The sequence below is a fragment of the Telmatherina bonti genome (assembly GCF_933228915.1).
Source record: "Telmatherina bonti genome assembly, chromosome: 17".
Taxonomy (NCBI): Eukaryota; Metazoa; Chordata; class Actinopteri; order Atheriniformes; family Telmatherinidae; genus Telmatherina; species Telmatherina bonti.
Window position 1 is genome coordinate 7,854,949 of NC_136615.1, and position 144,179 is coordinate 7,999,127.

The 144,179-nt window shown below is 40.8% G+C and overlaps 3 protein-coding genes across 3 annotated transcripts; 2 read left to right on the plus strand and 1 right to left on the minus strand.

Moving 5' to 3' along the window:
- Positions 1-45,682: 45,682 nt before the first annotated feature.
- On the plus strand, positions 45,683-93,021 carry LOC306768474 (metal transporter CNNM4; the record flags this gene model as incomplete). The annotated part of the gene is made up of 8 exons (XM_079256851.1): positions 45,683-47,189; positions 57,863-58,006; positions 60,560-60,694; positions 61,535-61,704; positions 69,752-69,848; positions 85,245-85,334; positions 88,442-88,617; positions 92,482-93,021. The coding sequence occupies 8 exons, from the start codon at positions 45,683-45,685 to the stop codon at positions 93,019-93,021; spliced, it is 2,859 nt and encodes a 952-aa protein (XP_079112977.1).
- A 9,078-nt stretch (positions 93,022-102,099) lies between these two features.
- Positions 102,100-103,355, minus strand: LOC306768581 (sialidase-3-like; the record flags this gene model as incomplete). The annotated part of the gene is made up of 2 exons (XM_079256989.1): positions 102,100-103,050; positions 103,125-103,355. The coding sequence occupies 2 exons, from the start codon at positions 103,353-103,355 to the stop codon at positions 102,100-102,102; spliced, it is 1,182 nt and encodes a 393-aa protein (XP_079113115.1).
- An 8,633-nt stretch (positions 103,356-111,988) lies between these two features.
- Positions 111,989-137,522, plus strand: cnnm3 (cyclin and CBS domain divalent metal cation transport mediator 3). Its single transcript, XM_079256853.1, has 11 exons — positions 111,989-112,702; positions 114,417-114,751; positions 118,877-119,053; positions 122,443-122,600; positions 125,382-125,525; positions 125,601-125,759; positions 127,394-127,563; positions 129,564-129,660; positions 130,013-130,143; positions 132,193-132,319; positions 137,334-137,522. Exons 1-11 carry the CDS (start codon positions 112,016-112,018, stop codon positions 137,381-137,383), a joined length of 2,235 nt encoding a protein of 744 aa, XP_079112979.1. The 5' UTR covers positions 111,989-112,015; the 3' UTR covers positions 137,384-137,522.
- Positions 137,523-144,179: the final 6,657 nt, after the last annotated feature.

Genomic DNA, 144,179 nt, shown 5'->3' on the forward strand with positions numbered 1-144,179 from the left:
CGTGTTGTATTAACATGTTAGGTATGTGTGTTGTTTCAACGTGTTGGGTACACGTGTTGTATTAACGTGTTGGGTACACGTGTTGTATTCATTTGTTGGGTACACGTGTTGTATTAACGTGTTGGGTACACGTGTTGTATTAATGTGTTGGGTACACGTGTTGTATTAATGTGTTGGGTACACGTGTTGTATTAACGTGTTGGGTACACGTGTTGTATTAATGTGTTGGGTACACGTGTTGTATTAATTTGTTGGGTACACGTGTTGTATTAACGTGTTGGGTACACGTGTTGAATTAACATGTTAGGTATGTGTGTTGTTTCAACGTGTTGGGTACACGTGTTGTATTCATTTGTTGGGTACACGTGTTGTATTAACGTGTTGGGTACATGTGTTGTATTAATTTGTTGGGTACACGTGTTGTATTAATGTGTTGGGTACACGTGTTGTATTAACGTGTTGGGTACACGTGTTGTATTAATGTGTTGGGTACACGTGTTGTATTAATTTGTTGGGTACACGTGTTGTATTAACGTGTTGGGTACATGTGTTGAATTAACGTGTTGGGTACACATGTTGTATTAACGTGTTGGGTGCACGTGTTGTATTAATTTGTTGGGTATACGTGTTGTATTAATGTGTTGGGTACACGTGTTGTATTAACGTGTTGGGTACACGTGTTGTATTAATGTGTTGGGTACACGTGTTGTATTAATTTGTTGGGTACACGTGTTGTATTAACGTGTTGGGTACACGTGTTGAATTAACGTGTTGGGTACACATGTTGTATTAACATGTTAGGTATGTGTGTTGTTTCAACGTGTTGGGTACACGTGTTGTATTAACGTGTTGGGTACACGTGTTGTATTCATTTGTTGGGTACACGTGTTGTATTAACATGTTAGGTATGTGTGTTGTTTCAACGTGTTGGATACACGTGTTGTATTAACGTGCTGGGTACACGTGTTGTATTAACATGTTAGGTATGTGTGTTGTTTCAACGTGTTGGGTACACGTGTTGTATTAACGTGTTGGATACACGTGTTGTATTCATTTGTTGGGTACACGTGCTGTATTAACATGTTAGGTATGTGTGTTGTTTCAACGTGTTGGGTACACGTGTTGTATTAACGTGTTGGGTACACGTGTTGTATTAATGTGTTGGGTACACGTGTTGTATTAATTTGTTGGGTACACGTGTTGTATTAATTTGTTGGGTACACGTGTTGTATTAACGTGTTGGGTACACGTGTTGTATTAACGTGTTGGGTACACGTGTTGTATTAATGTGTTGGGTACACGTGTTGTATTAATGTGTTGGGTACACGTGTTGTATTAATTTGTTGGGTACACGTGTTGTATTAACGTGTTGGGTACACGTGTTGTATTAATTTGTTGGGTACACGTGTTGTATTAATTTGTTGGGTACACGTGTTGTATTAATTTGTTGGGTACACGTGTTGTATTAACGTGTTGGGTACACGTGTTGTATTAACATGTTAGGTACGTGTGTTGTATTAATTTGTTGGGTACGCGTGTTGTATTAACGTGTTGGGTACACATGTTGGGTACACGTGTTGTATTAACATGTTAGGTACGTGTGTTGTATTAACGTGTTGGGTACACGTGTTGTATTAATTTGTTGGGTACACGTGTTGTATTAACGTGTTGGGTACACGTGTTGACGTGTTGAGTACACGTGTTGCAATAACGTGTTGGGTACACATGTTGTATTAATGTGTTGGGTACACGTGTTATATTAATTTGTTGGGTACACGTGTTGTATTCATTTGTTGGGTACACGTGTTGTATTAACGTGTTGGGTACACGTGTTGTATTAATGTGTTGGGTACACGTGTTGTATTAATGTGTTGGGTACACGTGTTGTATTAACGTGTTGGGTACACGTGTTGTATTAATGTTTTGGGTACACGTGTTGTATTAATTTGTTGGGTACACGTGTTGTATTAACGTGTTGGGTACACGTGTTGAATTAACATGTTAGGTATGTGTGTTGTTTCAACGTGTTGGGTACACGTGTTGTATTCATTTGTTGGGTACACGTGTTGTATTAACGTGTTGGGTACATGTGTTGTATTAATTTGTTGGGTACACGTGTTGTATTAATGTGTTGGGTACACGTGTTGTATTAACGTGTTGGGTACACGTGTTGTATTAATGTGTTGGGTACACGTGTTGTATTAATTTGTTGGGTACACGTGTTGTATTAACGTGTTGGGTACATGTGTTGAATTAACGTGTTGGGTACACATGTTGTATTAACGTGTTGGGTGCACGTGTTGTATTAATTTGTTGGGTATACGTGTTGTATTAATGTGTTGGGTACACGTGTTGTATTAACGTGTTGGGTACACGTGTTGTATTAATGTGTTGGGTACACGTGTTGTATTAATTTGTTGGGTACACGTGTTGTATTAACGTGTTGGGTACACGTGTTGAATTAACGTGTTGGGTACACATGTTGTATTAACATGTTAGGTATGTGTGTTGTTTCAACGTGTTGGGTACACGTGTTGTATTAACGTGTTGGGTACACGTGTTGTATTCATTTGTTGGGTACACGTGTTGTATTAACATGTTAGGTATGTGTGTTGTTTCAACGTGTTGGATACACGTGTTGTATTAACGTGCTGGGTACACGTGTTGTATTAACATGTTAGGTATGTGTGTTGTTTCAACGTGTTGGGTACACGTGTTGTATTAACGTGTTGGGTACACGTGTTGTATTCATTTGTTGGGTACACGTGCTGTATTAACATGTTAGGTATGTGTGTTGTTTCAACGTGTTGGGTACACGTGTTGTATTAACGTGTTGGGTACACGTGTTGTATTAATGTGTTGGGTACACGTGTTGTATTAATTTGTTGGGTACACGTGTTGTATTAATTTGTTGGGTACACGTGTTGTATTAACGTGTTGGGTACACGTGTTGTATTAACGTGTTGGGTACACGTGTTGTATTAATGTGTTGGGTACACGTGTTGTATTAATGTGTTGGGTACACGTGTTGTATTAATTTGTTGGGTACACGTGTTGTATTAACGTGTTGGGTACACGTGTTGTATTAATTTGTTGGGTACACGTGTTGTATTAATTTGTTGGGTACACGTGTTGTATTAATTTGTTGGGTACACGTGTTGTATTAACGTGTTGGGTACACGTGTTGTATTAACGTGTTGGGTACACGTGTTGTATTAATGTGTTGGGTACACGTGTTGTATTAACGTGTTGGGTACACGTGTTGTATTAACGTGTTGGGTACACGTGTTGAATTAACGTGTTGGGTACACGTGTTGAATTAACGTGTTGGGTATACGTGTTGTATTAATTTGTTGGGTACACGTGTTGTATTAACATGTTAGGTACATGTGTTGTATTAATTTGTTGGGTACGCGTGTTGTATTAACGTGTTGGGTACACATGTTGGGTACACGTGTTGTATTAACATGTTAGGTACGTGTGTTGTATTAACGTGTTGGGTACACGTGTTGTATTAATTTGTTGGGTACACGTGTTGTATTAACGTGTTGGGTACACGTGTTGACGTGTTGAGTACACGTGTTGCAATAACGTGTTGGGTACACATGTATTAATGTGTTGGGTACACGTGTTATATTAATTTGTTGGGTACACGTGTTGTATTAACGTGTTGGGTACACGTGTTGACGTGTTGAGTACACGTGTTGCAATAACGTGTTGGGTACACATGTTGTATTAATGTGTTGGGTACACATGTTGTATTAATTTGTTGGGTACACGTGTTGTATTAACGTGTTGGGTACACGTGTTGACGTGTTGAGTACACGTGTTGCAATAACGTGTTGGGTACACGCGTTGTATTAATTTGTTGGGTACACGTGTTGGGTACACGTGTTGAATTAACGTGTTGGGTACACATGTATTAATTTGTTGGGTACACGTGTTGTATTAATGTGTTGGGTACACATGTTGGGTACACGTGTTGTATTAACATGTTAGGTACGTGTGTTGTATTAACGTGTTAGGTACGTGTGTTGTATTAACGTGTTGGGTACACGTGTTGTATTAATTTGTTGGGTACACGTGTTGTATTAACGTGTTGGGTACACGTGTTGTATTAATGTGTTGGGTACACGTGTTGTATTAACGTGTTGGGTACACGTGTTGTATTAATGTGTTGGGTACACGTGTTGTATTAATTTGTTGGGTACACGTGTTGTATTAACGTGTTGGGTACATGTGTTGAATTAACGTGTTGGGTACACATGTTGTATTAACGTGTTGGGTGCACGTGTTGTATTAATTTGTTGGGTATACGTGTTGTATTAATGTGTTGGGTACACGTGTTGTATTAACGTGTTGGGTACACGTGTTGTATTAATGTGTTGGGTACACGTGTTGTATTAATTTGTTGGGTACACGTGTTGTATTAACGTGTTGGGTACACGTGTTGAATTAACGTGTTGGGTACACATGTTGTATTAACATGTTAGGTATGTGTGTTGTTTCAACGTGTTGGGTACACGTGTTGTATTAACGTGTTGGGTACACGTGTTGTATTCATTTGTTGGGTACACGTGTTGTATTAACATGTTAGGTATGTGTGTTGTTTCAACGTGTTGGATACACGTGTTGTATTAACGTGCTGGGTACACGTGTTGTATTAACATGTTAGGTATGTGTGTTGTTTCAACGTGTTGGGTACACGTGTTGTATTAACGTGTTGGGTACACGTGTTGTATTCATTTGTTGGGTACACGTGCTGTATTAACATGTTAGGTATGTGTGTTGTTTCAACGTGTTGGGTACCCCGTGTTGTATTAACGTGTTGGGTACACGTGTTGTATTAATGTGTTGGGTACACGTGTTGTATTAATTTGTTGGGTACACGTGTTGTATTAATTTGTTGGGTACACGTGTTGTATTAACGTGTTGGGTACACGTGTTGTATTAACGTGTTGGGTACACGTGTTGTATTAATGTGTTGGGTACACGTGTTGTATTAATGTGTTGGGTACACGTGTTGTATTAATTTGTTGGGTACACGTGTTGTATTAACGTGTTGGGTACACGTGTTGTATTAATTTGTTGGGTACACGTGTTGTATTAATTTGTTGGGTACACGTGTTGTATTAATTTGTTGGGTACACGTGTTGTATTAACGTGTTGGGTACACGTGTTGTATTAACGTGTTGGGTACACGTGTTGTATTAATGTGTTGGGTACACGTGTTGTATTAACGTGTTGGGTACACGTGTTGTATTAACGTGTTGGGTACACGTGTTGAATTAACGTGTTGGGTACACGTGTTGAATTAACGTGTTGGGTATACGTGTTGTATTAATTTGTTGGGTACACGTGTTGTATTAACATGTTAGGTACATGTGTTGTATTAATTTGTTGGGTACGCGTGTTGTATTAACGTGTTGGGTACACATGTTGGGTACACGTGTTGTATTAACATGTTAGGTACGTGTGTTGTATTAACGTGTTGGGTACACGTGTTGTATTAATTTGTTGGGTACACGTGTTGTATTAACGTGTTGGGTACACGTGTTGACATGTTGAGTACACGTGTTGCAATAACGTGTTGGGTACACATGTATTAATGTGTTGGGTACACGTGTTATATTAATTTGTTGGGTACACGTGTTGTATTAACGTGTTGGGTACACGTGTTGACGTGTTGAGTACACGTGTTGCAATAACGTGTTGGGTACACATGTTGTATTAATGTGTTGGGTACACGTGTTGTATTAACGTGTTGGGTACACGTGTTGACGTGTTGAGTACACGTGTTGCAATAACGTGTTGGGTACACGCGTTGTATTAATTTGTTGGGTACACGTGTTGGGTACACGTGTTGAATTAACGTGTTGGGTACACATGTATTAATTTGTTGGGTACACGTGTTGTATTAATGTGTTGGGTACACATGTTGGGTACACGTGTTGTATTAACATGTTAGGTACGTGTGTTGTATTAACGTGTTAGGTACGTGTGTTGTATTAACGTGTTGGGTACACGTGTTGTATTAATTTGTTGGGTACACGTGTTGTATTAACGTGTTGGGTACACGTGTTGTATTAACGTGTTGGATACACGTGTTGCAATAACGTGTTGGGTACACATGTTGTATTAATGTGTTGGGTACACGTGTTATATTAATTTGTTGGGTACACGTGTTGTATTAACGTGTTGGGTACACGTGTTGACGTGTTGAGTACACGTGTTGCAATAACGTGTTGGGTACACATGTTGTATTAATGTGTTGGGTACACGTGTTGTATTAATTTGTTGGGTACACGTGTTGTATTAACGTGTTGGGTACACGTGTTGACGTGTTGAGTACACGTGTTGCAATAACGTGTTGGGTACACGCGTTGTATTAATTTGTTGGGTACACGTGTTGGGTACACGTGTTGAATTAACGTGTTGGGTACACATGTATTAATTTGTTGGGTACACGTGTTGTATTAATGTGTTGGGTACACATGTTGGGTACACGTGTTGTATTAACATGTTAGGTACGTGTGTTGTATTAACGTGTTGGGTACACGTGTTGTATTAATTTGTTGGGTACACATGTTGTAATAACGTGTTGGGTACACGTGTTGTATTAATGTGTTGGGTACACGTGTTGTATTAATTTGTTGGGTACACGTGTTGTATTCATTTGTTGGGTACACGTGTTGTATTAACGTGTTGGGTACATGTGTTGTATTAATTTGTTGGGTACACGTGTTGTATTAATGTGTTGGGTACACATGTTGGGTACACGTGTTGTATTAACGTGTTGGGTACACGTGTTGTATTAATGTGTTGGGTACACGTGTTGTATTAATTTGTTGGGTACACGTGTTGTATTAACGTGTTGGGTACACGTGTTGAATTATCATGTTAGGTATGTGTGTTGTTTCAACGTGTTGGGTACACGTGTTGTATTAACGTGTTGGGTACACGTGTTGTATTCATTTGTTGGGTACACGTGTTGTATTAATGTGTTGGGTACATGTGTTGTATTCATTTGTTGGGTACACGTGTTGTATTAATGTGTTGGGTACACATGTTGGGTACACGTGTTGTATTAACGTGTTGGGTACACGTGTTGTATTAATGTGTTGGGTACACGTGTTGTATTAATTTGTTGGGTACACGTGTTGTATTAACGTGTTGGGTACATGTGTTGAATTAACGTGTTGGGTACACATGTTGTATTAACGTGTTGGGTACACGTGTTGGGTACACGTGTTGTATTAACATGTTAGGTACGTGTGTTGTATTAACGTGTTGGGTACACATGTTGTATTAATGTTTTGGGTACATGTGTTGTATTAATTTGTTGGGTACACGTGTTGTATTAACGTGTTGGGTACACGTGTTGACGTGTTGAGTACACGTGTTGCAATAACGTGTTGGGTACACGCGTTGTATTAATTTGTTGGGTACACGTGTTGGGTACACGTGTTGAATTAACGTGTTGGGTACACATGTATTAATTTGTTGGGTACACGTGTTGTATTAATGTGTTGGGTACACATGTTGGGTACACGTGTTGTATTAACATATTAGGTACGTGTGTTGTATTAACGTGTTGGGTACACGTGTTGTATTAATTTGTTGGGTACACATGTTTTAATAACGTGTTGGGTACACGTGTTGTATTAATGTGTTGGGTACACGTGTTGTATTCATTTGTTGGGTACACGTGCTGTATTAACATGTTAGGTATGTGTGTTGTTTCAACGTGTTGGGTACACGTGTTGTATTAACGTGTTGGGTACACGTGTTGTATTAATGTGTTGGGTACACGTGTTGTATTAATTTGTTGGGTACACGTGTTGTATTAATTTGTTGGGTACACGTGTTGTATTAACGTGTTGGGTACACGTGTTGTATTAACGTGTTGGGTACACGTGTTGTATTAATGTGTTGGGTACACGTGTTGTATTAATGTGTTGGGTACACGTGTTGTATTAATTTGTTGGGTACACGTGTTGTATTAACGTGTTGGGTACACGTGTTGTATTAATTTGTTGGGTACACGTGTTGTATTAATTTGTTGGGTACACGTGTTGTATTAATTTGTTGGGTACACGTGTTGTATTAACGTGTTGGGTACACGTGTTGTATTAACGTGTTGGGTACACGTGTTGTATTAATGTGTTGGGTACACGTGTTGTATTAACGTGTTGGGTACACGTGTTGTATTAACGTGTTGGGTACACGTGTTGAATTAACGTGTTGGGTACACGTGTTGAATTAACGTGTTGGGTATACGTGTTGTATTAATTTGTTGGGTACACGTGTTGTATTAACATGTTAGGTACATGTGTTGTATTAATTTGTTGGGTACGCGTGTTGTATTAACGTGTTGGGTACACATGTTGGGTACACGTGTTGTATTAACATGTTAGGTACGTGTGTTGTATTAACGTGTTGGGTACACGTGTTGTATTAATTTGTTGGGTACACGTGTTGTATTAACGTGTTGGGTACACGTGTTGACGTGTTGAGTACACGTGTTGCAATAACGTGTTGGGTACACATGTATTAATGTGTTGGGTACACGTGTTATATTAATTTGTTGGGTACACGTGTTGTATTAACGTGTTGGGTACACGTGTTGACGTGTTGAGTACACGTGTTGCAATAACGTGTTGGGTACACATGTTGTATTAATGTGTTGGGTACACGTGTTGTATTAATTTGTTGGGTACACGTGTTGTATTAACGTGCTGGGTACACGTGTTGACGTGTTGAGTACACGTGTTGCAATAACGTGTTGGGTACACGCGTTGTATTAATTTGTTGGGTACACGTGTTGGGTACACGTGTTGAATTAACGTGTTGGGTACACATGTATTAATTTGTTGGGTACACGTGTTGTATTAATGTGTTGGGTACACATGTTGGGTACACGTGTTGTATTAACATGTTAGGTACGTGTGTTGTATTAACGTGTTAGGTACGTGTGTTGTATTAACGTGTTGGGTACACGTGTTGTATTAATTTGTTGGGTACACGTGTTGTATTAACGTGTTGGGTACACGTGTTGACGTGTTGAGTACACGTGTTGCAATAACGTGTTGGGTACACATGTTGTATTAATGTGTTGGGTACACGTGTTATATTAATTTGTTGGGTACACGTGTTGTATTAACGTGTTGGGTACACGTGTTGACGTGTTGAGTACACGTGTTGCAATAACGTGTTGGGTACACATGTTGTATTAATGTGTTGGGTACACGTGTTGTATTAATTTGTTGGGTACACGTGTTGTATTAACGTGTTGGGTACACGTGTTGACGTGTTGAGTACACGTGTTGCAATAACGTGTTGGGTACACGCGTTGTATTAATTTGTTGGGTACACGTGTTGGGTACACGTGTTGAATTAACGTGTTGGGTACACATGTATTAATTTGTTGGGTACACGTGTTGTATTAATGTGTTGGGTACACATGTTGGGTACACGTGTTGTATTAACATGTTAGGTACGTGTGTTGTATTAACGTGTTGGGTACACGTGTTGTATTAATTTGTTGGGTACACATGTTGTAATAACGTGTTGGGTACACGTGTTGTATTAATGTGTTGGGTACACGTGTTGTATTAATTTGTTGGGTACACGTGTTGTATTCATTTGTTGGGTACACGTGTTGTATTAACGTGTTGGGTACATGTGTTGTATTAATTTGTTGGGTACACGTGTTGTATTAATGTGTTGGGTACACATGTTGGGTACACGTGTTGTATTAACGTGTTGGGTACACGTGTTGTATTAATGTGTTGGGTACACGTGTTGTATTAATTTGTTGGGTACACGTGTTGTATTAACGTGTTGGGTACACGTGTTGAATTATCATGTTAGGTATGTGTGTTGTTTCAACGTGTTGGGTACACGTGTTGTATTAACGTGTTGGGTACACGTGTTGTATTCATTTGTTGGGTACACGTGTTGTATTAATGTGTTGGGTACATGTGTTGTATTCATTTGTTGGGTACACGTGTTGTATTAATGTGTTGGGTACACATGTTGGGTACACGTGTTGTATTAACGTGTTGGGTACACGTGTTGTATTAATGTGTTGGGTACACGTGTTGTATTAATTTGTTGGGTACACGTGTTGTATTAACGTGTTGGGTACATGTGTTGAATTAACGTGTTGGGTACACATGTTGTATTAACGTGTTGGGTACACGTGTTGGGTACACGTGTTGTATTAACATGTTAGGTACGTGTGTTGAATTAACGTGTTGGGTACACATGTTGTATTAATGTGTTGGGTACATGTGTTGTATTAATTTGTTGGGTACACGTGTTGTATTAACGTGTTGGGTACACGTGTTGACGTGTTGAGTACACGTGTTGCAATAACGTGTTGGGTACACGCGTTGTATTAATTTGTTGGGTACACGTGTTGGGTACACGTGTTGAATTAACGTGTTGGGTACACATGTATTAATTTGTTGGGTACACGTGTTGTATTAATGTGTTGGGTACACATGTTGGGTACACGTGTTGTATTAACATGTTAGGTACGTGTGTTGTATTAACGTGTTGGGTACACGTGTTGTATTAATTTGTTGGGTACACATGTTTTAATAACGTGTTGGGTACACGTGTTGTATTAATGTGTTGGGTACACGTGTTGTATTAATTTGTTGGGTACACGTGTTGTATTAACGTGTTGGGTACACGTGTTGTATTAACATGTTAGGTATGTGTGTTGTTTCAACGTGTTGGTTACACGTGTTGTATTCATTTGTTGGGTACACGTGTTGTATTAACATGTTAGGTATGTGTGTTGTTTCAACGTGTTGGATACACGTGTTGTATTAACGTGTTGGGTACACATGTTGGGTACACGTGTTGTATTAACATGTTAGGTATGTGTGTTGTTTCAATGTGTTGGGTACACGTGTTGTATTAACGTGTTGGGTACACGTGTTGTATTCATTTGTTGGGTACACGTGTTGTATTAACGTGTTGGGTACATGTGTTGTATTAATTTGTTGGGTACACGTGTTGTATTAATGTGTTGGGTACACATGTTGGGTACACGTGTTGTATTAACGTGTTGGGTACACGTGTTGTATTAATGTGTTGGGTACACGTGTTGTATTAATTTGTTGGGTACACGTGTTGTATTAACGTGTTGGGTACACGTGTTGAATCATCATGTTAGGTATGTGTGTTGTTTCAACGTGTTGGGTACACGTGTTGTATTAACGTGTTGGGTACACGTGTTGTATTCATTTGTTGGGTACACGTGTTGTATTAACGTGTTGGGTACATGTGTTGTATTAATTTGTTGGGTACACGTGTTGTATTAATGTGTTGGGTACACATGTTGGGTACACGTGTTGTATTAACATGTTAGGTATGTGTGTTGTTTCAACGTGTTGGGTACACGTGTTGTATTAACGTGTTGGGTACACGTGTTGTATTAATTTGTTGGGTACACGTGTTGTATTAACGTGTTGGGTACATGTGTTGAATTAACGTGTTGGGTACACATGTTGTATTAACGTGTTGGGTACACGTGTTGTATTAATGTCTTGGGTACACGTGTTGTATTAACGTGTTGGGTACACGTGTTGTATTAATGTGTTGGGTACACGTGTTGTATTAATTTGTTGGGTACACGTGTTGTATTAATGTGTTGGGTACACGTGTTGTATTAACGTGTTGGGTACACATGTTGGGTACACGTGTTGTATTAACATGTTAGGTACGTGTGTTGTATTAACGTGTTGGGTACACATGTTGTATTAATGTGTTGGGTACACGTGTTGTATTAATTTGTTGGGTACACGTGTTGTATTAACGTGTTGGGTACACGTGTTGACGTGTTGAGTACACGTGTTGCAATAACGTGTTGGGTACACGCGTTGTATTAATTTGTTGGGTACACGTGTTGGGTACACGTGTTGAATTAACGTGTTGGGTACACATGTATTAATTTGTTGGGTACACGTGTTGTATTAATGTGTTGGGTACACATGTTGGGTACACGTGTTGTATTAACATGTTAGGTACGTGTGTTGTATTAACGTGTTGGGTACACGTGTTGTATTAACATGTTAGGTATGTGTGTTGTTTCAACGTGTTGGGTACACGTGTTGTATTAACGTGTTGGGTACACGTGTTGTATTAATTTGTTGGGTACACGTGTTGTATTAATTTGTTGGGTACACGTGTTGTATTAACGTGTTGGGTACACGTGTTGTATTAACGTGTTGGGTACACGTGTTGTATTAATGTGCTGGGTACACGTGTTGTATTAATGTGTTGGGTACACGTGTTGTATTAATTTGTTGGGTACACGTGTTGTATTAACGTGTTGGGTACACGTGTTGTATTAATTTGTTGGGTACACGTGTTGTATTAATTTGTTGGGTACACGTGTTGTATTAATTTGTTGGGTACACGTGTTGTATTAATGTGTTGGGTACACGTGTTGTATTAACGTGTTGGTTACACGTGTTGTATTAATGTGTTGGGTACACGTGTTGTATTAATGTGTTGGGTACACGTGTTGTATTAACGTGTTGGGTACACGTGTTGAATTAACGTGTTGGGTACACATGTTGTATTAATTTGTTGGGTACACGTGTTGTATTAACATGTTAGGTACGTGTGTTGTATTAATTTGTTGTGTACGCGTGTTGTATTAACGTGTTGGGTACACATGTTGGGTACACGTGTTGTATTAACATGTTAGGTACGTGTGTTGTATTAACGTGTTGGGTACACGTGTTGTATTAATTTGTTGGGTACACGTGTTGTATTTACGTGTTGGGTACACGTGTTGACGTGTTGAGTACACGTGTTGCAATAACGTGTTGGGTACACATGTTGTATTAATGTGTTGGGTACACGTGTTATATTAATTTGTTGGGTACACGTGTTGTATTAACGTGTTGGGTACACGTGTTGACGTGTTGAGTACACGTGTTGCAATAACGTGTTGGGTACACATGTTGTATTAATGTGTTGGGTACACGTGTTGTATTAATTTGTTGGGTACACGTGTTGTATTAACGTGTTGGGTACACGTGTTGACGTGTTGAGTACACGTGTTGCAATAACGTGTTGGGTACACGCGTTGTATTAATTTGTTGGGTACACGTGTTGGGTACACATGTTGAATTAACGTGTTGGGTACACATGTATTAATTTGTTGGGTACACGTGTTGTATTAATGTGTTGGGTACACATGTTGGGTACACGTGTTGTATTAACATGTTAGGTACGTGTGTTGTATTAACGTGTTGGGTACACGTGTTGTATTAATTTGTTGGGTACACATGTTGTAATAACGTGTTGGGTACACGTGTTGTATTAATGTGTTGGGTACACGTGTTGTATTCATTTGTTGGGTACACGTGTTGTATTAACATGTTAGGTATGTGTGTTGTTTCAACGTGTTGGATACACGTGTTGTATTAACGTGTTGGGTACACGTGTTGTATTAACGTGTTGGGTACACATGTTGGGTACACGTGTTGTATTAACATGTTAGGTATGTGTGTTGTTTCAACGTGTTGGGTACACGTGTTGTATTAACGTGTTGGGTACACGTGTTGTATTCATTTGTTGGGTACACGTGTTGTATTAACGTGTTGGGTACACGTGTTGTATTAATGTGTTGGGTACACGTGTTATATTAATGTGTTGGGTACACGTGTTGTATTAACGTGTTGGGTACACGTGTTGTATTAATGTGTTGGGTACACGTGTTGTATTAATTTGTTGGGTACACGTGTTGTATTAACGTGTTGGGTACACGTGTTGAATTAACATGTTAGGTATGTGTGTTGTTTCAACGTGTTGGGTACACGTGTTGTATTCATTTGTTGGGTACACGTGTTGTGTTAACGTGTTTGGTACATGTGTTGTATTAATTTGTTGGGTACACGTGTTGTATTAATGTGTTGGGTACACGTGTTGTATTAACGTGTTGGGTACACGTGTTGTATTAATGTGTTGGGTACACGTGTTATATTAATGTGTTGGGTACACGTGTTGTATTAACGTGTTGGGTACACGTGTTGTATTAATGTGTTGGGTACACGTGTTGTATTAACGTGTTGGGTACACGTGTTGACGTGTTGGGTACACGTGTTGTATTAATGTGTTGGGTACACGTGTTGTATTAATTTGTTGGGTACACGTGTTGTATTAATTTGTTGGGTACACGTGTTGTATTAACGTGTTGGGTACACGTGTTGTATTAACGTGTTGGGTACACGTGTTGTATTAATGTGTTGGGTACACGTGTTGTATTAATGTGTTGGGTACACGTGTTGTATTAACGTGTTGGGTACACGTGTTGTATTAATGTGTTGGGTACACGTGTTGTATTAATGTGTTGGGTACGCGTGTTGTATTAACGTGTTGGGTACACGTGTTGAATTAACGTGTTGGGTACACATGTTGGGTACACGTGTTGTATTAACATGTTAGGTACGTGTGTTGTATTAACGTGTTGGGTACACGTGTTGTATTAATTTGTTGGGTACACGTGTTGTATTAACGTGTTGGGTACACGTGTTGACGTGTTGAGTACACGTGTTGCAATAACGTGTTGGGTACACATGTTGTATTAATGTGTTGGGTACACGTGTTATATTAATTTGTTGGGTACACGTGTTGTATTAACGTGTTGGGTACACGTGTTGACGTGTTGAGTACACGTGTTGCAATAACGTGTTGGGTACACGTTGTATTAATGTGTTGGGTACACGTGTTGTATTAATTTGTTGGGTACACGTGTTGTATTAACGTGTTGGGTACACGTGTTGACGTGTTGAGTACACGTGTTGCAATAACGTGTTGGGTACACGCGTTGTATTAATTTGTTAGGTACACGTGTTGGGTACACGTGTTGAATTAACGTGTTGGGTACACATGTATTAATTTGTTGGGTACACGTGTTGTATTAATGTGTTGGGTACACATGTTGGGTACACGTGTTGTATTAACATGTTAGGTACGTGTGTTGTATTAACGTGTTGGGTACACGTGTTGTATTAATTTGTTGGGTACACATGTTGTAATAACGTGTTGGGTACACGTGTTGTATTAATGTGTTGGGTACACGTGTTGTATTAATTTGTTGGGTACACGTGTTGTATTCATTTGTTGGGTACACGTGTTGTATTAACGTGTTGGGTACATGTGTTGTATTAATTTGTTGGGTACACGTGTTGTATTAATGTGTTGGGTACACATGTTGGGTACACGTGTTGTATTAACGTGTTGGGTACACGTGTTGTATTAATGTGTCAGGTACACGTGTTGTATTAATGTGTTGGGTACACATGTTGGGTACACGTGTTGTATTAACATGTTAGGTACGTGTGTTGTATTAACGTGTTGGGTACACGTGTTGTATTAATTTGTTGGGTACACATGTTGTAATAACGTGTTGGGTACACGTGTTGTATTAATGTGTTGGGTACACGTGTTGTATTAATTTGTTGGGTACACGTGTTGTATTCATTTGTTGGGTACACGTGTTGTATTAACGTGTTGGGTACATGTGTTGTATTAATTTGTTGGGTACACGTGTTGTATTAATGTGTTGGGTACACATGTTGGGTACACGTGTTGTATTAACGTGTTGGGTACACGTGTTGTATTAATGTGTTGGGTACACGTGTTGTATTAATTTGTTGGGTACACGTGTTGTATTAACGTGTTGGGTACACGTGTTGAATTATCATGTTAGGTATGTGTGTTGTTTAAGCGTGTTGGGTACACGTGTTGTATTAACGTGTTGGTTACACGTGTTGTATTCATTTTTTGGGTACACGTGTTGTATTAACGTGTTGGGTACATGTGTTGTATTCATTTGTTGGGTACACGTGTTGTATTAATGTGTTGGGTACACATGTTGGGTACACGTGTTGTATTAACGTGTTGGGTACACGTGTTGTATTAATGTGTTGGGTACACGTGTTGTATTAATTTGTTGGGTACACGTGTTGTATTAACGTGTTGGGTACACGTGTTGACGTGTTGAGTACACGTGTTGCAATAACGTGTTGGGTACACGCGTTGTATTAATTTGTTGAGTACACGTGTTGGGTACACGTGTTGAATTAACGTGTTGGGTACACATGTATTAATTTGTTGGGTACACGTGTTGTATTAATGTGTTGGGTACACATGTTGGGTACACGTGTTGTATTAACATGTTAGGTACGTGTGTTGTATTAACGTGTTGGGTACACGTGTTGTATTAATTTGTTGGGTACACATGTTGTAATAACGTGTTGGGTACACGTGTTGTATTAATGTGTTGGGTACACGTGTTGTATTAATTTGTTGGGTACAGGTGTTGTATTAACGTGTTGGGTACACGTGTTGTATTAACATGTTAGGTATGTGTGTTGTTTCAACGTGTTGGTTATACGTGTTGTATTCATTTGTTGGGTACACGTGTTGTATTAACATGTCAGGTATGTGTGTTGTTTCAACGTGTTGGATACACGTGTTGTATTAACGTGTTGGGTACACATGTTGGGTACACGTGTTGTATTAACATGTTAGGTATGTGTGTTGTTTCAACGTGTTGGGTACACGTGTTGTATTAACGTGTTGGGTACACGTGTTGTATTCATTTGTTGGGTACACGTGTTGTATTAACGTGTTGGGTACATGTGTTGTATTAATTTGTTGGGTACACGTGTTGTATTAATGTGTTGGGTACACATGTTGGGTACACGTGTTGTATTAACGTGTTGGGTACACGTGTTGAATTATCATGTTAGGTATGTGTGTTGTTTCAACGTGTTGGGTACACGTGTTGTATTAACGTGTTGGGTACACGTGTTGTATTCATTTGTTGGGTACACGTGTTGTATTAACGTGTTTGGTACATGTGTTGTATTAATTTGTTGGGTACACGTGTTGTATTAATGTGTTGGGTACACATGTTGGGTACACGTGTTGTATTAACATGTTAGGTATGTGTGTTGTTTCAACGTGTTGGGTACACGTGTTGTATTAACGTGTTGGGTACACGTGTTGTATTCATTTGTTGGGTACACGTGTTGTATTAACGTGTTGGGTACATGTGTTGTATTAATTTGTTGGGTACACGTGTTGTATTAATGTGTTGGGTACACATGTTGGGTACACGTGTTGTATTAACGTGTTGGGTACACGTGTTGAATTATCATGTTAGGTATGTGTGTTGTTTCAACGTGTTGGGTACACGTGTTGTATTAACGTGTTGGGTACACGTGTTGTATTCATTTGTTGGGTACACGTGTTGTATTAACGTGTTTGGTACATGTGTTGTATTAATTTGTTGGGTACACGTGTTGTATTAATGTGTTGGGTACACGTGTTGTATTAATTTGTTGGGTACACGTGTTGTATTCATTTGTTGGGTACACGTGTTGTATTAACGTGTTGGGTACATGTGTTGTATTAATTTGTTGGGTACACGTGTTGTATTAATGTGTTGGGTACACATGTTGGGTACACGTGTTGTATTAACGTGTTGGGTACACGTGTTGTATTAATGTGTTGGGTACACGTGTTGTATTAATGTGTTGGGTACACATGTTGGGTACACGTGTTGTATTAACATGTTAGGTACGTGTGTTGTATTAACGTGTTGGGTACACGTGTTGTATTAATTTGTTGGGTACACATGTTGTAATAACGTGTTGGGTACACGTGTTGTATTAATGTGTTGGGTACACGTGTTGTATTAATTTGTTGGGTACACGTGTTGTATTCATTTGTTGGGTACACGTGTTGTATTAACGTGTTGGGTACATGTGTTGTATTAATTTGTTGGGTACACGTGTTGTATTAATGTGTTGGGTACACATGTTGGGTACACGTGTTGTATTAACGTGTTGGGTACACGTGTTGTATTAATGTGTTGGGTACACGTGTTGTATTAATTTGTTGGGTACACGTGTTGTATTAACGTGTTGGGTACACGTGTTGAATTATCATGTTAGGTATGTGTGTTGTTTAAGCGTGTTGGGTACACGTGTTGTATTAACGTGTTGGTTACACGTGTTGTATTCATTTTTTGGGTACACGTGTTGTATTAACGTGTTGGGTACATGTGTTGTATTCATTTGTTGGGTACACGTGTTGTATTAATGTGTTGGGTACACATGTTGGGTACACGTGTTGTATTAACGTGTTGGGTACACGTGTTGTATTAATGTGTTGGGTACACGTGTTGTATTAATTTGTTGGGTACACGTGTTGTATTAACGTGTTGGGTACACGTGTTGACGTGTTGAGTACACGTGTTGCAATAACGTGTTGGGTACACGCGTTGTATTAATTTGTTGAGTACACGTGTTGGGTACACGTGTTGAATTAACGTGTTGGGTACACATGTATTAATTTGTTGGGTACACGTGTTGTATTAATGTGTTGGGTACACATGTTGGGTACACGTGTTGTATTAACATGTTAGGTACGTGTGTTGTATTAACGTGTTGGGTACACGTGTTGTATTAATTTGTTGGGTACACATGTTGTAATAACGTGTTGGGTACACGTGTTGTATTAATGTGTTGGGTACACGTGTTGTATTAATTTGTTGGGTACAGGTGTTGTATTAACGTGTTGGGTACACGTGTTGTATTAACATGTTAGGTATGTGTGTTGTTTCAACGTGTTGGTTATACGTGTTGTATTCATTTGTTGGGTACACGTGTTGTATTAACATGTCAGGTATGTGTGTTGTTTCAACGTGTTGGATACACGTGTTGTATTAACGTGTTGGGTACACATGTTGGGTACACGTGTTGTATTAACATGTTAGGTATGTGTGTTGTTTCAACGTGTTGGGTACACGTGTTGTATTAACGTGTTGGGTACACGTGTTGTATTCATTTGTTGGGTACACGTGTTGTATTAACGTGTTGGGTACATGTGTTGTATTAATTTGTTGGGTACACGTGTTGTATTAATGTGTTGGGTACACATGTTGGGTACACGTGTTGTATTAACGTGTTGGGTACACGTGTTGAATTATCATGTTAGGTATGTGTGTTGTTTCAACGTGTTGGGTACACGTGTTGTATTAACGTGTTGGGTACACGTGTTGTATTCATTTGTTGGGTACACGTGTTGTATTAACGTGTTTGGTACATGTGTTGTATTAATTTGTTGGGTACACGTGTTGTATTAATGTGTTGGGTACACATGTTGGGTACACGTGTTGTATTAACATGTTAGGTATGTGTGTTGTTTCAACGTGTTGGGTACACGTGTTGTATTAACGTGTTGGGTACACGTGTTGTATTAATTTGTTGGGTACACGTGTTGTATTAACGTGTTGGGTACATGTGTTGAATTAACGTGTTGGGTACACATGTTGTATTAACGTGTTGGGTACACGTGTTGTATTAATGTGTTGGGTACACGTGTTGTATTAACGTGTTGGGTACACGTGTTGTATTAATGTGTTGGGTACACGTGTTGTATTAATTTGTTGGGTACACGTGTTGTATTAATGTGTTGGGTACACGTGTTGTATTAACGTGTTGGGTACACATGTTGGGTACACGTGTTGTATTAACATGTTAGGTACGTGTGTTGTATTAACGTGTTGGGTACACATGTTGTATTAATGTGTTGGGTACACGTGTTGTATTAATTTGTTGGGTACACGTGTTGTATTAACGTGTTGGGTACACGTGTTGACGTGTTGAGTACACGTGTTGCAATAACGTGTTGGGTACACGCGTTGCATTAATTTGTTGGGTACACGTGTTGGGTACACGTGTTGAATTAACGTGTTGGGTACACATGTATTAATTTGTTGGGTACACGTGTTGTATTAATGTGTTGGGTACACATGTTGGGTACACGTGTTGTATTAACATGTTAGGTACGTGTGTTGTATTAACGTGTTGGGTACACGTGTTGTATTAACATGTTAGGTATGTGTGTTGTTTCAACGTGTTGGTTACACGTGTTGTATTCATTTGTTGGGTACACGTGTTGTATTAACATGTTAGGTATGTGTGTTGTTTCAACGTGTTGGATACACGTGTTGTATTAACGTGTTGGGTACACATGTTGGGTACACGTGTTGTATTAACATGTTAGGTATGTGTGTTGTTTCAACGTGTTGGATACACGTGTTGTATTAACGTGCTGGGTACACGTGTTGTATTAACATGTTAGGTATGTGTGTTGTTTCAACGTGTTGGGTACACGTGTTGTATTAACGTGTTGGGTACACGTGTTGTATTCATTTGTTGGGTACACGTGTTGTATTAACATGTTAGGTATGTGTGTTGTTTCAACGTGTTGGATACACGTGTTGTATTAACGTGCTGGGTACACGTGTTGTATTAACATGTTAGGTATGTGTGTTGTTTCAACGTGTTGGGTACACGTGTTGTATTAACGTGTTGGGTACACGTGTTGTATTCATTTGTTGGGTACACGTGTTGTATTAACGTGTTTGGTACATGTGTTGTATTAATTTGTTGGGTACACGTGTTGTATTAATGTGTTGGGTACACATGTTGGGTACACGTGTTGTATTAACATGTTAGGTATGTGTGTTGTTTCAACGTGTTGGGTACACGTGTTGTATTAACGTGTTGGGTACATGTGTTGTATTAATTTGTTGGGTACACGTGTTGTATTAACGTGTTGGGTACATGTGTTGAATTAACGTGTTGGGTACACATGTTGTATTAACGTGTTGGGTACACGTGTTGTATTAATGTGTTGGGTACACGTGTTGTATTAACGTGTTGGGTACACGTGTTGTATTAATGTGTTGGGTACACGTGTTGTATTAATTTGTTGGGTACACGTGTTGTATTAATGTGTTGGGTACACGTGTTGTATTAACGTGTTGGGTACACATGTTGGGTACACGTGTTGTATTAACATGTTAGGTACGTGTGTTGTATTAACGTGTTGGGTACACATGTTGTATTAATGTGTTGGGTACACGTGTTGTATTAATTTGTTGGGTACACGTGTTGTATTAACGTGTTGGGTACACGTGTTGACGTGTTGAGTACACGTGTTGCAATAACGTGTTGGGTACACGCGTTGCATTAATTTGTTGGGTACACGTGTTGGGTACACGTGTTGAATTAACGTGTTGGGTACACATGTATTAATTTGTTGGGTACACGTGTTGTATTAATGTGTTGGGTACACATGTTGGGTACACGTGTTGTATTAACATGTTAGGTACGTGTGTTGTATTAACGTGTTGGGTACACGTGTTGTATTAACATGTTAGGTATGTGTGTTGTTTCAACGTGTTGGTTACACGTGTTGTATTCATTTGTTGGGTACACGTGTTGTATTAACATGTTAGGTATGTGTGTTGTTTCAACGTGTTGGATACACGTGTTGTATTAACGTGTTGGGTACACATGTTGGGTACACGTGTTGTATTAACATGTTAGGTATGTGTGTTGTTTCAACGTGTTGGATACACGTGTTGTATTAACGTGCTGGGTACACGTGTTGTATTAACATGTTAGGTATGTGTGTTGTTTCAACGTGTTGGGTACACGTGTTGTATTAACGTGTTGGGTACACGTGTTGTATTCATTTGTTGGGTACACGTGTTGTATTAACATGTTAGGTATGTGTGTTGTTTCAACGTGTTGGATACACGTGTTGTATTAACGTGCTGGGTACACGTGTTGTATTAACATGTTAGGTATGTGTGTTGTTTCAACGTGTTGGGTACACGTGTTGTATTAACGTGTTGGGTACACGTGTTGTATTCATTTGTTGGGTACACGTGTTGTATTAACATGTTAGGTATGTGTGTTGTTTCAACGTGTTGGGTACACGTGTTGTATTAACGTGTTGGGTACACGTGTTGTATTAATGTGTTGGGTACACGTGTTGTATTAATTTGTTGGGTACACGTGTTGTATTAATTTGTTGGGTACACGTGTTGTATTAACGTGTTGGGTACACGTGTTGTATTAACGTGTTGGGTACACGTGTTGTATTAATGTGTTGGGTACACGTGTTGTATTAATGTGTTGGGTACACGTGTTGTATTAACGTGTTGGGTACACGTGTTGTATTAATGTGTTGGGTACACGTGTTGTATTAATGTGTTGGGTACGCGTGTTGTATTAACGTGTTGGGTACACGTGTTGAATTAACGTGTTGGGTACACGTGTTGAATTAACGTGTTGGGTACACATGTTGTATTAATTTGTTGGGTACACGTGTTGTATTAACGTGTTGGGTACACATGTTGGGTACACGTGTTGTATTAACATGTTAGGTACGTGTGTTGTATTAACGTGTTGGGTACACATGTTGTATTAATGTGTTGGGTACACGTGTTGTATTAATTTGTTGGGTACACGTGTTGTATTAACGTGTTGGGTACACGTGTTGACGTGTTGAGTACACGTGTTGCAATAACGTGTTGGGTACACGCGTTGCATTAATTTGTTGGGTACACGTGTTGGGTACACGTGTTGAATTAACGTGTTGGGTACACATGTATTAATTTGTTGGGTACACGTGTTGTATTAATGTGTTGGGTACACATGTTGGGTACACGTGTTGTATTAACATGTTAGGTACGTGTGTTGTATTAACGTGTTGGGTACACGTGTTGTATTAACATGTTAGGTATGTGTGTTGTTTCAACGTGTTGGTTACACGTGTTGTATTCATTTGTTGGGTACACGTGTTGTATTAACATGTTAGGTATGTGTGTTGTTTCAACGTGTTGGATACACGTGTTGTATTAACGTGTTGGGTACACATGTTGGGTACACGTGTTGTATTAACATGTTAGGTATGTGTGTTGTTTCAACGTGTTGGATACACGTGTTGTATTAACGTGCTGGGTACACGTGTTGTATTAACATGTTAGGTATGTGTGTTGTTTCAACGTGTTGGGTACACGTGTTGTATTAACGTGTTGGGTACACGTGTTGTATTCATTTGTTGGGTACACGTGTTGTATTAACATGTTAGGTATGTGTGTTGTTTCAACGTGTTGGATACACGTGTTGTATTAACGTGCTGGGTACACGTGTTGTATTAACATGTTAGGTATGTGTGTTGTTTCAACGTGTTGGGTACACGTGTTGTATTAACGTGTTGGGTACACGTGTTGTATTCATTTGTTGGGTACACGTGTTGTATTAACATGTTAGGTATGTGTGTTGTTTCAACGTGTTGGGTACACGTGTTGTATTAACGTGTTGGGTACACGTGTTGTATTAATGTGTTGGGTACACGTGTTGTATTAATTTGTTGGGTACACGTGTTGTATTAATTTGTTGGGTACACGTGTTGTATTAACGTGTTGGGTACACGTGTTGTATTAACGCGTTGGGTACACGTGTTGTATTAATGTGTTGGGTACACGTGTTGTATTAATGTGTTGGGTACACGTGTTGTATTAACGTGTTGGGTACACGTGTTGTATTAATGTGTTGGGTACACGTGTTGTATTAATGTGTTGGGTACGCGTGTTGTATTAACGTGTTGGGTACACGTGTTGAATTAACGTGTTGGGTACACGTGTTGAATTAACGTGTTGGGTACACATGTTGTATTAATTTGTTGGGTACACGTGTTGTATTAACATGTTAGGTACGTGTGTTGTATTAATTTGTTGGGTACGCGTGTTGTATTAACGTGTTGGGTACACATGTTGGGTACACGTGTTGTATTAACATGTTAGGTACGTGTGTTGTATTAACGTGTTGGGTACACGTGTTGTATTAATTTGTTGGGTACACGTGTTGTATTAACGTGTTGGGTACACGTGTTGACGTGTTGAGTACACGTGTTGCAATAACGTGTTGGGTACACATGTTGTATTAATGTGTTGGGTACACGTGTTATATTAATTTGTTGGGTACACGTGTTGTATTAACGTGTTGGGTACACGTGTTGACGTGTTGAGTACACGTGTTGCAATAACGTGTTGGGTACACGTTGTATTAATGTGTTGGGTACACGTGTTGTATTAATTTGTTGGGTACACGTGTTGTATTAACGTGTTGGGTACACGTGTTGACGTGTTGAGTACACGTGTTGCAATAACGTGTTGGGTACACGCGTTGTATTAAATTGTTGGGTACACGTGTTGGGTACACGTGTTGAATTAACGTGTTGGGTACACATGTATTAATTTGTTGGGTACACGTGTTGTATTAATGTGTTGGGTACACATGTTGGGTACACGTGTTGTATTAACATGTTAGGTACGTGTGTTGTATTAACGTGTTGGGTACACGTGTTGTATTAATTTGTTGGGTACACATGTTGTAATAACGTGTTGGGTACACGTGTTGTATTAATGTGTTGGGTACACGTGTTGTATTAATTTGTTGGGTACACGTGTTGTATTCATTTGTTGGGTACACGTGTTGTATTAACGTGTTGGGTACATGTGTTGTATTAATTTGTTGGGTACACGTGTTGTATTAATGTGTTGGGTACACATGTTGGGTACACGTGTTGTATTAACGTGTTGGGTACACGTGTTGTATTAATGTGTTGGGTACACGTGTTGTATTAATTTGTTGGGTACACGTGTTGTATTAACGTGTTGGGTACACGTGTTGAATTATCATGTTAGGTATGTGTGTTGTTTAAGCGTGTTGGGTACACGTGTTGTATTAACGTGTTGGTTACACGTGTTGTATTCATTTTTTGGGTACACGTGTTGTATTAACGTGTTGGGTACATGTGTTGTATTCATTTGTTGGGTACACGTGTTGTATTAATGTGTTGGGTACACATGTTGGGTACACGTGTTGTATTAACGTGTTGGGTACACGTGTTGTATTAATGTGTTGGGTACATGTGTTGTATTAATTTGTTGGGTACACGTGTTGTATTAACGTGTTGGGTACACGTGTTGACGTGTTTAGTACACGTGTTGCAATAACGTGTTGGGTACACGCGTTGTATTAATTTGTTGAGTACACGTGTTGGGTACACGTGTTGAATTAACGTGTTGGGTACACATGTATTAATTTGTTGGGTACACGTGTTGTATTAATGTGTTGGGTACACATGTTGGGTACACGTGTTGTATTAACATGTTAGGTACGTGTGTTGTATTAACGTGTTGGGTACACGTGTTGTATTAATTTGTTGGGTACACATGTTGTAATAACGTGTTGGGTACACGTGTTGTATTAATGTGTTGGGTACACGTGTTGTATTAATTTGTTGGGTACAGGTGTTGTATTAACGTGTTGGGTACACGTGTTGTATTAACATGTTAGGTATGTGTGTTGTTTCAACGTGTTGGTTACACGTGTTGTATTCATTTGTTGGGTACACGTGTTGTATTAACATGTCAGGTATGTGTGTTGTTTCAACGTGTTGGATACACGTGTTGTATTAACGTGTTGGGTACACATGTTGGGTACACGTGTTGTATTAACATGTTAGGTATGTGTGTTGTTTCAACGTGTTGGGTACACGTGTTGTATTAACGTGTTGGGTACACGTGTTGTATTCATTTGTTGGGTACACGTGTTGTATTAACGTGTTGGGTACATGTGTTGTATTAATTTGTTGGGTACACGTGTTGTATTAATGTGTTGGGTACACATGTTGGGTACACGTGTTGTATTAACGTGTTGGGTACACGTGTTGAATTATCATGTTAGGTATGTGTGTTGTTTCAACGTGTTGGGTACACGTGTTGTATTAACGTGTTGGGTACACGTGTTGTATTCATTTGTTGGGTACACGTGTTGTATTAACGTGTTTGGTACATGTGTTGTATTAATTTGTTGGGTACACGTGTTGTATTAATGTGTTGGGTACACATGTTGGGTACACGTGTTGTATTAACATGTTAGGTATGTGTGTTGTTTCAACGTGTTGGGTACACGTGTTGTATTAACGTGTTGGGTACACGTGTTGTATTAATTTGTTGGGTACACGTGTTGTATTAACGTGTTGGGTACATGTGTTGAATTAACGTGTTGGGTACACATGTTGTATTAACGTGTTGGGTACACGTGTTGTATTAATGTGTTGGGTACACGTGTTGTATTAACGTGTTGGGTACACGTGTTGTATTAATGTGTTGGGTACACGTGTTGTATTAATTTGTTGGGTACACGTGTTGTATTAATGTGTTGGGTACACGTGTTGTATTAACGTGTTGGGTACACATGTTGGGTACACGTGTTGTATTAACATGTTAGGTACGTGTGTTGTATTAACGTGTTGGGTACACATGTTGTATTAATGTGTTGGGTACACGTGTTGTATTAATTTGTTGGGTACACGTGTTGTATTAACGTGTTGGGTACACGTGTTGACGTGTTGAGTACACGTGTTGCAATAACGTGTTGGGTACACGCGTTGCATTAATTTGTTGGGTACACGTGTTGGGTACACGTGTTGAATTAACGTGTTGGGTACACATGTATTAATTTGTTGGGTACACGTGTTGTATTAATGTGTTGGGTACACATGTTGGGTACACGTGTTGTATTAACATGTTAGGTACGTGTGTTGTATTAACGTGTTGGGTACACGTGTTGTATTAACATGTTAGGTATGTGTGTTGTTTCAACGTGTTGGTTACACGTGTTGTATTCATTTGTTGGGTACACGTGTTGTATTAACATGTTAGGTATGTGTGTTGTTTCAACGTGTTGGATACACGTGTTGTATTAACGTGTTGGGTACACATGTTGGGTACACGTGTTGTATTAACATGTTAGGTATGTGTGTTGTTTCAACGTGTTGGGTACACGTGTTGTATTAACGTGTTGGGTACACGTGTTGTATTCATTTGTTGGGTACACGTGTTGTATTAACGTGTTGGGTACATGTGTTGTATTAATTTGTTGGGTACACGTGTTGTATTAATGTGTTGGGTACACATGTTGGGTACACGTGTTGTATTAACGTGTATGGTACACGTGTTGTATTAATGTGTTGGGTACACGTGTTGTATTAATTTGTTGGGTACACGTGTTGTATTAACCTGTTGGGTACACCTCTTGAATTAACATGTTAGGTATGTGTGTTGTTTCAACGTGTTGGGTACACGTGTTGTATTAACGTGTTGGGTACACGTGTTGTATTCATTTGTTGGGTACACGTGTTGTATTAACGTGTTGGGTACATGTGTTGTATTAATTTGTTGGGTACACGTGTTGTATTAATGTGTTGGGTACACATGTTGGGTACACGTGTTGTATTAACGTGTTGGGTACACGTGTTGTATTAATGTGTTGGGTACACGTGTTGTATTAATTTGTTGGGTACACGTGTTGTATTAACGTGTTGGGTACATGTGTTCAATTAACGTGTTGGGTACACATGTATTAACGTGTTGGGTACACGTGTTGTATTAATTTGTTGGGTACACGTGTTGTATTAATGTGTTGGGTACACGTGTTGTATTAATGTGTTGGGTACACATGTTGGGTACACGTGTTGTATTAACGTGTTGGGTACACGTGTTGTATTAATGTGTTGGGTACACGTGTTGTATTAATTTGTTGGGTACACGTGTTGTATTAACCTGTTGGGTACACGTGTTGAATTAACATGTTAGGTATGTGTGTTGTTTCAACGTGTTGGGTACACGTGTTGTATTAACGTGTTGGGTACACGTGTTGTATTCATTTGTTGGGTACACGTGTTGTATTAACGTGTTGGGTACATGTGTTGTATTAATTTGTTGGGTACACGTGTTGTATTAATGTGTTGGGTACACATGTTGGGTACACGTGTTGTATTAACGTGTTGGGTACACGTGTTGTATTAATGTGTTGGGTACACGTGTTGTATTAATTTGTTGGGTACACGTGTTGTATTAACGTGTTGGGTACATGTGTTGAATTAACGTGTTGGGTACACATGTTGTATTAATTTGTTGGGTACACGTGTTGTTTTAATGTGTTGGGTACACGTGTTGTATTAACGTGTTGGGTACACGTGTTGTATTAATGTGTTGGGTACACGTGTTGTATTAATTTGTTGGGTACACGTGTTGTATTAACGTGTTGGGTACACGTGTTGAATTAACGTGTTGGGTACACATGTATTAATTTGTTGGGTACACGTGTTGTATTAATGTGTTGGGTACACGTGTTGTATTAACGTGTTGTATTAACGTGTTGGGTACACGTGTTGTATTAATGTGTTGGGCACACGTGTTGTATTAATTTGTTGGGTACACGTGTTGTATTAACGTGTTGGGTACACATGTTGTATTAATGTGTTGGGTACACGTGTTGTATTAACGTGTTGGGTACACGTGTTGAATTAACGTGTTGGGTACACGTGTTGAATTAACGTGTTGGGTACACATGTTGTATTAATTTGTTGGGTACACGTGTTGTATTAACATGTTTGGTACGTGTGTTGTATTAACGTGTTGGGTACACGTGTTGTATTAACGTGTTGGGTACAAGTGTTGTATTAATTTGTTGCGTACACGTGTTGTATTAACGTGTTGGGTACACATGTTGTATTAATTTGTTGGGTACACGTGTTGTATTAATGTGTTGGGTACACGTGTTGAATTAACGTGTTGGGTACACATGTATTAATTTGTTGGGTACACGTGTTGTATTAATGTGTTGGGTACACGTGTTGTATTAACGTGTTGGGTACACGTGTTGTATTAACGTGTTGGGTACACGTGTTGTATTAATGTGTCTGGTACACGTGTTGTATTAATTTGTTGGGTACACGTGTTGTATTAACGTGTTGGGTACACATGTTGTATTAATGTGTTGGGTACACGTGTTGTATTAACGTGTTGGGTACACGTGTTGAATTAACGTGTTGGGTACACGTGTTGAATTAACGTGTTGGGTACACATGTTGTATTAATTTGTTGGGTACACGTGTTGTATTAACATGTTTGGTACGTGTGTTGTATTAACGTGTTGGGTACACGTGTTGTATTAACGTGTTGGGTACACGTGTTGTATTAATTTGTTGCGTACACGTGTTGTATTAACGTGTTGGGTACACATGTTGGGTACACGTGTTGTATTAATGTGTTGGGTACACGTGTTGTATTAACGTGTTGGGTACACGTGTTGAATTAACGTGTTGGGTATACATGTTGTATTAATTTGTTGGGTACACGTGTTGTATTAATGTGTTGGGTACACGTGTTGTATTAACATGTTAGGTACGTGTGTTGTATTAACGTGTTGGGTACACGTGTTGTATTAACGTGTTGGGTACACGTGTTGTATTAATGTGTTGGGTACACGTGTTGTATTAATTTGTTGGGTACACGTGCTGTATTAACGTGTTGGGTACACGTGTTGAATTAACGTGTTGGGTACACATGTTGTATTAATTTGTTGGGTACACGTGTTGTATTAATGTGTTGGGTACACATGTTGGGCACACGTGTTGTATTAACATGTTAGGTACGTGTGTTGTATTAACGTGTTGGGTACACGTGTTGTATTAATTTGTTGGGTACACGTGTTGTATTAACGTGTTGGGTACACGTGTTGACGTGTTGAGTACACGTGTTGCAATAACGTGTTGGGTACACATGTTGTATTAATGTGTTGGGTACACGTGTTATATTAATTTGTTTGGTACACGTGTTGTATTAACGTGTTGGGTACACGTGTTGACGTGTTGAGTACACGTGTTGCAATAACGTGTTGGGTACACATGTTGTATTAATGTGTTGGGTACACGTGTTGTATTAATGTGTTGGGTACACATGTTGGGTACACGTGTTGTATTAACATGTTAGGTACGTGTGTTGTATTAACGTGTTGGGTACACGTGTTGTATTAATTTGTTGGGTACACATGTTGTAATAACGTGTTGGGTACACGTATTGTATTAATGTGTTGGGTACACGTGTTGTATTAATTTGTTGGGTACACGTGTTGTATTAACGTGTTGGGTACACGTGTTGTATTAACATGTTAGGTATGTGTGTTGTTTCAACGTGTTGGGTACACGTGTTGTATTAATTTGTTGGGTACACGTGTTGCATTAACGTGTTAAGTACACATGTTGGGTACACGTGTTGTATTAACATGTTAGGTACGTGTGTTGTATTAACGTGTTGGGTACACGTGTTGTATTAACGTGTTGGGTACACGTGTTGTATTAACGTGTTGGGTACACGTGTTGTATTAATTTGTTGGGTACACGTGTTGTATTAACATGTTGGGTACACGTGTTGTATTAATGTGTTGGGTACACGTGTTGTATTAATGTGTTGGGTACACGTGTTGTATTAATGTGTTGGGTACACGTGTTGTATTAACGTGTTGGGTACACGTGTTGAATTAACGTGTTGGGTACACGTGTTGAATTAACGTGTTGGGTACACATGTTGTATTAATTTGTTGGGTACACGTGTTGTATTAACATGTTTGGTACGTGTGTTGTATTAACGTGTTGAGTACACGTGTTGCAATAACGTGTTGGGTACACATGTTGTATTAATGTGTTGGGTACACGTGTTATATTAATTTGTTTGGTACACGTGTTGTATTAACGTGTTGGGTACACGTGTTGACGTGTTGAGTACACGTGTTGCAATAACGTGTTGGGTACACATGTTGTATTAATGTGTTGGGTACACGTGTTGTATTAATGTGTTGGGTACACATGTTGGGTACACGTGTTGTATTAACATGTTAGGTACGTGTGTTGTATTAACGTGTTGGGTACACGTGTTGTATTAATTTGTTGGGTACACATGTTGTAATAACGTGTTGGGTACACGTATTGTATTAATGTGTTGGGTACACGTGTTGTATTAATTTGTTGGGTACACGTGTTGTATTAACGTGTTGGGTACACGTGTTGTATTAACATGTTAGGTATGTGTGTTGTTTCAACGTGTGGGGTACACGTGTTGTATTAATTTGTTGGGTACACGTGTTGCATTAACGTGTTAAGTACACATGTTGGGTACACGTGTTGTATTAACATGTTAGGTACGTGTGTTGTATTAACGTGTTGGGTACACGTGTTGTATTAACGTGTTGGGTACACGTGTTGTATTAACGTGTTGGGTACACGTGTTGTATTAATTTGTTGGGTACACGTGTTGTATTAACATGTTGGGTACACGTGTTGTATTAACGTGTTGGGTACACGTGTTGTATTAATGTGTTGGGTACACGTGTTGTATTAATGTGTTGGGTACACGTGTTGTATTAACGTGTTGGGTACACGTGTTGAATTAACGTGTTGGGTACACGTGTTGAATTAACGTGTTGGGTACACATGTTGTATTAATTTGTTGGGTACACGTGTTGTATTAACATGTTTGGTACGTGTGTTGTATTAACGTGTTGGGTACACGTGTTGTATTAACGTGTTGGGTACACGTGTTGTATTAATTTGTTGGGTACACGTGTTGTATTAACGTGTTGGGTACACATGTTGGGTACACGTGTTGTATTAATGTGTTGGGTACACGTGTTGTATTAACGTGTTGGGTACACGTGTTGTATTAACGTGTTGGGTACACGTGTTGTATTAACGTGTTGGGTACACGTGTTGTATTAATTTGTTGGGTACACGTGTTGTATTAATGTGTTGGGTACACGTGTTGTATTAACGTGTTGGGTACACGTGTTGTATTAATGTGTTGGGTACACGTGTTGTATTAACGTGTTGGGTACACGTGTTGAATTAACGTGTTGGGTACACGTGTTGAATTAACGTGTTGGGTACACATGTTGTATTAATTTGTTGGGTACACGTGTTGTATTAACATGTTTGGTACGTGTGTTGTATTAACGTGTTGGGTACACGTGTTGTATTAACGTGTTGGGTACACGTGTTGTATTAATTTGTTGGGTACACGTGTTGTATTAACGTGTTGGGTACACATGTTGGGTACACGTGTTGTATTAATGTGTTGGGTACACGTGTTGTATTAACGTGTTGGGTACACGTGTTGAATTAACGTGTTGGGTACACATGTTGTATTAATTTGTTGGGTACACGTGTTGTATTAATGTGTTGGGTACACGTGTTGTATTAACATGTTAGGTACGTGTGTTGTATTAACGTGTTGGGTACACGTGTTGTATTAACGTGTTGGGTACACGTGTTGTATTAATGTGTTGGATACACGTGTTGTATTAATTTGTTGGGTACACGTGTTGTATTAACATGTTTGGTACGTGTGTTGTATTAACGTGTTGGGTACACGTGTTGTATTAATTTGTTGGGTACACGTGTTGTATTAACGTGTTGGGTACACATGTTGGGTACACGTGTTGTATTAACGTGTTGGGTACACGTGTTGAATTAACGTGTTGGGTACACATGTTGTATTAATTTGTTGGGTACACGTGTTGTATTAATGTGTTGGGTACACATGTTGGGCACACGTGTTGTATTAACATGTTAGGTACGTGTGTTGTATTAACGTGTTGGGTACACGTGTTGTATTAATTTGTTGGGTACACGTGTTGTATTAACGTGTTGGGTACACGTGTTGAGTACACGTGTTGCAATAACGTGTTGGGTACACATGTTGTATTAATGTGTTGGGTACACGTGTTGTATTAATTTGTTGGGTACACGTGTTGTATTAACGTGTTGGGTACACGTGTTGACGTGTTGAGTACACGTGTTGCAATAACGTGTTGGGTACACATGTTGTATTAATGTGTTGGGTACACGTGTTGTATTAATTTGTTGGGTACACGTGTTGTATTAACGTGTTGGGTACACGTGTTGACGTGTTGAGTACACGTGTTGCAATAACGTGTTGGGTACACGCGTTGTATTAATTTGTTGGGTACACGTGTTGTATTAACATGTTTGGTACGTGTGTTGTATTAACGTGTTGGGTACACGTGTTGTATTAACGTGTTGGGTACACGTGTTGTATTAATTTGTTGCGTACACGTGTTGTATTAACGTGTTGGGTACACATGTTGTATTAATTTGATGGGTACACGTGTTGTATTAATGTGTTGGGTACACGTGTTGTATTAACGTGTTGGGTACACGTGTTGTATTAATGTGTTGGGTACACGTGTTGTATTAATTTGTTGGGTACACGTGTTGTATTAACGTGTTGGGTACACGTGTTGAATTAACGTGTTGGGTACACATGTATTAATTTGTTGGGTACACGTGTTGTATTAATGTGTTGGGTACACGTGTTGTATTAACGTGTTGGGTACACGTGTTGTATTAATGTGTTGGGTACACGTGTTGTATTAATTTGTTGGGTACACGTGTTGTATTAACGTGTTGGGTACACGTGTTGACGTGTTGAGTACACGTGTTGCAATAACGTGTTGGGTACACGCGTTGTATTAATTTGTTGGGTACACGTGTTGTATTAACATGTTTGGTACGTGTGTTGTATTAACGTGTTGGGTACACGTGTTGTATTAACGTGTTGGGTACACGTGTTGTATTAATTTGTTGCGTACACGTGTTGTATTAACGTGTTGGGTACACATGTTGTATTAATTTGTTGGGTACACGTGTTGTATTAATGTGTTGGGTACACGTGTTGTATTAACGTGTTGGGTACACGTGTTGTATTAATGTGTTGGGTACACGTGTTGTATTAATTTGTTGGGTACACGTGTTGTATTAACGTGTTGGGTACACGTGTTGAATTAACGTGTTGGGTACACATGTATTAATTTGTTGGGTACACGTGTTGTATTAATGTGTTGGGTACACGTGTTGTATTAACGTGTTGGGTACACGTGTTGTATTAACGTGTTGGGTACACGTGTTGTATTAATGTGTTGGGTACACGTGTTGTATTAATTTGTTGGGTACACGTGTTGTATTAACGTGTTGGGTACACATGTTGTATTAATGTGTTGGGTACACGTGTTGTATTAACGTGTTGGGTACACGTGTTGAATTAACGTGTTGGGTACACGTGTTGAATTAACGTGTTGGGTACACATGTTGTATTAATTTGTTGGGTACACGTGTTGTATTAACATGTTTGGTACGTGTGTTGTATTAACGTGTTGGGTACACGTGTTGTATTAACGTGTTGGGTACACGTGTTGTATTAATTTGTTGCGTACACGTGTTGTATTAACGTGTTGGGTACACATGTTGGGTACACGTGTTGTATTAATGTGTTGGGTACACGTGTTGTATTAACGTGTTGGGTACACGTGTTGAATTAACGTGTTGGGTATACATGTTGTATTAATTTGTTGGGTACACGTGTTGTATTAATGTGTTGGGTACACGTGTTGTATTAACATGTTAGGTACGTGTGTTGTATTAACGTGTTGGGTACACGTGTTGTATTAACGTGTTGGGTACACGTGTTGTATTAATGTGTTGGGTACACGTGTTGTATTAATTTGTTGGGTACACGTGTTGTATTAACGTGTTGGGTACACGTGTTGAATTAACGTGTTGGGTACACATGTTGTATTAATTTGTTGGGTACACGTGTTGTATTAATGTGTTGGGTACACATGTTGGGCACACGTGTTGTATTAACATGTTAGGTACGTGTGTTGTATTAACGTGTTGGGTACACGTGTTGTATTAATTTGTTGGGTACACGTGTTGTATTAACGTGTTGGGTACACGTGTTGACGTGTTGAGTACACGTGTTGCAATAACGTGTTGGGTACACATGTTGTATTAATGTGTTGGGTACACGTGTTATATTAATTTGTTGGGTACACGTGTTGTATTAACGTGTTGGGTACACGTGTTGACGTGTTGAGTACACGTGTTGCAATAACGTGTTGGGTACACATGTTGTATTAATGTGTTGGGTACACGTGTTGTATTAATTTGTTGGGTACACGTGTTGTATTAACGTGTTGGGTACACGTGTTGACGTGTTGAGTACACGTGTTGCAATAACGTGTTGGGTACACGCGTTGTATTAATTTGTTGGGTACACGTGTTGGGTACACGTGTTGAATTAACGTACTGGGTACACATGTATTAATTTGTTGGGTACACGTGTTGTATTAATGTGTTGGGTACACATGATGGGTACACGTGTTGTATTAACATGTTAGGTACGTGTGTTGTATTAACGTTTTGGGTTCACGTGTTGTATTAATTTGTTGGGTACACATGTTGTATTAACGTGTTGGGTACACGTGTTGTATTAACATGTTAGGTATGTGTGTTGTTTCAACGTGTTGGGTACACGTGTTGTATTAATTTGTTGGGTACACGTGTTGTATTAACGTGTTGGGTACACGTGTTGACGTGTTGAGTACACGTGTTGCAATAACGTGTTGGGTACACATGTTGTATTAATGTGTTGGGTACACGTGTTGTATTAATTTGTTGGGTACACGTGTTGTATTAACGTGTTGGGTACACGTGTTGACGTGTTGAGTACACGTGTTGCAATAACGTGTTGGGTACACATGTTGTATTAATGTGTTGGGTACACGTGTTGTATTAATTTGTTGGGTACACGTGTTGTATTAACGTGTTGGGTACACGTGTTGACGTGTTGGGTACACGTGTTGCAATAACGTGTTGGGTACACGCGTTGTATTAATTTGTTGGGTACACGTGTTGTATTAACATGTTTGGTACGTGTGTTGTATTAACGTGTTGGGTACACGTGTTGTATTAACGTGTTGGGTACACGTGTTGTATTAATTTGTTGCGTACACGTGTTGTATTAACGTGTTGGGTACACATGTTGTATTAATTTGTTGGGTACATGTGTTGTATTAATGTGTTGGGTACACGTGTTGTATTAACGTGTTGGGTACACGTGTTGTATTAATGTGTTGGGTACACGTGTTGTATTAATTTGTTGGGTACACGTGTTGTATTAACGTGTTGGGTACACGTGTTGAATTAACGTGTTGGGTACACATGTATTAATTTGTTGGGTACACGTGTTGTATTAATGTGTTGGGTACACGTGTTGTATTAACGTGTTGGGTACACGTGTTGTATTAACGTGTTGGGTACACGTGTTGTATTAATGTGTTGGGTACACGTGTTGTATTAATTTGTTGGGTACACGTGTTGTATTAACGTGTTGGGTACACATGTTGTATTAATGTGTTGGGTACACGTGTTGTATTAACGTGTTGGGTACACGTGTTGAATTAACGTGTTGGGTACACGTGTTGAATTAACGTGTTGGGTACACATGTTGTATTAATTTGTTGGGTACACGTGTTGTATTAACATGTTTGGTACGTGTGTTGTATTAACGTGTTGGGTACACGTGTTGTATTAACGTGTTGGGTACACGTGTTGTATTAATTTGTTGCGTACACGTGTTGTATTAACGTGTTGGGTACACATGTTGGGTACACGTGTTGTATTAATGTGTTGGGTACACGTGTTGTATTAACGTGTTGGGTACACGTGTTGAATTAACGTGTTGGGTATACATGTTGTATTAATTTGTTGGGTACACGTGTTGTATTAATGTGTTGGGTACACGTGTTGTATTAACATGTTAGGTACGTGTGTTGTATTAACGTGTTGGGTACACGTGTTGTATTAACGTGTTGGGTACACGTGTTGTATTAATGTGTTGGGTACACGTGTTGTATTAATTTGTTGGGTACACGTGTTGTATTAACGTGTTGGGTACACGTGTTGAATTAACGTGTTGGGTACACATGTTGTATTAATTTGTTGGGTACACGTGTTGTATTAATGTGTTGGGTACACATGTTGGGCACACGTGTTGTATTAACATGTTAGGTACGTGTGTTGTATTAACGTGTTGGGTACACGTGTTGTATTAATTTGTTGGGTACACGTGTTGTATTAACGTGTTGGGTACACGTGTTGACGTGTTGAGTACACGTGTTGTATTAATGTGTTGGGTACACGTGTTATATTAATTTGTTGGGTACACGTGTTGTATTAACGTGTTGGGTACACGTGTTGACGTGTTGAGTACACGTGTTGCAATAACGTGTTGGGTACACATGTTGTATTAATGTGTTGGGTACACGTGTTGTATTAATTTGTTGGGTACACGTGTTGTATTAACGTGTTGGGTACACGTGTTGACGTGTTGAGTACACGTGTTGCAATAACGTGTTGGGTACACGCGTTGTATTAATTTGTTGGGTACACGTGTTGGGTACACGTGTTGAATTAACGTACTGGGTACACATGTATTAATTTGTTGGGTACACGTGTTGTATTAATGTGTTGGGTACACATGTTGGGTACACGTGTTGTATTAACATGTTAGGTACGTGTGTTGTATTAACGTGTTGGGTACACGTGTTGTATTAATTTGTTGGGTACACATGTTGTAATAACGTGTTGGGTACACGTATTGTATTAATGTGTTGGGTACACGTGTTGTATTAATTTGTTGGGTACACGTGTTGTATTAACGTGTTGGGTACACGTGTTGTATTAACATGTTAGGTATGTGTGTTGTTTCAACGTGTTGGGTACACGTGTTGTATTAATTTGTTGGGTACACGTGTTGCATTAACGTGTTAAGTACACATGTTGGGTACACGTGTTGTATTAACATGTTAGGTACGTGTGTTGTATTAACGTGTTGGGTACACGTGTTGTATTAACGTGTTGGGTACACGTGTTGTATTAACGTGTTGGGTACACGTGTTGTATTAATTTGTTGGGTACACGTGTTGTATTAACATGTTGGGTACACGTGTTGTATTAACGTGTTGGGTACACGTGTTGTATTAATGTGTTGGGTACACGTGTTGTATTAATGTGTTGGGTACACGTGTTGTATTAACGTGTTGGGTACACGTATTGAATTAACGTGTTGGGTACACGTGTTGAATTAACGTGTTGGGTACACATGTTGTATTAATTTGTTGGGTACACGTGTTGTATTAACATGTTTGGTACGTGTGTTGTATTAACGTGTTGGGTACACGTGTTGTATTAACGTGTTGGGTACACGTGTTGTATTAATTTGTTGGGTACACGTGTTGTATTAACGTGTTGGGTACACGTGTTGAATTAACGTGTTGGGTACACATGTATTAATTTGTTGGGTACACGTGTTGTATTAATGTGTTGGGTACACGTGTTGTATTAACGTGTTGGGTACACGTGTTGTATTAACGTGTTGGGTACACGTGTTGTATTAATGTGTTGGGTACACGTGTTGTATTAATTTGTTGGGTACACGTGTTGTATTAACGTGTTGGGTACACATGTTGTATTAATGTGTTGGGTACACGTGTTGTATTAACGTGTTGGGTACACGTGTTGGATTAACGTCTTGGGTACACGTGTTGAATTAACGTGTTGGGTACACATGTTGTATTAATGTGTTGGGTACACGTGTTGTATTAACGTGTTGGGTACACGTGTTGAATTAACGTGTTGGGTACACGTGTTGAATTAACGTGTTGGGTACACATGTTGTATTAATTTGTTGGGTACACGTGTTGTATTAACATGTTTGGTACGTGTGTTGTATTAACGTGTTGGGTACACGTGTTGTATTAACGTGTTGGGTACACGTGTTGTATTAATTTGTTGCGTACACGTGTTGTATTAACGTGTTGGGTACACATGTTGGGTACACGTGTTGTATTAATGTGTTGGGTACACGTGTTGTATTAACGTGTTGGGTACACGTGTTGAATTAACGTGTTGGGTATACATGTTGTATTAATTTGTTGGGTACACGTGTTGTATTAATGTGTTGGGTACACGTGTTGTATTAACATGTTAGGTACGTGTGTTGTATTAACGTGTTGGGTACACGTGTTGTATTAACGTGTTGGGTACACGTGTTGTATTAATGTGTTGGGTACACGTGTTGTATTAATTTGTTGGGTACACGTGTTGTATTAACGTGTTGGGTACACGTGTTGAATTAACGTGTTGGGTACACATGTTGTATTAATTTGTTGGGTACACGTGTTGTATTAATGTGTTGGGTACACATGTTGGGCACACGTGTTGTATTAACATGTTAGGTACGTGTGTTGTATTAACGTGTTGGGTACACGTGTTGTATTAATTTGTTGGGTACACGTGTTGTATTTACGTGTTGGGTACACGTGTTGACGTGTTGAGTACACGTGTTGTATTAATGTGTTGGGTACACGTGTTATATTAATTTGTTGGGTACACGTGTTGTATTAACGTGTTGGGTACACGTGTTGACGTGTTGAGTACACGTGTTGCAATAACGTGTTGGGTACACATGTTGTATTAATGTGTTGGGTACACGTGTTGTATTAATTTGTTGGGTACACGTGTTGTATTAACGTGTTGGGTACACGTGTTGACGTGTTGAGTACACGTGTTGCAATAACGTGTTGGGTACACGCGTTGTATTAATTTGTTGGGTACACGTGTTGGGTACACGTGTTGAATTAACGTACTGGGTACACATGTATTAATTTGTTGGGTACACGTGTTGTATTAATGTGTTGGGTACACATGTTGGGTACACGTGTTGTATTAACATGTTAGGTACGTGTGTTGTATTAACGTGTTGGGTACACGTGTTGTATTAATTTGTTGGGTACACATGTTGTAATAACGTGTTGGGTACACGTATTGTATTAATGTGTTGGGTACACGTGTTGTATTAATTTGTTGGGTACACGTGTTGTATTAACGTGTTGGGTACACGTGTTGTATTAACATGTTAGGTATGTGTGTTGTTTCAACGTGTTGGGTACACGTGTTGTATTAATTTGTTGGGTACACGTGTTGCATTAACGTGTTAAGTACACATGTTGGGTACACGTGTTGTATTAACATGTTAGGTACGTGTGTTGTATTAACGTGTTGGGTACACGTGTTGTATTAACGTGTTGGGTACACGTGTTGTATTAACGTGTTGGGTACACGTGTTGTATTAATTTGTTGGGTACACGTGTTGTATTAACATGTTGGGTACACGTGTTGTATTAACGTGTTGGGTACACGTGTTGTATTAATGTGTTGGGTACACGTGTTGTATTAATGTGTTGGGTACACGTGTTGTATTAACGTGTTGGGTACACGTATTGAATTAACGTGTTGGGTACACGTGTTGAATTAACGTGTTGGGTACACATGTTGTATTAATTTGTTGGGTACACGTGTTGTATTAACATGTTTGGTACGTGTGTTGTATTAACGTGTTGGGTACACGTGTTGTATTAACGTGTTGGGTACACGTGTTGTATTAATTTGTTGGGTACACGTGTTGTATTAACGTGTTGGGTACACATGTTGGGTACACGTGTTGTATTAATGTGTTGGGTACACGTGTTGTATTAACGTGTTGGGTACACGTGTTGTATTAACGTTTTGGGTACACGTGTTGTATTAACGTGTTGGGTACACGTGTTGTATTAATTTGTTGGGTACACGTGTTGTATTAATGTGTTGGGTACACGTGTTGTATTAACGTGTTGGGTACACGTGTTGTATTAATGTGTTGGGTACACGTGTTGTATTAACGTGTTGGGTACACGTGTTGAATTAACGTGTTGGGTACACGTGTTGAATTAACGTGTTGGGTACACATGTTGTATTAATTTGTTGGGTACACGTGTTGTATTAACATGTTTGGTACGTGTGTTGTATTAACGTGTTGGGTACACGTGTTGTATTAACGTGTTGGGTACACGTGTTGTATTAATTAGTTGGGTACACGTGTTGTATTAACGTGTTGGGTACACATGTTGGGTACACGTGTTGTATTAATGTGTTGGGTACACGTGTTGTATTAACGTGTTGGGTACACGTGTTGAATTAACGTGTTGGGTACACATGTTGTATTAATTTGTTGGGTACACGTGTTGTATTAATGTGTTGGGTACACGTGTTGTATTAACATGTTAGGTACGTGTGTTGTATTAACGTGTTGGGTACACGTGTTGTATTAACGTGTTGGGTACACGTGTTGTATTAATGTGTTGGATACACGTGTTGTATTAATTTGTTGGGTACACGTGTTGTATTAACATGTTTGGTACGTGTGTTGTATTAACGTGTTGGGTACACGTGTTGTATTAACGTGTTGGGTACACGTGTTGTATTAATTTGTTGGGTACACGTGTTGTATTAACGTGTTGGGTACACATGTTGGGTACACGTGTTGTATTAACGTGTTGGGTACACGTGTTGAATTAACGTGTTGGGTACACATGTTGTATTAATTTGTTGGGTACACGTGTTGTATTAATGTGTTGGGTACACATGTTGGGCACACGTGTTGTATTAATTTGTTGGGTACACGTGTTGTATTAACATGTAGGGTACACGTGTTGTATTAACGTGTTGGGTACACGTGTTGTATTAATGTGTTGGGTACACGTGTTGTATTAATGTGTTGGGTACACGTGTTGTATTAACGTGTTGGGTACACGTATTGAATTAACGTGTTGGGTACACGTGTTGAATTAACGTGTTGGGTACACATGTTGTATTAATTTGTTGGGTACACGTGTTGTATTAACATGTTTGGTACGTGTGTTGTATTAACGTGTTGGGTACACGTGTTGTATTAACGTGTTGGGTACACGTGTTGTATTAATTTGTTGGGTACACGTGTTGTATTAACGTGTTGGGTACACATGTTGGGTACATGTGTTGTATTAATGTGTTGGGTACACGTGTTGTATTAACGTGTTGGGTACACGTGTTGTATTAACGTGTTGGGTACACGTGTTGTATTAACGTGTTGGGTACACGTGTTGTATTAATTTGTTGGGTACACGTGTTGTATTAATGTGTTGGGTACACGTGTTGTATTAACGTGTTGGGTACACGTGTTGTATTAATGTGTTGGGTACACGTGTTGTATTAACGTGTTGGGTACACGTGTTGAATTAACGTGTTGGGTACACGTGTTGAATTAACGTGTTGGGTACACATGTTGTATTAATTTGTTGGGTACACGTGTTGTATTAACATGTTTGGTACGTGTGTTGTATTAACGTGTTGGGTACACGTGTTGTATTAACGTGTTGGGTACACGTGTTGTATTAATTTGTTGGGTACACGTGTTGTATTAACGTGTTGGGTACACATGTTGGGTACACGTGTTGTATTAATGTGTTGGGTACACGTGTTGTATTAACGTGTTGGGTACACGTGTTGAATTAACGTGTTGGGTACACATGTTGTATTAATTTGTTGGGTACACGTGTTGTATTAATGTGTTGGGTACACGTGTTGTATTAACATGTTAGGTACGTGTGTTGTATTAACGTGTTGGGTACACGTGTTGTATTAACGTGTTGGGTACACGTGTTGTATTAATGTGTTGGATACACGTGTTGTATTAATTTGTTGGGTACACGTGTTGTATTAACATGTTTGGTACGTGTGTTGTATTAACGTGTTGGGTACACGTGTTGTATTAACGTGTTGGGTACACGTGTTGTATTAATTTGTTGGGTACACGTGTTGTATTAACGTGTTGGGTACACATGTTGGGTACACGTGTTGTATTAACGTGTTGGGTACACGTGTTGAATTAACGTGTTGGGTACACATGTTGTATTAATTTGTTGGGTACACGTGTTGTATTAATGTGTTGGGTACACATGTTGGGCACACGTGTTGTATTAACATGTTAGGTACGTGTGTTGTATTAACGTGTTGGGTACACGTGTTGTATTAATTTGTTGGGTACACGTGTTGTATTAACGTGTTGGGTACACGTGTTGACGTGTTGAGTACACGTGTTGCAATAACGTGTTGGGTACACATGTTGTATTAATGTGTTGGGTACACGTGTTGTATTAATTTGTTGGGTACACGTGTTGTATTAACGTGTTGGGTACACGTGTTGATGTGTTGAGTACACGTGTTGCAATAACGTGTTGGGTACACATGTTGTATTAATGTGTTGGGTACACGTGTTGTATTAATTTGTTGGGTACACGTGTTTTATTAACGTGTTGGGTACACGTGTTGACGTGTTGCAATAACGTGTTGGGTACACGCGTTGTATTAATTTGTTGGGTACACGTGTTGAATTAACGTGTTGGGTACACGTGTATTAATTTGTTGGGTACACGTGTTGTATTAATGTGTTGGGTACACATGTTGGGTACACGTGTTGTATTAACATGTTAGGTACGTGTGTTGTATTAACGTGTTGGGTACACGTGTTGTATTAATTTGTTGGGTACACATGTTGTAATAACGTGTTGGGTACACGTGTTGTATTAACATGTTAGGTATGTGTGTTGTTTCAACGTGTTGGGTACACATGTTGAATTAACGTGTTGGGTACATGTGGGGCGGGGTTTAGGATTTCTGTGTAATAAATCTTATAGTTGGGGGGTCTAACCATTTGTTAGTGATGCTGCCAGGCTAAGAATGCTGACAGACGTCCCATGATGCTCTGAGCTCTTCATCTCCCTGCTGCTCATCTTCCATGTAGATACATATGACCATTAACTTATTTCTCCTCTTTCTGCAGGTCTTCCTGGATAAAAGTTGCAGTTGTCGGCATGTTGGTCTCTTTCCTGTCCTCTCCATCCCATCCGGTCTAGGCAGGCCGTCCTTCCAGAGCCCGGTTCTGCCCCTTGTGGCTCAGTAGCAGGCTTGGAAAGAATCAGATGAGCAGATCAGTCAGGCGAGCTGGAAACAACTAAAACATGCAGGGCAGGAGAAACACTCTGTTACTCCTGTCGGTTCTGATCTCTGTTTGTACTCTTTAGCTTTTATAACTGGTCTTTCCTCGTGGAGGCTAGCAGCCCTATATGGACCCTAGCCTGCCTGATCTAGATGTTGCCTATGGGTATGGCCTCTGTGATCGTGGTGGGGTTGCTTCCAGTGTGGAACGATCCCCAAGATTTTATTTTCTCTCCTCAGCATCATGTCAGATGTTTGTTTATTCCATCCATTTTCTTAAGCGCTTGTTCCAGTTAACAGCCGCTGGGAATCTGGAGCCCAACTCGGCAATCACTGGGCGAGAGGCAGGTACACCTGGACAGGTCCCCAACTAGATGTGTTATAATTCTACATTTCAATTCAATTCAATTCTATTTTATTTATATAGCATCAAATCATGGCAACGCCATCTCAAGACGCTTTACAGACAGAAAAAAAAAAACATAACGAAAGCCAATTCATGATAGCCTATATAAGGAAACCAACAGATTGAGTTGGATTGAGTCGGCGGGTCCAACTCAATCTCCCATCCTGAGCAAGCACACTGGGAACAGTGGGAAGGAAAAAACTTCCTTTTAATTCAGGTGTGTGAAGGTTTTTGTTCTAAAACCTGCAGGACCAGAGTTTCAGAGTTCATGTTTGTTTTTTAAATGAGTCGATTATGAAGCATCTGTTGGAAATCAGTTTATTCAGTTAAATTTGATCATGTTTGGTTTAATAAATTAATCACGTGAGAGGGACAGATTGTGTTTTTCATTCCAGATGTACTTTTGTGTTAATTGATTGTGAAGTTTGAGTGCTTGTTTGAACTCAACCACTTTTACTTTTCAGTACACAGTAGTTGAAACACTTCCCAACGAATGTATATTCAAGACTTGTATCTAGAAACTGATGCAAACTGCACACTTAGTGATAAAACAGACATGGGTGTAAACATAAGCTGAATTTGGCATACATAGGCTATACAAGGGTTTAAACATCTGGGCTACAGCTGTGTCACTCAAAAACTCACCAGCCAATCGGAATGAGCCCCTGAAAAGAGCCCGCCCATGAAAGTTTTGCTTTAGAAATGAAACCAAACAATCGTGAATCAAAACCAAAGACTGTGAAGGGCAACCAAAAATTTAGAAGAGAGAATGATGAAGAGGAAACTGCTAACAAAACTACTCAATTTATCTAAATAAAAACCTAATAGTTTTCATTATGATTGATAATTTTTTCATTTTGAGATAATTTGTTTTACTTAAATTTTAGAAAGTTTTGGTTTTAATTGTTTTTTGCATGAGATTTAAAAAGTTTTGCTTGGAGATTTTGAAACAAAACTGATTTCACCCAAAGACTGCTGGGATAGGCTCCAGCTTCCCCGCGTCCCCAAATTGGACTAAGCGGTTCGGATAATGAATGAACGAATGAATGAATGAATGTGAAGTTTGGTGGTAAACAAAAGAAAAAAAAGAAAATCCTCTCAGTTTATGAGTAATAACAGTGTCGTCCACCAGGCGGTGCTGTAACATTGGGCCATGATTTATTGGCAGCATTACATAACAGCTTATGAGTGAATATTAGGACCTAATAAAAACACAAAGCGGCTGAAAAACAGTCCGGAAAGTGACACAAACGTTTCCATTGTCTGTGGAGCCTCCGCAGAAGCATCTAGTTTATGGAATATTAATATTCCTGTCAGCTTGCAGACAGACCGGGTCTCTGGTGAGGACCAGCATCCCGGACCGGGCTCGGTGCCAGCGGGATGCAGGCTGATGCAGGATGAGGGAGGATGGAGGGGGGAGAAGGGGGAGAAAAAGATGCCATGTGCCTTTACATAAGAGCAGCTGGCTCCGGGTGAAAACCGCTGGACGCAGCGGCGGAGTCCGTCCAGCTGTGTGCCGCAGTGCCGCGAGCCCAGCGGGGGGTAAGGGGGGACAGTCGTGTTGGGGGGTGTTTATATGCAGAAATGCTGCTTCAACGTGCAGCAATGCGCTGTGTGTGACCCGCAGGGCGGGGAGTGTGTGTGTGTTTATTAGCTCTACCTGTCGCTGTCCGGTAGGCGGTGTTAACGAGGGGGGTGTGTGTGTATGTGATGGAGGGCGGGGGGGCGGAGCCGCTCGGACATGAGTAAATGACGTCAGCTCCCAGGTCGCCGAGCAGAGAAACAAACATGGCGACAGAATGGAGCGGGCAGCAGGGTTACGTTCTCACCGTCATTATCTGCCTGTGGAGCGCCGTGGGCGGCCGGACAGAGACGGTGGCCGCCGCCGCCGCGGCGCGTGCGGGCGGCCGCGGCCAGGTGCTCGGCATGCGGCTGGAGAGGAGCGACAAGCCGGCCAGCACCAATGACGACGGTGTCATCCAGGTGACTGAGGAGAGCACCGTGCAGCTCCGGTTTTACGGGGTGCAGCTCCACTCGGGCGCCTGGACGCAGATCCGCTTCACCGAGCTGGCGGACGGCGGCGGCGGGGAGGAGGAGGAGGAGGAGGAGGGCGAGGAGGAGGCGGTGGCGGCGGCCAGAGGAGGCAGCGGCACGATAGACACGCCGGACAGGACTTGTGTTGACTTCACCAAGGACATCATCGTCGGGAGCTTCATGAACGTGAGCAGCAGGGCCACGTCGGGGGTGCTCAGCGTGCACGTGAAGCCGCTGCGCAAGAGCGAGCTGCAGAAGGAGTACGCGCTGTGCACGCTGAGCCAGGACGGCGTGAGATGGGTGCTGCTGGGGGACAGCGACGGCAGGGTGCTGGTGGTGGAGGAGAAGAAGTCCCTGCTGCCCATGTGGCTGCAGGCCATCCTCATCTCCTGCCTGCTCTTGCTGTCCGGCATGTTCAGCGGCCTGAACCTGGGGCTGATGGCGCTGGACCCCATGGAGCTGCGCATCGTGCAGAGCTGCGGCACCGACAAGGAGAAGAAGTACGCCCGGAAGATCGAGCCCATCCGCAGCAAAGGGAACTACCTGCTGTGCTCTCTGCTGTTGGGGAACGTGCTGGTGAACACCACCCTCACCATCCTGCTGGATGACCTGATCGGCTCCGGACTGGGAGCAGTGGTCGCCTCCACCATCGGCATCGTCATCTTTGGCGAGATCGTCCCGCAGGCGCTGTGCTCCCGCCACGGGCTGGCCGTGGGGGCCAACACCATCCTGCTCACCAAGTTCTTCATGCTGCTGACCTTCCCGCTGTCCTTCCCGGTCAGCAAACTGCTGGACTTCCTGCTGGGCCAGGAGATCGGCACCGTGTACAACCGGGAGAAGCTGGTGGAGATGCTGAAGGTCACGGAGCCCTACAACGACCTGGACAAGGAGGAGCTGAACATGATCCAGGGCGCGCTGGAGCTCAGGACCAAGACCGTGGAGGACGTGATGACCCCCTTGGCGAACTGCTTCATGATCCAGGCGGACGCCGTGCTGGACTTCAACACCATGTCGGAGATCATGGAGAGCGGGTACACGCGCATCCCCGTGTACGACGACGAGAGGTCCAACATCGTGGACATCCTGTACGTGAAGGACCTGGCGTTCGTGGACCCGGACGACTGCACCACCCTGAAGACCATCACCAAGTTCTACAACCACCCGGTGCACTTCGTGTTTCACGACACCAAGCTGGACGCCATGCTGGAGGAGTTCAAAAAAGGTGTGTGTGTCACAGACATCTGTGTGTATTGATCAGAGGAATTGATCAGAGTGTATTGATCAGACGAATATTGATGAATGGAACATGCCATGCTGCATTTAGAAACACATTTTACCAGGACACACACTTCACTGCACTAACACACACACACACGCCTGGTCTGAAAACACCTGTCTGTGCACAGCTTTGTGTTTCTTTCAGTCGATCATAATTCTATCAGATCTTCTAGTTTTTTACAGTATTTGCTCAAAAACGACTTGAATCCTGATAGTTTTCTGTCATTTAACTCATAATTTCTACATTAAATCCAGAAAAAAAACATAACTAAATCAGATGCAGTTAGATAAATGATTAACCAATCAGCTCAACACATTTCTTTTAAAATCAATACAATTAAAATATGACAAATATTTGCAGATTGAAGTATTTTTATTTTCTATCTGCTCCTAAAATCATTTATTTAAATGGCTGTTGATGTTTTTTAATGATCAATTGTTTCCCACTAATAAATAAAAGTTGGACATAAAGTTTTCTTGTATAAATGTAGAAAAAAATCTTTTTTAACTGTTAAATATTACAAAAACCAGGAAATGATCCACTTTATTTAGTTAGACCTGCAGCATCTTCAGCATTTTCTGAAAATAATTTGATAATTCAGATAAAATTCAGATTTCTGTCTGATCAAGTATTTTGTAGACTATTTTTGTAATCAACTAATGTGCAGAATATTTATTTGTTGTGTTGAAGGAGACTGAAGCTTCCGTAAGCGTGACTATGATGTGTTTTAAACAAGAGGTTGGAGGAGGTGATCGATCCATACAGATTGATGCCAGACGGCTTTTATCCGTGTCGTGTTTCTGGGATCAGAATTCAGACTGCAGGCGAGGCTTCGTGTTGCAGTTTTCCACTGCTGGATCGGTAAAAACAGATGATCAAAGTTGGATAAACGATTTATCGTCTCTGCTTTACAAGTAAAAGATGTTACGCCTTTTCATGAAGAGATTATTTTATCCATACGTCTGTCCATCCGTCCGTCTATCTGTCCGTCCATCTATTTGTCCACCCATCCATCTGTCCGTCCATCCATCCTTCCATCCATCCATTTGTCCGTCTGTCCATCCATCCATCTGTTCCCCATCCATCCATCTATCGGTCCATCCATCAATCTATCTGTCCATCCATCCATCCATCTATTTGTCCACCCATCCATCTGTCCGTCCATCCATCTGTCCATCAATCCATTCGTCCATCTATTTGTCCATATGTTCCTCCATCTATCCGTCTGTCGATCTATCTGTCTGTCCATCCATCCATCCATCCATCCATCCATCCATCAGTCCTTCTGTCCATCCATCCATCAGTCCTTCTGTCCATCCATCCAGCCATCCATCCATCCATCTATCCGTCTGTCCATCCATCTGTGTCCATCCATCCATCCATCCATCCATCCATCCATCCATCCATCAGTCCTTCTGTCCATCCATCCATCAGTCCTTCTGTCCATCCATCCATCCATCCATCCATCTATCTGTCCTTCTGTCCATCCATCCAACCGTCCGTCTGTCCATCCATCTGTCCATCCATCCAGCCAACAGATGATCAGAACTAGGCCTGTCACAGTAACATATTTCACCATGCGATTTAATCGTCTAAAAATTATTGCTATCGACGATATTATTGCGCTGATTGTTATTTTGAGACTATTTTCACCTAAAATAAAAAATACCATAGTAATGCAAGTACACCCTTTCAGAGATCAACATACTCTAATTTCTAAAGAACATCTAGTGCGATGTGCAGACTAGACTCATGTAATCCCCAGTCTGGTAAAACTTTTTTTTAAAGTTTATTTTATTTTATTTTTTTTTAAGACTGAATCTAAACGTGACTATGATGTGTTTTAAACGCGAGGTTGGAGGAGGTGATCGATCCATACAGATTGATGCCAGACGGCTTTTATCCGTGTCGTGTTTCTGGGATCAGAATTCAGACTGCAGGCGAGGCTTCGTGTTGCAGTTTTCCACTGCTGGATCGGTAAAAACAGATGATGAAAGTTGGAGAAATGTGGGAATGAAGCTGCAGACGTCGGCATTCTGCATCTTTCTCAGTGGAAACCAGAATTCTGCCTCAAACTTCTTCATATTGGAACAAGATTCATCTGCAGATTCGGAAATCTGCAAACGTTTTATCGTTCCGCCTTTTCATGAAAAGATTATTTTATCCATCCATCAATCAATCAGTCCTTCTGTCTGTCCATCCATCCATCCATCCATCTATCCATCCATCCATCCACCTGTCCTTCCATTCGTCCATTCAGCAGATGATCAGAACTTATCTATTCATCCTCTTACTGATTAATTAACACTTAATGCTGAATATAATCAGTTTACAATGAATCAGACTGAAACGCATCAAACTGTGACTGATTCTTTGTGGTGGAATAATGACTCACTCCAACGTTGTTTTCTGAAAGTTGACATTTACAAGCTGCAGATGAATAAATGTTTTGAAGCGCAGCAGTAAAACAGGAACTTCTGCTTCTGTATCGTTTTCTAGGTTAGCTTGTCAGGCTAGTTGCTGTAACAGTAGCTGCAAGGCTAGCAGCTAGCTTCCTGCTAGCTCTGTTGTTTACTGTTTGCCACTTTGACTACTGACTTCTGGTCAAGATGCATCGATTAAATATTAATCCCCCGTTCCCCAACATCTCCTACCATCTGCAGGACTGGAGTTGCTAACCGCTGCTACAGGTGTAACTGGTGGAGAAGAAATGAAGGTGGCACATTGCACATGTAAAAAGGTTTCAGGCTTTTAGAAAGTAGAAACACCACTGTCAGGATGAATCTCTTTGGCTCGATGCAGACTCTGCAACGGATGACGTCTCCAAAATGCCCGTTTTGGCCCAGTTCAGTGCCATCTAATCACATCGTCCCAGTTAGGGAACCTCTGGTTTTAAAGGGTTGATAGATAATCTGGTCCTTTGTTTCCTGTTGAGCAGAAACTTCATCTGTTAAATCACTTTGCTTCATTTGGACTGATTCTGACTTCACTTCAAATTTATTGCGTGAAAACTTTTATTTCTGTGGACTCTGTTTAGGAACAATTTAATATCCTTTATGCAAAGATTAAAACAGCGTTAAATATCAGAACTCTCTCTATCTCTACGGGGTGTGTTCTATGTTTTCTCTTCTTTTTGGTTCACTTTCTGTCCTACTATCCTCTCCAGTCCGATCCAGCAGTAATTTTGCAAACTCTGTAATTCAAACAATTACACAAAATAAATAGAAAAATAAAATAAGAATCCAGAATATCAAGGGGATCCTTATATCCATGAAGCTCCCCTTGGTAATGTAAATTTGCTCTGTATCCAGACCATCATTTTGCTTGAAAAATAAATACATATATATATATATATATATATATATATATATATATATATATATATATATATATATATATATATATATATATATATATATATATATATATATATATATATATATATATATATGAGCACTGCAGGAGCTGGAAGTGCAGAGAGGCTTGCTTTAGCTGCTAACTGATGGAAACCTGGAGGATTTGCTCTCAGCGTTGTTTCCTCGTTGGCCTCCTCCATGTTGGAGATAATCTGGCAGTTTGATCACCTTCAGTTGGAACTAATCACTGAAATCAGCTGCTGTGATGTTTGATGGGATGAAATAATTCTGCACATTCAGGCGCTCAGGATTAGTGCAGGAAATCTGCGCTGATATCCACATATTTGCTAATATGATTAGGCTGTCGTAGCGGGAGCTTACGGGGCTGGGAGGTACTGCTTCTTCACCATCAGGCTGCAGGAGCTCTGAAGTTGTCCGAATGCTGCAGTTGGTGTGTTTTCAGCTGTCAGTGTAGACGAGCATCACCCAGAGCTCTGCCTTTTTATAGCATCAAAGCCTCAGCACTGCTCACATGCTGCATAATCCGGAGGAAAGTGGCATCCGGAGTGAAACCTGTACTCACCTCTCAGGTTTCATCCTGAAAATGCATCAGATTTCTCTTTTCCACACAGTTTTTATTTAGAGTTGAACCATCTCTGGTGGAACTTGCTGAATGTTTTGCTGACCGTTCACCTCCTGTCCAGAGGAACACGAGGTGATGGAGATGGCGATGACGTCTGAGTCATCATAGCTGTCGGCTGATTGGTTGTGACAGGCTGACATTAGCCTTCAGAACGACTTGTACTGTCAGGCTGATTTTTGCAGCTGTGTCCAAACTCCTGGATGGACTTAGTACCGGAGTGGCTCTCAGTCCCTCAATATAAACATCCTAAATCACTTTGCAGACCTCCTCAGAGCCGCTGGGGGGGGGGCAGAACAACCTCGCAGAACTACAGACGTTTTGACAGAAAACAAGTCTTGCTGCCTGAAATGGACACATGGTTTCTCTGTAAATGCATCAGATCTGATTATAAAAATGATCTCTGTGCTCACAACAGTCATCAGATCTTTTTATGGTTATGTCAACAAGCCGGACCATGATAAGTCCACCACCGTGCTTTGCCGTCACAGAGTTGTTTGCTTTCCAGCATCAATGCAGCTTTTTTCATTTTTCATTTGGAAACTTTGGCTGCATTTAGAATCAAAGGTCCGCTAGACTCGGTCCGATTGGGGATTCAGCTCAGCTGTAGGGGGGTGTATCCGTGCGGACCGAGGTCGTATTCACGTTGCACTTTGGTCAAACCAGTCAAACCATTAGAATAATATATCCCCATTCCCACCAGAGGTGGCGCTGCACTGGTATTTAGCAGAAGAGAGGACCAGACCGGCGTGAAGAAGAAAACTGTTTCCTCCACCTGCCAGTTAAACATGGAGACGAAACTATGGCTGTTTTGGGTTTTTATTGTGTCTTATGCAAGTATACTGCAGAAATCCACTGCAACAATGGACGCAGTATGAACACCAGACGAGGCAGAGGACCCTTAACGCCATCGCTATGGATTTACCCACAATGCAACGCTACGCCACATGCAGGAGGTGGCTTTTTTTGTAGTCTGCTTCCTGTATTTGGTTCTTTTGAAATAAATAGAGACCTGCGTTTGTAAGCAGACCGAGTCCACTTCTTTGGTCCGAATCAGAATTTGTTGGGAGCGTTCACATTTCCCCAAACAAAGCGAGTTTCTGAGCAAATGGATTCAGATTCGGATCAAAAAAGCTGATGTAAATGTGTCCTTAAAACTGCATTTTGAGTTTTCCTTTGAAACTTCTTCGCTGCAGGGTGAGATGTGTGAGCATCCAGCCACAGGATTATAATATTCCTTTCTAGTTAACAAACTCCAGCATTATTTCTAATTTTCTGTTGACTCAGCAAATAATCAAACAATCAAACTTTATTTATGAAGCGCTTTTCGAACGTAAAATATAACTCAAAGCGCTTTACAGTTTAAAATCAGACATAAAGGAAACACAGACAGACACATATAAACAGATACCTACAACCCCCCTTTTTAGATACATCTACATGAGAGAGGTAAGTGCAGACGAACCAAATAAAACGTTTATTTTACAGATCTGTGGACGATGTAAACTGATTATTAATATGAATATTGTTTTGTATTTGGTAGTTTAGCGTTTACAGCCTCGTCTGGTTGCTTTTCCACTGAACTGGATCCTCACTCGTCTTTTTGACCTTTTTGACCTTGTCCACGTTGTTTCAGGGAATGGATAAAAGTCGTCATGTCATCTCAGCCAAACGGCGTTGAGAGCCACTTTCTGCCTCCTGGTTTGTGATGAAGTCACACAGAAACCCTGCAGAGCAGAAGACCACTTCAGCAAAGCTCCTCTGCAGTTAGACCGGCAGTTCAAGCTCACCTCTCGCTGTCTTAGACGTGAACTTTCTGGTTGACCACCGTTTCTTCATTTCACTGCATGCTTGGAAAGCAGCAATTTAGAAACGCTTTACCGCCACCTCCTCGTCTGGGAGCATCAATTATTCATTTCCAGAGTGCTGGGAAGATGTTTAATAGCTTCAGATGTAAAGTTCAGCTGCTGATGCCATAACGCTGACGAACTAATTAAGGTCTAATACCACGCTTAAAGTTAGAACACAGATCTGCTGAGGTGTCAAACTTTTACAAAAAGAAACTTCACACTTTTTTTTTTCTGGTATCTTTTTGTTTTTCTGTGTAAAATGTTCCAAATGACAGAAACAACCAGGTCGAACGTATGAAAACCCAGTCATCTTAAAGGTCCCATATTACACGTTTTCAACTGGTTCATCTGGGCGTCTGACGTCCAACAACACTGTTTTCAATGTTTTATTTAACCCAAATTCAGCCAATCAAATCTCACTTATGCGTCTGTACCATAGACTGTATATAAGATGATGGGCGGAGCCTCCGTGACATCATCCGCAGGTTTCTGAGGAGCTGAATTGAAGCTCGGTGGGCGGTTCCTACCATCACCATCTTGGCAGCGTCATGCGCGTCGTCTCGCCTGGTAAATACAAAAATGGGCAAAGAGGTGGAGCTGAGAGGGGGGCTGTGAGCGTCATGGTGGATGATTGACATCAAGCGAACTCCGAGCTTTCTGTAGCTAAGAGCTAACCGAGCTAACCCGGAGATAACAGGAGATAACCAGCTAACGGAGGTAAGCAGGCCAAAGCTAAGTCACGTTGTTAACCGGCTAAAAACCGCGGTTGTTCTACGTTGTTCTTACTTGAAGTGGGAGATTGGTACCTGTCAATCAAAAGGACACGCCCCTAAATATGCCAAATTTTCAGATGAAATTACTTCTGATCGGAGAAGTTGGGAAAAAATTCCCCCGCCCCCCGAAATTACTTACATTATTACCTTCATACTAACAGGAAAGTAGAGAGTAAAAACATCTGTATTTGGATTATATAGATCAGATATTTTCATGTATTATAATACATACAGATGATGAGTATTTTAAAACATATATAAATGCATTCATACACGTATTTTACATTTCTTATATAAGTAAAGTGAGAATAAAGTAACAATAAGTAAAGGTAAAATAGTTTATTTTAAGCTGGTTTCACTGGAAGACGAGCAAAATTCAGATGAAGGGCAGGAAGTGTTTTGCTCTGTTTCAGAATGCGTTACAATGGACGACGGCGAGTGTCGTCCAGTGTCCGCCGGTGTGAGGCGGGATTTAATGAGCTAGCATAAATCCAATATGACTAAAAACTACATGTAAATTTAGGATGTAAATAAAGCTGACTTTTCTGGAAGATTTTCCCGCTTTGATGTGACTGCCATCAGAAATGTCTTCAACATGCAGCCAACAGGAAAACTATTTTAAATGTGCTTCGCCTTGTTTCTAATTAATACTGATTTGGATTAATTAGCTTATATTAATAATGCTAAGTTAACAGTAACAGCGAGTGACACGGTTATTTTTCTGTCTGGAATAATTTATTTTTCCTCCATATATTCCTGGTAGATTTGTACGTATACGTTAAGTTTTACGTTGGGAAGCGATGGCTCTAAACTCAGACATTGTCTGTTTTTAGCCTGTTACCCTGTTAGACTGTTCATCCACTTCTCTATTTTTTTTCCTCCAAGTTTTTTTTTTCTTTAACAAACTTTATAGTCACAGACATTTATCTTTCCCCCAATTAGAGCTTTTTTAGTAAACATTTGCAGAACAGAAACACAACTATCCTTGTGTTTATGTCTATAATCATAGTTTATGTGCTTTATTCAATCTATATTAAATGTAAGTGAATTTTAGAAAAGGGGTTTAAAATAAGTTTTATATGTTTTCACTTTTTAAAACAGATTTTTTTTAATTCCGTTTGCTTTTGTTTTGTCCTGATATTTGATTTCCCATTTAAACTGATTGAATATCTTTAAAAAAACAAAGCTATCATAATCATTAGCATCGTATGTGGGCGTGATCTGGGATGATGAAGAAGAGCAGGGATCGGTGGCAGTTGGAACTGGGAAGCGGTGATAGCAGTAAAAGTTGTGAGTGTTCGCTGCTGCAAAACAAAACGCCTTTGAGGCTAAAAGCTGTCGAGCTTTTTGGGAATTAATGCTTTTTGGGTGTTGGTGCAGGAAGTACCCGTGGGCCAGGTGAACGGATGGAGTCGGGTCTGGTTTTACAGATGGACTTGGCCTGAATTGGAAGTTCGGGGGCGTTTGTCTGGACGTATTTATACCAAGACCTTCCTGTAGGCTGTAGACCATGGAGAAACAAAGGTCAGGTCAACCAGGAGGCCGGCAGGTCCAAAAACAACCCTCCGGTCGGGGAAATTAGCGCATGATGATTGGTTACACAGCCTCACAGCTGAGGGTCTTCAGTGTGGAAAACAGGAAACCCTCCCCCACCTGAGGGTCTGAGTCCTGCCGCAGGTTTAAAAGCCCACCATTCACACCCCTCACCCACTTCGACTGAGAGTTCAAAGATCAGCAACCTTCTCCTCAACCCTCCCCCAGTAGCACAGGATCTGAGAGGAGGATGTCAGCCCCCCTCCAGCATTGTGTGTTTTCTCATGTTTGGGAGTTTTGAAGTTTCATGTTGAAGCTGCAAAGCTGCCAACTGGAACCAGCTTCTCTCTGCTCATGCCGACCGGAAACACTGGTGTTTTGCCAATGTTTAACCAGGTTCTGGTCAGTTTTCTACAGAAGCGTAGAGCTGTCATCCTCATTAAAAAAAAAGTTTGGGCCTTGTCACTTTATAATGTGAAGTTTTATTGTAAAAACGTACAACCACTTGAACGCTGGAGGGATTATTTCTCTCGGCTGGCCTGGGAACATCTTGGGACTCATTCTTCATTCTGTACAGATCCATACGTTTTAAAACTGTCTTTACAGTACGCATACATATTACAAAAAAAAAAGTGAAGCCTATGCAGAAGTGCATAAAACTGCAGTTCCCCCTTCTTCCACTAGGGGCTGCAAAACAGAGCAAATCCCCATAGACTCCCATGTTAAAAAGACCAACTTCACAGCAGAAATAAACATGTTTACAGCAGGAATAAACATGTTTACAGCAGAAATAAACATGTTTACAGCCTGGTACAAAAATCCATTTTTGGTTTAATAGATCAGGTTTACCTTCATGACAACTGTGGGGGGAGTGAATTTTTTTCTAACTCGCCCGTTTAGAAGTAATTTCATCTCGAAATTTGGCATATTTAGGGGTGTGTCCTTTTGATTGACAGGTACCCGATCTCCTGCTTCAAGAAGGAGAAACGTAGAACTACCGCGTTTTTTAGCCGGTTAACAACATGACTTAGCTTTAGCCCGCTTACCTCCGTTAGCTGGTTATCTCCTGTTATCTCCGGGTTAGCTCGGTTAGCTCTTAGCTACAGAAAGCTCGGAGTTCGCTTGATGTCAATCATCCACCATGACACTCACAGCCCCCCTCTCAGCTCCACCTCTTTTCCCATACTTGTATTTTCCGGGCGAGACGACGCGCATAAGGCTGGCATGATGGTGATGGTAGGAACTGCCCACCGAGCTTCAAGTCAGCTCTTCAGAAACCTATGGGTGACGTCACAGAGGCTCCGCCCATCTTTTTATATACAATCTATGGTCAAAATGTGGAAATGAACTCTGAGCTCAGCACTGCCCACTAGTGGATAAACTCACTTAACAACTGTGACAACGAAGAAAGACGCGTGGAGGTATCAGCTTGGTGACTCATGACGTTTAAAGCAGAGATCCACATTAATGTAACGGAGCAGAAATGGATGTTTAGGGTATAAAACCAGAGCTAAAGGGACACCAGTACGATGTTGGCCGAGTTTAATTACAGCATCATGATCATTTAACACATTGAGCTGCTTTTATTTATGACGTGTTAAAAATACCGTTAGTTACAATTAGTTCTGAGGGACTCTGCCTCCCTAAGGTCTTCTTTATACCTCATCCTGTTATTGATCATATCAGCTGCATCATGTCCCTCCTGCTGTTTTGTTGCAGTTTCCAGCCTTCTGTTGCCTCTTCTCACTGTTTCCTGTTTTACGTCGTTTTTGCCATTTGCACATCATTACATTCTGTTTTGTTTACGTGTTAAACAGCGACCCGCTGTTTTAAAAACAGATTAGCAGGAAAGAGGCATTAAGGAAGAGGTTCCTGAAGCGATGACTCAGCTTTTGGGAATGGAAACATCTCCGCATCGCTGAGGAGGCCGAGCCAAACGACGCTGCCGGTGTTTGATGTCCATGAAGTCTGACAGGTTTCCATCCTGGTGACCTGATTAGTCTCCGTCACTCACCTCGCTGGGAACGTCTCTACTCTGAACATGTCTAGTTTTACAAGCACAAAGTTTGGAGAGCAGAGCCAGGAGTGGATTTATGTTTTCAGCTCCCTCGGTTTCTCTGCTCTTTATCTCACTCTGGCAGCTCTTCCAGCTCTTTTCTCTCCAAAGCGCTAAGTCTCATCTGGGCTATATTAAGGTATGAGCCTGTACTCCCAGGATAAATCCGTTGACAGATCGGACCGCAACGTGGCTGTTTGAAAATAGAAAAGTGAGAAATTATGTTTAATCTTTCAGTATTGGAATCTGTTTGAAGGCCAAACTCACAAACTTCTTCCCCTCCCTGGCGTCGGATGCTGCCCTACTTTCCTGGCAGCTGATATCTGGAAACCGGAGCGCTTAAATCCTAAAAGTTTCATCACCAGCATGGGCTTGTGGTAACGTTCAGGTGATCTCTGTTCTCTCCAGGTAAATCCCACCTGGCCATCGTTCAGAAGGTGAACAACGAGGGAGAGGGAGACCCCTTCTACGAGGTCCTGGGGCTGGTCACCTTGGAGGATGTCATCGAGGAGATCATCAAGTCGGAGATCCTGGATGAGTCCGACCTCTACAGTGAGTTGCCGCCTTCCAGCAGATAGAAATGTCCTGTCATGTTCGAGTCACTGGTAAACTCACTGATGTCCTGGTAGAATAAATCAGGGTGTCAAACAAGGTAAGAACAACTCGTAACATTTCATGTATTGAATAAAAACCGAACCAAAGCTCAGGAGCAGCTTGCAGAAGCTTCTGCAGCCATTTCTGGATGATGTGATGTTTCTCATCACTGTGGAGGAGCTTTGCTCCACTCTTCTTCCCATCGTTGCTCCAGCAGCTCTCTGGAGGTCCCACCACAGCATCTCAAGCAGCAGTTTGAAGAGTTGAATGGTGTTGATGAGCTGTAATTCTCAGAAAATCTCATTTTGAGAGATGCAACTTTGCCATTGTGTGTTTCTGAGCAGCTTTTTTGGTAGCTGCTTTTCTCATCAGATGATGAGAGAAGGCATCCAGAAGCCATCTTTATGAAATGAACTGGTCACGTGACCCTCTCTGTCACATCCAGTGACGTGTAAGGACTGGGATATACAGTTGTGCTCATATGTATTCATCCCCTTTCATTAAAGAAAAGCTGAATTTACAACAGTCACTCAAATAACTGGAGACTTAAAAAAGGAAAAAGAACTGGAAAGTAGAAAAGATGGAAATGGCTGAGACTGAATGCTGGAAATGTAGATATTAATGAACAGCGGGAGAGTTTTGCAGATTTTCTGTATGCAAGAAATTGAAAAGTATGTGTCAATGTAAACACATAAAGACTATGTCACATTTGCTGAACACCCATCATCCAAACCAGACCGTTGGACCCTCTCAATTTTGTTTTAGATAATTTATGGTAGACTCTGCCTGCTGAAAGACCTGCCTTTTTCCTTTTTTTTCTTTTTCTTATTAATATTTTTAATTATTATTATTGTTTGTTTAAAATATGAAAATTCAATAAAATGTGAATTGCAAAAAAAAAAAAAGAACAATAATGAAAGATTTGCAAAAATATAATTTAGTAAAACAAGACACTGTTTTTTCATTTAATTGAGTTGAAGAAAGAAAAAAACAAACAAATGTGTCCTGGACAAATGAGAGACTTTTCTGTTGAACAGTGGGACAAAATACCTGTCAACAGGTGCAGAAGTCTGACTGAGACGAACAGAAAACACCTGATTGGAGCGGAAACAAAAAAGGATTGTTCAACTAAATATTAGTTTATGACTGATGGAATATTTAATAAATTATTTTATTTGTTTTCTTTTTAAAGAAAAATATTTCTATTGAACCAGAATTAGAAAATAATGTAATGATTTTCATAAATTTTTTATTTATTATTACTTTAATCAATTTTAGGTTATTTTACAGGCAGCTGTTTTTTTCCTTCTTTAATAAATAAATATGAGCAGAACTGTACTTGCTGTTAGGAACATGTGCATGTACGCATGCATGAGTTCCTGGCATTCATTTGGCTCGCAGGCTGCTCGCGTTGACGCGAGGTAACGAGTCGCGTGTCCAAGTTGCGATACTTGCTGGCAAACGAGAGCATGAACGGATCAGAGGTGAACACCATGGCGCGCCTCTCGGACCTTGTTATATTCCCGCCTTACCAGCTAGCAACAGACTGGTTGTTTATGGAAATACCATGTGACTGGTAGATTGGCCAGTGTTGTGTACTGCCCCCTAGTGGTGACTCCAGGATGGAACATTTTGTTGCATCATGCTTCCGCTGTTTGCAGCAAGTCAAACAGGCGTAGTAAAACATCGCTGTGTGGTACACTGCAGGTACATCCCAGCCCTGGATCTGGAAAAAGTGTTTCCATCGTTCTTTAGGGAGAAACTTCTAGTCTGAAAAACCTGAAAATGAGAGCAAAATAACATTTCAGAGGTATTTAGGAAGTTTTTTTTAGTTAAGTTACCAGTTTGTCATTGTGATATTTTAGTTGCGCGGCGTTCTAAGAGTGATGAAAGTGTCAGGTTGAGGTCTGGACTTTGACTGGATCGGGTCAACGGTTTGATTCTCTTCTGGATCAGTGCATCAGACAGCTTAGCCTACAGACAGATGGACTTGCGATACTTTGGTTATCATGAGTTCATGGTTGCCCCAGAACAAGCCCAGATCATCATCCCTCCACCGCCGTGCTTGACAGTTGGCGTGAGACTCTGCTGATGTGCTGCTGTGCACTCTGACCAGACATCCTTACTTTGCTCTGGTCTGTGTTGTTCCAGAAGTCTTGTGCTTCGTTCAGATGCATCTTTACCGGCGTAAGCCGTTGTTTTCTCCTGCAACCCCTCCATCGCCTCTGGTCTCAGGCTAAACTTGCTGGGATGTCCGGTTCTGGGAATGTTTTCCTTTTTCCTGCAGAGCGATGGACTCCAGATAGTTTACCCTTCAACAGCTGCTTCTCTGAGATCACTGCAGATCTTTCCTCCGTGGCATTGTGTTAACGTTCATCTTATAGATGGTGTTTTGCAGTCGCCGGCTTTTCCGCAGGCTGAAGCTGTTGTCATGGCAACCAGTTAAGCATCTCTGTGGTAAATGTTTTTTTCTGTGCTCTTCACCTCCTCCTCCTCATCCTCTGTCTGCAGCCGACAACAGGAACAAGAAGAAGGTGGATCCCAACAAAAACAAGCGAGACTTCTCGGCCTTCAAGCACGACAGCGACAGTAAAGTGAAGATCTCTCCGCAGCTGATGCTGGCGGCTCATCGCTTCCTGGCCACAGGTGAGCCGTGCGGGGGCGGAGCTTCGTGCCACACCTGCACAGGAAGCTTCACGTCTGCTTTAATCAGCCGGTCAGGAAAAAACCCGAAGCACGAAAACAAGAACGTTTGTTTCAGTTCATCATAAAAAGGAAAAATAAACAGATTATTTTTCTGTTTTTCAGCAAATCAGTGAATCATTTTAACTTTGCCAGTAAATCCTCCGATAAGCCAAATAAAACCTGAACAGATGCTGAAAAGTCTTTTCCAACAGAACAGAAGGAATCAATGAAACAGAAAAATAATCATAACAGAAAAATTAATTCAATAATTCAATAAAAAAAATGTTGGTGGAAGTTTAAAGTCTAAAACTAGAAATTTAATTTGAGGAATAAATGAATGAAAATGCTTAGTTTATCCCAGAAGGAAAACTCAATAATACCATCATAAATACACTCAGTTTTATTCTTTCTTCCTGAACGCCTCATCTGGACTTTATTTTATTTCTTTTTATTTTAATCCGTTTATTTTTGTATTTATTTCTATTTTATTTAAATATTATTTATTAAAAATTTAATTTAATTTTTTAATTTAATTTATTTTTACTTTATTTTTCTCGTCTGTTTTTTTCCATACTTTTTTTTTTTTTTACATTTATTTATTTTATTTTTCATTTATTTAATTATAAATAAATTCAAGCTTTTGATGTTAAAACTGAAAACTAAGACCACTGTTTTTACTGATTAAATTGTGTTAATGAATTAGATCCAGATTTTATCCTGATGTCTTTAGAAACATGTTCATAAAATTGATTTTTTTATTGTCTGGCTGCTTTAATCTGAATCCTTGTTTCCCTCCGGCAGAGGTGAACCTGTTCAGCCCGTTCCAGATCACAGAGAAAGTCCTGCTGAGGATCCTCAGACACCCGGACGTCATCCACGAGCTCAAGTTCAACGAAAACGACAAGCGATCGCCGCAGCACTTCCTCTACCAGAGAGGCAAACCCGTCGACTACTTCATCCTCATTCTGCAGGTGAACACGTCCGCATGCTGTAAACGCCGTGACGACCGCGGTCCGGTTCTCTGAGAGACAGTGATGTGTTAGGAAGTAAAACTGGGATGGACTGGTTTGGATCAAATGGTTTAAATGGGATCAGAGGTGAGAAAAAACAAATCATCAAATAAAAAACGGGACGAATCGAGTAAAAACATGCAGGAAGAGGTGGTTTGACACGCCCTGACTTTCCCTGAGTGTGCAGATCTGTGTGTGTGTGAAACGTTTGACTCCTCCAGCGATGCAGCACACCTCTGCTGGTGTCCAGCTGCTGCTGCTGCACCGTCACGATCAGCTGATGACGTGGGAAAGTCACACGTCGGCGATGACGCCCCCATCATCTCTTCTCTGGTTGTTGTTTTGACCCCCGTCGTCTCTTATTACCTGCTACCTCTGTTGTGATAAACAGCTGATCGAGGTGGTGAGAAAGCAGGAAATAAATGTGGCGTTGAAAGGCGCAGCGCCACAGACGAAGCTCATCATGGAGGATGAACTGACCGGATCCTGCTTCTAACTGAGCAACTCGGAGGTTTTAAATCCTAAACTTGGTTCGATCAAGTCTCAGAGTTAGAAACCAGTAAAAATCCATCAGTAGAGCTGCGATACCTGGATTCACCATGGCAACCGCTGATAAAACCAATTGCTTCACCTCGTTGCAGCGAGAAGTTCCAATGCAAAAATCAACATAAAAGGTCGTCTAAGAGACGCCGGGATGTTGAGTCACTCCCTGAAACGTGCTGGCATCCAGAGCGGCCGGACCTCCAACCGTTCACACCGGATTGTTTTATGGCTTCTTCATTTCTCACTTTCCCCTCAACACGTCACACCGGTTCCTTTCCGAAATGTTCTGCACGTCACTTTCAGAAGGAAAGTTTCCATTTACAAAAAAAGGGGAAAAAAAACGTATTGTGTAGAAAGAGGCTGATACTGACAGCCATGTTCTGCAGCTTCAGGTGGGAGAGGACGGGTAGAAGCTCAGGCTTTCTTTACCTGGCAACAAGTTTGCTTGATGGAGTCAGTTACCATGGTAACAGATTCTTTGTGGAACAGAAAGCCCAGGTTTCCTTCATCTCAGGGTTAACATCCTCAGTTTCTACGTGACCCTCTTTGTGGAGCGGCTACAGCAGCGCCGGCTCGTTCAGAAAGCGGTGCGTTCAGGGCCTCGGAGTTTACAGCGTGAGACTGAGCGCTCTGTCTGCAGAGACAAGCTCCATCGCTGCTCGTGACGGTCACATGATTCATAGTGGCAACAAACCAAACCAGAAATGATTTCAGATTGAGCTTCGTGTTTGGCTGAAAACAGTAAAACCACATGACATAAAAGGCGTCACGTTGCATCGGCTCTTCCGGGAGGAAACAGAAAGTGATGAGCGGTGCAGGTAGCAGAAGGCTGAGATGAAGCCAGATTAGGTTCCGCAGGATAAAACGGGTCACAAACAGGTTTATCTAAGGTCTCTGAGGAGGAATTAGCACCTGTGCAGACAGACAAACCTTCATATGGGGGAAAAAACTTCCTCAGAACTTTTATTTCAGCGTTACAAGTCACTCTGAAACCGTTCAGATAGGTTTTATATTTATTTATCGCTAGAATAAAAAGAGCTTTTTTCTTTTTTCTGAGCTTCCTTTTTAAAATAAACAGATTAGTTTGTGCTGTTTGAGCATCAGAGAGGTCTAAAACACCAATCATCTCCTTCCAGGAGTGTGAAGCAGATTTTTTCAGGTTTAGTCTCTTTGCTAAACATTTGAGCCGTTTTCATCTTAAGATGAACTTTAAAGGGACGTTTTGCAGTTTGGCTGGAAGTTCATCCAGTTACTAACGTAGAAATGGCATTTAAACAGATTGTAGCGCAGCAACGGTAGCCAGCGTGGATCAAAAAGCCCAGGCGTGTGTGTGTGTGTGTGTGTGTGTGTGTGTGTGTGTGTGTGTGTGTGTGTGTGTGTGTGTGTGTGTGTGTGTGTGTGTGTGTGTGTGTGTGTGTGTGTGTGTTCGTTCTACTCAGCCTCGGATGCAGGTCCGTTCACTGCTGACTGGAATCATCTGCTTTAGTGCACCAGCAGAACACATTCATGGCATGAAGACATAATTCCAGCCTCACACACAGCAGCACATAGAAGGAAATCCTGTTACACCCCGATGGAACTGTGTGTTTACGAGGTTTCTTGAGCTTTCAGAGCCGCGGTAAAGTCTGACTAAAAGCTGGTGGGAATAAACTAAACTTACTGTGAAAAACTTGGTTTTCTGAGACTTTGAAAGCTGCAGAAAGCACATAAACATTCACTTCTGGGATTTAGCTGGATCTGCTGTTGTGCTAACTACGCTAATGAGTAACACTGTCTAATAAAACCCAACGAAAGCAGTTAGCATGAGGCTAGTTTACACAACACATGACACAAGCCTGCAACTTCAGCGTCTCTTATAATCTTCCTCCGTCTTGAGCTGCTTCCAGCTGGGGGAGGCGAGCTCCATGCTGGCGCTCTGGTTCCTTTTTCTCTTTCTTGATGGAAACGAATCCTGCGTTTTTGTAAATGACAGCAGAACAGATCTTCTAACTTACCAACTCTCTGGTCTCCGCTGGCGTCCCATCACCGTCCACTAGGGCTGCTCGATTATGATGAAAATTATAATCACAATTATTTTGACTGAAACTGAGATCTCAATTATTTAACACAATTATCCAGTATTTATAAACAACGCTGCGCGTCGTGGTGTTCTAGACTGCGTGTCGTACATTATAACCGTCTAATGGACGGTTCCGAGTTGTTTAATCTGCTTTTACCGCTTATATAGGAACTATTTTACGTTGGTCTGGATGTACGTTTTATACCAAACAACCGCTGTCAGGCTGCAGCGCGTTTCTCTCATTCACCTGTTAAATGACGGCTGATCTGAACCAGCTGGTTAACGCGTTGCTATGGTAACGCCCCATAACAGAGGGATATTACAGTGTTTGACTCGCCGAACTATGTATAGGAAAATAATGCAGCCAGTTGTCACTGACAATGGTATAAACTATGTTTAGGTGAACTTCCACAACCTACTGCAGTTATTCTACATGGACCTGCAGCCGGAGCCGACTGAGACTGGCCGCCTGGGAGTGCTTTAGGACGGGAGAGGCTCCCGCTGCTCCTTCCTTACAGTAACTGCAGAACAATATGTGCCTTCAAGTCAGTCGCCAAAACACCAGAAAAGTCTCCAATAACTCCAGTAAAAGTTGCTAGATTTGTCGCTTTTAACAAAAAAAGTCTCCAGATTTAGCGAGAAAGTCTCCAAGTTGGCAACAGTGTCTGAATGAAAGCAAAGCGGCTGTGGGAGGAGTTTACAGTACAGCGCTGCAACGCCAGAGACGCTCGATTAGCAGCTGAAGACAGCAGGAGAGGAAACTGCAGAGAGAAAAATAATCACACCCTTTTATTTTTATCATCGTTGAAAACCCAGATCGTAGTTGAGATTAAAATCCGATTAATCGTCCAGTCCAAACGTCTACTGGCTTTCAGTGAAAACGCTTCTTATTCCGGGTTGGTGCGGTTTGTCCTTTACCGGTGCCTGGATGTAGAAACCGATATAAAATTCTTTGCTTACCACAATGTGTCGTATTTTAGTGCTTTTTTATTTATTTATTTATTTATATTTTTATTTCTCACATGGTCATACAAAAGGTAAAACAAGACTTTACAGTACAAAAACAAAACAAAACAGAGCACCATGCTGGAAAAGGAGCAGGAAAAAGAAAATTTCTTGTAATATCTGCCCCTTATTTAAAAGGAAACATAACACACCAATAAACGGTTATTTGATTTTCTTAACTATACTCAATAAAAAGAAAAAGAGAGCATAACACAGCATGCCATATGTCTTAAATTGTTCACGTTTATCAATGCAGACATTGATTTCAGCCAGTAAGCAACAGAAAAAGTTGCTAAATGTCCCTTTAAAATTCTGCAGTTATTGGCTTAGTGGGTAAATTAGCTGTAAATAAAGGTTAGTTAATGTTTAAAAGGCTTAAATGCCAGTTTAGTCTGTTTTATTGCTTTGCTTCATGAATCTCGAACAGTCACATTCAGATTGCTTTCTCTGATCACCTCATCAGTCACAGATACTCTGTTTTTTATTAAATATGAATAATTCTGCTGTGATGCTCTGATGTTCTTACAGAACATCTGGAAGATGAAATGAACCTAAAAGAAAGTTGAATCCACAGTAGGATGGTTATTAATAAAAGCCAGTTGCCATGCAGACGCGTTGCAAATGTCATGGAGGGGGTCGGCTGCTCCTTTTTCTGCATGACCTTCAGCCAAACAGCCTCTTACATAAAAGATGGAGACAAATGGAGGGGAGACAGGGGATTAAAGGGTTAAGGAGGATGGAAAATAATAATAATAGATTTGATTTCTGGATCCCTTTCATGAGATTCAAGGTCAGTTTCCAGGAGCAGATTAAAACACAAAACGGGACATTTAAGTCACTTTACCAGAACGCTAGACGCAACAAAGTGCTGAAAAAAGTAAAAGTTTTAAAAAGTAAAAGTTTAAGACTAACGGCTTGCAGAGCGACTGATCACAGGAGGAGACAGTTTAAAGTAGGGGTGGGAAAATCTAATCAAAAAATTGAAAATCGGGATTTTTTTGTTTCACAATTTTAGAATCGATTTTTTAAAAGTTCTTTTTTTTTTTTTTTTTTTGAATGAAATGAAATTAATCTACAACAAAATTTTTGTCATTTTTATTGGTTTAATTGATCATTTTACTTGTCTTCTTGAGCATTATTGCAGCAGAATAAGGGTCTAGATACTGTGTTGTTTTTTTCCAAACTGAAATCATGAAAAATTACTACTAATAAAAAGTTTTTTAAAAATTCTTTTTGTTTTTTAATCTACGAAAATCAGCAATATCGAAGAATTTTGAGAACTGCAATTTAAATGGAATCGGCACCCAGAAAATCGTCACAGCCCTCGTTTAAACAGATGAGCTTTAGGTTTCGTATAAAGAGGAATTAGTCTGGAAAGAGTGGTGGTATCCTGACAGGACGTGATGGGTAGACTCAAGGCCGGACTATCCAGTGGGCATTATGGGCACAGCCCCAGGGGCCTATGGCCATTTGGGGCCCATGTGGTTCAAACACCAGCAGTTTGGACATGAAACAAATGCACATAAAAGCCAGGTAGTTGTACAACAGTGTCTAGTGTGTTGTGATTGGTACCATTGGCTGAGAGATGTTAGAAATGTCGTTTCACAGTGTATCATTCATAGTTTTCATCATGCTGCGGTGGGGAAGGGGGCCCATGGCACAGTCTGGGCCCAGGGGCCTGTGCACTTTTAATCCGGCCCTGGGTAGACGGGGTCCTGGTGACGAGGCCAGATGATCATTTCTGCACCAGTTCAAGCTGGTGTGGAAAAACAAAGGAGAAGAGAATCATCAGAGAACTGCAGGAAGGTCCTTCTCTGCACCAGGAGAGAAACCGGGATGGACGATGAAGACAAGTCGGCTCACAGTAACTAGAAGATTAAAGTGGAGATCTTATGGCGTTAAACTGGAAATAATGGACTAAGTTTATAAACAAATGGCTAAAGTGATGGGTGAGGTTATAAAATACAACATAAAATGGTTCTGTAAATGAAGCCTTTCATTCGAGACGACGGCTGATTTCCAGTAAAACTGCGCCCAACGTTCCTCTTCAGAAGGACTTTGTGTAAAATCAAGTCCAGTTTGCAGAGTCGCAGGTCAGAGGGTTAGGGGTTAGTAGCAGCTGTCGTGTTGCGTTGGCTCACAACTCTGGCTTAGCAACACCAAACAGGAAATATCTGTTGTGTAAACTGGAAATATGTAGATAAATCAGCTGTTTTAGAGGTTAGATGGAGGTAAAAAGTGTCATGTGTAACATTCAGCTCCAACTTCCTGTTTTCAGGTTTAAGATCAGGTGTGAGGTAGAACACACACGCAGAGGCTTGTTTGAAAGTGTGTGTTTGTGCTTGACGCAGCGTTGGAAGGCAGTGTTGACACCTGAGGTGTGGATAAAGTGACAGCAGACACTGACGGTGCAACTTGAGCACACCGGCTCCCGTTCCACCACCCAGCCACATATAGATGTGTGTTATGTTCCTCTGTCTTTGTGAGGTCCAGTTGGAGCTTTAGATCTTTGTGAAGGTGGTCATGCGGGCCGACCTTTATGTCTGAGGTTAATGTTTGGTTTTAGGGCTTAGGTTTAAAAGCCTTGTTAGGGGTCAAAAAAGCAGTTTTTATGTTTAAGGTCAGAGTTAATGAGAGTCCGTGCATGGATGGCAGCGCACACATGTAAGTGCTGGGGGTAAAGAGACACTGAGCCCTACACCGGAGCACCTGTGCCAGGATGTAATATTTATAGCATGTCAAAGTGTTTGTTACCGGCCACAGGACACGACTCTGGGATTTTGCATGGCAGGCTTTCAAATTATCTGACACACGGGGGAGGGTAACGGTCACAGGGTCCCCAGGTGTCCTGGAAAGCCTGGATTTGTGTAGACGTCTAGGATTGCAGTCGCTGCGTCCTTCGTGCAGCAGCCCTCTCTGCTGTGCTTCAGCTCTGCGTCTGAAGCCCCTCCTTACAGAGAAGCCCGACATGAACACGCGTATACATGAAATTCCAAACAATACAACCTTTTTGTGTTGATGCTTTTTTATATTCCACATCCTGAGTGGAGATTCGTTTAGATCTGAAATGGATGAAAAGAAAACGCTGAAACTGTACCTGAAAAACGCAACAAAGTTTCACTTCCTGGCTTATGATTTTCATCAAGCAGTTTACAGATTTCACTAGAGACCCCTGTACAGGAGGCAGCACGAGACGTGAGTTCAGAAGGTCTTAGCAGCACTGCTAACTTGTAGCATAGCAACATGACGCGGAGAAACTTGGCTAGGGATGCTACTGAGCATCAGCAGCTAAATCAAACTGTTCTAAGTCCAAGTGGAAAACATGAGAACGTCCCTGTCTGATAATTTCGCCACACAAACAAGGTGTCACATGAGCGCTGAGACTGCTGGACGCTAGCAGGTCGCTAGCAGGACGCTAGCAGGAAGCTAGTAGCCACAATCACACTGTCTTTGTTTGAAATGAACATGAAGGTCCTGCTGGTTTCCATGATGATGAAGGGTTTTATAATCATAAACTATCTTGGTTTTCACATCTTTCTGGACCCTCATGGTGTTTCTGAGGTGAATGTAGGGTCCAACCCTGGATTCTCCTGACTGACCACTGATAGAGGTGTCCATCATCATCAGCTGAAGGTTTCCTGAGATTATCTACCTGGTAAAACCTCGATTAAACACCTGGAAAACTGCTCAGATTCACTTTTTAACTTCTGCTGTAAAATATCATCATCCTCATCACATATTACTTTACTCGTTCCTAGGATTACTTTACTAATTTTTAGGATTACTTTACTCATCCCCAGGATTACTATACTCATCATGAGATTACACATTTTTAGGATTACTTTACTCACCCCCAGGATTACTATACTCATCCTTAATATTACTTCACACATTCCAAGGATTACTTTACCCGTTCCTAGATGAACTGAGCTGTTGTCTTCTGGTTTCTACTGAAAGTACTGTGGTTTTCTTCATTACATACATTTTCTACTGTGTTTCAGGTGAATTTACTCTGAAACGGAAACGCATACCTTTTATTCTGTAACTTCTGTAGTAATCTCACATGTTTCAGCTTTATTTTAAAACCACGATCATACATGCAGCGTTTGTAGTTGTGAAGATTCATTTCACTTCATTTTGGGGGTGTTATTTCAGACCAGTCGCGATGACGAAGAGTGAAGTCAAACTGTAAAAAATAGAATGAATTAATCAGTAAATAACAGTAAGTAATGAAGTACATCTTGGAGGCATTTCCATCCTACAGTCCTGCAAGACTTTCCCCTGAAGACCCCAATTGAAGAAGCTTTCTGTGTGTGTGTGTGTGTGTGTGTGTGTGTGTGTGTGTGTGTGTGTGTGTGTGTGTGTGTGTGTGTGTGTGTGTGTGTGTGTGTGTTTTTCCAGGGACGGGTGGAGGTGGAAGCAGGTACTGAGAACATGAAATTCGAAACTGGCCCGTTCTCCTACTACGGCGTCATGGCTCTTAGCTCTCCATCACTGGGTGAGATGACACACACACACCTCGCTTGCATGTAAAGGCACACGTGTGTGTGTCCTGCTATCTCTGTGAGGACCTTGACAGACAGGCTTCTTCGCCCTCTTTCTGAGCCGTCGTAGAGGCTCGTTCCTCTCTGGCATGCGTCCCTCGCGGCTACAGACTGAGCGGGGGAGAAGACGTGGCAGACGCCGGGATGCTGCCAGGTGAACGGTGGCGTCCGACCCGTTTGCGTGTTGACAAACTGCTGTGTCAGTGAGCTGATAGCGAAGGAGGAGAGGAGCAGAAAAGCCAATTGGCTTAGTCCGAATAGGGAAACACTTAGTTGGTGACCTTGTTGGGATCAGCGTCAGAAATCGAGCTGACACCCAGCAGATATTGACCCATTTTTGTTGCTGGTGGTGATAATGGAGGTTTTTATGGACTGCAGTTCTGCTGCTGTGTGTGTGGCGGCATGGAACGATCAGGGACGTCGATGGGTCAGCGTTTAGATGTGGTGGTTTGTGTGAGGTTTGTTCAGAGGTGCGTTCTGACACACAGCCGTTTGGTTTCTCCTCCGGCTGAATAAAAGCCTGAAGCGAAGATCCCGTCGGACGTCTGCTGCAGGTTTATAGATCAGCTGACTGTTACACCTGTGATGACCTCTCAGGCTGCTGAGAGGATTTGTGTTAGCGGTGGTTAAAGGGCTAATCCAACCATTTCATGCTGCAGCAGAAGCAACAGGGTGGGAAATGTAGCTGCTGGCTGATTATTTCTGCTTGATCAGCTTGATTTTAGTGGTAAAATCCAGTAAATAAACACGGTTTCCAAGCTTTTTGAAATATTTTATTTTCATTTTCAAATTTTAATTTTACAAATGAAGAAATAGCCCAATGGGTCAAAACAATTGCAACAAAAAATATTGCCCCCCTCCCTCCCTCCCTCCCATGCTCACTCAAAAAAAAAAAAAAAAAAATTGCTCCTGTTATAATTGCATATTGTTCAAAGGTACAAAATATATATGTATATATATACCACGATAAAGCCGATTAAAGTGCGATTGCACCTACATAGTCTAAGTAAGCTTGCCAGATTTTAACAAAAGTTTTATATGATTGTCTTAGGCTGTATGTAATCTTTTCTGAAGGAACACAACTGTTCATTTCTGCGTACCATTTGGTAAGAAGAAGGGGGGAATCAGACTTCCATGTAACAGCAATAATCTTTCTAGCCACTGCCAGGGCAATTTCTAGGAATTTTGTTTGGTATTTGTTTAATGGTTCATTAATTTTTATAAAATTTCCGATTAGAAGAATTTCAGGATCCAAGGGTATAGAGATCTTTATAATTTTGGATAAAGTGTCACACAAGTCCAGCCAAAAATCTCTGAGTTTTACACATGACCAAGTACAATGTACAAATGAGCCAACTTCTATTGAACATCGAAAACATACATTGAGAGTTCTGGCTTAGATCTATGGATTTTTTCTGGAGTCAGATACAACTGATGTAGAAAATTATAATGGATAAGTCTGTATCGTGAGTTTATAGTGGCAGATATGCTGTCCTTACACAAATCAGACCAAAGGGTGTCGTCAATTGTGATATTTAAGTCTGATTCCCACCTCTATTTGGATTTATACATTTTTGGTTTAGGACATTCTTTTATCAAAACAGAGTACACTTTGGAAACAAATTTACATGGGTCACCATTATGCAATAATTTTTCAAGATCCGTTAGAATAGGTAAAACAAAGTTCTTGCCCAGTTTGCTACTTAAAAATGATCGTAATTGAAGGTAACAAAAAAAGGTTTTGTTTGGCAAACTGAATTTTCCTTTCAGTTGTTCAAAAGTCATCAAAGATCCTTTCTCAAAGCAGTCCTCCAGTTTATGAATTCCATGTTGATTCCAAGTTTCCAGAGTCTTATTGTTTAGAGTCAATGGGATGAGATGGTTTTGCTTTAAAGGAGACTTCGATGACAGTTCGATTTTTTGTCCAATGCTTTTATGTATTTCATACCATAACTTACTGAGGTGAAATAGAATTGGATTACCTGTTAGTTTAGACAATATTTTTGAGTTGTACTTGTATATATAATCTTTATAACCATTATCTCTCAAGGAATGAAAAGCGATGCATATCCAGGATGGAACTGTGTCACCCTCAAACATGGAAAAAATAAATCGCATTTGAGCTGCAAAATAATATTTTTTGAAATGAGGCAGCTGGAGCCCTCCTGACTTATAATCCCATGATAACATTTCTAAAGACCTCCTGGCCACTTTACCATTCCAAATGAATTTCCTTACAGTTTTATTTAGAGATTTAAAAAAATCTTGAGGAAGAGGTATAGGAAGTGATTGAAAGAGATATTGCAACCTTGGCAGAATGTTCATTTTGATGCAGTTGATTCTTCCAATCAAAGTAATGGGTAGACTAGACCACTTGTGCAAGTCTTCCTCAATATTTTTAATTAGTGGGCTGTAATTCAATTTATAAAGATTTTTAAGATTATTATCCACAGTTATGCCAAGATATTTTACACCTGTTGTAGTCCATTTAAATGCAAAAGTGTTTTGATATCCAGAGTGATTAAATGTTGTAAGTGGAATTATTTCACTTTTATCATAATTTACTTTATAGCCAGAGACAGTACCATATAAATCAAGCAGATGTTGTAGTCGAGTAAGGGATTTTGAAGGATCTTTTATATATAACATAACATCGTCGGCAAATAAATTAATTTTATGAGCTGTCTGACCAACCACAAAGCCCTTGATGTCAGAATCTCGTCGAATCGCCTCCGCCAGAGGCTCAATAGCCAGTACAAATAGACTTGGCGAGAGTGGACAACCTTGGCGGGACGATCTACTCAGAGGGAATGTGGAGGACATCTGCCCATTAGTAGTGATCCTTGCTTTAGGCTTGTAGTACAGAGTTCTTACCCAATCAATGAAATTTTGACCAAAACCAAATTTTGTCAAGACCTTAAATAAATAGAGCCATTCCAGCCTATCAAAAGCTTTCTCAGCGTCTAACGCCACTGCTATGGATGGGTCAGACCTTGACTTAGCCAAGGGGATTACATTAAATAGTCTACACAAGTTATTGGCAGATACACGTTTTTGAATAAATCCACTTTGGTCGGGATTTATTATTTTTGGAAGTACAGCACTAAGTCTATTTGCTAGTAATTTAGAAATCAATTTATAATCCGTGTTCAGTAATGAAATTGGCCGGTATGAGGCACATTTCAGTGGGTCTTTATTCTTCTTATGTATAACTGTAATTATGGCAGTTGTAAAGGATTCCGGTAATGTATGTGTTTTAGCAGATAAATTTATTACATCAGTGATTAGAGGGATGAGAAGATCTTTGAATTCTTTATAAAAATTCAGGAGGGAAACCATCCTCTCCTGGTGCTTTGTTCGATTGAAGTGAATATAATGCTTTAATAATTTCTACTTGACTAAAGGGGAGATCAAGGTTCTTTCTGTCTTCATTAATTGTTAATAATTCGATTGTAGATAAAAAATTGTCAATGTGGGTAGAATCATCTGGAAGTTCTGATTTATATAACTTGGTATAAAAGTTTTTAAAAGTGTCATTTATCTCTGTTGGGTTATATGAAACTGTACCTTTTTCGGTGTGGATAGCATTAATCGTCCTATTACTTTCCTCAGTCTTCAGTTGCCATGACAAAATTTTGTGTGCTTTCTCTCCCAACTCGTAGTACCTCTGTTTAGTTTTCAAAATGTCTCTTTCAGTTTTATAAGTATTTAGTGTATTGTATTGAAGTTTTTTCTTAACTAAAGATTGATAAGTGTCATTAGAACCATTTCTTTGAAAATCCTTTTCTAATTGTAGAATTTCTTTTTCTAGTTTTTCAATATCCTCTGAGTATTTCTTTTTAAGACCCTTTGTATAGGAAATAATTTGCCCTCTTAAATAAGCTTTTAGGGTGTCCCATAAGATAAAACAATTGGGAGAGGAAGCACTGTTTGTTTCACAGAAAAACCTAATTTGGTCTCTTATAAATATACAAAAATCAGCTCTGTGAAGCAAAGTAGGGTTCAGGCGCCATCTGTAGGGCCCTCTGGGTACATTAGGGAAAGAAATAGATAAGGTTAATGGTGAGTAGTCAGACAAAATTCTAGATAAATACTCAGATTCCAGCACTCTATGAAATAACTGTCTGGATAATAAAAATAAATCAATTCTAGTGTGGGAGTTATGGGGGCACGAATAAAAGGAATAGTCTCGAGTTTGTGGGTGTATCTGTCTCCAAATGTCCATTAGGTTTAAATCTTTCATATAAGACTGGGTTGTCAAAGCCGCTTTTGATCTTGTAATGGTCTTGGATGATTTGTCCAAAGCAGGATCTAAACAGAAGTTGAAGTCCCCCCCTATAAGTACATGTTTTGTCCACTTGAAATTTTAAGAAAAAGATCCTGCATGAACATCTCATCATCGTAGTTGGGTGCATATAGATTAAGAAGGGACCATTTTTCTGAAAATATTCTACAATTAACAAAGACATAGCGTCCTGATGGATCAGCAAAGGTATCAATAATTTCCAAAGGTGTGTTTTTATTCACCAAAATGGCCACTCCTCTGGCTTTTGAATTGAAAGAGGAGGATATCACCTGTCCGATCCAATCCCTCTTTAGTTTTTTATGTTCCTGCGGGGTAAGGTGAGTTTCTTGGATGAAAGCTATGTCTACTTTCAACTTTTTTAGATACACCAGGACCCTTTTCCTCTTTACTGGCCCATTCAGGCCATTAACATTAAAACTAACAAACTTCAGAATCCTATCCATTTCGTTATGCCTATATAATAACTTGACAAAAGGCGTGGCATGACATGTATGTGGAGCAGAGAAAATAAAATAAATCCCCAAAACAAAAATTGAGTGAGCACAAAACCCTGTAGTACCAAACCCGAACACATGGCACACCTCCCATACTCTGTAACGGTCTCGTATACGTGAACAACCTCAAGTGTGATTAACAAGAATCTTGCCTCGCGGAGGCGCTCCAAAAAAATTACAACATAACATATTTTGAAGCACTCTTATCTTGTTGATAAATTATGTGAAAATCACCTTAATGCCCTAATGAATGAAAAATATCAATAGAAACATTAAACATATGAAAAGCAGGGCTTAGAACAATAATAACTCACTGCGCTGATTAAGTGCAAACTCGAGCCACAGTTTTTTTTTTTCATTTTCCAAGTGCGTTGTCCACAAACACTTCGGCGTCCTTCGGTGTTTTGAAGAACTTGCCTTTTCCATCCGGGAGCATTATTCTCAAAGTAGCAGGGTGCAGTAGTGAGTATTCGATGCCCATGGAGCATAGTTTCTTTTTCACCTGGTCGTATTCTTTGCGTCTTTTTACCAGAGTGGCGCTGAGGTCAGGGAAAAACATCACTGGCTTATTCTGAAACATGATTGAACCTTTGTTTGCCCTGGACAGCTTGGCGGCGATCCGCAGAATCTTCTCCCGGTCCTGGTATTTCAGCAGGCGTATCAAGACGGCTCTCGGCCTCTCCTGAGCGGATGGTCTCGCGGCAAGTGCCCTATGAGCTCGTTCTATCACCAAAAGCTCGGCGAAGTGCTCACGCCCCAGCATATTTGGCAGCCACTCAGCAAAAAATGTTACTGGATCATTTCCTTCACAGCCTTCACGTAGATTCACAATACGAATGTTGTTACGCCTGCTGTAATTCTCTAGTGACTCAACTTTGTCCAGTAAAAACTTATCTTTCGTTAGCTGGGCTAGCTGAGTGCTAATAGTAGCAAGGTGGTCCTCCGCTAACCCGATGCGCTCCTCCGTTTCCATGACACGGGATGTCAGACCATCAAGCAAGCCCCTCAGTCCAGAAATTGACTCGTGAATCTCTGCTGTTCGTGTGTCCATCTTATTGGAGAGGGCTTGGTTTCCAGCTCGTATCTCTCGAAGTACAAGGGCCATGTCCACATCTAAATGTTCGAGCGCCATCTTGCTAGCTTCTTCCTGTGAGCTCTCTTCTTGACACGACAAAACATGCTCATTTGTCGAGTTGCCTTGCTTATTTTTAGATCGTAAGTCCATGGTGCAGGTTATTAATCAGAATATCTGCAGATTTTGTTGCTTCAGCGAGTTTAAGAGTGATTCCAAGGATAAATTACAGGAGAGCGCTCCAAACCAGCGTCCACCTAGCTCCGCTGCATCACGTGACCTCCAACATGGTTTCCAAGCTTTTTGAGTCGCCAGAAACAGGCTGAAATAAACTGTAAGGATTGCATGGATATTTTTAAATCAAATCAAACTTTATTTCTGGAGCACTTTTCATGCCTCAGGCAACACAAAGTGCTTTACAGGATAAAATCAAGTCATAAGGATTAAAACAAACAGTGGATAAAAAGGCATTTAAAAATAATAGACACAAGCTCTTTCCACACACTCACACACACACACACATGGACATAGAGCAAAGAACCCCCCCCACACCCACACACACACACCCACCCACATTCCGCGAAAAACATCATTCCCTGAATACTGTCTCTTTAACTGAATTCTGGTTAATAAAACAACTAAAAACATTCAGTAAGTGATAAAAATTCTGACTTGGTGCTGATTTGAGGAGACAATACCTCGGGATCCATCCACACCAGGAGCCAGTCCCCCGCATGCTCATAGGGGCCGCTGCCACAGCAACCGCACAACTCCCAGGCAGGAACGGGGCCACCCCGCAGCCGTGAAGCTGCAGTGGTGGACCCGGCGCCACCCAAACAGCAGCGGTCGTCATGACAACAGCCCCCAGACCAAACAGGCAGGGCCCCCAGCGTGCTGGATCCCCATAAGGAAAACACTGGAGTTAAAACCAGAAGATGAATAACCTTAAGAAGCAGTAAGAAATAAGAGCAACAATAAAAGAAAATATACATATATACAGAGAAGGACTTCACAATAATGTATTAAAAATAAGAAATCTAATAAAACAATTTAAAAATAAATAATAAATCAAGTGAATTAAGATAAGTAAATAAAATAAAATAAAATTCAGTTAAATGCTAAGCTAAAAAGGTGTGTCTTGAGCCTCTTCTTAAAAACATCAACAGTCTCCGCGGCCCTGAGGCTCTCTGGCAGGCTGTTCCACAGTCCAGGACCATAACAGTGGAAAGAGGTCTCACCGTATGTCTTAGTTCTGACTTTAGGAACCACTAAAAGGCCGGTACCAGAGGACCTCAGGGTCCGCGAAGGCTCATAATTAAAAAGAAGGTCGGATAAATAAGAAGGCCCAAGACCATTAAGGCATTTATAAACAAATAAAAGAATCTTAAAATCAATCCTGAAGCGCACAGGACCATTTTAGGACCATTTGAAGTCAGGATGTGTTTTGAGGACTTCTGATGTTGTTGGTTTGTTCTGTTACAAGCCAGACATTTACACGAGGAGCTGAAGGAAGAATGGCATCACGTTGAGCTTTGGATCTACGCTGTTTAGTCCAAAGATGCAGAAACATGAGTAGATGTGTCTCATCAGGACCCGTAATCCAGACGTTTGTTCTTCCCATGTCTGATGCTGCATCTGAGGCGTCTTTTCTCTCTTTTCACATCAGATTTAAACTTTTTGAAGAAACTTTTAGCCAAACCAACGTCCCAGGAGGTAATGGAGGTTTACCCCACAAGGTGGCGCCGCCACCCAACACACAGCTCTGCTCGACGTCCCTTCACGCCTTCTGATCTGTCTGCAGCAGAAACCTTTAGACACACTCTGACACAGACAGAAGATTCCTACACACACTCTGACACAGACAGAAGATTCCTACACACACTCTGACACAGACAGAAGATTCCTACACACACTCTGACACAGACAGAAGATTCATACACACACTCCGACACAGACAGAAGATTCCTACACACACTCTGACACAGACAGAAGATTCCTACACACACTCTGACACAGACAGAAGATTCCTACACACACTCCGACACAGACAGAAGATTCCTACACACACTCCGACACAGACAGAAGATTCCTACACACACTCTGACACAGACAGAAGATTCCTACACACACTCTGACACAGACAGAAGATTCATACACACACTCTGACACAGACAGAAGATTCCTACACACACTCTGACACAGACAGAAGATTCCTACACACACTCTGACACAGACAGAAGATTCCTACACACACTCTGACACAGACAGAAGATTCCTACACACACTCCGACACAGACAGAAGATTCCTACACACACTCCGACACAGACAGAAGATTCCTACACACACTCCGACACAGACAGAAGATTCCTACACACACTCCGACACAGACAGAAGATTCATACACACACTCTGACACAGACAGAAGATTCCTACACACACTCTGACACAGACAGAAGATTCCTACACACACTCTGACACAGACAGAAGATTCCTACACACACTCTGACACAGACAGAAGATTCCTACACACACTCTGACACAGACAGAAGATTCATACACACACTCTGACACAGACAGAAGATTCCTACACACACTCTGACACAGACAGAAGATTCATACACACACTCTGACACAGACAGAAGATTCCTACACACACTCTGACACAGACAGAAGATTCATACACACACTCTGACACAGACAGAAGATTCATACACACACTCTGACACAGACAGAAGATTCATACACACACTCTGACACAGACAGAAGATTCCTACACACACTCTGACACAGACAGAAGATTCATACACACACTCTGACACAGACAGAAGATTCATACACACACTCTGACACAGACAGAAGATTCCTACACACACTCTGACACAGACAGAAGATTCCTACACACACTCTGACACAGACAGAAGATTCCTACACACACTCTGACACAGACAGAAGATTCCTACACACACTCCGACACAGACAGAAGATTCCTACACACACTCCGACACAGACAGAAGATTCCTACACACACTCCGACACAGACAGAAGATTCCTACACACACTCCGACACAGACAGAAGATTCCTACACACACTCTGACACAGACAGAAGATTCCTACACACACTCTGACACAGACAGAAGCCTGAATCAGTCTGAACACAGAGAAAAGGTGCGTTGGATGCTCTGCGTGCGCTTCAGACCGTTTATTTAGTGAAAAACCAGGAATTTCTCATTATTTGCAGTGAGAAATGACTGGTTTTGCCTCTGAAATGCCGAGCAGACAATCAGGTGATGTTTTATCATCTACAAGAACTGCTGACTGAAGCTGCAACGCTGAGACTGACGTCCAGGCGTGTCCGGTGGAGTGAAGAGGACGGATGCTGAGACACATGGACACACTTCCACAGCGGTGCAGGAGAGACGTGTGGCGTGTGCGTCAGCTGCACAGCTCGGCTTTTGTGTGGAGGGTGGGAAAAGCCTCCAGGAGGAGGTGCTGCTGGTGTGGTTAGCTGGACTCCCTGCAGCAGTGGAGCGCCCCCTGCTGGTGTCTGCCTTCCTAATCTGAGCGATTCTCACTGCAGGACGTCTTCATCAATCTGATTTATTTATTTCATATTTAAAATATTAGCTTCGTTCTTTACAAAAATCAGTACAAGCATAAATTTTAAACATTTGAATGACAAAGAGCAGAAATGTGTCTTGGATATGTCGGATCTTCTGGGTCTTCAGTGCAGCCGATTCGCTGATTTTCAGCCCAATCTGCTGTTTTTGCTCTGAACGTGATTATAAGGAGCTACGGTTCAGTTTTAAGTTATTTCATGAATCTTTTTTCATTAAAATGCATAAAAATTAAACTGAAAAATATTTATAAAATATTTTTATGATTTATCAATAAACGTTATATAGATTTATTTATTTCACTTTAGTATTGAAGTCTAATTTTTCAGATTTATGCATCAAAACTGCAAACTCCGACCAGGAGGGGGGGGCTCTATATGAGACCCTCTTTTCCAGGAAACCTCCTGACAAAGAAACGTTGCTAAAATGTGTATTTTTGTGGATGGTTTTCAGGCGGTGAAGCTGGACGCAGACTGCGATGCGTTTCCAGAAGGTTCCTGCGGTTCCGTTTGGGCGTCTCTGGCTTTAGTTTCAGTTTCAGTAAATAAAACACAACCTGGAATTTGCTGCAGGATGTTTTACCTCCGTGTTGCTTCAGTTCCTTTTATTTGACTGAATTTCTGAGCAGTGTGTGTCTCGTGTCGGTCGGCAGTAAATCATCTCGTCATGTTTTTAATCAGGATTTTAGATCAGGCTGATGATGGAGTAATATCTTTTTTTTTAATAAGAATAAAGTAGTTTTCTGCCTGATCTGTGTTTTCCTCTGAGCTGGATGTGTTTCTTCATCACTCCTGCTGTCCAGCCGCCAACACAGCAGATCTCATGTATCAAGCTGTTTAAGTCTCTGACTCTTCTGGATGTTTCTTTCATGGATTAGTTTATTTTATTTTTATTTGACAGGGACAAGTACGCTCCATGAATGATGGCACATTCTACAGCATTTTAGCCAAGGCTAATTTTCAATACCTGTCCCTAGTTGGGCTTTTACACAGTAAGAAAGTATACACAGATTACATTGCATTGGGAAAATTAAAAGTTACACATATGTGGCTTTTATATATACATACAAAATACAAATACTTATACAGTGGGGCTCCAAAGTTTGGGCACCCCTGGTAAAAATATATTTTAATGTGCAAATAAGGAGCTTTAAAAAGATGGAAAATCTCGAAAAGGCATCAAAGTACAGTTTAGACAATCATATAACATGTCAAAAAAAAAGTTACATCTTATTTCCATCATTTAAACCTTCAAAATAACAGAAAACAAAATATGGCGTCTGTAAAAGTTTGGGCACCCTGCAGAGTTAGTACCTTTTACTCCCACATTTGGACAGCTGAGCACCTGACAGTGTCCTGGATTGTTTACATTTAGTGTCTAGAAAGACCAGGTGATGTCAGTCTCAAAGGTTTTAAATGCCCAGCCTTATCTGACCTCGCCTCAACAATCGGCACCATGGGTTCCTCTAAGCAGCTGTCAAGAACACTGAAACTGAAAATAGTTGATGCTTGCAAAGCAGGAGAAGGGTGTAAGAAAATAGCAAAGTGTTTTCAGATGCTAATATCCTCTGTTCCAAATGTTTCATGAAATGGCAGTCATTGGGAACAGTGCAAGTTAAAGCAAGATCTGGAAGACCAAAGAAAATATCAGACAGAACAGCTCGCAAGATTGTAAGAAAAGCAAGTCAAAACCCAAGTTTGACTGCATGATGCCTCCAGGAAGATCTGGCTAATACTGGAGTCATGGTACACCATTTCACTATAAAGAGGTACTTGTACAAATATGGCCTCCATGGAAGAGTCATTAGAAGGAAACCCTTTTTTATGTCCTTACCACAAAAATCTGCATTTGAAGTTTGCAAAGGAACATATAGACAAGCCTGATGCATTTTGGAAACAAGTTCTGTGGATTGATGAGGTTAAAATTTAACTTTTTGGCCGACTTTTGAACGACGGTTCCTTGCAGCTAATTTTTTGTTAAAACATGTTAAGGTTTCCGAGCTAAAAGCAAGCCGCTGACGTTGACATGCAGTAGCAGAGAACGTGTGTGATGTGTCATGTTTCATCCTGCTGCTTCCTCTAGCTGCAAAACTCTTCAGAAATGAGGAGGATGAAGTGGCTTTTGGTGGAGTGCCGTGACGAGACATCTACATGCCTGAAACGTTTAATAACTGTGTTGTTTATGTGTTAATATGATAAGTTAAGGTTCTGATTTAATGAATATATCTCTCCATTCATGGTTTAACCCTGGTGAAATCCCAGATTTATTTGATAAATGTGGATTATACATAGTTTTTACAGCCATATGGTGACCCCCAGAGTGAGAGGCACCGAGTTCCAGGATGTATGGTGAGTTGTATGATGTCAGAAAGTCAGCAGAACACAGGTCATCATAAATATTTCATTATTAAATCCATTGATCTGTTGAGAGATTGCCAGACAGACAGACAGATGGAGCTTTATTCATCCCTCACTGAGGACATGTGGTGTTGCAGACATGGTCTAAGTAGGACCAAACTAAGAAAAGACAGACTCAGATGTATTTACATTGTGGATAATGGAGCAGAAGAGCAGTTACTGACATATAGGAACATATAGACAAGCCTGATGCTTTTTGGAAACAAGTTCTGTGGACTGATGGGGTTAAAATTGAACTTTTTGGCTAGAATGAGCACAGGTACATTTGGAGAAGAAAGGGCACAGAATTTAATCAAGAAATTAAATTGCATGTGTGAAGGCAAAGTGACACTTTAGACCAGTAAGTATCAATCTGTGCAGTTATGATGCCTGGATGCAGCAGGAGGATGAGCTCTGCTGCAGGTGGTGTGTGATCAGCTGTCCTCTCCGTCATGCATCTGGCCTGGAGAACATGTGTTACGTGTTGATGGATCGCTGTAACCATGAAGTTGTGATGCTGTGATGTCTCTTCTTCTGCTTTTTGTTGTGGAGCTTCATGTGTTTAATTGTTGTCAACAAACAGCAAACACTCGACCTTTTCTCATCCGGAACCAGCTGGATTTACCAGTAAGATCTGGGGTTGCTCCAGTTGGTCTGAACCCGGTTCCACCACTTCATGAGTCAACTAGTTTCTTTTTCTCCTTTTCTCTGTTGGTACGAACATATTCCACCATGACAAAGTCCAGATTCACCAGTATCAAACTGAAACAGTGGTTCAGGAAGCAGAAGCATCATTTTCAGTTTGTGCGCCACGGGGCAACTATCCGTGCAGTCGCATCAGCAAAGATGCAGGAAAGACAACTTTCACTTTCATTTTTTTCTTATTAACCACGCCCTCCCACATTTTTCAACCAAACACACAATTCTGCTCAGAGTCCCACAGGAAGTACATAAAACTGCAGTTCCCCCTTCATCCACTAGGGGCTCTAAAACAGAGCAAATCCCCATAGACTCCCATGTTAAAAAGACCGACTTCACAGCAGAAATAAACATGTTTACAGCAGGAATAAACATGTTTACAGCCTGGTTCAAAAATCATTTTAGGTTTAATGGGTCAGGTTTACCTTCATGACAACTGTGGGGGGAGTGAATTTTTTTCTCACTCGCCAATTTAAAAGTAATTTAATCTAGAAATTCGGCATAATTAGGGGCGTGTCCTTTTGATTGACAGGTACCTGATATCCAGTAGCAATAAGTCAAAGTGTAGCAGAACTCCAGATTTTAGCTATTTTATCAGCGTGATTTAGCTTAAACCGCCTTTAGCTGGTTAGCTCCTATTAGCTCGGTTAGCGCAGAGCTACAGGCAGTTTGGAGATTGATAGATGTCAATCACCCCACCCCCCCTCGCTCACAACCACCCTCTCAGCTGCACATCTTTGTCCATTTTTGCATTGTACACATGTGACGTTGCTAAAATGGTGACATTAGGAAGTCGGGAACCATCCAATGAGCTTCAGTTCAGCTCTTCAGAAACCTTTGCGTGACGCCACAGAGGCCCTGCCCATCTTTTTACACTCCGTCTCTGGTTTGTTCCCTGATCTGACGCCGTGTCGGCACAGGTTCTGCCTCAGTAGAAACAACTGATAGTTTTTTTTGACTTGAAAAGTGAAGTGTGCGTTTTTGCTTCCTACCTGATCTCTCAGCACCACAGAGACGCCAGACAGCTTCCAGACGCATCGCCAACATCGTCAGCATGTTCGTATCACAGCAAAGTTTTAAAACAGAAACTAAGCAATAATAAATAACCGCTTCCTAAACCCTGAAGCTGGTTTTCAGCCTTCATATAAACTGTATTCCATCAGAAATCAAATATAGAAACCATTTGACAGCTTAGAGCTTTTAGTTTTATTCTGATTCTGAATGATTGTTTTCCTGCAAACATTCATCAATATGAAGATTTTCCTTCACGCTGAAGTCGTACCAGGCTTTCCCTTTGAGCCTCGTGTCCACTTAAAGCCTCGGCAGTGAAATCACAGTGACTGGGAGACTAAAAGCAACACTTAGGGATGCACCCATCCACTTTTTGGAATTTACGATCCAACACCGATGTCTGAAACTTGAATATCTGCCGATACCAGATGTGTTTATGTGAACATTATTGTGATGGTTATTATTGGTTATTACTCCTGTTATAACTGTGTAAGATTTCATCAGGTTGTAAAAAATGACCCATCCTTTCTGAAGTTTCCTCACCAATATAAATATAATAACATTACAGATCTAACAATTTCAACACGTTTTATTCTGATTTGGCACATTTTACCTAAATACAACTATAAATGTGTGGTTTTGGAACAAAGATCTGGCTTTTAGTGGAACAGAAAATGTCACATTTTAACATTTTAGGCATTTATTTCTTTTAAAACACATTCGAAGTATAAAAACTAAACAAGGCTTTAGGTTTGCCTAAAACAGGATAAATATGAATATTCCTCTGGACTAAAGCAGCTGTAGTTCTAAACGTCTCTCATCTCCCTGTACGATACATGGAAGTGATCTCTGCAGAGGCTCAGGAAGGTTTCCATGCCAACAGGTCAGGTAGGGTGGCCAGATGTCGCACTTTGTGCGGGATCGTCCCGCATTTCTATAACTTTTCACGCGTCCCACAAAACGCGGCGCTGTCCTGCATCGTTACGACACGTCTTCACTTTTGTGAAGGAAAAGCAAACAAAACAAAACTGGCTTTTACTGATTGTGTGTGGCAAAATATTTGACGGCTGCTGATTGGAGTTACACTCATGTCAATCAAACTAGGAGGCGGGACTTAATGCACATCTAGGATGCACCGGTTGTTGCAACAAAGATGGGAAAGCAGATATTCCTGGTTAAACCTGTTCCAGGAGACTAAGAGAGGGTTTATCAAAGTAATTATCCCGTGTCACACGGCGGGGAATACGACGTGAAACGGCACAAAAATCCGAGCCACAAAACGCGCTACTCAGAGGGAGGCTTTATAATCACAGATTCGTTATGTTTGGTTAGTAATTTTATTACCAGAGAGCAGCATAGAAAGTTGTTTTTTTTTTTTTTAAAGCTTTGTCATGGCAGAGTGGAATCTCACATTGTCCCACATTTGGTGTGAGAAGATCTGGTCACCCAAAGGTCCGGTGAGGTCTCCAGAAGGTTTAAAAGGTTAAAGGTGAAGCACGCAGACGCAGCCAGAACTGGTTGAAGAGTTTTTTTAATGGCTGTTGTTTGATTTGTTTGTTTGTTTTACGGTTTGCTAAGACGGTTTTCTGGTTCAGATGCTGCTTGTTGCTCCGACCAATCAGCTTCTTCTTCTGATGAAGACCAGGTTTTGTGTGTAAAGAGTAAAAAGAGGAAATGACGTGACTGATGCTTTTTAAACGAGAAGTAAACCAGCTGTCCTCTCTCTCTGCACCTCTTCCTCCCCCTCCTCTCTCAGCTGTCACCCCTCCTCTCTCCCCATCAGTGGCGTCCCCCCCTCCACGACGCCTCTCTCTTAAGAGATTTTCTCTGTTCTCTCGTTTCCCAGGTAAACACTCGCATGGGTCAGCGAGGGGGGAGGGGGGTCCCTATAACGACAACTTTCACCATTTTCTCTCTTTCCTTTTGATCATCGTCAGACTCCTGATCCAGCAAGAACTTTTACACAATCCTCTTTCTCTTGACTTCATTAGAAATGGCACTAAAGGCATTTATCACATTTATAATCATTTATTACAGTTTTAATTTCCTATAAATAATAAACTTCTGTTTGAAATCTGAATCTTTAAAAAGAAATCACTAAACACAACGAAATGTGAGTCTTGGTTAAATTCTAAACAAAGAAAAAAAAGCCTTTCAACGAGGAAAATGAGCCAATTTTTTTCCCTGTTTTATCATTTTTAAATGATTTTATTAAACTTGAATAAAAAAAATGTCCTGTTTTATCACATCACAACATTTTATTACATAAGGAGGTGATAAATGTCTTCCAACCACGGAAAGAGATGCACCGTCAGCTGCAGATGAAAACATTTACCGTTATTTATGATACAAAGCAAACCTAAACCCCCCAAAGGAAACAAAAAGCAACTTTTTCATCAAAAATTAAAATAAGCCGAACACTTATTTTGGATATTTGTTTTCAGTCTGATGAAAGTCGCCTCATTCAGCTCATTAACATATTTATTACTGAGTTTTATCATATAAATAAGTCATATATGCAACAAATTTGACATTTTAGGAGGCTAAAGTTTAAATTATTTTAAACTTTTCCTTTGTTTCCTTCAGGAATGAATGAATAAATATTTTTCTATATTCACATTTTCTGTGTTAATTATTCATCCAGTTTACAGAGGAAGTCAAAACGCTCCAACAGCTTGTTTTGTCTATCAGACTCTGTAAACATGTTTTGTTTTTTTAAAGTCAAATGATCTAAATCCATTTACGATTTTTGCTTTATGATATTTCTGAAACACAGAAACTGAAACATTTTTCTCAGCAGAAGAGAAGTGGTCTTCCTCAGCACGACGGCGCTCAGCACACCGACTCGTACGACCTCAACCGAGTCTTGTTTGTTTGTTTGTCCAGAACTGCTCTGGGATTGATTGGTGACGAATAAAAACGTGCAGCTGCTGCCTTGCTGTCTCTACAGCCGCCTCAGCACACACAGTGTAACAGACTACTTGCTGGATGGGAATCTGGACGTTGCACCCTCAACTTTCTAATCCTGATTGAACTAATTCCACCACTGATCTCCGGTCAGGTGTTTTCCATCGCTCCTTACCAGCAGCAGCAGCAGCAGGAGGAGGAGGAGGAGGAGGAGGAGGAGGAGGACCTGACCGCAGACCTCTGGTTACCTGAATAGTTCCACACTTTAACAAATATGCTCATTCGCTTTCTGTTTCCATGCGACTTGAACGCGACAAACCATCCCACCTTTTAGCTTAGCATCCAGCCTGAGCTCCACTTTGACTCCACGACGACCTGCTCGGAGCTTTTCCAGGATATCCTGATGTCCTCATCAGACAGCCCCCCCCCCCCCCTTTCTGTTGTAATCTGAGCTGCTGTTGCACGTGCATGTTCGTGCATGTGCTGTGCAGTTTAGAGACGTCTGACTTCCAGATGATTCTTTTGGCTAAAAAAAAAAAACAAAAACAAAACATCTCCCATAAAGAGCGGGTTGAGCTCGTCTCCCAACAGCTTGGTTTCCATGGAGACCGGCGTTTCACTTTCAGTTTTGGCTTCATTTCGGTTTGAGATTTTGCAGCTTTGTTTACATCTTACATCCCAGCTTTAAGTCAGATGTTTGGCTTTGTTTTTTACCTGGAAGACTCCGTGTACACTGCCTGTCCAAAAAACCTCCCCAGTCGCCATGGAGACGGTCAGATCAGAGACGTCAAGCAGAGAGAGAGAGAGGAAGATTTCCACATGAACGATGTAAAGAGCACAAAGGACTGAACAGCTGTGGAGCCGGAAGAAACCACCACTGATCAGTGAGGAGAACCAGCAGGAAGACCGGACTCTGGAGCTGGAAGACGGGGCGGTCTATGATCTGGGGCTCTGCAGTTGGGCGTGTCTGGGTTCAGGTCCAGGTTCAGCAGCGTGAGGAGTCCAGAAAGGGAGGTCAGCAGGATTCATGGGGCTCAGATTGTGAAAGAGGGGTTCAGGGAACAGGAAACATCATTTTGGCCTCCTCAGAGTCCAGACCTGAACCCCATGGAGAGTGTTTGGGGCGTGCTGGAGATGTTGTCCCATTGCATAGCGGATCCCAGCGAGTGCTGCTGGAGTCCAGGCTAAAAAAGCTCCAGCAGTTTGACGCTTTCTTTGGGCGGGCAGTGTATGAAGAAGGTCGTGTTCGTCGTTTGGATTCTTTTAACCTGAAATCGAAGCTTTCTCGTGTTGCTTCACGCGGCAGCTCCACGTAGGGCCTGACTCGGGAATTTGGCGCCAGTTTCTGTCCTCCATGTTTCTGTGTACTGTTGAAGTACATGATGGTACCTGAGCCTCTTTAGAACGTCTGTATGAGGAGAGGCGGTACAGATTCATCTCTGCAGCTCCTGTCAGAACGACTCTTTAGGTCTTAGTGTGAACTGAACTTTGCACGCAGAGTCGTGAGCAGGTTTGCTACCTTCATGCAGAGCTAAACTAACTCATTGTGCAACTCTTGGCAGGAAAGCACGTCGGCATATTTCCTTAAAATGGTGAACTATTCCTTCCTTTACACCCCTGAACCTCCTCACTGACTAAACTCAACCCTCTGATCATCACAGATGCTCTCTCTGCCCTTCCAGACACTTTCTATGACATCACTTAAAGAAAAGGCCAGTGAGAAAGGTCTGTCCTCTGATGTCAGACTGTCCTGTTGAAGCCATGAGATGCTCAAACGATGCACTCTGCCTCATCACATGGCATGTTTGTTGCATTCTTTCCGTAACAAACCCAGCCTCATCTCCACACCTTCAGTCGCTCGTATGACGTTGAAGCTTTGTGTGTCAGTGTGACGTGTTGCGGTGTGATCATCACTCACTATGCTGCACTTTTCCCTGTTTCACATCGTTTTCCTGCTTTGGTTCATGGTTCATAGTGTGAGTTTCATGCATTGCTTGTGTTGTTTGTGCCATATTCCTGCTAAGTCTTCTCTCTGTCAATCCCCAGAGTTTCGCTCTCCATCACATGGTGGCAACCTCAACCGCTCGGCATCTCTGAGCTGCACTGAGCGCGCTCAAGAGAGCGGCTCCGTCAGCGGGAGCAACACTCAGATCCCGGGAACCCCGTTCCAGTACACACCGGACTTCAGCGTTCGAGCGCTCACAGACCTGCAGTTTGTCAAGGTAACGCCACTTTATGGCTGTTCTGCACCGACGTGCACAGAACACGAGGAAAGCTTGGAGATAAAGTGTATAAAATCAGCTGTTTACATAAAGAAAACATCAAACCCACAGAAGAGTGGATGAACATGCAGGTGGGAGAGTTAATGCAGTTTTGGTCCATCTGTCCTTGGTAGTAAGACTAAAACCAGATCTCTAATCCATTTCCGGGAAAAACTCCTGAGTTATTAACGTTTATTACAAATCTGTCAAGCAGTAAACAGTTTATTAATGTGGCTCCAGAGTTACGCATCAGACTGTAGTTTGTCGTGATGAAGTTCCACACGGTGTCGTTCAGACCCAGTACAGATTCAGCTTCCTTTGTGTCTCCTGGTCACTTTGAACCTGAAGTATCTGCATTCTTACAAACATGCCAACTGCAGAAATACGCTGCTCTTTAACCCGGAAGCCCCAGAAGACAAAAAGGAAAGAAAACAAAACATTAGACTAAATATAAAAAGGAAAGAAGAAAACCACCGAAGCTTTATACCAGGTGTAGAAGTTATGCTTACATGACTTTCCATGACTCAGCACTTCTAAGCTACACGCGAAGCCACTTTCATTAACTTGTTGATTGTTTAGAAAACTATAAAATTTCTCCATTTTCTGGTAAACAAAGTCTGAGACTGACTTTATGTTGGTCTCAGCCAGTTGTTAGGGACTCGCCTTGGTTCAAAATGCTCGACTCTTAACTGGTACTAAAAGAGAGCACATCAGTCCATTTTATCTTCACTTCACTGGTTCCCAGTTTGTTTCAGAATTGATTTAAAATCTTTATGTTTTTAAATGTCTTTGTGGCCTTGCTCCCCCCGATCTGTCCGACCTGCTTCGTTAAAACGTTCCTTCCGGTTCTCTTCGGCCAGCAGATCACCTGTTGGTAATTGTCTCGAAGACAAAGAAGAAGCCGAGAGGTGAACGATATTTTTCAGTTGTTGCTCCTGAGCTGTGGAACGAGCTGCCGAAGAACATCAGACAGACCGCCTCATCACCAGCTTTTAAATCTCAAAACATCTTTTCTCGTTGGCTTTTAAATCAGTTTGACAGGCTGCTTATTTTATTTTATTTTATTTTACTTCATCTTTTATTTGATTTTTTTTTTTTTTAAATTTTATTTCTATCTTTTATTTGATCTTTTATTTTCTCTTTTATTTTATTTTGTCATATTTTATTTTTATTGTTTGCAGCTCTTACTGTTTTATATTTTGTTTTTAATTTACTGATTCCACGTATTTTAAATTGTCGGGTTTTAACTATTTTATGTGGCTGTGTTTGTGTGTGTGTGCGCGCGCGCAGCACTTTGTCCAGTCTTGATTGCTTTCAAAGTGCTCTAGAAATAAAGATGAGTTGAGACTGAAGTAAACATCAAGTCTGAAAGCAGATAATATGAAATAGTTTTGTTTTAATGTGCTTTTTCTGTGGTGGCGTATAATGGTTAAGTTGTTGACCAGATAGTTTTATATCGGTCCAGTTACAAGAACAGCTCCGATCTCATTGTCCCATGTCGATATGAATTCATGCAGACAATTTAAACCCTCATACAACAATAAGCTATACATCTTAGATTTCTATGCATTCCCCTCGCCGAGCAGTTTTTCAGGATCACATCAAAGTCGTCGTTTGAACAGGATCTTAGCTGCAGATGAGAACAAAAGGTTTGATTGGAAAAACTCTTATTTCCTCCAAGATCCAAGAAAATGACAAATATGGATGTTAATATGAGTGGTTAAAGCTGAGGAAGGTAATGTTGGGGAGCTAGTGAGATGTGAAAGTTGCGCCCTGTCTTAGCTCCTTCCCCTCTATTGGCCCCTCCCCTTGCATTGGCTCCTCCCCCTCTGGTTCTGCTCCTTGCGTGATCCGAGGCTTTTTTATTCGCAGCTTTTTCCACCAACGATTTTCTCTTTCTTGGCTGTTTAGCAGGAGGAGACAAATAAACCAAGCCGGGTCGGGAAATCCTTCCTGCATTTTTTCAGCCATGTTTGCCTTCCGAGTTTCTTCTTCACTACTTTGTATTTTCATCCTAACACGCTGTTTATATGCAGGGTGTGGCTATCAGGTATGCACTGCTGGAGGGGGAGGAGGGGAGCCGGGAGAAGAAGCTACAAAATATAAGAAATGAACAACTCCATTTGGGTCAGAACGTTTGGATTGGTCAGAGTTTTTACAGATTTACAGTAAACTGAGGGGTCTAACTATATTTATTGATCATAATTACAGAATGTATAGACTACTATCAGGACGAGAACCCACTTCACCCAGAGGAACATGTCTCTGAGCAACGTTACCTGCCCCAGCTTTTGTAAATATAGTAACGTATAAAAATTGTGATATTTGTAATTGATTCTTTCATAATATTTGTAGCAATTTTGGCATCTTTAATAAAGACAAGTTACAAAGTCTCTCGGCGATTTCTTGATAACTCAGAGAACCTGCAGAGTTTCCCGTCATATAATGGCAGAACATTTCATACTTACTTCATACAAAAATGGTTTGGAATATAATTAGTAAAAAAACAATAAACTAAAGACTACTTCGTTTCTGCGTTTCCTTTAGTTTTCGTAAAATAAAAGCAATATTTAAAAAAAACTTCAGCATGTTTTCCATTAAATGTTGTTTTACGCTGAAGCAGCAATTCTAGAAAAAACTCGTCCTGCAAGACTCGATGTTGAGGAGGACGGAGACACGAAACATTTAGCATTTTGGAGCAAATATTCCAGTTGCCACTTCTGCTGTTTCCGTCGTCCTCTTCAGAAGATGAAACCAGTCACCCTGAAGCCATCTTCTCCAGAAATAAACTGGTCCCATGACCTCATACGACGCGTCAGGTGATGTGCAAATGCAAAGCAGTGTTTTCCTTAAAGTTTTGCTTTTTTATGGGCACATCTGGAAAACTTGTGGTGACTGAGAGGTTTGGATAATGTGTGAATCTCGGGGTGTTTATGGAACGGGGGTGGCTTGGCATCATTATTATTGATAGAGAAGAATCCTACAGACTAGGGCTGCTCTACTATGACAAAAATTATATCATGGTTATTTTGACTGAAATTGAGATCTCGATTATTTAACACAATTATCCAGTATTTATAAACAACGCTGCGTGGTGTTCTCGACTCGCATTTTAATCGTCTAAAGCACGGTTTTGAGTTGTTTAATCCGCTTTTACTACTTATATAGAAAATATTTTTCAGTTGGTCTCGATGTATGTTTCATGCCAAACAACCGCTGTCAGGCTGCAGCGCGTTTCTCTCATTCACCTGTTAAAAGACGGCTGATCTGAACCACCTGGTTAACGCGTTGCTATGGTAACACCCCGTAACGGAGGGATATTACAGTGTTTAACTCACTGAACTATGTGTAAGAAAATAATGCAGCCAGTTCTCCCTGACAATGGTATAAACTATGTTTAGGTGAACTTCCACAACCTACTGCAGTTATTCTACATTGACCTGCAGCCGGAGCCGACTGAGACTGGCCGCCTGGGAGTGCTTTAGGACGGGAGAGGCTCCCGCTGATCGTAGTTGAGATTAAAATCCGATTAATTGTCCAGACCTACTGCAGACAGTTTGGGAGCCGCTTGGTCAAACTGCAACCTGAACTGGGTGATCTCACCGTTCCTGAACTCACATCTCTATAACGGCTTTTCATCACCGTAGAAACATCCAAGATAAGATCTTTGATCATGTAATCGGTTTCTGAAAAGTGGGTCTAGGTCTTTGTTTCTGGTTCTGGCCGTCGTGGCCTCTGCTGGACAAACAAACAACGCGTGAACTGTTCGGCTCCTCTGTGAAAGCTGTTTACAGCAACTGTTTATGTTTCTTTGGTCTTCCTCAGATCACTCGCGCTCACTACCAGAACGGTCTGCTGGCGTCCAGGCTGGACAGCTCGCCTCAGTCTCCAGAGGGCAGCCACACTCGTCTGGACATATCCGTGTCACTGCCTCCTGTGACGCCGCTGGGGATGCGCAACCCGCTGCCACTGGCCACGCCTCCTACCAAGTACCCATCAACCAACACTCAGCCAACGCCACCGAGCAGCCGCCCTGCCATTTCCCAAAGCACGCCTGCCTCCGGCCGGAGGCCGAGCCAGTCTTTGCCCCAACCCACCCCTCCAAGCAACCACACCTCCATCTCCCAGACCCCTCCCTCCACCAAAAGCACGGCGTTGTGCGCCGTGAACCCAATCCACACGTCCTCCCTTTCCTCCAAGTCCCAGAAGTCCTCGCCCTCTGACGGCCCGGAGAACGGGCCCGGAGAGACCACCACTCTGCTCAGTGAGCAGCAGAACTGTGTGGGCCCCCGTCGGCCCAGCCACACTCAGCCACTCCCACACGTTCACACCATCAGTCACGCACACACTGAAAGCACCATATAACCCAACCGCCCCCCGAGGAAAACTACCAGTTCACTCACTTCCTGTTCCTGTTTGCTTGTTATGTCCTGAACTCTTCTGTCTGAGGGAACCTGAGGATCAGCACAACATGGATCCTCCTACACCCCCCCTGCATGACCCCCACTACACTGACACACCAAAAAAACCGTTAGAGAGATCAGGGAGCTCTAGTGAGTCCGTGGATGGTTGGTGGATGTTTCATTTAGTTGTGTCTGCCGGGGCCGTGGCATTTCTGTCTCCTTGGTACAGTGGAGGTGCACGCTTTCGTGCACCTTTTTGCACATTTGGCGCTTAAAGTGTTGGAAAAAGACATTTCATTAAAGAAATGAAAAGCTTTTGCAACAAGATCATCTACTCAAAAGCTTTTAGAATATTGTTGTTTCTGGAAAAACCATTTAGATTAAAAAACTTACAGGAAATTACTTTTACTTGTTTTAAATAGGAAATATGTTTACAAATATTAGTGTTTGTTTGGTCCAAACTGACATTAACATGGACAGAAACCATGGCAACGCTAGTCGCCACTGAGGTGAGCTACACTGCCCCCTCTGGTCAGCAGTCACATTGCACCTTGGAAACATAAATTAACCATTTCCATGATGCAAGTTTGCAAATTTAAACGTTCCCATCAGATTCCAAATGTAGTTGTAATTAATGCTGCAAAAATTAGATTTTATTAAATAAAATTACATGTGACTCAGCTTTGAGGTCAAACGTAAACCTAACAGCAGCACATTGAAATGTTTTTACGTGTACTTTTTTTTACAGATACTACCGACAGCATCGTCCACTAGATTCCACATGCATTCAGTGTATAAAAAATCATTTCCAGTAGAAGCAGGTTGTAGCTTCATGTTACCTTCTCTTCTACTTCGCTGTTTTTATCAAATGAATTTACATTGACAGATAAAAGCAGACACTTACTTCTTCTTTTCTGCTTTTTCAGCAACAAAAAGATCCGTTTACCTCCACTTTATCTTGGATGTGCATGAGTGAGACCCCTGCAGATAAAAACTAAAGTTTAAGCTTTTTTTTCTTGTTTTCTGAAACTTCTGTGAAGGGAAAACATCGCAGCTGCGGCGGTGTTGCACAGTTTACTGTTGGGAGACGTTTGTTCTTCTTTTGCCTCAATGTTTTGTTTCTTGTTTTCCAAAGAGTGAAACTTCCAAAGGTATAAAGTCAACCGAGGCGGGTTTTCTTTTTTTAACAATAAGCATGGTTGCGTGTTTGTCTTGTCAGGGGTTTTGTGTTTTGCTTGAGTTTTTTCTTTGCAGACTTAACGTCAGAATTGTGAATGAATTTGTGTGACAGTTTAACTACCAGCAAAGTGACCAGATCCACTGTCTGCAACGGCTTCTGCAGCTGGAGGTGACGTGGAAACAACCCACCGCTGATCCTTCATGTTTCTGCTCATTTAAGTCAAAGTCCTGATGTGAAAACTGTGCTGAATGCATGTTTCCAGGGAGCCGTTGGCTTTTATTTGTCTCTGCAGAGACATTATGATAGAAACGGTAATCCCTGCTGGAGATGATGGTGAAATGGGATGTGTTACAGTACTGTTACACAGGAATGGTGCAAATTATTCACCTTTTGTTTTACACTCCTTTAAACTTCACGTTAAAAACGAAATGACCCGTTTAGGGTGGAGAAACTGAAGCAGCAACATCTGGCTCAGTGGGCTGGAGTTGGGTAATCTTCAGACAAAAACTAAATAATACATTTTTATAAACATATTTTTAATTAAAGAATTTAAACATTGCATTCTGATTATAGTGCAATGTCTGCACATGATTTATCTTTTACATTTTTTAAAAGTTCATTAACAAAAAAACACTAAAACTAATATTATTCACCATAAAAATATTCTTTCTGCAATCAGGTCTTTAGTGTAAAAGTAAAATTAAAATATTTGAAAGAAAATGCAATGAAATAATTATTAAAGAAAAAGATTTATTTTCTGAAAATTGCTAATAAAATGTGAAAATATAAATAATCATAAATAAGGGTAAAAGCAAATAGATATCAAATAAATCAGTTTAATAGAAAGAAATAAAATAAGCAAATCCATCTTTTAAAGTAAAACTAATTTACATTTAGTATTTAGGGAGTGTACATCTACACAAAATCCTTCATGAGAATATTTGCATCATGCAGGAACTTGTGTTCACCGGTGGCTTCCTGGAATCTGCAGCGCCTGGTGGAAAAAATCACGTCGTTTATTAAAGAGGCTAAAACGTGTAAAAGCTGCCGGGAGACGTTGTCATCCTGGTCAGCCTCCTCTAGGCTCCATTTTCAAGATATGCAAATATCTGTTTTGTTTAATGTTCCTTTCTATGCATTTGACATTAAGTGTGTGTGTTATTTTTATATATGAGGTATTTTATGGTTTGCTTTCATAGAGTCCTTAAAGCACAGCAGCTGAAGCTGTACAGATGCAGTTTTCCTGACCGTCTCCTGCGCAGCGTTTCACCTCACTGTGAATAGTTTGGTGCAGCTTTAGTTCTATTTTCCAGACTGGATCCCAGCTTATTGCAACATTCTGTGTTAACAGACATGGTTATAAATTACACCTGGCTTTTTATTTATTTCCACAGAGTTTGTTTGGGTTGATTATTAAGCGAGCGGCTTGAAGAACAAGTAAGGTAAAACTGAAGGTTTCAGTGGAAAGCTTGTCAGCAGCACAGTTGGATGATTTTTACTTTAAAACTGTCGGCTGCGTGAGTTGAGCAGTTGTGTTTATTCTACACTGATCTATTCCAGTATCTAATTAATGTAAATCCAACCACATTGTGAGATAGTTACTGTGGTGTAACTATCTGGCTTTTATTTACATTTCCTTTCATGTCCAAACTGCTGGTGTTTGCCCTACGTGGGCCCCACATGGACCCCAGGTGGGCATGGGCCCCTGGGCATCCCATCCAGGACAGCCTCTCAGAAAGTGGCTTCCAGTAGCAGAATCCGTATCTACAACAGAAAGTTTCTGCTGTCTGGAGATCACAGGGGGCATCGCAGCAGGTTTGGTTTGTTTGGGGAGCAGCAAATGAAGTGGAACATGTTCAAAGCGATGCTGAATGAGCTTTTTAAAACAAATTTAATGCTTACCAGATATTTCAGACTGCGCCATCGTACCCAGGATTTCTGTGTCCAGGTGGTGGCCAGTTTGAAAAGTGCAACTGGAAGTTGTGTCCATGTCTGTGGAAGGGATTGGGATGAATAGCTCGCCTGATGACCTGCAACACGAAGCTGCCGTAATTCTGCATCTTTGATGTTAGCTGCAGGAATCGCTGTAATATGAGTGAAGAACACATATTTCTGTTTTCTCTGGTCTCAGATTTATCTTGAACACATTAATTTTCTTTTTTTAAGGATTCGTAAGGGACCGCAGTGTACCAAGAAGTTGGAAAAGTGAATAAGCTAACAGGCTAACCACTAGCTTCGTAATGTTGAACTAACTCATTCCACACATGAATGTGCAAAGCAAGTGTTTATTGGATAAAAGATTGATATTTACAGGGTAAAAGATCCTTAACAGATGAAAATCAGGACTCAGCGTAACTGGTTTGGATTTAACGGACTACCATCATTTCTCTGCATGTCTTCACTCCGTGATGGTAACCTTTCCTTGCTCTCATACAACATTCCTGAACAGGGTTCAATTCACACTCTTGACACAATGTGAAGGACATTGTAACATGTAAATGTAAATGATATTGTACCTGTTCAACCTTTGCTTGGAGGAGCAGCATGTGGACAACATTGGTTGCATTTCAGTGGACTGGAGGTTACGACAAAGACGAGTGAAACGAGTCGCTCCTTGCCCTCTGAGTGACACTGAACTTGTAAAGCTGCTGGCATGTGATCTACCTATTTTATTTTTATTTTTTCTTACATATGGAGAAATTTAACTGAATATAGAAATAGATTATTTTGTTGACGATAGTGAGAGATATTTATTTGAAAGCATACAGCTGTATAAGCTACAACCTGTTGGAAACTATTTAAGCCTGAAGAGTTTTGTAGCATAAATCTGAAAAAGTGAATTTTCCAAAGCATTTCTATGTGTGGGCGGATTTCCAAACTGCTGGACGACCAAGCTGGAGTCTCTGTAGTGATTAGTGACTAAACTGTAATGAGTTAAAGTTCCCATAAAATCAAAATGCAGATTTTCCTTCTGAAAAGTTGCTGTGATTGCTGAAGTTTAAATATTGAAAAGCATTTTTTTAATTGGATGTTACTTGTGTACATGCATCTAAATGCAGCTTGAGGACACGCCCCCAAATACAGCTTGAATACACGCCCCCTAAATGAAGGATGAATCATCAAAAATTTCAAGTTTTCCAATAAATTAAAAGTGATGTTTGTGTTTGGTCAGATGATCAGATGTTCTTGGATTGGTAACGTAGTGACTAATAAATGTCAGATGGTATCACTTAAACATGATTTTATGGGAACTTTAAACCATGTTTAGGAGTGTAACGGTACACAAGCTTCATGAGTCTGTGGTCCAGTTTGCTATGAAAGGAGCTCAGGTACTGCTAACAGACTGGAGAGATGCTAAGATGTTTATTTTGAACTAAGAAGTGGATAAATGAAATAGTGTCCACTTGGGCAACGGCAAAATGTTCATAATGAACTGTTAATGCCAGTCAGGCAGATGTAGCAGTTGAGTTGCAAGTAAAAACAAGATGTTAGCCGAGCACTTAGCTGGAACGTGAGACTAAAGCCGTTTTCATGTTTTGCCTTTTTGTGGCAGAAAGGCTTTTTACTGCATTTGCTTCCCTTTGTTTGTGACGGAGAGAAGCAGATGCTTATTCTAAGATTTTCCTTTCATTACACTGCAGATCATTCATAAAGTTAGCTATTTACACGCTGAAAACCAAGCAAGTTTCTAAGATAAAAGATTTAGGTTTTCTATTAAAGCAAGACTGCCAGGTTTAACAAGGGATCACTGTAAATATTTAGACTATGTTTACAACATTTGCAGGGTTTTTACATGTCATCAGGTTACAACATCCAGGATATTGCATTGCCCAAGATTATTTTAATCAAAGTTTTTTTTTTTGTCTCGTTTTTTTTTTTTTTTGTTTGTTTTTTAACAAATGTTTATTTAAAACTTTAGATATTTTTTTTTTATTTCATTATGCTAACATGCCACAAGAGGCCACTGGGACAACTTGCTGTAAACAGATTTGTGATGGTGGTGATGATTGTTTGGGTCATAGTTTGAACTGAATGTTGTGTACTGTTACACCCCTTTATTATCTCTATTTTTTTTAGCTCACATGGGGAAATATTGTTACTACAGAGCAAACTCAGTATTCCATGGTAAGAATACTAGACATGAAAGAAGGGGGGGCCAGCAACTGATTTCTGCCCGTGAGCCTCCTAAATGGTGAATCCGGCCATGGAGAAGATCTGCACTGTGTGGGAAACCATAGATTTGTATTCTGTGGGAACCTTTGGACCTGAGAGTGGAAGTCTGCAGGCTAAATGCAGATATAGCAGCCTTACTCTCCTTTTCAAGAAAATTTAGACCTGCCTGCTGGTTCATAGGTCACATATTGCAATGGGTCATGTTGGTTTCTTGCGAAGCCACTGGTTGGCTGTGTGATTACCAGTTTGTGTACTGGGAAATGTGAAAACCTACTTAGTAAAGCTGTATTTATTGTAAACATTGTATTTATTTTTGTGAAACGGGCTTCCAGCTGTAACTCGCAGCTTTGATTGGGTTGTTTAGCCCAGAAACACTGTGTTTAGTTCCCTGACTGCGGTTTGTGTTATATTCATGTAAATATGATATGTAAGGAGATGCTGAGAGACGTAGGAGATATAGATCTATTTATACTGAGATGAAGTGATATGTTTTTCTTTGCATTGCATAGCAATAAACATTGCACAGTGTTGACCTCATCCTCCTGTCTTCCGCACCTCTCCCTCCTCTTTATTTCATTCTGATTAATAAATGACCAAAGCTTTTTTTCTTTCAGATCTTTACTTTTTTCTCCCGTTTCCTCCCACCCTTCGTCTTCTTTCCACCCTCCCTTCATCTGGACTCCTCTCCTGCCGTGTAGAAGTATTGAAATTCCTCCTCCGCTCCGATCTGCTGAGGCCTCTCATTGTTCAGACCCGAGCTTATCAGTAACTCCTGCGGTGTTGTTTTTAAGCCCTGACCTGTACGAAGGTTAACTATTTTCTGGTGCAGACTGAGTTTTCAACACTGTATCATTCACAGATGGGTCGTTTGAACTGTTGGGAGTTTCATGCATGAAGAGCGGTGCAGGAGCGAGCTGACGGGGTCTCTAGATAAGCTGTGTGTGTTCGGGGTGGAGGGGGGATCAGGTGGTATGTCCTTTTCAGTGACGTCGCTGAGGAACCTGAAACCGAAATAAACTGAAGTGAATCTTTAGGCTTTTCTCTCTTTTTATTTCTCCAGGTTGTTGATGCAGGAGACATGTTTGTCTGGTTTTAGCGTTCAGGTTTCAGCATGTTTTTATTTTCCTGGTATTGTAGCAGTAAAGCAGAGATGAAGAAGAAATTCCTGACAGGAGTTATGTCTCGTCATGAAATCTGTATATGTTTTATAACTACTGTAAGGCATTCGAAGAACTCTATGAGGTTAATAAACCTGAGATATATTTCTCTACAGAAACTCTGTCTGGTTGATTCTGTGCCTTGTCTTTGCAGGGAAAGAAGCTGATCAACATACAGGAAAGCAACATGTATGGCTTTATGTTTGAGCTTATCTGATACATATCTGCTGCCAGGAAGCAGAATACTACTTTTTTTTTTTTTTAACCAATTACACTGTAATAAATGATAAAAAATATTTTTAAAAAATTAATTAAAAAAAAAAAAAAATCTAAATTTGGTAAAAGGCCAAATAAAGACTTTACTAAATTGTTTAAGAAAACTGATTATTTTTTCTATTTTTTCTTAGGTTTGGGTTAATTAAATGGGAAATTAAGTTAGGCTGTAATCATTAACCCAAAACTGCAGCCAAAGAAGGAAACTGAATACAAAATGGAATTCTTCAATGACAAGAATGAGTTTTACAAAACATTTGTGAAAGAAAAGCTGCCAGTCACCTTGCCCACTCGGTTTGAGTCAGTCACATCTGAAGTACATCTTATGCTATTAACTTTAACTATTGTCATTATTATTACTTTTTGTTGGAACATTACAGGTATGATATGGAAGATCAGTGATGGAAAACTATTTTTGTTGTTTTCTAAACACTTCATAGTTAAAAGAGCTTTTTAAAATTCTATTAAAATGAGCCGTTTATTTCTCCCTGCCATGTTTGTGTTGGTGGTCTAACATCCCATCATACCCACTGGTACGTCCTACCGATGCTTTCTGCACATGTGCACAACACAAATATGTCATTTTCAATGCTACCCCCCACTCTGTTTAAGAACATTTCATCTTAATTCCATGTTGTGAAATAAATTAAAACATTTAATATATTTTCTATGTATTCTTAAAGGTTATTTTTTAGTCTGTGCTTTATATGGAATACTGATCTTTAAAATAAATATTTTTTATGGCACAAAACTGAACTTTCTGTAAAATACATGCGTGGTGACCCAGATGGACGGATATACATATGAATTTTGTGGGATTTTTCAGCAGAGGTGCAACAAAACCTTTGCTTTAACCATTATTTAACAGACACAAGAACAAAAGAAATAATTTCCAGTCTGACCACTGACCACTTCTCTGGCTTCAGAAACTAGAAGCTGAAGTTTGTGCAAGACGGGTGGGGTTGTGTACGTGTGTTATTCAGGTGTGTCTTCTTGAACTTTGATGCTTTATAATTTGGTGTGAAGGTTTTATATACGTTTAAAACTTTTTATTATGCAGTTTGTGCTGCTTTTATTTGTAAAGTTTTAGCCTCTCTACACTGGTTCCCTGTTAAATCCAGGATAAAGTTGAAAATTCTTCTCCTCACATATAAAGCTCTCCATGACCAAGCTCCATTGTACATAAAAGATCTTATAGTTCCATATATTCCAAATAGAGCATTTCGCTCTCAGACTGTAGGTTTACTGGTGGTTCCCAGAGTCTCAAAGAGTACTATGGGAGGAAGGGCCTTTAGCTATCAGGCTCCTCTCTTATGAAACCAGCTCCCACCGTGGGTTTGGGAGGCAGACTCCCTCCACACCTTTAAGATGGAGCTGAAAACCTTCCTTTTCCATGATTCTTATAGTTAGGATATGAGCATCTCCTGAGTTGGAGTCTGCATGTACGGGACCCAACTGTCCAGGTTCTGCTCTTTGCTCTTATAGTTATGGGTAGTCTAGCCATCCATTACTTATGTAGCAATGGGGATGTTACCTGATGCACTGAGAAGTACCTCGCTCTATTTCTCTAATATATTAATGTATAAATATATGCCAATATTGCCGTCTTTAACTTATTTTTTCCTTTTTTCCGCAGGTCTTCCTGAATAAGTGCAGTTGTACATGTTGATCTGTCTTTCCTGTCCTCTCCACCCCAACCAGTCGAGGCAGATGGCTGCCCTCCCTGAGCCGGGTTCTGCCGGAGGTTTTCTTCCTGTTAAAGGGGAGTTTTTTCCTCCCCGCTGTCGCCGCGTGCAGCTCAGGATGGAGGATTGGATCCAAGTCATGACTCGATGCAATCAATTGGTTTCTATTATAGGATATGTATGAATTGGCTCAAAATGATGTGTATGTAAAGTGTCCTGTGACAACATTGTTGTGAAGTGGCGCTATACAAATAAAGCTGAATTATGAATTGTTAATGCAACAATAACTTGACTGCCATTTTTAATAAGTTTGGTCTTTATTTAACAGACACAAGAACAAAAGGAACATTATCAGTCTCATCACTGACCAACTTCTCGATGTTTACAAATTATAAACAAGCCCCGGATTTAATGCAGCAACACAACAAACAAAAGGTCAGAATGGAAGCTAAGAATGAATGATACTCAGGTGTGTTTTCCCACAAGGATGATCATTTCAGAACAACAGTGTGATGCTGATACAACCAAACAGATAAGTTTACATTTCTTTTTCCAGGAAGTCTAAATCCAGATCAGGACACATTCTCAACATTTTGAATGACCTGATCGTAGCTAAAGACGTTGTACGCTATCTGTTCGATTTCAGACTTCTCTCCACGCTCCATCAGGCACGCAAACCAGCCCTCGTCAATGTACGCCAGGTCTGAGTAAGCACTGGGCCCGTTGTTAATGATCCAGGGCTTGCTCCAAGCATGTGGATCCTGCGGCGACCTGTTCAGGTACACTCCTAGATCAGTCCGTTTGGACTGGCTGGTTGGGTGGGTGTAAAGCAGCCACTGTGGCTCCTGACCTGAGTCGGCCCTTCCAGGCTGAGCTGGAAAGGAAACTACACTACCCTGACAGCCTCTACCTGTTTCCACCAGCTTCTCAGCAGCAGGGAGGGTTAAAAACTCCTTTCCACTGCTGTCACTGATGGCTTCCACTCGATAACCTCCCTCGTTACGAGCATTGCAGTAGACGAGCCGGTTTCCTCTGTCATCAGAAACTTCTGCCATCTGACATTCAACGGATTTCTCTTCCAACGTATTACCAAATTGCCATGTAACGCCATTATCATCGCTGTACAGACACAGTGCACGTGGAATAGCACAGAAACAGCCTATACAGAAACATGAGTGGGAACAAGAGCCGTAAGCGTAAGCTGGAACGATCATTCTGCCGGTCTGGGTTTGAAGGCCGTGACCCGGCCCAACAGCAAATGTGGCCCATGTCTTCATTTCCGGCTGTTTGTCAGTGAGATCGGTGACTTCGCTCCAGGTCTGACCAGCATCTGCGGTTGTGATGTAGCAGAGCCGGGCCTTGTTGTATCCGAAGAACCTCTGGCAGGATTCTGAAACGGTCCCTTCAATACAGATGAAGAACAGGAAGAGTGTTCTGCTGCTCGTTTCGTAGACTGGGCAGGGGTTCATCGGACGATATCCACCAAGATGCTTCTTCTCCACCACGTTAGTGGACTCTGACCACTGAAAAATGGGTCATTCAGAATGATCTTTAACATGCTAATTTACAAACAACTCTTATTAGTGTTGATAATTACCTGAATTATTGGCTGCTGAGTGGTCCCATCTTTGATAAACTTCCCTGTTTTCAGGACCAGCGCCTCTGTGCTGGCATCATTTGAAGTCCTGCGCTTCTCAGCAAAGGCCATGAGGACTTTTCTGTCTCTGTCGTAGAACAGGGCAGGGATCCTGTAAACCTCATTCCTGTCCTCGTTGCTAAGAAAGACGGTTCCCTGGTCTTCATAATGACTTGAGACATTGTTGCCCATGATCCACACTAGATAGTTTTATCAGGCAGGGTGCTGCAGGTTGTGATGGAGGAAACTTTAATACAAGTGAAGCTTTTTTTTAGCCCAACATCCTGCATGACTTTCAGTGAAGTCTTCAGCTTTTGCACCGTTTATCGGTTGGGAATGATAATGCAGATTTTGTTCTTTAATAAATGCAAACTTTGATGTTTTACACACAAACTGACCTTTGCAACATGATTAGCCTTCAAGTGTCATTTATTGGGGATATGGGCTCAATAATCCAGTTTAATTATGAAATTTGCTACTCAACAAATTATTAAATTAAATGTTGAACGTTTCTATCAGGCAGCCTCATTTTAATCAAAAAACAAAGAGAAAAAATCCTGTTGCACTGCACGGCAGGACCTGTGTCCAACCGGACTCCCAGCAGTCTGACCAGCTATTCTATTCTATTCTATTCTATTCTATTCTATTCTATTCTATTCTATTCTATTCTATTCTATCTATTACCTGCTGGTAAACAAGTGATTAAATATTATAATAAAGCTGTTAGTTTTCTCTCTACATTTGAACTGAAGTTGTATCCTAAAAACAAAACTTCAAACTCTGATGTTAAAGCTGTTGTCATCTACTATAACACAACACAACGCACGCACGTGCACACACGCACATGCACACTCACAGCAGCACCTCCTCCATGGTGGTTTTGGGAAATTCGGGATATATTCCTGTCTCACACACATTTCCCCACTGGATTTAACGCAAATGTGTGTAACAGAAAGAGAAGAGGCTAACAATCATAGACTGTACATAGGAAGATGGGCTGACCCTCCGTGACGTCACACGTAGATTTCTGAAGAGCTGAACTGAAGCTCGGTGGGCGTCTCGCCCGGAAAATACAAATATGGGCAAAGAGATGGAGCTGAGAGGGGGGCTGTGAGCGCCATGGTGGATGATTGACATCTAGCGAACTCCGAGCTTTTTTTAGCTAAGAGCAAAACGAACTAACCCGGAGGTAACAGGAGCTAACCAGCTAATGGAGGTAAGCGGGCTAAAGCTAAGTCATGTTGTTAACAAGCTAAAAACCGCGGTTGTTCTACGTTGTTCTGACTTGACGAGGGAGATTGTGTACCGGTCAATCAAAAGTACACGCCCCTAAATATGCAAAACTTTGAAATTAAATTACTTTTAAATGGGCGAGTTAGAAAAAAATTCACTCCCCCCCCACAGTTGTCATGAAGGTTAACCTAACCTATTAAACCAAAAATGGATTTTTGTACCAGGCTGTAAACATGTTTATTTCTGCTGCAAACGTGTTTATTTCTGCTGTAAACATGTTTATTTCTGCTGTAAACATGTTTATTTCTGCTGTAAACATGTTTATTTCTGCTGTGAAGTTGGTCTTTTTAACATGGGAGTCTATGGGGATTCGCTCTGTTTTGCAGCCCCTGGTGGATGAAGGGAGAACTGCAGTTTTATGCACTTCGCAGAGGTTTCACTTTTTACCGCTGGAGGCTCCGTCCATCTTTCATATACAGTCTATGCTAACGATTTAGCATAACTAGCTTAACTTTGGAACTATCAATATGGTCACGAATAATCTGCTTCATGTTCATATTATTTTGAAGACATACAGGGTTTAAATGACTTGTTTGTCTACCTGTTTCGTGTATTTCCCAGAGACTGGCTGTCCACTGGTAGCCAAAAAGTTGATTCTCCTCTTTAAAATAATAAAAAAAACGTCTGATATGTATTTTAACCGCTGAAAATTTCCGCTCGAATTCGAAATAATGGTGGCCTTGGCAACGGACGTGATGACGTAATGCAGTCTGGGACGTAAATAATAGACTGGCGTCATTTTCAGAAGCCATTCCTGAAGAATTACATGATTATTGATGCAGGTTATTAGACCAGTGATTTTTATGCTGAGCAACTGCTGTCAACCAAAAGCTAAAGCGCGTTTCTTTTATTCCCCTATCGAAAGCCAGCTGGTCTGAACCAGCCAATTAACGTGTTGCTATGGTGACGCCCGCAACCGAGTGATCATATAATATTGTTAGAATTAGGCGAACTACGTGCGCCGGTCCTCACAGGTTATGCATTCTCAGCGGTTGAACGAGCCTCCTCTCAAGCCCTGCAGTGCTGGCAAAGTGGAATGTGGCCACCATGGACATTAATAAAGCATTTATTCTTTATTTATTTCTCTTTATTTATTTATTAATTTCTTTAGAATTTACTCTTGATTAATGTCTATGGTGACAACCGCACCTGCATGGCAGGAGTAGCAGAGACCTGTACGCACGTCCGCATCCGTGGAACGAAGACTGTGACAGATGTGCCAGCTGGGTTTTGCCCAGCAACTTAACAAAGATTCAACCAGAAGTGGAATATAAGATTTTTGTTAGTCAGATTACTGTGACCTGGCTGTTTGGACAGAAAAGGACTTTGTAGCGGTGTGCATCTTCCCAGACAGGGAGTTCTGGAAAACTATCTTACAGAAGCCTTCTTCAGGGGGGAGTGCTTGCCAGAGCTATTGCTAAATATTACACTAAGGCTGTGGAGCCCAGCAAGTACAATGAACTTGAATGCAAGCTTTTAACTTTGTTTTGCAACTATTACATTTTTGTACATTATACTTTTTATTAATAAAGTAAATACTTCTACTGTCACTAAGTGTACGTTATTTGTCATTTCCAGGCAGTGTACAGACTGTGACTTTTAGTTTTAACACACACACACACACACACACACACACACACACACACACACACACATATATATATATATATATATATATATATATATATATATATACATACATATATACATCAGTATTACGGTACTTATGTCAGGCCAGAATCTGTATCATTTGATACCAGTGTGATGAAATTGATATTTATCTTGCAATGGACTTCAGTTGTAAAAAGTCAGAAAAAGTAAATGAGAAGCAACAAATATCAGGTTTTTGTTCCGTTTAATTTGTTTATGTGATAAAAAAAGGAATAAGTGAGTTATTTTACTATTTTCTTACGTTGTTGATGTTTAATTTTTACAAAATAAAAGTTGAATTCCCAGTTCTGCAACTCACCAGTTGTTGATAAAAAATGCTATTTGCCAAAAATCTTTGTTATTGTTTTTCATGATCATAATCATGATCAATTATTAAAGAAAACATCATTAAATGTATGTAAAATTGTAAGCAGAAAGTATTTGTATTGACATTTGACTCTCTTTTAAAAATCTTCTAAATACTTAAAATGAACTTTTTCAGGTTTTAAAACTGAAAATTAATTTTGTTGTGTGATGTGGATCAGGAACTACATTTTGTTCCCTGTTGTCTGTGAGTCTGTAGTGAATCTGTAATAAAGCATTTAAAAATGATAAACATTTAAGTCAATGATGAAATTTAACTTTGATTTCCTATCAGAATCGCTCTGTTTCACCAGTCTCGCTTGTGAGAACGCAGGATTCTCTAAAAACAAATCCACCTTTTATGTGATAAAATAAAATAAAATTGATTTATAGCGGTTAGATCATGTTTATTCTAAAATTTATGGAAGCAGAATCCACTTTGCACCACAAGCATAACGCAGAGACAACATGCATGTAAACAGAAATAAAACTCACCAGCACCTCACCGAATGGACGCCTCCCTGGTGAGGTGTTCCAGGCACGTCCCTCGGGGAGGAGACCCCGGGGAAGACCCAGGACACGCTGGAGGGATTACATCTCTCGGCTGGCCTGGGAACGCCTCGGGATCCCCCCCGCAGAGTTGGCAAATGTGGCTGGGGAGAGGGAAGTCTGGGCTTCCCTGCTTAGGCTGCTGCCCCCGCGACCCGACCCCGGATAAGCGGCAGAAGATGGATGGATGGATGGATGGACAGCAGCGAATCATTCCACCATCGAAGTCGATATGAGCAGTCAGGATGGCTGCCTCTTATATTTAGGCTTTATTGCTCTAAATTGTTATACAACCTTGTCTTATCTTATTTTCATGTCTTGCCTTTTCTAATTAAGATAAAGGTAATGATTTATGGGCCCAAATACAATACCTTGTTGACGTTGCGTCTTGTTCAGCACTCAGAGGTTTAACTCGGAGCCTGAAAACTTTAAGTAGCAGACACTCAGAAACAACTAGCCTCCTTCTGTCGTTGGGTTTTCTCTCGTTTCTGAAAGTCTGCTTGCAAAGCATGTTGTGTTTGATTATAGGTCCTATTTTATCTCAGTATCGTCATAGATCACATTAACATGACCTCTGCTTCTGCGTTGGCCTGCGTTGGTGGAGCTGCAGCATCACTGTATTAATACCAACGCCCAAGATAAGGAAACTTCCTTCCCACTCTTTAACCCCATTTGTTAATAAACAAAATAATAATGAAAAAAAACAGAAAAGCAGTGGCCAGAGAGAGAAACCATAGAAAACAAATGGGGGGGGAAAAAAAAAAAAAAGCAGATTTTTACAAGATGATAAAGGGAAAATAGTATTTTATTCTGGTAAATTTCTTAACATAGCAATAACTGAGCGTATTAAAGAGTGAGTAAAACAACTTAGATCACAGGAGCTGCCAGGTCCCTGATGTAAACCTGTGCTTGATCATGTACATATGTTAAAACCAGAAGTTTAAAATGCACTCAGGTGTAAACAAGCAGCTGCAGAGGTGACTTGTGAATACTTGGACAATTTGCAGCAATGTTCTTCACAACCTGAAGACAGAGATTTTTTTACTAAAACACGTGAAAACAGAATTACAGTCATCGAGATGCAACGACATGAAGGCATGAATGATCATCGCTGTCTCAAATGGGGACATAAGTGGACTCCGCTTGGTGATGTTTTTTAAATGATCAGAACACGAAGCCAGTGATTTAAGATGAGCATCTACAGATGGCGCAGGTCAAGAGTTACTCTAAGCGAGGACTTAATGAACGAAGTAAGTGGGCTAGAATACTGGAGAGAATCTGTCATGGAAGGACTTCAGTTTTTGCATCGTTCAGCCCATCGTTCAGCTCAAATATATTCATCCATCTATCTTCTGCTGCTTTTCCGGGGTCGGGTCGTGGGGGCAGCACTCTAAGCAGGGAAGCCCAGACTTCCCTCTCCCCAGCCACATTTGCCAACTCTGCGGGGGGGATCCCGAGGCGTTCCCAGGCCAGCCGAGAGATATAATCCCTCCAGCGTGTCCTGGGTCTTCCCCGGGGTCTCCTCCCAGAGGGACGTGCCTGGAACACCTCACCAGGGAGGTCCAGGAGGCATCCTGACCAGATGCCCGAGCCACCTCAACTGGTTCCTCTCGATGCGGAGGAGCAGCGGCTCTACTCTGATCTCCTCCCGGATGACCGAGCTCCTCACCCTATCTCTAAGGGAGAGCCCGGCCACCCTGCGGAGGAAACCCATTTCAGCCGCCTGTATACGAGATCTCGTTCTTTCGGTTACGACCCACAGCTCATGACCATAGGTGAGGGTAGGAACGTAGATCGACTGGTAAATCGAGAGCTTTGCCTTCTGGCTCAGCTCCTTCTTCACCACGACAGACCGGCGCAGAGTCCGCATTACTGCAGACGCCGCACCGATCCGTCTGTCGATCTCACGCTCCATCCTTCCCTCACTCATGAACAAGACCCCGAGATATTTAAACTCCTCCACTTGAGGCAGGACCTGACTCCCGACCCGGAGAGGGCAATCCACCCTATTCCGGCTGAGGACCATGGTCTCAGATTTGGAGGTGCTGATTCCCATCCCGGCCGCTTCACACTTGGCCGCGAATCGCTCAAGCGAGAGCTGGAGATCACGACCAGATGAAGCCAACAGGACCACGTCATCCGCAAAAAGCAGAGACCCAATCCTGAGGCCACCAAGCCGGATCCCCTCAACACCTCGGCTCTGCCTAGAAATTCTGTCCATATAAGTTATGAACAGAATCGGTGATAAAGGGCAGCCTTGGCGGAGTCCAACCCTCACCGGAAATGACTCTGACTTACTGCCGGCAATGTGGACCAAGCGCTGACACCTGTCGTACAGGGACCGGACAGCTTGTACAAGGGGGTCCGGTACCCCATACTCCTGGAGTACCCCCCACAGGGCCGCCTTAAGGGGCGCTTTCATTGTGATCAAAGTTTGAGCATTGCAAAATTAAGTCCTATATTGATTTCTTTTACATTTTTACACAGTGGATTATTACAGTTTACTATTTATTAGGATTTTTTACAGTGTATTTCATTAAAAAAAAATCAACTGTTGAAAAAGTATGTCTGACGCCATCTTTGAAGGTTGTATCAGAGGCTGCAACTTGACAAACATCTCTCCCATGTCAGTCATATTGTTTTCCATCCGGAACATAGGGATGGGTGATGTCACGGAGGCCCTGTCCATCTTTTATATACAGTCTATTTGCTAAATTCCATATTTATTAAGCTCAATTCTCCAAATCACTTCCTTACTTTGTTAAATGTCATGTTTTCTTCAAGAAATTCTACCAGTCTTTAGAATTAACAGAAGATAAATACCTTAGATGCATGAATTAAAACTTTTCTTAAAGAATTGTAGTCATTCAGCCAACATATATACATATATATATATATATATATATATATATATATATATATATATATATATATATATATATATATATATATATATATGTATATGTGTATGTATATATATGTATATGTGTATGTATATATATATATATGTGTATGTATATATATATATATGTGTATGTATATATATGTATATATGTATATATATATATATATATATATATGTATATGTGTATGTATATATATATATATATGTGTATGTATATATATATATATGTGTATGTATATATATGTATATGTGTATGTATATATATATATATGTATATATATATATGTGTATGTATATATATGTATATATATATATATATATATATATATATATATATATATATATATATACATATATATATATATATACATATATATATATATATACATATATATATATATATATACATATATATATATATATATGTATATGTGTGTGTGTGTGTGTATATATATTCATGCTATGGTCTGCACATGTAAAACGTCCTCATACCATGTTGATATGGAGGTGTTGAAGAGAGCTGGATGGGATGATGTTACTAAGCAAGAATTGTCATGGTCTGATGATAGGTTCTGTTAAATGTCAGATAATTTGTGAGTGTTTCACCACCTCTGCTGTTTCTGGTGGCCTGAAGAAATAAATATCATGCATACTGGGAGGCAAAAATGTTTGTCCTAAGGCCTGTAGACAGGTTAATCAGGTCACATCTGGTAAAAAGGGGCCACAAACAAACAATTTCTCTAATAAAAAACAAACAAAAAAATCCAAAGATATTCCATTTATTGACCACATTTAAGGCAGTCTGGTTAACATTAAGATCAGATAAAAGAACATGACGTGACTAGCAGTAGTCCAGAGACATGAATGACTTGTTTTTATGAAATCTAACAAAGATGGGCGTGAGCTCTTGCTCCTATCTCGAGGCTGTGAACTGACACTGCAAGAGGGCGGTGCAGTGAAAAGAAAAACAACTTAGAAAGAAGCTCCAAAATGAACGTTGTCATCATAATTCAACGTTCAAGTCTGCATAGGCAGAGCCAAGATGGCGGCCACGCTGCCCAGTTGCAGAGTTTATCCCCAACCCCATAGACATCATATACATAGACATCATATACATCGATATCATATATACATAGAGCTGACGTCTCATCGCACCGCCATCTTCGATGGGTGTTCATGCGCCTCCAATGCATTTATTTGCAAGGTGTAGGTCCAACCCCACAAATAACTTCACGGATTTTTACCTAATTTTCTCACAGTTTGGTTTGTTACAAAGGACAGAGATATTGTTATGATACAGGTCACTGTAAAACATTAAAAACAACGTGTTTTTATGCTAAAATATTTTTTATATGCTATTTAACCAAGACATAAGGTGGCTACAATATAAATAAATGTATAAATGATTTTGATACTATCATATTTCATTGTTTATTGATGCATTTGGATTTATCTATCTATTTTTATTTGGTTAAATAAATTATTATTCAACCTTATGGAATGTAATTCCACACAATCTGCTTTCGTTATTTAGCCGGTTATTGCAACAGTATGCTGAACAAAATATGGGAACGGTTGCTGGTTTTCTATTGACTATGGTTAACTCTTTCTTTTAGTTACATTGATTAATTTATCAATATAGAGATACAGTTGTACAAAGTCTGAAAATAAAGTATTTTGTCAAAACTGTGCAATTCAAAAGTTACCCAGAAAAACAGTCAGAGAGCGCAAACCTCCGCCAAACTCTCTTTGTGAATCATTAATATAATATTTTTCCATAAACGCCTCATGGGAGTAAAATGTATCATTTGTGTTTTGTAGATTATTCACTGTGTTAACATTATTTATAAACCAGTTTTGTAGATAAGTGTTCAGTTTGTGTGTGATATATTCGCGTTGTTCCACAAAAAAGAGTTTTGTGGGGAAACTACGTTGATTCTGCAGCAAGACTCAAAAGCAGAGACCCATCCAATATGGCGCTCAATGAGGCGTCTATGTAAATATTACGTATATGCCCCACCCCCTGGTGGGCGGGGCCAGCGCGTGCTTTCAGTAACGTGATCCGCGTAGAGCCAAGCTGACCAAATCCAATATGGTGGCCAGCTTGGCAGGTCAATGGTTCCTGTTGATGATATTGTTATTCTGCGGGATCAGAAACGGCACCTGCAGCCAAGAAGCTCCGCGCGTTCTGGGGCTGAGACTGGAGGACCCGTCGGGTCTGGTGTGCATGAAAAATCGGATCATCACGGCCCCAGAAGGAGCCACGTTCACACTCCGTCTATTCGGGACCAATCTGACTGGAAATGGAAGCTGGCCGTGGGCGGCGTTCGCTGCAGGGACGGCTGGTGATGCATCCGACCCCTGCAAAGAGGAGTCCAACCGGGAGGAGTCCGCCTTCCAGGTGACCAAGGAGTTAATCCCGGATGAGGAGACCAGCGGGCTGCTGACGGTGGAGGTGAAACGGAGGAGCATCCCTGCAGGCGGCGTGCAGAGCTTCCACCAGCTGTGCGTGTGGACCGGAGAGAGCTGGACGTCCGTGGGCCCCGACAGACTGCGGGTAAACACGGACAGCAGTCTGGGTGCTGACTACATCCCGCCGTGGGGTCTGGCCGTCCTCATCGTGGTTCTGCTGCTGGTCTGCGGGCTGCTGAGGACCATAAACCTGAGCCTGCTGTGGCTGGACCCCGTGGAGCTTTACGTTCTCCACAGCTGTGGATCTGAGGAGGAGAAACGGGCTGCAAAGCGCCTGGAGCCAATCAGGAGGAGAGGGAACTTCCTGGTGAGTTGTAGGTGGGAGGTGAGGGGATGCAAAGCCGGGTTTTCCAATGGGCAGTATGGGCACGGGCTTGTGTAGGCGACAGTGGCGGATTTAAGATATTTGGGGCCCCAGGCAAAGGCAGGCATGGGGTCCTATGGTAAATATTGCACTTTCTGCCTCACTACTGTATATTATTTGTGTTGCTAACAAACAGTGTAAAAGACTCTTTTGACAGAGGTTTGCTTCACTCGATTGTATGAACTGATCATTTATTATGACAAATCATTCTTTAAGTTACAGATCAACTTACTGACCGCACCACACACACACACACACACACACACACACACACAGATCACATTAGGTTTTAGTGCGCGGCCCTACATACCAGAAGGGGGTAGAGACTGAAGGGGGGCCCTGAGACACACATAATATAATAAGCATTCTGCTGGCAGTTTAACGAATGCATTTTAATCAAAAACCATTTTTGTTGGTTATAAGTAACTAAGTAATAAATAACCATAAGTGTATGACAAGTTTTATGGGGCCCTAAAGAACTGGGGGCCCTAGGCAACCGCCTAGTTTTGCCTAATGGTAAGTCCGTCCCTGGTAGGCGAAATCACCAGCAGTTTGGACATGAAACAAAATGTATATAAAAGCCAGATGGATACACCACAGTGTCAAGTAGGGCTGTAATGATATGCTTTTGTCACGATTTGATTCAGATTTTTTTTGGGTGCCGATTTGATTTAAATTGTGATTCTCACAATTCTTCGATATTGCTGATTTTTGTAGATTAAAAACAAAATACATGTATGTACAAAACTCTTTTTTTTTTTACTCGTCATTTTTCTTGTTTTCAATTAGGAAAAAACAACACAGTAGCCAGATCATCATTCTGCTGCTATAATGCCCAGAACGACTAGTTAAAGGATCAATAAAAACAATAAAAATGACAAAAAATGTATTATGGATTATTTTTATTTGTTTGGAAAAAAAAACCTTTTTTGAACAAAAAAAAAAAAAAAAATCCCAATTTCCGATTTTTCGATTCGATTTTCCCACCCCTAGTGTCTAGTGTATTTCTACTGGTACCACTGGTGGAGAGATGTTAGAAATGTTGTTTCACAGTGTAAAACAGGTGTGAAACAGGGCCCCTGTAACCGCCGGGGCGCCGCCAGGAATTTTGGGCCCTATGAAAGTCAATGGCATAGACCCCATCGCAAATTTTTGATTTTTGTTTTCAATTCAATTCAACTTTATTTATACAGCGTCAAATCATTGCAATACCATTTCAAGACGCTTAACAGACAGGAAAAAAAAAAACTTAATGAAAGCCAATTCACAATAGCTTATAAAAATGAAACCAGCAGATTGAGTTGGAAGCTCCAACTCAATCTCCCATCCTGAGCAAGCACACTGGAGACAGTGGGAAGGAAAAAACTCCCTTTTAACAGGAGGAAACCTCCAGCAGAACCCGGCTCAAGGACAGGCACCCATCTGCCTCTGCTGTGTGTTATTATTTTTAATGAAGGTTTAATGATTTTCTTACATAGTTTTTACATCTTTTTGGGCCCCTATTAAGTCATGGGGCCCTTAGAATCTTCCTAATCCCCCCCCCATATGGCCCCTGTGCCTGTAACACTCTTGGCCCAGGGGCCTGTGCACTTTTAATCTGGCCCTGAGGGGATGTTGTTATGTTTTCTTCTTGCCAACATGTCTCTCCTCCGTCCAGACATGTTCGCTGCTGTTCCTCTGCGTGGTGGGACACTCGGCCTTGGGCGTGCTCCTGTACCGGGCGCTGGGCTCCATCGTCTCTGCGGTGTTCACCAGCGGCTTCCTCATCTTCTTCCTGGCTGAGCTGGCTCCTCACATCCTGTGCTCGGGTTATGGCTTCCAGCTGGCGCCCGGGCTCACCTGGCTGGCCCAGGTTTGCATGGTGTTCACCTGTCCCCTATCCTGCCCTCTGGGACTGATCCTGGACCTGGGCCTGAGGAGGGACATCAGCACCTGCGGGATAAGGGAGAGGGCCATGGAGATGATCCGCACCAATGTGAATGACCCTTACAGGTAAATGAAGACAAAGATATTCTGGCTGTCTTACCAGAGTTTCACGTTCAGCAGCTCAGAAAATAAATCAGTCTGAACATTCAGTTCAGTTATTGAGTATTTAAGCAAATTTTAAGCTAAACTTTCACTTTAAGTGTTATTACCTAAATCCTATAAATTCTAAATTATCCACACTTTACTTAAAAAGTTAAGGCTTGACTAAGAGTTTGTCCCAAAAAACTGTCTGACACAAACAAGCTGCCTGAACTTAAAAGTGCAGTGTGTAGTAATTGACCCTTCGCTAAGCTCCGCCCCCCATGGTTACTGCTGCTACCATAGACTGTATATGAAAGATGGACGGAGCCTTCAGCAGTTAAAACTGATGCCTATGCAGAAGTGCATAAAACTGCAGTTCCCCCTTCATCCACTAGGGGCTCCAAAACAGAACAAATCTTCATAGACTCCCATGTTAAAAAGACCAACTTCACAGCAGAAATAAACATGTTTACAGCAGAAATAAACATGTTTACAGCAGAAATAAACATGCTTACAGCCTGGTTCAAAAATCCATTTTCAGTTTAATAGGTCAGGTTTACCTTCATGACAACTGTGGGGAGAGTGAATTTTTTTCTAACTCACCTGTTTAAAAGTAATTTAATCTCAAAGTTTTGCATATTTAGGGGCATGTCCTTTTGATTGACAGGTACCCAATCTCCCGCTTTAAGTAAGAAGAACGTAGAACAACCGCGTTTTTTAGCCGGATAACAACATGACTTAGCTTTAGCCTGCTTACCTATGTTAGCTGGTTATCTCCTGTTATCTCCAGGTTAGCTCGGTTAGCTCTTAGCTACAGAAAGCTTGGAGTTCGCTCGATGTCAATCATCCACCATGACGCTCACAGCCCCCCTCTCTGCCCATATTTTTTTTTTTGGATGAGACGACACACATGCCCCTGCCAAGATGGCGATGGTAGGAACCGCCCACTAAGCTTCAATTTAGCTCTGCAGAAACCTATGGGTGACATCACGGAGGCTCCGCCCATCTTTCTATATACAGTCTATGGTTGCTATACCTGACAAGCTTTCTATTACGCCATTTTTTCCCCAGCAGAACACAAGGTTTTCTCAGTTCTTTCGGTTTAACATATTCCAAAGGAAATCATTTCAGATTTCTGGAGTAATAGATGGGAAATATCAGAGAGACAATATGCTGCAAAAAAATACATTCATGTGGCGGCTGAATGATTACAAAGACGACATTAAAATTGATGGCTCACCGTTCATATGGCAGACTTACCCCCCCAGGTATTGATTGTTCATGTACAGAACAAACTTATAAAGTAACAATCATGCATTGCAGGGTTTGTCAGTATATTGTTATATTTGAAGCTAGCTTTAGGCTAGCCCTGTACATGTCGCTATGTGTTGTTTTAACCAGTTGCTACATGTTTGGTCAACAGCGTTACTTACTGATATGTTTGTTTTTTCCTCAACCACCTTACTCGCTGTTAAAGCTCTAGTAACTTTTAGTTCGTATTCTACTAGTCTTGTAGCTAACAGCTGTGTGCTAGCTGGTTAGCATTTTACCTTGAGGTCTTCCTCACTGCAATCGCTATGGCTTTTGTGCAGGAAGAGAAAGTTTGCCAGACCTTCTCTCTTCAGTGGCGTTGCTAACGTTTGATTGGTAAGTGGTGGTTGTAGGACATCTAAAGACATCTAGTGGTAACATGCTCATGGCAAGTTGTTGGTGGAAGGTAGCTGTTAGTGGCCAAAATTCTTCCAAACATAACAGGATTTGAAATACATTTCTGAGCAAATGCGCGCTGCTGTTGCACATGGAAAAACAAAATTGTACAAAAAATAATTTAGGTGCACAACCAAAAACTGTGAAAGCTCACATTTAATCTTAAAACATATTAAAACCAAAACTCACGCATATGAAAGTGTTTTTTCAGTCTGATTTTGGTTTTATTTGTGCAAGCCAATAAGCTTTTAATCACAATTCAGGGATGTTTCAAAACTGATATTTTAAAAAAAAAAAAAAAAAAAAAAAGGAATTAAAAGTACCTCTAAAAGCAAAAGTGAACAAATGTTTGGTTAGAAAACACTTTTTTTTTTTTTTTTTTTTTTTTTTTTTTTAAAGTAAAAACAGACATACAAACAGCAACATTCTCTTTATGGAAGCTATTAAAATATTTTATGTAGATCTTCAATTATATGCAATAAAATCAAATATTTAGGTTGAAGATAGCTGAAAATTTTGGGATTTATTTATTAAAAGGTAGGTATATATTAGAAAGTTGTGTGAAGTTGCCTCTGATGCCATCAGCTGTGTTTACCTGCTGGAACAGATATAAAAGCAGGACCTCAGCACTTTAATAGGAGGAAATTTTGATTCAAGAGAAAAATAAAGATAATGATCTCAAACTCCTGTAAATATATTAAGTTAATCGATAACTCAACCTTTTCTCATTAGAATCCTTGCTGCGACGTACAAGCAGGAGATAAAACGGCATCTGATGCTCATACAAATGTTATGTAACAACCTTTTAAAGCTTAAAATCTTAAAATGAAAAGATGTAAATGTCATATTTCTGTGAAAAGAGTGGATTATGTAGGGAGCAAGTTCAAACAAGTTTTCATGGAGTGAATGCTCGTTTTCCTTGTGTGGCGACGTCGACAGACTCCTGAAGCCGACATTTAAAGATGATCTAAATGACCAGTTCCCAGCCAGTTCTACTCCAGTTCCCAGAGAGTTTCCACCCAGTTCTAACCTAGTTCCCAGCCAGTTTCCACTCAGTTACCAGCTTGTCCCCAGCCTGTACCAGCCAGTTCCCAGCAAGTACCAGCCGGTACCAGCCAGTACCCAGCCAGTACCAGCCAGTACCAGTCGGTACCAGCCAGTTCCCAGCAAGTACCAGCCGGTACCAGCCAGTGGCCCCTCTAGTAAGCTGTGGTTTGGCTGTAAGAAGACTTGAACAAAGGAAAAACAGAAGTGTGTTAACACATGAAATAGCAGTCAGTGATTATTAATAGATGCTTGAAACGATCAGGTGTCAGCGTGGCCTGCCTCATTTTTCTGTAAGTCTGTAACATGTTACACTAAAACATTTTAACTTTTTAAAGGATTTTATCTACAATCTACAGTCATAAACATTAATATTTAACCGTTAGCCAGAGCCGATCAGCCAGCTGCAGCTTCACGTGCACGCTTTCATTTTCAGTCTGGGTGCGGCGCAGAGATAAACATCTCCTGCTCTGATGTAGCTGGAAGGAAAACAGTTGCTGGATGTCTCAAAAAAAGTCATTACAGGGGTCCGAATCATCTCTAAATATGGCGACGGTCAGTAAGTTGGCAACACTGGAAATTTCTGGCTTTTTGCATACTTGCATTAGTGCATATGCAGTCAGAAATAAGTTGCAATGCTGCAGCTTTACATGCACAGACTTGCACCTGCACGTGGTGTTTAGAGACCTGTATAAACATGTTTTAATCTGTGAGTGGATCCAGCAGAGACAGGTAAGGACTTCAGCACTGTTTTCTAGGTGGTACTTATTAGGGGTGGGAAAATTAAATAAAAAATCTGGATTTTTTTCTTCACAATTTTAAAATAAGATTGTTTTTTTTGTTAAAAAATCTATTTTTTTTCAATAGATAAAATTAATCCACTATAAATAAAAAAAAAAAAAATTTTTTTTAAAAATTGTTTTTATTGATCTTTTTACTTGTCTTCTTGGGCATTATAGCAGCAGAATGACGGTCTGGTTACCGTGTTGTTTTTTTCCCTCATTGAAAGGAAGAAAAATGACTAGCAAAAAAAAACATTTTATACATTTTTATTTTGTTTTTAATCTACAAAAACCAGCAATATCGAAGAATTGTGAGAATCGCAATTGAATCGGCACACAAAAAAATCGTAATCAAATTGGGATAGCCTGAGTACTTATCCTAAATGGTGCTCTAGCACCTGTCAAACAATGCTGGTACTGCAGCTTGAAAACTTCACACACGGAGTTGTTTGTCCATTCAGAGATGCCGTACTAAATATGAATGGACCTACAATATTTAGATATAAACGGTTTGTTCTATAAGAATATAAACAGGAGTGTCTGATGGCTGACTGTAGTCCGTGTTGTGTGTTCACAGTGAGTTTGTGAAGGAGGAGTTCAGCCGTGGAGCACTCCGCTCTAAGACGGTGGTGGACATCCTGACTCCCCTGAAGGACTGCTTCATGCTGCCCAGCTCGGCCGTCCTCGACTTCTCCACCATGTCTGAGATCATGCAGAGCGGATACACCCGAGTGCCCATCTACGAGGAGGAGAGGTGGGGGCAGCACCGCGACACTCACATGACCCTTAAAAACAATAACATGTTGTTAAAGTGGTCACATTCCTCTCGAGGAATTTTCTTAGAAACTAAAACATTAAAATGTAAATTCATGGAGGAGGTGTTTCTGCATGTCTGTAAATATTAAATATCACTTTTATTTTAAACAAGTTACATGTAAAACACTTTTTTTTTTTTTTATTAATGCTGCTCAAAAGTTTTAATCTTTTCAAAACTTTTAAAACATCCCAGCAACTTTTTCTTATATTTGTTGCTTTGAATCTGCAAATTATTGCAGGAGGGAAGAGAGTTTATTACAGATGGTAGCTCTAGTTGATGAACAGCTCGCTTTACATGTAGGTGCAGACATCCACACACCAGGGGGCGCTGTTGTCAGCGGTTGGGTTATACTGGACTGATGGATGCATAGAATGACAGATGTGTATGCATAGACATCATATATACGTAGACGCTTCACTGTGCGCTGGAGAGAAAACCAGCATCGCCACCTTTTGGATGGGTCTCTGCTTTCGAGTCTTGCTGCAGAGTCAACGTAGTTTCCCCACAAAACTGTTTTCTGTGGAACAACGCGTATATATTACACACAAACAAAACACTTTTCTACATTACTGGTTTATAAATAATGTTAACACAGTGAATAATCTACTAAATGATAAATTTTACTCCTATGAGGTGTTTTTGAAAAAATATATTGATGCTTCACAAAGAGAGTTTTACATGGTAGCATAATTACCTCCTCCAATGAGGTTGTGTTTTTACCGGCTTTATCTGTTTGTCTGTCTGTGTTAAAGATAATTTAAAAGTTACGGACGGATTTTCATGAATTTTTCAGGACTTGTTGGAAATGCGAAAAGGAAGAACTGGTTTAATTTTGGTGGTGATCCAGATCACTGTTTGGATCCAGGAACTTTTTAAAGGCCTTGGCGGAGGTTTACGTTCTCGGAGTGTGTTTTTAGTTAACTTCTGAGTTGCACAGTTTTGATCCAGTACTTTATTTTCAGACTTTGTACAACTGTATCTCTATATTGATAAATTAATAAATGTAAATAAAAGAAAGAGTCAACTGTAGTCAATAGAAAGCCAGCAACTATTCCTGTAATTTGTTCAGCATACGGTTGCAATAACCGGCAAAATAGTGAAAGCAGGTCGTGTGGAATTACATTTCACAAGGTTGAATCATAATTTATTTGACCAGATAAAAATAGATAGACAAATCCAAATGCATCAATAAACAATCTAAAGTCTTAGTATCAACTTCATTTATACATTTATTTATATTGTAGCTACCTTATGTCTTTGTTAAATAGCATTATGAAAAATATTTTAGCATAAAAACACGTCGTTTTGAATGTTTTACATTCAAAACGACGGTAGCTCTAGTTCACATAAGTCAAAGTCAAGGCCCGCGGGCCGGAATGAATTATCTATGGCCCCCGGGATGATATTTGATTAGTATTAGAACCGGCCCGCAGGCTGTAGCCACCCGCTGGTGTTTTGCACGCACCAATACTACATTTCCCACAATGCAACGGTAACCCGCGAACTCACTGCGGCGCAGCAAGCGGACCTCGGCTTCATCATTCATTAGCAGTCAGAGCAGATGTCAACTTTCAGCTACCTCCTCCCCAAAAAATGGCTAAACGGAAGGTGGATGCTGAGAACAGGGGGTTTCAAGCTATGTGGGAGGCAGAGTACATGTTCACTGAGGCAAATGGCAAACCTGTGTGTCTTCTGTGTGGAGAAAGTTTGACTGTAATGAAAGAATACAATCTAAGAAGGCACCATGAAACGTCTAAGAAACACACAGAAAGTATTGTTTTGTCTGTGTGCCATATATTTTTGCATTTTATTTTATTGTATTTTATTTATTCATTTATATTTGTTTCAGTTAATGGACTCAGGGGAAACTGCAGATAAGAGCCATGAGAAAGAACACAACTGATTTGATTTATTCTATATTTTCTCATTTTACTATTTGAAGCAGTAATTGGTAGGATAACAGAGCAGCATAATATTGCATTTTCAGTTTATAATGCATGCAGTTTCATTTATGCATTTATCTTGATATAAGGAACTTATTTTTTTTCTGAAGGAAAATTGCTTTTTTGCTGTTTGCCTGTTGAAAATGTTTTCTCTTTAACTTACTGACAGAGCCATAAGAAAATATTACTTTATTCATTTAATGTTCAGGACATGTGATTTTTCATTGAAGGCAGTTTGTTCTTGTCTGTGTGCCTGCTGAAAAATGTTTTCCCGATTATTCATTTAATCATTAAATAATACACTGTGTTAGGTCTTGGTTCAGTAGGCTACGTGCAATAATTTCAATATGTTTTAATAAACATTGAACCAATCCGGCCCTCGGCTTATAGCCAATTTGGTTTTTTGGTCCTCTGTGTATTTGACTTTGACATCCCTGCTCTAGTTGATGAACAGCTCGCTTTACATGTAGGTGCAGACATCCACACACCAGGGGGCGCTGTTGTCAACGCTGTTGTTATCTGTATCATAACAATATCTCTGCCCTTTGTAACAAACCAAACTGAGAAAAATCAGGTAGAAATTTGTGAAGTTATTGTTGTGATTGGACCTACACCTTACAAATAAATGCATTGGAGGCGCATGGAGACCCATCCAAGATGGCGGCGCGATGAAACGTCAGTTTGTATAAGCAGTGGGATACTATGCGGCGTCTATGTATATATGATGTCAATGAATGCCATGGTCTCCCACCGGTTATTGCAACAGTATGCTGAAGAAAATACGGGAATAGTTTCTGGCTTGCTTTTTTTTTTTACATTCATTAATTTATCAATATCTGAAAATAAAGTATTGGATCAAAACTGTGCAATTCAGAAGTTAACTAGAAAAATACTCGGAGAGCGTAAACCTGCCAGGGTATAAAAAATTTTTTCTGGATCCAAACGGTGATCCAGATCACCACCAAAATTAAACCAGTTCTTCCTTTTCACGTTTCCAACAACTTGCGAAAATTTGGCATCTATGTATACATGATGTCTATGTGTGTATGAATGCGACAGTTTCTTCTTTGACGCTGAGCAGTTGAAGGGGAAGTTTTTGTGTTCAGATCTTGGACAGTTTGGGAATATGAGTCTGTGGAAAAGCACATAATGGTTAAATCGTTTTTTCCAGCCTGCTGCTGCAAGACAGAAAGAAAAACTCATCAGTTCAATGTTTAAACGTTCCATAATGATTTCCCTCATGGAGGCTGTTACTGTTTGAGCTTTCAGTTACCCTCTCTCATGTCCACTCTCAGCAGTGTTGGTTTGGTTTCCTGTTGTAAAAAAACATCTCCTACAAGCTGCCGTTGTGACTCTAACTTACTGTATACGTGTTTCCTCCAGGTCTAATATCGTGGAAATCCTGTATGTGAAAGATTTAGCGTTGGTGGATCCGGACGACTGCACCCCCATGACGACCATCACAAAGTTCTACAACCACCCGCTCCACTTTGTCTTCAACGACACAAAACTGGACGCCATGCTGGAGGAGTTTAAGAAAGGTGGGAAGATGGGCTGCAGGCTTTAATCAGTTTTAAATCGTTGCAAGAAGCAAATCGTAAAGTAGCTCCATGAATTTTATCCTACGCTGTCTGATCCTGATTTACAGCCTGCTGCGTTCACAGTTTTACAAACCCACTAATTCCTGTTGACAGTCATTTAAACTTCATGTGACAGCTGCACTCAGCTGCTAAGCCACGGCACATCATCCAACCTCACGGTGACATGGCGGCTACAAACCGTCAGGCAGGTGCAGTCCAGGACAAAATCCTTTTATGTCTTTCAACACGAGTAGCTACAAGTGCAGTTACAGCAAGTTTCCCACACGGACCCGTTAATCAGCATCCTGTAAATTCATCAGATTCTATCCGTTTGGTTTGTGGAGATCCCAGCAGGTGGTCTGGTCAGATCTGGTTGGTTTGTGGAGATCCCAGCAGGTGGTCTGGTCAGATCTGGTTGGTTTGTGGAGATCCCAGCAGGTGATCTGGTCAGATCTGGTTGGTTTGTGGAGATCCCAGCAGGTGGTCTGGTCAGATCTGGTTGGTTTGTGGAGATCCCAGCAGGTGATCTGGTCAGATCTGGTTGGTTTATGGAGATCCCAGCAGGTATCTGGTCAGATCTGCTTGGTTTGTGGAGATCCCAGCAGGTGGTCTGGTCCAATCCACTTGGTTTGTGGAGATCCCAGCAGGTGGTCTGATAAGATCCGCTTGGTTTGTGGAGATCCCAGCAGGTGGTCTTGTTGGTTTGTGGAGATCCCAGCAGGTGATCTGGTCAGATCTGGTTGGTTTGTGGAGATCCCAGCAGGTGGTCTGGTCAGATCTGGTTGGTTTGTGGAGATCCCAGCAGGTGGTCTGGTCAGATCCGCTTGGTTTGTGGAGATCCCAGCAGGTGGTCTGGTCCAATCCATTTGGTTTGTGGAGGTCCCAGCAGCTGGTTTGGTCAGATCTGGTTGGTTTGTGGAGATCCCAGCAGGTGGTCTGGTCAGATCTGGTTGGTTTGTGGAGATCCCAGCAGGTGATCTGGTCAGATCTGGTTGGTTTGTGGAGATCCCAGCAGGTGGTCTGGTCCAATCCGTTTGGTTTGTGGAGGTCCCAGCAGGTGGTCTGGTCAGATCTGGTTGGTTTGTGGAGATCCCAGCAGGTGGTCTGGTCAGATCTGCTTGGTTTGTGGAGGTCCCAGCAGGTGGTCTGGTCAGATCTGGTTGGTTTGTGGAGATCCCAGCAGGTGGTCTTGTTGGTTTGTGGAGATCCCAGCAGGTGGTCTGGTCAGATCTAGTTGGTTTGTGGAGATCCCAGCAGGTGGTCTTGTTGGTTTGTGGAGATCCCAGCAGGTGGTCTGGTCAGATCTGCTTGGTTTGTGGAGGTCCCAGCAGGTGGTCTGGTCAGATCTGGTTGGTTTGTGGAGATCCCAGCAGGTGGTCTGGTCAGATCTGGTTGGTTTGTGGAGGTCCCAGCAGGTGGTCTGGTCAGATCTGGTTGGTTTGTGGAAATCCCAGCAGGTAATCTGGTCAGATCCACTTGGTTTGTGGAGATCCCAGCAGGTGGTCTGGTCAGATCTGGTTGGTTTGTGGAGATCCCAGCAGGTGGTCTTGTTGGTTTGTGGAGATCCCAGCAGGTGGTCTGGTCAGATCTGGTTGGTTTGTGGAGATCCCAGCAGGTGGTCTGGTCAGATCCGCTTGGTTTGTGGAGATCCCAGCAGGTGATCTGGTCAGATCCGCTTGGTTTGTGGAGGTCCCAGCAGGTGGTCTGGTCAGATCTGATTGGTTTGTGGAGATCCCAGCAGGTGGTCTGGTCAGATCTGATTGGTTTGTGGAGATCCCAGCAGGTGGTCTGGTCAGATCTGGTTGGTTTGTGGAGATCCCAGCAGGTGGTCTGGTCAGATCTGGTTGGTTTGTGGAGATCCCAGCAGGTGGTCTGGTCAGATCTGGTTGGTTTGTGGAGATCCCAGCAGGTGGTCTGGTCAGATCTGATTGGTTTGTGGAGATCCCAGCAGGTGATCTGGTCAGATCTGATTGGTTTGTGGAGATCCCAGCAGGTGATCTGGTCAGATCTGGTTGGTTTGTGGAGATCCCAGCAGGTGGTCTGGTCAGATCCGCTTGGTTTGTGGAGATCCCAGCAGGTGGTCTGGTCAGATCCGTTTGGTTTGTGGAGATCCCAGCAGGTGGTCTGGTCAGATCTGGTTGGTTTGTGGAGATCCCAGCAGGTGGTCTGGTCAGATCTGGTTGGTTTGTGGAGATCCCAGCAGGTGGTCTGGTCAGATCTGGTTGGTTTGTGGAGGTCCCAGCAGGTGGTCTGGTCAGATCTGGTTGGTTTGTGGAGATCCCAGCAGGTGGTCTGGTCAGATCTGGTTGGTTTGTGGAGATCCCAGCAGGTGGTCTGGTCAGATCTGGTTGGTTTGTGGAGATCCCAGCAGGTGATCTGGTCAGATCCGCTTGGTTTGTGGAGATCCCAGCAGGTGATCTGGTCAGATCCGCTTGGTTTGTGGAGATCCCAGCAGGTGGTCTGGTCAGATCCGCTTGGTTTGTGGAGATCCCAGCAGGTGATCTGGTCAGATCCGCTTGGTTTGTGGAGATCCCAGCAGGTGGTCTGGTCAGATCCGCTTGGTTTGTGGAGATCCCAGCAGGTGGTCTGGCTGCAGTTTGTTACTGGTCTTCATGTTCTGGCTGGTTGGGACATTTCGCCAAGTTTTGTTCATACATGACTCAGCTGTTTTTTATTGCGTCTAGTCATGATTCCTGGTGTTTGTGGAACCCGTAGAAGATCCTCTGTGGTTTCTTCGTGCAGGTAACTCTCATATGGCCATCGTTCAGAAGGTGAACAACGAGGGGGAGGGGGATCCCTTCTACGAGGTTCTGGGATTGGTCACCTTAGAGGACGTCATCGAGGAGATCATCAAGTCTGAGATCCTGGATGAGTCCGACGGCTACTGTGAGTGTGTGTGAGCCTACTATCTGCTGTAGCACTGAGGTCTTTATTCCAACTTCAGTCTGGTCTCCTCCGCAGTGGACAGGAAGGTGAAGCGTCCCCTCACACCGCTGGAGATCCCTCTGCAACCTTCCAGCGCCCACGAGGAGTTTTCTCTTTTCAAGCCACCAGAAGGAGAACCCAAGATCCGAACGTCGCCTCAGCTCCTGCTGGCCACGCACCGATTCCTGTCCAGAGGTGTGTGTATGTTCCTGCAAGTCTTTACATCCAGTCGTGTGTGTGTGTGTGTGTGGCTGGGAACATCACGCAGGAATAAAACACACACACACACACACACACACACACACACACACACACACACACACACACGGCTACCTAACCGCCATGCAGCAAAGCTTAAACGCAAACTGCACGTCAAGTCAAATCTTTTCATTTTACATTAAATACAAACTTTAACGCATCAACAATAATTTATTAATGGTTTTGCATTTAACAAGAAGAATAAAGTAACATTTTTAATCATTTAAACACAGAAAGTCACGTTGGAATGAAGCAATATACCCAAGTGAGACAATCAGAATAAAGATTATTAACATAACTTTAAACAAAACAAACTACAAAATTATTTTAAATTAATCAAGTTTTCTAAACAATAAACTTCATAAAAAATGATAATTTTGATGAAAAGTGACAAATTATTTGTTGCAAATCTTCAACTATAATCAGTATCCTGAGATTTTACTGAACTATTTAACTTTATTGCAAAAACTGAAGCTAAAAATGAGATTTTACTGCAATTTTTATTTAGTTTAACTTTAAAGTTGCAGCTAGTAAATAAAAGTTGACAGAAAAATGTAATTTATCATAAAAAAAAACCTATTTACCTTTTTTTTTTTAGAACTTTATTTAAATAACTGTTAGGTTTTTTTTTCTTTAACAATGAGCCAGTTCAATCTGCTTCCCGTGCCTCCATATACACGGCAGCTGCTGTTTTCACCACACTTACTACGGTGTCTCTGAATGGACAGAAAACGTTGTCCTGAAAGGACCACAGAAGAAGACACCACACCTGTACATCTAGTCATCGTTGCACCTGAGACCACTGCATCCACTCATACAGTTCTATAAGACGATACAAGTTATGTTTAAGGCTAAACAAAATGTTCTTCCAGAAGGTGTCCAAAATTACTTTAAGCTTCAGCAGAGTAAATATAACTTTAGAGACAGTTGTAAATTTATTGTTCCAAAATCTAGGAAAGGGGTGAAACACAGATGCTTTTCCTTTAGGGGGTTCAACTGTGGAATAAACTCAGTTATGAGGTTAAAAAAAAAAAGTAATTCTTTATTTCTATTTAAAAAGATTATTTATCAGTTTATTTTTTAGAGATATGCAACTTTATAAATTATTTTTCTTTATAAAAGTCACACATTGTGTATGTAATGCAAGGTAACTCTACTTGTAAGTGTACATTATTAGATATACAAGCTTTTCTTCTGCCTATTTTGTTTTTGTTTTACCTGATTGTTTTTTTTTTTTTTGGGAAATGGACAAACTGATTGTAACTGATCAAAACAAAATAAAATAAATTAACTAACTAACATAAAAACATGTTTGTGTTTGGAAGAATTTTGGCCGCTGACGGCCACCGTACATTCACACCTCTGCTCGTTTGGACTCGTTGCTATGCCGGTCTTTACCAGTAGAGGGCAGCAATTCTTACGTTTTTAAAATGAATCTGCCTGTTTAATTATCTAGGAAAAAACTTTTTTGCAGTTTAATGTGTAAAAAACATGAGTTGTTTTCTAAATAAAACAAAGTAAAATTGGCAACACGGCCTCACTGACCTGTCCCTGATGTCTGACTCGTGTAGAAGTGGAGCTGTTCAGCCCGGCGAAAGTGTCCGAGAAGGTTTTGTTCCACCTGCTCCGCCACCCCAGCGTCAACCAGGAGGTGCACTTCGATCACAGCAACCGGCGGAGCCCCAGCCACTACCTGTACACCCGCAACCATCCGGTGGACTACTTCATCCTGCTGCTGCAGGTACGAGCACGATCACACACACACACGTCCTGAAGGCGACTCGTCTTTTCTTTTTTTTGTCACTTGAGTTTTTGAGTTTTTTTCACAACAACAATACAATGTCTAGTTGAATTATCAACAAAGTAACAAAATAAAAAGAAAGGAATAAATATTCTAGTGACATGGGAGAGCCCTTTACTCTTAATAAGTGGTTTTGCCCTGATCTTAAGCTACGTCTCTGAATTTATGGTGTCATGCACCCTCTTTTTTTTTTTTTTTTTTTAAATATTCAACTTACTTTCCCCACTTCCAATCAAATCTCCCCTCCTGTATCCTCAGTTTATATGTTAGTCTGTCCATTTCATATATATCCTCCACTATTTTCAGCCGTTGCTCCTTTGTAGGTGGTTCGGCTCTATACCATTCTCTAGTAATAGTTTTCTTGCTGGCTGCTAACAGGGTCTTTACTAGATATATATCCTCACCTTGGATGTTCTCTTCTGTCGGGTTTCCTAGGTGTAGCGCCAGTCTTGTTCTGGGGAGTTCATAACCTAACACTTCCTTCATTACTTTCCAAACTTCCCCCCAATATGCTGAGTTTTCGGCATTTCCAGTATATGTGTGAGCGGTCTGCCCGTTCCTGACCACATAGCCTCCAACACCTTCTGTTCTGGCGCGTACCTCCCTTTCGTCTGTGGAGTTGTAAAGAACCGCGTGATTTTTTTCCAACTGAACTCTCTCCATGTTCTTAACGCAGTGGTTGAATGTTGCGCCTTGCACACATTGAGCCACTCGTTCTCTGTCATTTCAATTTCTAACTCTCTTTCCCATTTTTCTTTTAAATAGTGTTGAGTTCCCCCTACTTTTCAACAAAGCTTGGTATAGTGTCGAGATCACCCTTTTCATCTTCCCTTTATAAGCACCAGTTACTATCTTTATTACTCCATTCTGCTCTTTAGTCTCATGTTTTTATTGCTCTGACATAGTAATCTCTTGTCTGTAGATATCACAACTCATCTTTTCACTCACAAAAGGTTCCAAAAGGGCAGAGCAGCTATTTTTCATGAAATCTCGGGTTTTTCTGTCCTGAGGGGCCGAAACATCGTTGTTTTTCTGATTCCCAGTGAGGTTTTGTCATTTTTTCAGGTCTTAAAATATTTGCACTTGGCAGCAAACATGAGGACGTCGTGCAGGCAGTCAGCCAGACAAGGCACCAGCTGTTGGACCAGCATCAGAGAATTGATGTGATATTTTATTTTGTAGCTTTTGTCAACAGTCTGGGACACGCTGACGGCTCCTCTGAGCGGTGCCTGATACATCCCCATTTATCCTCGTCAGGGTTTTTGTTGGACGTTCAGCGCGTTTGTTCTGAAAAGAGGAAATCAGGCCAGCAGTCATGAGTTTTACTGAGGAAAGCAGCAGATCGGGGCATTTATAACCAGCTGGAACCAGAAAATATTCATTTTAACAAAAGAGTTATCACTACAGTGTGTAACTCTGATGGTCATGTGACCCTCCAGCTTTTTTTTTTTTTACCCGTCCAGGAGGTTTACAATCCAGACCCAACATGTAGTGTTTATTCAGAGACTCTAGATGGTATGATCAAATCTTCACCACCATCACTACCATGTTGCTAAGAGACCTCTATTTTCACCTGGACATGATGATGAAGACACTTCCTGTCAGACTTTCCACCAATCAGAGAGCTTAAACTGACGGTAACGTCCAATCAGGAGCAGCCAAAGATCAACAAGTGATGAGAAAAGCAGGAAAATAATGATCCTCTATGGCTGGAATAAAGCCAGGAAGACGTTTGGGATGCAAAAAGCAGCTGGCTTGGAGGTGGTTTGCAGCACCACGGCTGCATGCTGACTGTTTTAACTTAAACAAATAGCAGTAAAATGGTCTGGAGTTTTAAGGGTTAAAATGCAAAGGATTCAGTTTGTTGTAATAATCAGTTCTGAGGAACTCTGTTTCTTCACACGTCAGGAAACTCTCATCTGGCTGATGTTTGTCTTCAGGGCCGAGTGGAGGTGGAAATCGGCAAAGAGGGGCTGAAGTTTGAAAACGGAGCGTTTACATATTATGGCGTGTCTGCGTTGACGCTGCCATCTTCAGGTGAGATCACCAACACCGCTTCCTCCGTTTATCCACCCCAGACCTGGTAATTCAGACGTTTTGACTCATCTGTCCGCTGCTTCCTGTCCACATTTCACACATTAAAGTGTTTTACTCAGCGTTTCCAACTTTTATTGTTGTGTGAAATGAGCTAAAAACTGGAAATATTTGGTCTTTTTTTTTATAAGAAAAAAAAAGCTGTAAAAGCATTTTATAACCTGTCTTGGGTTAGCTGTTGTTGAAAGTTGATGCTTCTACATCATCATGTTTGTTTAGCAGTGCTGATATCTGCAGAGCTGTAGATAATCTGCTGACTTTGTGTGTGTGTGTGTGTGTGTGTGTGTGTTTGCAGTGCACCAGTCTCCAGTGTCATCCCAGCGACACTCGCCCAGGGATCCCTTTGACTCCGCAGAAGCCACCAGCCCGTCCAGCTATTGTCCTGACTACACCGTCCGAGCTCTCACTGACCTGCAGCTTATACGGGTGTGTGTGTGTGTGTGTGTATACCCATGCACTGTCAAATCACACAGCTTTATTTGTAGTGAAATTAAAAATGAATCGCTGCTGGTGGAGAGCCTCAAAGCAAGAAGCGGTGCATGAAAATACATTTTCATAAAAGCAGTTATATGAATACTTTTCTGATCAGAGCGGCGGAGTTGAAGGTTTTTCTGCAGAGGTGGGGTCAGAGTAATGGAAACAACATGAAAGCATGGTTCAGCAGTTCAGGCTTATGGTGGTGGTGTGTGGGGAATATTTTTTCTTGGAGCCAATATGGCCTATAACTAATACCACTACAGGGTTTATTTTATCCTGCTGCATAATAGCTAAAGCATTGTAAATGTTGAATTCAGCATCATTATGCAAATACATCAGTAAACTCTGCTAAGACTCTTGTTAAAACTGTTGTTAAAACTTCACTAAGACTTTGTTAAAACTGCTAAAACTCTGCTAAAACTCTTGTTAAAACTCAACTAAGACTTTGTTAAAATTCTGCTAAAACAGCTAAAACTCAACTAAGACTTTGTTAAAACTCTGCTAAAACTCCTAAAACTCTTGTTAAAACTCAGCTAAGACTTTGTTAAAACTCTGCCATAACAGCTAAAACTCAACTAAGACTTTGTTAAAACTCTGCTAAAACTCCTAAAACTCTTGTTAAAACTCTGCTAAAACTGCTAAACCTCAACTAAGACTTTGTTAAAACTCTGCTAAAACTCCTAAAACTCTTGTTAAAACTCAGCTAAAACTGCTAAACCTCAACTAAGACTTTAAAACTCTGCTAAAACTATGCTAAAACTCTTGTTAAAACTCAGCTAAGACTTTGTTAAAACTCTGCTAAAACTCCTAAAACTCTTGTTAAAACTCAACTAAGACTTTGTTAAAACTCTGCTAAAACTCTTGGGAAAGGGGTGTCCAAAACTGGTCCTGATCCCTGCTGTAGACTGAGACACTCACATAGTCATGGGAGTCCTCAAACAGGGCTGTCCTCGGATGCCGTGGTCTTGCAGGTTTTTACCATGTCACCATTTCTGTTTCTAAAGCATTTTAAAAACAACAAACAGCTGACCAAAGTGTTGTACAGTAAAATAAAGAAGAACATATGAAAGAACAGTTAAAAAGAAGTACAGATGACAGCTCTACGGAAGAGTATTAGGGCCACGGAATAAAAAAAAATAAAAAAAATTCTGTGAACTCTTTAATCTCAGAATGCTGATTAAAGTCAGAAGTAGACACGCAGCGCAAAATAACGCTGCGTGTCTACCTTGCATAAGCAGCTATTCTGACAATTCTGGACTGAGGCTTACACACTATACACAGCTCAATGGAAACACCCACAAATCACAGTTGTTTTTTGTCAAAACCGACAAATGTTGCTTTCATTTTGCGAAAAAATGAAATGGTAACACAGCTACTGAAAACCCGGGCATTAAACTTGTTGTCTTAACTTGTAGTTAAACTTCTGAGATTAAAGTCAGAATTCTGAGAAAAATGTCAGAATTTTTTCACAGAATTATTATTATTTTTTTTTATTCAGTGGCCCTAATACTCTTCTGTACAACTCAGTCTTGATCAAATGCTAAAGAACAAAAAATGGGAGGGATTTATCCTGTCTAACCTGCAGAGGGAGGCTGTTCCAGATGTTTGGAGCAGGAACTGAAAAGGCTCCTCTGGATTTACAGAGATGAGAAGAAGAAGAGAAATGCAGCAGTTCGGCCCGATAAAGAGAGGCGAGGCCGTTAAGATGCTTAAAAATAAGAGAATCTCAAAATTTATCCTGAACTGAACAGGAAGCCAGTGAAGAGACGCTAAAACCGGAGATATGTGCTCCCGTTTTCTTGTGCAAGCGGCGTTTCAGTCGATTCTAATAAAACCTGAGCTACAGGAATCCAGTCGTGAGGATTACGATTAACTTTAGTTGTTTCCTGCTGCAACGCACCTGATTCTGGTTCAACATGGATTTCCTCAAAAGATTAAATTCTTTTTTTCTGCAATCTAAGTTTTTAATGTAAGGTTGCCCGACTGTGCGTGCTGCAGGTGACACGTCTGCAGTATCTGAATGCTCTCAGGGCGTCCCGTGTTGGCCAGAGTCCGGATCCTCCAGAGATCAAGATCCTGCCCAACAGTCAGATGAAGCTGCTCAACGAGAGAAACACCACACAAGGTAGCTTTGCTCAGAACGTTGTGTGACCCCTCCGGGGGTCTGCTGGCTCGCCAAACTTTCTGTTGCAGACGCTTTGTGGTGTTTTTAGGATGTGCTTTCCTGTCTGCCTTCAGCTGAACTGAATTAATTTTCTCTTTCTCTTTTTCTTTTCCCTCCTTGCGTGCCTGCTCTCGCCTCTGGTCCGTCCAGAGTTTCCTGTAAACTTTTCATTCTTTGATACCATTGAGAACTACTGTTAGTTTTTGTTTTTGCATGAGGTAAATGAAATGCAATCGAACACACACACACACACACGTGTCCAGGACTGTCACCACGCTGATTTTCATATCAGCGACTCCAGTTTTATTCCTTCCCTTCCGCCAGTCGTGTTTGTGTGAGGAAAGGTGTTTATGTCTGCGTGTTTTCCTTCAGTTTGCTTTCCCTTCATCTCAGCTCACATCTCCTCGTTGTTCCACTAGATTTAACCCGTTTTACCTGTTTTTTTTCTTTACAAAATACAGTAATACTCTAAAACATATTCACTGAAAGGCAGAAGAGGATGAACTGTGTCCACAGGCGTTCATGTTGGAGGTTTTTATTCAGGCCAGGTAAACCTGCAGCCGTTTGGTTCTTATCTGAAGCTTGTTCCATCCTCCACGAGAACAAGAACTGAGTTCTTGCTCTTGACGCTGTAAGAACAAGAAAAAAACGTCTTATTTGTCAGGTCCATCCATCCTCCAGGAGAAGCAGGTCTGCAGCGGGGAGGGATCACTGCGGGGGGCGATGTCTGCTTTATGTGCGATTTATGTTGTTACCTCTGCCAAGGAGGTTATGTTTTTCCCGCCGTCTTTGTACGCAAGATAACTCAGAGATTTTTATAAAAAAAAATGTGAAAATGAAGAAGTGATTAAATTCTGGTGGTGATCCGGATCACCGTTTGGATCCAGGAATTTTTCAAAGGATTCTTTAACATTGTGCTTGGCGGAGGTTTCCGCTCTGAGTTTCTAGTTTCATATTTAACGAGCAGCTTCGTCCGCGGCAGGGCGGGTCGTGCACACGGCTGGGTTCGAGTGTTTTATTACCACATGTAAAAGTGTTCGTACTTGCTCACCACGTCGATCAGCTGTTTTATCAAAACAATCCGTTTTACCTGCAACAGTAAAAACACAGAAGCAGCAACTCCGCTTCCTGCTTCCTGCGTGTTAACCACGCCCACCTCACATGGCCAACCAATCACACGATACTTCTCGGAGCCCCGCAAGAAAAAAGTTCTGCCAACCCGATGTGTCGAGAACTGTCTTCAAAAGCGTCCGCGAGAACAAGATGACGTCATTTTCTTCTCGGAGCCTCGAGAACAAAAAAAAAAAGTTCTGGCATCTCGTGGAGGACGGAACAAGCGTGAGTCCTACGTAAGCTTCGGAAACTCGAGGCAGCACTCAGACTTTTACATGCATCATGTAACACTGAATAAAAATCGCAGGATGAAACGAGTCATGGTGTCGAGTGGAACGGTACATGTAATGTATTCAGATTTATTGGAAGGGAACAGAGGCGTAGCGAGCTCCCAAACGGACGAGTAGCGGCCTCTGGCTAGCGTACGTTAGCTGTGTGATTTATACCATATTTTTATTGGAGGATTAACTGCAAGCTGTTTTCTGCTTTTTGTTTCGTTTTACATGTTTTTGTTACCAGAAAGTTTAAATAGTTTTATGTTTTGCTTTTTATTCCTTCACTGCACCAAACAGTAAGCAAACTGTGACGTTAAAACCAATCTACGCATCGAACCAGGATTTTGGCGCTCTGCCTTCGGCAGTTCTTTAAATCAAACAAGTCAGAGCATCAGGATGTTTCCGAATTTCTTTCATACCTTTGACTTGAAATGCACAAAGATGGTTTAGAACAGTGTTTTTCAATCCGCTGCCCTGCATGTTTTAGACGTGTTCCGACTCCAACACGCCTGATTCAGGTTAATAAACTTCCTCTTTGCAAGCCTGTTAAGCAGTTCACCTCATCCAGGTGTGTTAAAGTAGGGCTACCTGTAAAACCTGCAGGTCCAAGGGTCTTTAGAAACCCCCACAGCAAAGCGGTCATGCTGCAGGAAGGTGTTCGGCTCTTTTAAACCCAGATGATGCTGGACGATACGACCTTAAATCAATACCACAGTTATTACGGTGAATTAAAGTTTATTTAGCCTCATATGGAATGTTTTCTTGCAGATATTTTAATAATAGAATGAAAGAATAATGGAAACACACACAGTTTAAGTTCATTTGGTCATTTAATTCATATTTTTCCATTAATATTAAAATAAATTACATCAGCAAGATTACATTGATTAAATGTCCGTTTTGATCAGTTACCAGCCCTGTAATGGGGAGACTTATCCTTTTTTACTGGTTAATCCTCCAGTTTTCTGTCACATTTCCAGCCGTTAAAGACTTTTCATAATAAATATGGTTTTGCTTATTATTACTGTATTATGATGCCTTGTGCAAGTACACGTTTGCTCCTTCTGCGAGTTTTAGGGAATTTCACATCATTTTAACGACTAAAAACTATTTAAAGGCTAAAACTTTGAACAAATTCAGTCCTTGTTGTTCCAACATGATGCTGTAAAAGAGCAGGAATCCAAATCCGTCCAGAAAACACCTGAAATTCAGGGTAAAACAGCTTTTCTACAGGCAATCTGATGGGAAACACTGTGACCTTACTAATGCTCTGTTTGGGAATTATTAATAATAATCCAAAAACACACAGATTGCACTTGTAGCTTATTAGTGAGGTTATTATAACTGAAAGCACTTTAACTGTATGTGTGTGTGGACCACCTCAGCTTCGGGTCCTAATCCCGTTTTACAGACATATTTATCATTTTAAACAAACAGTTTTAACATTTCATATAAAAAAAACACAGATGCTGAAGCTAAACTTACATTTTTGTTTGTTAACAAAATGCTAAACCTATTAGAGGAAACAGGGGGGGGGGACATGGTCAGTCTCTGATGGCTGGTTTGTTGTCTCCTGGTGAGGACATGTTTGGTGAAAAACTATTTCAGGACATTTAAAAAAAAAAAAAAAAAAAAAAAAAAAAAATCAACAAATGTTGTTGCTGCTGAGTAGAAAAAAACCGAGATCATGACCTCCAACGTGTGTCTGACGGACACGGGACATCACCTCAGACCTGAAACATGATGAAACATCCATTTGTCATGCCGTATTTCCTCTGCTGACCTGCATGGACTTAAGGTGACTAAGGAAAGGCGGTTCAGTCTGGTTCCGAGTCAGTTTCATGCACATCATGCAGGACAGGACACATGATGTCTGCGTTCTGGGTCATCCTAACGTGTCGGAGAGCAGACCGCTTCCTGTCAAATCCCACTTAAATCTGCTTTTATCCAACCTCTTCTCTATGGAATCAGATTTGTTTCAGAATCTCCAAGCAAAACTTTTTAAAACTCAAGCAAAAAACAAAAATTCAAACCAAAACGTTCTAAAACTTAAGTAAAATAAATGATCTCAAAATCAAAAATGATCAATCATCATGAAAACTATTAGGCTTTTATTTGGTTAAATTGAGTCGTTTTGTTTGCAGTTTCCTCTTCTTCTTTCTCTCTTCTATTTGGTTGCGCTTCGCAGTCTTTGGTTTTGATTCTCAATTGTTTGGTTTCATGACACAAACCTTTCGTGGGCGGGTTCTTTTAGGGGCGCATTCTGATTGGCTGGTGAGTTTTTGAGTGACACAGCTGTAGCCCAGATGTTGTTTAAACCCTTGTATATGTATGCCAAGTTCAGCTTTGAGTTATGTTTACATCCATGTCTGTTTTTATCACTAAGTGTGCAGTTTGCATCAGTTTCTAGATACAAGTATAGAGTAGACTTTTATGGGGAAGTGTTTTAACTACTGTGTGCTGAAAAGTGAAAGTGGCTGAGTTCATGAGGATTCAGAAGTAGAGTTAACTCATCTTTTAATGGTTTTAAGGATCTTTACATTGTTATAGTTAAGCAGCATAGATGAATGCTGATGATTAAAGAAAATGACCAATAAACTACAATTCCACAGTTTCAAAGTCTTTGTCAGAGAATCAGAAGTAGTTTTAATTTTCAACTCCCTAAACTTCCTAAGAAAGTATTTATACATCTCATTGGACTACAGCTGTGTCACTCCAAAACTCACCAGCCAATCAGAATGCGCCCCTGAAAAGAACCCACCCATGAAAGGTTTGTGTCAGAAATTAAACCAAACAATCGAGAATCAAAACCAAAGACTGTGAAGCGCAACCAAAACAGCGAGGAGAGAGAAAAAGGAAGAGGAAACTACAAACAAAACTACTCAATTTAACTAAATAAAAGCCTAATAGTTTTCATGATTGATCATTTTTGATTTTGAGATTATTTATTTTACTTGAGTTTTAGAAAGTTTTGGTTTGAATTGTTGAAGATTCTGGTACAAATCTAATTCCATACGTCTTCCCCCAAAATCTGCCGCAAAGTAAAATGTTTTTAGGGTTAATGGTGATTTTTGGAGGCTGAAAACACCGTGGCACATCTGACCAATCAGCAGCCAGTTGACTCCTGAAACGGTAAAGGTGTTTGCAGGTATAAAACAAGGCCCTGTGGATGCAGAGAAACCTTACACGCTGTGTTGAATGTAATACGAGTGGATAAAAATACAGACCTGTCTGTCATGAAAGCATGAATGCTCCAACACACCTGACTCTGATCAAACCCATCAGTCCATGAAGTTCTGCAGAATTCAGGTGTGTTGGAGCAGGGAGACACAGAAAACCTGCAGATTGGGGCCTGAAAGCAGGAAGCAGGAGGAAATATGGTGTTTAGGACATGTTTAAAGTGGCTTTCACTGCAAACAGAGCAGCTGCTTCTGCATCTTGTTTCCTCCCTTTAACCCCCCCATATTACCTGAAAGCCCCTCCCTCACCTCAGAGCCTCCGTGTGTGTGTGTGTGTGTGTGTTTATCTGTGCGATGACATCATCCCTCACTCACCTCAGTTCTCCTCTCATTGGTCGGGTTTTACAGGTGGCAGCCAATCCCAGGAGAGCTCCACAGAAGAGGAGGCTCATGGGTAGTGCAGACCTGTCCGCTCTTTCACAAAACAACAACAAAAAAGCAATATTTTTTATTTTTGTTTTATTGATGACAAATCGTCTGGCTGGAACATAGTTATTGGGACAGACTGGAGTGAGAGTGATTTTTATTTAAGTAACTCATGCTTCTCATCTCCATCCCACATTCCTTCATGTGATTATTTTTACCTGTGTGTAAATATGTCTTTATAAATATTGTTATTCGGTGTCGAGAGAAGGTAGGCGAACATTTTGGAGGAAATGTTTTCTGCATTTATTGGTTGTAAATGTGATTAAAATCTCCATGAACAAACAGATTTAAACTGATAAATACGTTGCAGGATTTCATGGTGAATATTAAATATTCACTGCGCTGCTGGAAAAGTAGGTGAACCCTTATTTTAGTAACGGCTCAAACTACGTTGGAAGCCTTGCACACGCCTGCAAAACACATGTAAATGATCTTTATTCCCTCATATGGATAAAAGCAGAAGGTAAAGCTCCGGTTTTCAACATTTAAGGTTGATTTCACAACATTTTTATGGTTTCATTATGTTAATATTTCTAAACAATGACTCTGCAGGTTTTACTACCAGCACATTTTTAGTGCAGTTTGTGTGTCTGGATGTCTCCACATCCGTTAACACTGGATCTCATCCTTTATTAAAATCAGTTATTATTGTAAATCATAAAGCTTCCTTAAAGCTCATACTTTGTTGTTTGGAGCGTCTTTTTGGGCTCAGTTGACACTAAACACGCAGAGTTACTCTTACTTCCATTCTAGCTTTATGCAAATGACATTGTTTATAAAATGTTCAGTAAAATGACAAACTGACTTCCAGCTTCTTAATTTTGGGGTTCATCTACTTTCACAGCAGATACTGGAAACGTTTTAGTTTAAATGAATCATTTGTGAGCTTTTTAAATGCAGACGTTCACCGACCGTCTGATAGGAGCTTGGCAGTGCCTTTCTTCCAGGTTTAGCTCTAAACACTAAACTTACTGCATTGCCATTCCTCACCTTTACCTGTCTGAGTGCCAAAGTTACATTTCCATATGTGTGTGTGTGTGTGTGTGTGTGTGTGTGTGTGTGTGTGTGTGTGTGTGTGTGTGTGTGTGTGTGTGTGTGTGTGTGTGTGTGCTGAAGCAACCCGTCCGTTTTCAGACTAAAAAGTTGGTTTAAAATAAATTAAAAAAACAGAAAGTTGCACATTAAACTAGTGGAGGTATGAAGCTGTTGGAGATGAGAGGTGGGTCCAGCTGAATACCTTCGTGTGGAAAACCATCGACACAGGTGTGTTTGTACGAGGGACGTCTGCGCTCTTATTTGGCAAAATGTGAGTAGTTTGTTCTTGAATTTGTGGTAAATAAAGAGTTTTAGACTTACTGGTCTTCAGGGAGAATTACCAGAAGCTTCCAGCATAACCAGCAGGTTCAACTGGGCTTCAACCAGTGTGGTTCAGTGTTCTGACCACTTTGTCAGTGGGTTTCCCAGTGAGAAGCAGAGGCCAGTCGGATCTGGGTGGGAAATGTCAGACTTGTTCATCCTCTGGTTCCTGAAGAGAAATAAAACACAAAGAAGAACCAAAGTGGTTTTCTGTTGGTGGAGAACGAAGACTAAATTCACACTGCAGGTCCTCATGCTCAAGCAGGTTTTTTATATTTAACCACCATCAGACTGTGGACAGCGCACGGTCCTGAAGGGTTGCACATGCACAGACGATGTCTCGCTGTGTTCACGTGTCCCGCTTAGTCTGAACCAACACGTCACATTTCATTAAAGTAAGACGAAGATCATTTTACACAACCAGTCAAAGGTTTGGACCAGACGGGGAACGTGTGCACAGCTGTGACTGGTTGTGTGTGCGTCTGACTGGGAGGAACACACCGGTCATACATGACACGTCTGCTTTGGGCCTCTTTTACCTGCAGTGTGAATTTAGCCTGAAACGCCGAGTCTTCATCATCGTCGTCAGTTTATTTAACACCAGCTGAACAAAGTGCTGCACATCCAAGCAGATAAAATAAATGCATAAAACTATTACATTTAATAAAATGTAAAGGTTCCAAACTATTTCTGTTTCTCTGTGGAGGAATTTTAACCCAACTTGTCGGCCAGGCTGAGTTTCCTTGGACAAATGAAAACGTCTCACACGACGGCTCGTCTTCATCCAAATTCTCTGTTTATTTTTTATAAATCCTAAACATTTCATCCTAAACATTTCTAATTTTCTTACACAGACATCACACCTCTAACCCAATCTTATCAGACTGAGAACAGACTGTGTGTACAGGACTTTTGTCCAGCAGAAGGCGCTATGAACCTGCACTGATCTCACACCATCGTTTCAAACCAGTAACAGGATAAAAAAAAAAACCAACAACGAGAAGATGCATTTGATTAGAACTAGTTTGTTAGTCATTTTTACATTTGTCCAAGGAGATCAGAGTGTGTCTGTGCTTCACTTATTCATGTAAAAGCACCTTTATCATCCCATGTGTCGTCCCACATCCCTTCTGTAGTTATATTAATATTTACACATCTGTTTGTCTGTGAATGCCTGTTTGTTGGTCCAACTAAGCATCCAGTCGTCACTCCATAACTTGTGTTGTATGTTCATAGTCTGCATGTGTGTAAACATGTCAGAAATGGTCTCTAGGTAACCTGTTGCTTCATGTTAATATAAAAATAATAAGATTATTGCAACTATAATGATAACTTTGGGGTATTTCATGTCTATCTTAAAGAGATACACACAGCTGGTCTGTGGGCTAATAAAGTTATGGGTTGGTAAAATCTTCAATTCAATTCAATTCAACTTTATTTATATAGAGTCAAATCACGGCAATGCCATCTCAAGACGCTTTACAGACAGAGGGGAAAACATAATGAAGGCCAATTCATAACAGCCTATATAAGGAAACCAACAGATTGAGTTGAGTCCAACTCAATCTCCCATCCTGAGCAAGCACACTGGCAACAGTGGGAAGGAAAAAATTCCCTTTTAACAGGAAGGAAACCTCCGGCAGAACCCGGCTCAGGACAGGCAGCCATCTGCCTCTGCTGTGTGGGGGGAAGAGGACAGAAAGACAACAGACAACAGGAACTGCTACTCCCGGCCAGGGAGACCTGCTGAGACAGGAGACATACATGTTAATGATTGGGCTGATTTGTTTCATCTGGTTTAAAGGATAAGTATAGTTGAGTATCATCTGCATAACAATGAAAGTTTATTCCATGCTGTCTAATAATTTTGCCTAAAGGGAGCATATATAGCGTGAAGAGTATTGGTCCAAGTACAGAACCTTGAGGAACTCCATGACTTACTGTAGTTTGGGAGGAGGACTTGTCATTTACATGAACAAACTGAAGTCTATCAGATAAATATGATTTAAACCAGCTTAACGCTGTACCTGTAATTCCAATCACCTGTTCTAGTCTTTGTAACAGAATGTTATGATCAACTGTATCAAATGCAGCACTAAGATCAAGCAAGATAAGTACGGACACAAGTCCTTTGTCTGAGGCCATAAGAAGGTCATTAGTAACTTTCACCAATGCTGTCTCAGTACTATGATGAGCTCTAAATCCTGACTGAAACTCCTCGCATAAATTATTTCTTTCTTCCATTCTGTTTGTAGCTGCGTCACAATGGAGAAAAAAATAGGTCCAAACTTCTGGATCAGTGTGGAAATATAAAATTAAAGACTAAAAGCTAGGATCTATTTGGACCATCAGATGGGCGTATTGGGTTTAAAACTTTCCCTTCCAGTATCTGATGGGCTTTTATCACCTGTATTACCAGCTTATGTGATTTTATTAGTTATTTTTAATGCAACAGCCTGATGCAAATCAGTGTCTAAATGGAAAGACTGAAACATGGATTGTGCAGAAGGAAGTTGGGACGGAGTCATCTCCCATGTGCTTTCACTGAACCCATTTCCATTAAACCTCACACCTGCTGAGGAAACGTCCATCCAGCTGTTTTCAGGTGCCATAAAACGTGATTAACAGCTGGATGGAATATCTGAGGATGAGTGGAATAACGATAAAAATCTGTCATAGGACAAACGTCAGCTGCTGAAGTGAACAACCCTCTTAGCCACAGCGAGGGGAAGAAATTACTGTATGTTACTAAGGTAGACCTGAAAAATCCCAAACCAGATCCTTAAAAGGTTTTTCTTTTTCTTACTGACCATGTTTCCACAAAAATGTTGCCTTCATGATCCATGCTACTGCTTGGGGCGGCTGGGTCCATGAAGCCAAAGCGGCTTCATCTAAAGGAAATCTGATGGACATAAAGGTTCATGTGCAGCAGGGTTGTTTCACCATCTGTCTGTTTATACTCCAGATGTGTTTAATCCGGTCAGTGTTATCACATGTTGCCATATTCCAGATGTTTTTACTGTGATTCCTGAGTAAATATTTGTTGTAAGTTCATTTGTATGGTTTGAAAGACTGAATGTAAAAAGAAAATCACTGATGAGAGGACTGATTGATCAGGGTGGAGTAGAGAAACTATTAATATATGACGGCTTAGATGGCATATAAGTCAAGGATGTAGTTTGTAGGTGACCCGTCTAATTTTTTCAGGTACAGCACTGTTACGAAGAGAGTTGAATCGTTGCTCTTGCTGTCCAGGTTACATTTGTACAGAACTTCTTTTGTTTAGTTCTTTTGGAGAATGCTGTAGGATTCAGGTGCATTGAAACTCCACTGCATTTAACACTGTCAGTAATTTCTTAGGAAATAAACTAAACCTGATTCTGAATATCTTGTTTTAGTCTTTTTTTTTATTTACACAAACATTAAATGACTTCATCTATATATAATGTTTCTGATTGATTTGTTTTTTTTACCCACAAGTTGTGACCATGATCTTCTGGGTGACATTAGTCAGTAAATATTTGTTTTTTCAGCGAAGCAATGAAGACACTTGAGTGGATCACAAAATGTTAGTGTAGAAACTCTGCATCTAAGGCAACGCTGAATCCAGATGAAACATGAAATAGTGCAGCAATAACATGGTTAAAATACAACGTTTGATATGAATCTGCACTAATCGCCTCTGCTGATCCACCAGACAAGGAGAAGCAGCAGACAGGGAGGATGTTTGGATGGGAGAGGCTACTGGTAAGAGCAGGAACTTTGCTAAACTGTTAAAACTGCACAGAAACACGCCAACAGAAATGAAGCACAACCACAAAAGCAGATCCAGGAGAAAGCTGAACCAACATGAACAACTTTTCACGTCGCTGAAGAGGAAATGCCTTCCACACACGTGCAGCTGCTCAGGGAGAATAACAACATCCAGACAAAAACAATGCGTTATAATGCAGTAAATATGTGAAATTTAGAACATGGCAGGGGTCTCTGCACAAAGGGCCCCAAATAACTAAATCTCCTCATCCACCTGATCATCAAAAAAAAAAAAAAAAAAAAAGTTCTGATTTCAAGTAAATCATGATGGTAATTTATGAACACAAGACTTCCTTCGTCCTGAAATTGAACTTTAATCATGTTTAAATATAGAGTTCTATTGTTCCCTTAAAGAGTTTTACATCCTGCTGGACCCATTGTCAATGCAGGTTTCAGATCCTGATCAAGCATGATTTAATATTTTAAATTTAACATCTGTGGTGTTTATCCCCAGGACTCTTTTTTTTTTTTTTAAATTTTTTATTTAAATTTAATCTGTTTTATTGTTGTATACGCTCCAATGACCTGTAAATACCGGACATGCAGCTTTTTAATACAATAATTAATACAAAGAGACTTTTGCTGACTGATGAGTTATAATTATGCGGCTAATTTGCATCATTTACATTTGTAAACACGCCATAATAAAACCTTTTGGAAAGGTAAGTAACTTGTAGTAGTAATTATACAAAATGTCTGCTTTATATGACGCCGGACAGGAGCAAGCAGGGGGAATTTCATTTTCAGTTCCTGTTCTTTCTGCGCATGTTGTGATAGTATAGTATGTAAAAAAAAAAAAAAAAAAAAAAAGTAATTATAGCATGTCAAAAATGTCAGTAATGTGTCAAAATGTAATAGAAAGTATGTGTCAACAAAATGTCATAGTATAGTATTTGTCAAAAAATGTTATAGTATGCGTCAGCAATTTCATAGAATGGTATGTCAAAACATGGTAAAGTGTCATTGTATAGCAAGTGTTAAAATATGTCATTGTAAAGTTTGTTTAAAAACATGTCATTTCATAGTATGTGTCAAAAAAATTCAATATGGTATGTAAAAATGTTCATAGTGTAGTATGTTATAAAATGTCATACGTCACTGTAAAAAAATGTCAGTCTAAATTAGTATAGTATGTGAAAAAAAAGTTAATAGTGTAGCATGTCGAAAAAATGTCAATATAGTATGTCAAAAAGACGTAGTATAGTACGTCATAAAAAGTCATTAAAGTATGTAAAAAACAAAAAAAAAATAAAAATGGTATGTGTAAAAAATGTGATTGTATAGTGTGCAAAAAAAGTCAGTATAGTATGTACTAAAATGTCAGTGTCAAAAATGTCCAAGCATTGTAAGTTTAAAAAATGTCAGTTTAGTAAGTCAAAAGATGTCATAGTAGTGTATGTGTAAAAAAAAAAGTGTAATTGTAAAGTATAGCATGTAAAAAAAAGTGTTACAGTATGTGTCAAAAATTTCATAGTAAAGTATGTCATACAATCTCAGGTGGTATTTAAAAATGTCAGTAAATTATTTGTCAAAAATGTCATAGCATGCATACAAAATCTAGTATAGTATCTTAAAAAAATGTAGTAGTATAGAATGTCA

Coding starts and splice junctions, on each gene's coding strand:
- cnnm3 (XM_079256853.1), top strand. CDS start 112,016: ATGGTGGCCAGCTTGGCAGGTCAATGGTTCCTGTTGATGATATTGTTA. Junction 119,054..122,442: donor CCCATCTACGAGGAGGAGAG/GTGGGGGCAGCA, acceptor TGTTTCCTCCAG/GTCTAATATCGTGGAAATCC. Junction 129,661..130,012: donor GTTGACGCTGCCATCTTCAG/GTGAGATCACCA, acceptor GTGTGTTTGCAG/TGCACCAGTCTCCAGTGTCA.